Consider the following 139,621-nt stretch of genomic DNA (forward strand, 5'->3'; position numbering starts at 1 on the left):
CCTCTCTGGGCAGCCTCTGCCAGGCTTTGAGAACCCTTCCAGTGAAGACTTGAGGTTTTGGTGCAACTTGAGGCCATTTCATCTCATCCTATTACTTGTTGCATGTGAGAAGAGACTGACCCCCAGCTCACTCCAGCCTCCTTTCAGGGAGTTGTAGAGAGCAATGAGATCTTCCCTCTGCCTCATTTCCTCCAGGCTGAACACCCCCACCTCCCTCAGTTGCTTCTCCCCAGCCCTGTACTCCAGACCCTTCCCCAGCATCTCTATACCTGCTCCAGGCCCTCGACGTCCTTCTTGGAGTGAGGTGCCCAAAACTGAACCCAGCATTTGAGCTCCCTGTACAGGAGGACACTAACATCCCTCCTCCTACTGCCTTCACTATTGGTGATCCAGGCCAGGCTGCTGGTGGCCTTCCTGCCCACCTGGGCAACTCGCTGGCTCGTGCTCAGCTGCTGTCACCCAGCACCCCCAGGGCTTTGCTGAGCACCCCGCTGGAGCTCCATCGGGGCCGCACCGGTGTGTGGCTTGGCTGCGGCCCGGGGCTGCCGGCGGTGCGGGGCAGGAGCGGGACGGCGCCCGGGGAAAGCGCCGAGCCGGCTGCAGGGACAAAGCGGAGCCCGGCAAGGTTGGGCTGGGCTGGGTCGGGCTGAGCAGGGCCCTCCCCGTCCCCGCCCGCCGCCCAGCGGCTCCGCCTGCCCCAGGCCCGCCCCGGCCCCGCCGCGCCCGCCGGCAGGGAGGCAGCGGCTCGGCTGGGCTCGCCTCGCCTCGCCTCGGCCTGGCCCCGTGGACCATGTCGCCATGTCGGAAGTGAGGAAGTTCACCAAGCGGCTCAGCAAGCCGGGCACGGCCGCCGAGCTCCGGCAGAGCGTCTCGGAGGCGGTGCGCAGCTCCTTCGTGCTGGTGAGCGAGCGGCGGCGCTCCGGGGGCTGCGTTCCGGACACACGGCCCGGCCCGGCGCCGCCCTACGGCAGTACCGTGGGCAGGTCCCGGTGCCGCGCTGGGCGGCCGGCGGGGAGGCGGCCGGCGGCAGCTGGGGAAGAGGCAGACTTGGGCAGGGGATGCGCGGAGCGATGGAAGAAGAAAAGGGCTGGGCAGGGGCTGAGTGACGCGTGGAGCGAGGGGTAAAGGAAAGGGCTAGGGAAGGGGCAGAGCTGGGCAGGGGTTGGGCTGAGCGGGGGATGCGCAGGGCAGAGCGGGGCTGGGGATGGGAAGGGATGAGCAGGGCGCGGCCGAGCAAGGCAGGAGACGGGGAAGGGCATGGCAGAGGGGCAGGAGTCCCTCTCCGGGCTGCCCTCTGCATGTGTTGTGTCGCCTCGGCTCGCCTTCCGCTGGGCACCTGCCGTCACCGTGCCCATCTAGGTGCAGTTCAGAGGTGTGGGGATCGCCGGGAGCCGCTAGGATGAGTTAGTGCTTGTGTGGTGGGAGCGTGGACGGGTGGGGGTCTGTGTGTGCAGGGCAGCAAACGGCGCACGGAGAGCTGGCAAGGAGGCAGGGCAGGACTGAAGGGCACGGCCTGGCGAGGTGAGAGAGGGGCGCTGGTGTCAGCTGGGAGCCTGGATGTATCCCGGGAATCAGACTCCGGTGTTCGGGCGGGATGCAGGATGCGTTGCAGGACACCTTCCTCCCCGTGGGTGATGCTGCAGCAGGTTGTCTTTGTTGTGCTCCCAGCCGTGCAGACAGCTGCTGCTGTGCCCCCGGGTGGTTGCTTGGGTCAGCCCCCAGCTCCCCTGTATTTCGGTGGATGTATCGCACTGCTGCTCACAGAGTTACTCCAGCGTGTAATCGCCGCTGACCTTGGCTTTGCTGGAAGGTTAGTCCATGGGATATGCGAGTTCAGGGAGGGACTGCTGCCGACAGAGCGCCCGGTGTGTGCGGGTCACGGCAGCGCTCAGAGCAGTTTCCTTGCAAGTGTTCTGGTTTCTAAAGCTGAAAAATAGCCGTGGTGATAATCCACTGTGACTCCCCAGTGCCGTGGCTATCGCTTCCTACGGGCAGCTGTTCAGGGATCCTTACAGGCTCCCATGTGCTTTGCTTTGCCTCTTTCACCACTGATACACAGAGACAAATGCTTTGTACAAGTTTCTGGAACCTCTCATTAGAGCTGAAATCGTTTGTGTAGGTCCTGAGGAGCTTTGGCATCCTCCAGGCAAATGGTTGCTCGGTGCCTGTGCTGTGTGTTGTCTGTCAGAAAGGCAAGGGATGGGTGGGACTGCAGATGAAAATAAAGAAACCCATGAGGACAACCCAAAGGAGCCTGCGGAGGCCAGCAGCCACCAGCAGCCACCCTCTTCCTGATCCTCTCTAGGGTTTCATCACCCTCACTGTCCCTGCCAACTTCCCTCTCTTTCTGACAGGCAAACCCTCCAGAGGTGCTGTGCTGCTGGGGTGTCTGCAGCGGGGCAGCGGAGGAGGGCGAGGGCAGGTGTCTCTGATTCCTAGGTCTTGGCAGTGCTTCCTGCTGTCGACATTTGAGCAGCAAGGGATAAATCCCAGCACTTCTGCATTGCTGGGAAGGGCCAGGAGGCACTGCAGTGTTCAGGGAACGGGGAGGGAGGTGGCATGAGCTTACAGGACTGTCACAGATGGCACTTGGGGCACCATCAGTCCTTAAGGATGAGGTGTGTGCTGCCCAGTTTGCTCCAAGCAGAAGGGTGGTTGCTCTCCAGTCTTGTCCTTGTGAGGAAGGGATGTCCATGCTCTGGTGTGCTGGCTGTCAAGAGGGTGGAAAGGGCATTCTGTGAAATGAGGAGGAGGGGGACACTGAAAAGCCATGGTTTCTGATCCTGCTGCCAAGGAGAGGCTCAGCCTTGATGCTGGCCACCTGCAGAGCATGACACAAGCACAGCCCCTGCCTGTCTGTCCCTTCCTTGCCATGGACAGAGTGGGAGAGACCAGAGGCCCCAGCATCAGGTTTGTGTCAGCAGGCAATAGTCACAGCTCTGCTTCACCGTGGGCAGTGGTGAGCTTGCTGGTGGCCCTGGGAGGCAGAGGGTGGTCAGTGGGTATCTGAGGAGCTGGGGCTGGGCAAGTGGAGGGAGCAGACTGGCAGCACACAGTGGCATGTATCCTGGAGTGTAGAGGGCTGGGGCTTTCTGGCAGCCTGAAGCAGGGTGGAATTGCAGTAGGGACATTGCTTGGCAGGTCCCACCCCCTTCCTGGACACAGCAGATGCTAAGTCAATAAGAGCATGTGTGGGGTTTAATACCCACCAAGACTCTGGGTACACCCTGCCTGTCATTGATGATCTTGGCAGGTACCTTGGGGGAAACCACAGGTGTCTGTGGTGGTGAGCATGGATGAGGGGAAGGGCTGCAGAGCAAAGCTGGGCCTGCACATACCAAGGCACACAAACTCGTCTGCAGGAGGAGTGGGCACCATAAGGCTCTTTGAGCACTTAGCTGGAGCTCAGTGTTTGGGCATTCAGGGCACTCTCTGGGGGCAAGGAACCGCCTGGAGTAAGAAGCCATTTGCAGCTGGTGAATGAAATACTATCAAGTGAAAGCATTTCAGTGAGGGAAGCTTTTAACCTCGTGGAAGTGGTCAGCTCATGCGGAGCCATAATCGGTGCAATCAAGGAGATGCATCTGCAGCTAGGAGCACTGTGCTCCTGCAAGGCCAGCCTGGGCAGGCACAGTGTCTGGGCCAGCACAGCTGGGACTCTGCTGTCCTGCAGGCACAGTGAAGCTCACAGTGTGGTGGTTCTGTGCCTGGTTTTCCACTGACGCTCATCTTAACACCAGGAGAATGTTCATGCTGCTCTTTGATGCTCAGAGCTAGGTTGGTGACTTCTGTTAGGGCTTTGCTGTTTTGTGCTATGAAAGTGGAGTGCTGGAAAGAGAGGTCAGACATCAGCAGCAGAGGCTGTCCCTTTCCAAGGTGTCCTGTGGTAGCTGTGTCCCAGCCGCTGCCCTCTGGACCAGCTGCTAGGCTGCAGCCGGTGCTGCTCCTGTCATGGTGCAAGCAGAGATGCAATCCAGAGCTGCAGCAGCAAAAGGAAGTGTAGGCTGTGGTGGGGAGCTCAGAGGATCTTCAGGTTTTGTGGATGGGGAAGGATCAAGTGCAGCTTTCACTTGAATCATAGGGTTGGGTTAGGAGGGACCTTAAAGGTGATCCAGTTCCAGGCCCCAGCCATGGGCAGGGACACCTCCCCCCAGCCTAGGTTGCTCAAGGCCTCATCCAGCCTGGCCTTGAACACCTCCAGCAGCCTCCCTGGGCAATCTGGGCCTCTTTTTTTCTCTCTTGGTGCACTGTTGTCCCCAGCATCCTGGCTGTGGTTCTGGACTTGCATCATGCTCACAATGGGCCATGCAGGGGAGGTCTTAGTGAGGAGGAGGAGCTCAATGGGAATCCCTTGGGAGCACACAGAGCCTTGCAGAGCAGTACTGGCAGGGCACAGGCAGCCAGGCTGTGTGGGAACCCTTGTTCTCTGGGTTTGCTTTGGGGCAGATTGTAGCAACCTCAGCTTTGAATGGTCCCTGTGTGTGCTACTGATTGTAACTTGGGGATGGGGGTTTGGCAGAGTAGCTGACAAGCAAGGTCACTGTTTAAATAAGTAGGCAAATTTAGCACAAGCATGAAGTTGGCAGGTGGGGTGAGTGACATGAGAAAAGATGAAGGGAAATGTTCAGAGAGGAGCAGCCAAAGCCTGTCATAACTTAAACTGTTCTTAACCAAGAGATTACCTGTAGCTTAAACCTTGGGGCAGCAGCAGTCAAATACTGTGTCGGAAGGGCAGCTTCAGAGCCAAAGTACTGCTGATGCCTGGGAAAGACACCCAGGCTGGACCTCTGGGAGAGGAGCAGCTAGGGGCCTGTGGCAGTGAACGGGCAGGGGTGGGTTTGACTCTAACCTTTGGTGCAATCTCCTCCCTCCCATTCTCTTCACATTCAGGATGTTGCTGAGTGTTAGTGGGAAAGGCTTTGAGGCAAGGTACGAGGAACCTGCAGGGAGGTGCTGGCCAGCATGGGGCTTGGGTATCTGCACTCTGGAGTCCTGGTCTGGCCAGCAGGTCGCTTCCAACCCCTGTCACAGAATGGTAGTGGTTGGAAGGGACCTCTGAAGATCATCCAGTCCAGAGCAGGGTCACCCTGGGCAAGTCACACAGAACACATCCAGGTGGGGCTGCAAAGGCTCCAGAGCAGGAGACTCCACAACCTCTTTGGGCAGCCTGCTCCAGGGCTCAGCAGCCTCACACCAAAGAGGTTTCTGCTCACGTTGAGGTGGTGTGCACCTCCTGCTGTGATGAAGCTGCTTCAGACCATCTTGGCTCTCCCCTTGAAAGCACTGCAGAGTTGAGCAGCTGAAGAGCGCACATGTGAGGAGATCTGTAAACCCTGGACACCTCTAGCTAACAGCAAAGTGCCTTCTGCACAGGGTCACTTCCTTCCCTGTGTGCATGCAAGGCCAAGGCTGACCCAGAGCTCCCTGTGCCTCCCCTCTCTCTTTGGGAGTGATGTCCATGGGACAGTAACGTGCCCTTGTGGCCAAGAGGGACAATGGTCCCCTGGGGTGCATTAAGAATAGTGTGGCCAGCAGGTCAAGAGAGGTTCTTCTCCCCCTCTACTCTGCCCTGCTGAGATCACATCTGGAGTATTGTGTCCAGATCTGGGCTGCCCAGTTCAAGAGGGACAGAGAGTGTCCAGTGGAGGCTCTGAGGATGATGCAACATTTGTGTGATGAGGAAAGGCCGAGAGCCCTAAAAGTGTGGAGAAGACTAAGATCAATGTCTATAAAATCTGAAGGTTGGGTGTCAAGAAGCAAGGGCCAGGCTCTTCTCAGGGGTGTCCTGTGATGGGACAAGGGGCAGTCAGTACAAGCTGGAGCCCAGGAGGTTCCACCTCAGCATGAGCAGAAACTTCTTTGGTGTGAGGCTGCTGAGCCCTGGAGCAGGCTGCCCAGAGAGGCTGTGGAGTCTCCTGCTCTGGAGCCTTTCAAACCGCAGTTGGATGTGTTCTGTGTGCCCTGCCCTGGCTGACCCTGCTTTGAAAGGGAGTTGGAGTCGATGACCTCTGGAGGTCCCTTCCAACCCCTACCATTCCACGAGTCTGTGAGGTGCTCTGCAGCCCTGGGCCCCCCGAGGAGAAGGTCTCAAGCCAGCTGCAAGTTTTCCAAAGGTGTCATTCTGTGTTGTGACAGAAATCAAGTGTGTGGGAGATGTGGGAGCAGAGGAGCAAGCACTTGACAAAAGCCAGGCAATCTTTTTCCCCCAGTGCTGCCAAAACCAGTCATCTGCTGGCAACTTTGTGTCTGCCACAATTCCGCTGCTTTTCTTTAGAATCACAGAATTGCTTGGGTTGGAAAAGCCCTCTAGGATCAACCCAACACCACTATGGCCATTAAAGCACATCCCCTCGTGCCACGGCCACAGACTTACTGAACACCACTGGGAATGGGGTCTCCACCACCTCCCTGAGCAGCCTGTGCCAATTCCTCTGCAGCAAAGACAGTTTTCCTAATCTCCAACCTAAGGCTCCCCTGGCACAATTTCAGGCCATTTCTGTACAGATTCACTCAAGATACATTTTCATTGCTTCACTACAGAGATTAACAAAGGATGCAGACCCAGAGCCATCTTTTCTGAGAAGGAGCAGCTGCAAAGGATTTTCCCATACTGAGTGTCAGCCAGCCCAGCAGTGCATCCCTGGACACCCCAGGCACAGCTTGGTGGCACCCAGGCACACAGGTGGACTCCCAGCAGCTGCAGCGTGGGAGAACCTCTGCTTGCAAACAGCTGCATCCATTCTGGCCATGCAAAGGTATCCAAACCAAGTGCCTGCTCTCCTGTGTTCCCTGAAACTCCAGCATGAGGTTTGCCCTTGCAGGTTGTGGCTGCCCCCTCCCTGGAGGTGTTCAGGGCCAGGTTGGATGAGGCCTTGAGCGACCTGGGCTGGTGGGAGGGGTCCCTGCCCATAGCAGGGGGTTGGAACTGGAGGATTTTTAAGGTCTCTTCCAACCCAAACCATTCTGTGAATCTGTGAGATCCCAGGCAGCCTGCCAGGAGAGAATGGGTTTTGTTTGATCCTGGCTGGGCTGGGCTCGTATGGGTGGCTCGGTTTCAGGCAGACACAGAAAGGAGATAAAAATCTCTTTAAGGATGATATTAAGAAGGTTTTGGCTGGAAGCAAAAAGGCATTTTGTTCTCTCTGTGTTTTCCTGTATTTCCCAGCTTAGTGTCTGGATTTATGCTCATGCAGAGCAAATCAGCTTTCTGCATAGAATCCTCTTTAATAAAGCTGAATTCACTGTGATCAGCATGAAGGCAGTTTGGAGGCAATGCTTGCAGTGATCTTGGTGCTCAGGAGACACAGCCCATGCCCATGTCCCCCTCAGGTGGGGGCCCTGTGCTGTGTTTGTATAATGTACAGAGAAAAAGAGATCAATGAACTATCAGGGTTGGAAGGGCTCATCCCAAGGCTCAGCCAGTCCCAGCCCCCTGCCATGGGCAGGGACACCTCACACCACAGCAGGCTGCTCACAGCCACCTCCAGCCTGGCTGCAAACACCTCCAGGCAGGAGGCTTCCACCACCTCCCTGGGCAGCCTGTGCCAGGCTCTCACCACCCTCATGGGCAACAGCTTCTTCCTCACAGCCAGTATGAATCTCTCCCCTTCTAGTTTTGCTCCATCCCCCCTAGTCCTGTCACTCCCTGACACCCTCAATGGTCCTTTCTTGTAGCCCCCTTCAGACACTGGAAGGCCACAATGAGGTCTCCTCACTGGAGATGTGTGTGGGCACACATCTGCCTTGGTGTTACTTGGGGGGAGCTTCACTGTGGTTTCAGCACCTGCTGCAGTCAGGTGGCTCTGGAGGTGGCCACAGCTTGGGTGGCTTCTGTGGAAGTGCTTATGGAGAGGTTTTTGCCCAGAGGAGTTGTTTAAAGAAGCACTTGGATGCATTCTTAGAATTTGTCCCATGCTTTCCTCAGCTTGGGCTCCTGTGCTGCAAGGGGCTGAGCTTAGCTCCACACTTCCCTGGCTCCCTGGGCAGCACAAGCTGTGGAGGTGGCCTGGTTTGCTCCTGCCTGGGCACGCAGCACTGGTGCAGGGCTGAAGGGCACTTTCATGGAGAGAAACACAGCCCCACAGTGGCTGTCTGGGGCCACTTAGCAACTTTCCAGCATCTCTCCTACCAATAGCCAGTCCAGAAGAGATGAAGCAATACCTGGCTCCCCTACCTGAGGATGAGCAACCTGGGCTAGTGGGAGGTGTCCCTGCCCACGGCAGGGGGTTTGGAACTGGATGATATTTAAGGCCCCTTGCAAGGCAAACCATTCTGTGATTCTATGAGTTGCAGTCAATGCTTCCATTTCCTGAGCCTGTAGGAGGCTTTTGATGGGCACTAAATCTTGCCCTTCCCAAGGCATCATTGAAAGACCTGTGTCCCCCTTCCATCATTTAAAGACATGTGGTTGCCCTTTCTCCCTTCATTGAAACACCTGTGTCCTCCTTCCTCCCTTCATTCCAAGACCTGTGTCCCCCTTCCTTCATTCCAAGGTTTGTGTCCCCCTGTATGTTGCAGGAAAGCTGTAGGAAGGGAGCCAAGCATCCAGCCCTTGCACTTCCTGGGCAGGGCTGAGGGGGTTTGTTCTGTGCCAGGGACAGTGCCATGAGGATGCAGGTGTCCCTCTCTGCATTGACAGCATCTGGCCTGACCTGCCAGGGTGGATGCAGAGGAAGGCCTGGAGCAGATGGTTGGTGGCAGTGCCTGCAGATGATGCCAGCAATGCAGCTGGGGATTTGGTGCATGCAGAATCCAGTGGGGGGATGGCTCTGGGGCTGTGTTTCAACCTCTTCTGGTATCTGAAGATCCTTGCAGAGCCCAGGAGTGCTTAACCCAGGCTAGCTGCTGCAGTGTGCACTGTGGCATCCTGTTGTGTGTGCAGCGTGGTGAGTTTTACAGCACCCCACTTAGTCCTTTCCATGCTGATTTATTATCTCTAATGATGCAAAAGTGCACAAAGCTTTTGCCATTTCTGTGGCCCCAGAATGCAAGCAGCTGCAGAGCAGCCAGGCTGGGTGGGGGCACACGTGTGCTTCAGCTTCCCTGCTTCATTTGCCTCCTGAGTGCTGCCCGAGGAAGAGAAGAGAAGCTTCATTTGCCTTTGTGGGCATGGCTGGCACCTCAGAAACGCTGCAGTGCATTTCCCTGTCACCCTCTCCCTCCACCTCTTTTATTCCTTTAAGAAGTACAAATCACAGCTCTCCCTTGGAGGCTCCTCTTTCCTTCAGCACATCGCTGACTTGTCTTTTATAGCTTTTCCCTGCCTCCTGCTGCTTCTCTAACGGGGTCAGGCCTGCTCCTTGCTGACCCTTTCTCAGCCCTCTCTATTTTCTTGCTGAAATGCAATTTTTTATTTCCCCTTTAAATGTTCTCCTGCCATGGGGCTGTGCCTGGGCAGCAGCTGCAGCTGGGAGCAGACCTTGCTTGTGTCAGTCCAAAGCTCCACCCTTTAGCTATTGATCAGCGTGGAGAAGATCCCCTCCTCAGGCTGATCTACTCCAGGCTAAACAGCCTCAGGGCTCTCAGCCTCTCCTCCTGAGAGAGATGCTCCAGGCTCTTCAGCATCTTCACTGGACTCTCTCCAGTAGTTCCTTGTCGAACTGGGGAGCCCAGAACTGGACACCAATGCTTGAGGTGTGGCCTCACCAGGGCAGAGTAGAGAGGGAAGAGGACCTCCCTTGACCTGCTGGCTACCTTCTCAATGCACCCCAGGAGACCATTTGCCTTCTTGGCCCCATGCAGAACTTGTCCACCAGCACTCCAAGGTCCTTCTCTGCAGAGCTGCTTTCCAGCAGGTCACCCCTCACCTGTGCTGCTGCAGGAGCACAGTATGGGCAAGTGTAGGGTCCTGCCCAGCTATCCAGTGCTGGAGCTTGTATGGATTTCTTCAGCTGGGTAAATGTCAACAGAGGCATTTGAAGCAGGGCAGAGCTCAGTCCATGCCAGAAGCCCATCCACAGGCCCTTTGGTTTTGCAGCCTCTGCAGCCATCTGCACCCATGTCTGATGCCTGCAGCCCAAAGACAGAGCAGAGATGAGGGCTGAGACAACTTCCTGAGCTGGTTAAACCACCACTGACATCTCTGGGGTTTGACTTCACTGCTGGGGGTGTTTCTAAGGAAACCCAAATGCGTTTGGGGACTTCCTGCTGTTTTTCCTCAGCATTGCTCTGTGGGCTCAAGCAAGTTGCTTCACTGTTGCCTAGCTCTGTTGGGCCCCAGTGAAGCTGAGGAGCATTTCACTTCCATCACAAGAAGGACCTGGAGCTGTTGGAGTGAGGCCAGAGGAGGCCATGAAGATGATCAGAGGCTGCAGAACTTCCCCTGTGGGGCCAGGCTGGGAGAGCTGGGGCTATGCAGCCTGGAGAAGAGAAGGCTCTAGGGAGACCTCAGAGCAGACTGCCAGGACCTGAAGGGCTCCAGGAGAGCTGGGGAGGGACTTGTGACAAGGGCTGGGAGTGCCAGGCTGAGGAACAATGGCTTTGAGCTGGGAGAGGGGAGACTGAGCCTGGAGATGAGGAAGGAATTGTTGAGAGTGAGGCTGGGGAGACTCTGGCACAGGCTGCCCAGGGAGGCTGTGGCTGCCTCCTGCCTGGAGGTGTTGAAGGCTAGGCTGGATGAGGCCCTGAGCAGCCTGTGCTGGTGGGAGGGGTCCCTGCCCATGGCAGGGGCTTGGAACTGGATGAGCTTGAAGCTCCCTCCCAGCCCAAAACATTTTGTGGTTTTGCTGTCTGGGCCGCAGGGAGCAGCTGTGCAGCTGGCCTGGCCCCATGCACGAGAGGCTTCCTGAGTGAAAAACAAGAGTTATGAAGAGCAGGCAGGAAAAGGAGGAGTTCTGCTTATGTGTAATTAATTGCTTTAAGATGTTGTGAAGCTGGCTCTGCTGGAACTGGATGCTAAATATAGAAGTGATCCTACATAAATAAATGATGGGCTAGCAGTGACATCCAGAAGGCTCTTCCGGATCCCCCAGTGCAGAGCTGGCATGGATGACACCTGGTGTTGTGCTGGGAGGCAGGAGCTGCAGCGTGCCTGTGCCCATGGAGTGTTCTGGCAGTCCTGTCTGGCAGGAGTTCATCGGTCCCAGAGAAGCCAGCGCTCTGTTGCCAGTTTCTGTGAACACTGCTGTGTGCAGAGTAGGAAGTCAGCGCTCTGCTGCATTCTCCTGTCTCTCATGCTGAGCTGGGTGCAGGTGCAGCTCTGCTGACACAGAGCTACACTGATCCCTCTGCCTCTTGTGCAGAAGCACTGAGGCTGAGCCAGGAGGCACCTGTGCAGGTAGGGACACTCACAACTGGAGATGTTGCTGCAGTCTGTACTGAGCTGTCGCTGACATTTCACACGGAAGCCCTCGGAGGTCATGGAACCACAGAATGGTTTGGCTTGGGAGGGACCTCCAAAGCTCATCCAGTCCAACCCCTCTGCAGTCAGCAGGGACATCCTCCACTAGATCAGGTTGCCCAGAGCCCTTCTTGAGGAAGATCAGGGCACACGGGCCAAGAAAGCAATCTGAGGTGCTTGCCCTAATTCACTGCCCTGAGCAGGAGCAGTGCTGGATCACCTCCAAGTGTGCTTGTGGAATCATAGGATAGACCTCTGAGATCACTGAGCCTGATCCTGCTCTGGCAGGGGGGTTGGACTAGATGATCTGTCGAGGTCACTTCCGGCCCATTCATTCTGTGAACCCAACACCACCATGTCCTGAAGTGTTATGCCAGAGCTGGGCTGTGCCCCCAGCTACCACTCCTCTCTGATGGTGCTTTTCTTGTTGTGACTCTGCCCTTGGTTCAGAAGTGCAGTGTAAGGTGAGGTACACATGGGCCAGAGCAGCAGCTCTGCCTTCTAGCCTGGGCTGTGAGTTCTCAGTGCTGGGTCCTCTTTCTGAGAGCTGTTTCCTTCCTTTCCTTAAGTGGTCTGCAGGAATCTCAGGGTTGCTGGTCCTTGTGGCTGCAGAGCTGAGCTTCAGAACGTGGTCTGCTGAAGGCTGTCAAGTGTGGAATCCACTTCTGAGTAAGTGGAAGGGAAGAGCCAGACACTGATTTTCCTGACTTCTTGTAATTTCTGACTGAGTCTGAAGACACTTCAGGGCCTGGATGAGGTTTATTTGCCATGCCTGATGATGACAGGTAAATGCAGTGACAGCAGCTTTTTGACTGTGTCTTCAAGGCTTCTCCAAGCTGGTGTCTTGCCCTGGTGCAAGTCTCAGAGTCAGCACTGAGAAATGCAGACTCTTGCTTTGTCATACAACCATGGGATGGTTTTGGTTGGAAAAGCCCTTTCAGATCATCCAGTCCAACCATTCTCTAACCCTGCCAAGGCTAGGGCTAAACCATGGCCCTCAGCACCACAGCTCTGCCTCTTTGAAGCACCTCCAGGGATGGGGATTCAACCAGCTGCCTGGTTCAGGTCTCTGAGAATCCTTTCAGGGAAGAAGTTTCTTCTGATGTCCAACCTAACCCTCCCCAGCACAATTTCAGGCCAGTTCTTCTCATTCTCTCACCTCATCCTAGGGAGCAGAGCCCAACCCCCACCTGGCTCCAACCTCCTCTCAGGGAGCTGTAGAGAGCAATGAGCTCTCCCTCAGCCTCCTCTTCTCCAGGCTGAACACCCCCAGCTCCCTCAGCTGCTCCTCCCCAGCCCTGTTCTCCAGACCCTTCCCCAGCTTGGTTGCCCTTCTCTAGACCTGCTCCAGCTCCTCAATGTCCTTCTTGGGGTGCAGGACCCAAAACTGAACCCAGGACTCAAGCTGTGGCCTCCCCAGTGCCCAGTGCAGGGGAACAATCCCTGCCCTGCTCCTGCTGCCCACAGCACTGCTGGTACTGCTTCCTCACCAGAGAATTTGGCATCTCCTTTTTTTGGAGACATCCAAGTTACAAAGTACAGAACCCTGCCTGCCCTTTAAGTGTTCTGAGGAGACTCCTCTACCAGCCAGGGCCATGGAAGGAGGAGGTGGAAGGTGTGGGTCAGTAAGATACTTCTGCACAGCTGGAAAGAAGTGCGGGAGCAGGGGCAGGTTCTTGCTCTGCACTTTGGGATGGAAGGTGTGAGTCATCTGAGCTGCAAATGTTCTCCTGCAGGGTGCCAGGGCTGTGCACCCCCTCCCCTTTCCCATCACATGGCTTTTGATTTCTCTGAGAGCTGCTGTCAGACTCAGCCACCTCCATTTCACACAGAGCAGGGGAAGGGAGGGGACCAGCAGCCTTCTGCTGTCTGCACTTGTTTCAGAGTTGGAACATGGTGCAGACTGGCACCTAACTCACAGGCTCACAGGATGTCAGGGGTTGGAAGGGACCTCTGGAGAGCTTCCAGCCCAACCCCCTGACAGAGCAGGAGCAGAGAACCCAGCACAGGTCACACAGGAACACATCCAGACAGGGCTGGGAAGGCTCCAGAGCAGGAGACTCCACAACCTCTCTGGGCAGCCTGCTCCAGGGCTCTGGGAGCCTCCCAGTGCAGAAGTTCCTCCTCCTGTTGAGGTGGAACCTCCTGTGCTGCAGTTTCCATCCATTGCCCCTTGTCCTGTCCCAGGGCACAAGTGAGCAGAGGCTGTCCCCTCCCTCCTGACCCCTAACTCCTGTATGGGAAAGGCAAGTGTGGGGACTCTCACCCAGGCTCCTCTGTGAGAAGCTTTCTGGCGATGATGCGCTTGCAGCTGTGCCTCCTGCCGTCCAGCTGCTGGGCTCCCTTTGCCTTGTTGTACCCACATCTGGGTGTAAATGACAGAAGGTGAGTCCTGCAGCTCATTGTTGGGGGGCAGGGGATTGGGGAAGGGAGAGGCTGCTTGCCTTTACTGCAGCTGAGGAAACATTTCCTTGCAGGCCATAGCAGGAGGTGCTTAAGGCGTCACCTGCCCCACACTGGCAGAGGGAGGATCTGTTTACTGCTGGGTCAGGACAGGCCTGCCACAGATCTGCTCCTGTGTGTTGGCCCAGCCCAAGAAAGCCTTTGTCCTGCTTTTCTTGTTCTTATCTGGGCTGCAGAGCATCCAACATGCATGCATGCATGTGCTGTGAGTATCCATGTGAGGTAGTGCTGTCTGCTTGGCTGTGGGATGCAGGAAAGAGGTTGGAGCCAGGTGGGTGTTGGTCTCTTCTGCCAAGTGACAAGTGAGAGGATGAGAGGAAATGGTCTCAGGTTGCACCAGGGCAGGGTTAAGTTGGAGATCAGGAAAATTTTCTTTGCTGCAAGAGTGGTCAGGGATTGGCACAGGTTGCCCAGGGAGATGGTGGAGTCCCCATCCCTGGAGGTTTGCAGAAACCTGTGGCCATGGCACTTAGGAACATGGTTTGGTGGCCACGGTGGTGGTGGGTTGATGGTTGGACTCAATGGTCTCAGAGGCCTTTTCCAATCTATGATTCTAGGATTTGAGTGAGCAGGGGGTGGGGTGCAGCAGGCAGTGCCACTGTGGCAGGCTGGGCAGCTGGCAGCTGCCAGGAATGGTTTTGGAGGTTGCTTGTCTGTTGCCCTTGGGTGGGCTGCACAGAGTATTGCGCTGAGCTCTGTGTTCAATTCCTCCCTGTTGAGCCTCTTCCCTTCCTGCTTGCCCCTGGGTCTCCTCTCTCCAGTCTACAGTGCACACCCTCTCTGCCAGCTTCCCTTGACCTCCTTGTCCCCTTCTCTGGCCTCTCACAGCTGCACAGTCCCAGCCTTCAAACCAGTCCCATTCCTCTGTGCTCTCCTCCCTCCAGCATGGCCCCATCCCCAAGTAAGCAAAACCTGCATTCCCCATCTCACCTGCTCCTGCATCACAGTGGGCCAGCTCCTGCCACCCTTCCCTCTCTCTCCCTTGGCACGTCCCAGTGCTCAGTGTGTTGGTGTGTCCCTCTGACAGCCCAGTTCATGTCTCTGCCCTGTCCCAGGTGGATATGGTCTCCAGCTCAGTGTTTTGGTGCCTTTAGCACAGCTGGGATTCCTCTCTGGGCATTCCTCTTGTGTTTGCAAACTTCCTTCTCTCTGGCCAGGGTACAAATAGCTTTGGCCTGCTCGGGCCCGACGTTATTGACTGCTTTTCATCCTTGTGGTTTTACCACAGCCCATCTTGCACATCTTGCCCTGGGCCCTGCTGTTCCATCCAGCTGAGCGGTGGGGTTTGCAGCAGGCTCATGGGCACGAGCTCCCAGGCTGCTGGTGAGAGCTGCTTCCTTGCCTCCCTTCTGCTTGCCTCCCAAGATGTGGCTTTGCTGGCCAGCCCACAGACCTCCTGGCAGCAGCAGGGCTGTGTGGTGCTGTGCCTGCTGCCATGTGTGCTGACTCACGCTGGCTCCCTCTCTGCCCTTCCTCCCCAGTGCCTGTTTCCACCTCTTCCCGCTCTCCTCTGCTTTTGAGCGCAAAGGCTTTGTGGTGCAGGCCTTTTTCTGGCTTTGCAGGGTGTTATGGCAGCTCCAGGTGCTGGGGAGCTGAGCCCAGGCTTTCCTGCTTGCCATTGTTCCTGCTTAGGGCCAGGTCCCTGGGCTGATGAACCAGGTGTGATTTGCAGCTTTTTGAATTGAAGCAAGCTTGAGTCAGGGCTGTGAAGAGGATCAGATGGCAGTGCAGAAACAGAGTCACAAATATGGGAAGGGAAGGGAAGGGAGAAAGGGAGAAAGAGATAGAAGGAAAGAAAAAAAAAGTTAAAGGAAAATAAAAAGGAAATAAAAGACAGGAAAGAAAGAAAAAGAGAGAAGGAAAGAAAGAAAAAGAGAGAAGGAAAGAAAGAAAAAGAGAGAAGGAAAGAAAGAAAAAGAGAAGGAAAGAAAGAAAAAGGAAAGGAAAGAAAAAAGAGAGAAAAAAGAGAAAAAGGAAAGAAAGAAAAGAAAGAAGTAAGGAAAGGAAGAAGGAAAGAAAGAGAAAGAAGGAAAGAGAAAAAGAAGGATGGAAAGAGAAAGAAAGAAAAGAAGAGAAAGGAAAAAAATACATCATTGATCCATGGCTTTGGAGTTTTCTATGGACGTTAACTCCTCAGGTCCCTGTGCCCTTCCAAGTTTGCCAAGTGACCTCTCTCTGTTCCCAGGCACCATTCCAATTCTCCCCTGTACTGCCAGGTTTCATGAGCAAGATCCAAACTGGGAAGCTCTCTGCACTGCCTGTGAGGAGTGCTGACAGCTCCGGGGTGGGCATGCAGTGGGAGCTGGGCCCCCTCTGCCCTGGGCCCCCTCTGCCCTGGGCCCCCTCTGCCCTGGGCCCCCTCTGCCCTGGGCTCTTGCCAGTCTTGCAGTGATGTGACAGTGTCCTGCCTGTGCAGGGAGCAGTTTGCACACTTCCAGGTGGGGTTCCCCCTTTAGCTTTTAATCATTTCCCTAGATACTTTGCCTCCTGTTTTCTGTTCGTTTCAGCTGCCTGGCCGTAGGGATTCACTGAGAAATGTGGGCCCTGCGCGGCTCTCCAGAGCAGTGCGGAGCGTGTGAAATGCTTGCTCAGTTCTGGGGAACAGTTGTCTGAGGCAGGACATTTCTATGGATGTGTGTTCAGGCACAGCCCTGAACACCACAGGGTCCATCTAAACCTGAGGAGGAACTTCTACAAATTAGGGGTGCTGGGGCCCTGGAGCAGGCTGCCCAGAGAGGTTGTGGTCTCCTTTTCTGGAGAGATTCCAAACCCGCCTGGATGTGTTCCTGTGTGACCTTCTCTGGGTGACCCTGCCTGGGCAGGGTGGTTGGGCTTGATGCTCTCCAGAGGTCCCTTCCAACCCTACCATCCTGTGACTCGCTGTTCTGGGCTGTTTCGTCTCCTCTTTTTACATACACAATCATCACTTTTAATACTCAGATCCTTTGTGTCTCTCTAGCTGCCTTGGGAGCATGGATGTGTGCACTAGGTTGAGCTTCACAAGTTCACAGCTTGCACTGGGCTGGAAGGCAGCCTCCAAGGTCATCCTGTCCAAGCCCTGCAGGCAGCAGGGACAGCTCCAGCTAGAGCAGGCTGCACAGGGACACAGCCAGGCTGAGCTTGGATGGCTCCAGGGATGGAGCCTCAAGCACCTCCCTGGGCAGCCTGTGCCAGTGTCTCCCCAGCCTCCCTGTGCAGAGCTTCCTCCTGATGGCCAACCTACCTCTGCCCTGCTCCACTTTCAAACCATTGTCCCTTGTCCTGTCCCCACAGCCCCTTCTGAACAGTCCCTCCCCAGCTGCCTGCAGCTCCCCTGCAGATACTGAAATGCTGCTCTGAGGTCTGTTGCTGAGGAAGTGAAGCAGCATGGCCTGGGTGCTGCAAACCCACAAGGGTTTGGGTGTAAGGCAAGGAGGAGGCACTGGAGGGCCAGCTGTGCCAGGTGGAGATGGAGCAGTGTGGGGGTGCCTGGGGGACTTGAGGTGCCCTGAGAAGCACAGGGCAATACTGGTGCATATTGCTCTGGGCTTGGCTTCTGTCATGCCACAGGAAACACTGTGGGGTTGACATTAATGGGTGAATTGGTCACAGCAGAGCCAAACCAGCCAGGTTTGCCCTGAAGTTGTTTTCTTCTCTGGATATTGCTTGTTTTAAAGGAGAGCCAGCCTGAGAGGACTGAAAATACACAAACTTTCTGAGTTTGTGGGGCTACTGAGTTTGCTGGGCTACTGCAAAGCCCAACAGAGAGCTACCAAGATGCTGAGAGGACTGCAACATCTTAGAGTTCCTTATGAGGAGAGGCTGAGAGAGCTGGGGCTGGTTACCCTGGAGAAGAGGAGGTTGAGGGGGGATCTGATCAATGCTGATCAATAGCTAAAGGGTGAGTGTCAGGAGGATGTAGCCAAGATCTTCTCAGTGGTGCCCAGTGACAGGACAAGGGGTGGTGGACACAACTGAAACCCAGGAGGTTCCCTGCAAACATGAGGAAAAAATTCTTCACTTTGAGGGTGACAGAGCCCTGGGACAAGCTGTCCAGAGAGGCTATGGAGTCTCCATCTCTGGAATGTGTTCCTGTGTGATTTACTCTGGGTGGCCCTGCTGTAGCAGGGGGGTTGGACTGGATGATCTTCAGAGGTATCATAGTATCAGTCAGGGTTGGAAGGGACCACAAGGAGCATCCAGTTCCAACCCCCCTGCCCTGGGCAGGGACACCTCACACTAGATCAGGCTGCCCAGAGCCTCAACCAGCCTGGGCTTAAACACCTCCAGGGACAGGGCCCCAACCACCTCCCTGGACAACCCATCCCAGGGCTTCACCACTCTCATGGGGAAGAACTTCCTCCTCCCCTCCAGCCTGAATCTCCCCACCTCCAGCTTCATTCCATTCCCCCCAGTCCTATCACTGCCTGAGATCCTGAGCAGTCCCTCCCCAGCCTTCCTGTAGCCCCCTTCAGATCCTGGAAGGCCACAATGAGGTCACCTCAGAGCCTTCTCTTCTCCAGACTGAACAGCCCCAACTCCTTCAGTCTGTCCTCACAGGAGAGGTGCTCCAGCCCTCTGCTCATCCTCCTGGCCCTGCTCTGGACACCTTCTAGCACCTCCAGATCCCTCTTGCAATAGGGGCTCCAGAGCTGGAGGCAGTACTCCAGGTGGGGTCTCCCCAGAGCTGAGCAGAGGGGCAGAATCCCCTCCCTGGCCCTGCTGGCCACACTTCTCTTGCTGCAGCCCAGGCTCTGCTTGGCTCTCTGGGCTGCAAGTGCACACTGAGAGCTCCTGGTGAGCTTCTCCTCCCCCAGCACCCCCAAGGCTCTCTCCTCAGGGCTGCTTTCCAGCCAGTCCCTGCCCAGCCTGCATTTGTGCCTGGGGTTGCCTCCACCCAGCTGCAGGACCCTGCCCTTGGTCTGGTTGAACCTCCTGAGGTTGGCTTGTGCCCAGCTCTGCAGCCTGTCCAGGTGCCTCTGGATGGATCCCTTCCCTCCAGCTGTCTGCTGCCCCACACAGCTTGGTGTCATCAGCAAACCTGCTGAGGGTGCACTCAGTGCCACTGTCCTTGGCACCCACAGAGATGTTGAACAAGCCTGGTGCCAGGACTGACCCCTGAGGGACTCTGCTTGTCCCTGGCCTCCCCTGGGACATGGACCATTGACAGCCACTCTTTGGGTGCAGCCATCAAGCCAGTTCTGTATCCATCTAGTGGTCACCCATCACACCCATGTGTCACCAGCCTGTGACCAGGCTGTGGTGTGGGACAGTGTCAAAGGCTGTGCTCAGGTCCCTTCCACCCCCTAACATTCTGTGATTCTGTGGCTGCTATCTTAAAAATAAAATCCTCAAATGAAACATCTTTCTGTTACTTTCTGCACATTCACATCACTTGTTGTAATCCTGTGGGGCAAGGATCTCAGCAGAACACTAATCATACACTTAGAATAAAAACATTGGCATGTTTGTACAGTGTACAAATGCAGGACACTAGAAGACAGGTACCTACAGGTTTTCAGGCAACAGAAGTTGTGCCAACCCCAGGCACCAATCCAGGCTGGGTGCAGAGTGGGCTGAGAGCAGCCCTGCAGAAAAAGCCTTGGGGGTGCTGGGTGCTGAGCAGCTCCCCAGGGGCCAGCAGTGCCTCCTGCTGCCCAGCAGGCAGCTGTGTGCCAAGCTGCAGCCAGAGCAGGGTGGGCAGCAGGGCAGCAGAGGGGATTCTGCCCCTGGGCTCCGCTCTGCCCAGACCTCACCTCCAACCCTGCCTCCAGCTCTGCTGTCCCCAGCAGAAGGAGGACACAGAGCTGCTGGAGTGAGGCCAGAGGAGGCCACAAGGATGAGCCAAGGCCTGGAGCAGCTCTGCTGTGAGGCCAGGCTGAGGGGGCTGGGGGTGTTCAGCCTAGAGAGGAGAAGACTCCAGGGGGACCTCAGAGCTGCCTGCCAGGACCTGAAGGAGCTCCAGGAGAGCTGGGGAGGGACTTGTGACAAGGGCTGGGAGAGGGGATATTGAGGCTGGAGATGAGGAAGAAATTGTGGAGATTGAGGCTGGGGAGACTCTGGCACAGGCTGCCCAGGGAGGCTGTGGCTGCCTCCTGCCTGGAGGTGTTGAAGGCCAGGCTGGATGAGGCCTTGAGCAACTTGGTCCACTTGAGAGGCTTCCCTGCCCGTGGCAGGGGGTTTGGAGTAGATGATCCTTAAGGTCTCTTCCAACCTGAGCCATTCTGTGATTCTGTGAAAATAGAAATGGCCTTTCCTGGCCTTCTCCACATGGATGTCTCCAGCTGCCACTGTTTGTAACACTGACATCCCTGTCTGTAAAATGCTCAAGACTCTTTGTAAGCCTTGCAGACAGCTACAGACAGAAGCCAGTATGGCTTGTTTAGGTCAAGCCCTCTTTATTAATGTGTAATTCCCTTGCTGCAGCCTTTCCTCCAAACTCTCTGTGGTTTCTGTGCAGCAGTGGTTTGTGCTCAGTCTGGCAGAGGGCGGCAGGGCAAGCAGGGCGCTGAGGGTGAGGCCCTGAAGCTGGGGTTGTCCTTTTGCCAGCCCCTTTGTGCTCGTGCCTGGCCAAAGGCGGTGGTGTTTGTGGGCAGGGTTCTGCTGAAGTCATCTCACTGAATTTCCTGTTGAACTGCCACCCAGCTTGCTTGCTGCAAGAGCAGCTACCCCGACAGACAGGCTGTTGTTCTGCCAGTGCCAGTGTGACCCAGCCTGCACGGGGAGTGGGGCAGATGACCCTCTCCTTCGTGCTCTGCACGGCCCTGTGCCGCAGGCAGCGGCAGCGGGGCAGGATGTGGTTGTGAGCGTTGGGCACAGGCTGCTGTGTGAGGCTCTGCTGAAGAGAGGGGAGTGGGCTCCTCAGGGAGGCTGCACCACTCCCCTGCTGTCTGTTGGGTTAAGTCATGTTTGGTTGTGTTTTTCCACGATCACAGAATGGTTTGGATTGGAAAGGACCTCAAAGGTCATGGCAGGGACCCCTCCCACCAGCCCAGCTTGCTCAGGGCATCATCCAGCCTGGCCTGAAACACCTCCAGGCAGGAGGCAGCCACAGCCTCCCTGGGCAGCCTGTGCCAGAGTCTCCCCAGCCTCACTCTCAAAAATTTCTTCCTCATCTCCAGGCTCAGTCTCCCCTCTCCCAGCTCAAAGCCATTGTTCCTCATCCTGGCACTCCCAGCCCTTGTCACAAGTCCCTCCTCAGCTCTCCTGGAGCCCTTCAGGTCCTGGCAGGCTGCTCTGAGGTCTTCCTGGAGCCTTCTCTTCCCCAGGCTGCACAGCCCCAACTCTCCCAGCCTGGCCCCACCTCTCACAGCCTGATAAGAGACTATGAGGTCTTCCCATGTGTCTTGATTTTTGTCCTAGTGCAGTGGGCTGTGCCAGATGTGCTCAGGGTGCTGCAACCATGAGGGCTGGGAAATGGCAGCTCACCCCCCCCTGCAACTGCTGCTGCACAAGAGGTTGGAGGAAGCTGAGGTGCATCATGGTGCCCCTGTCTGCCTGCCCTGGGTGAAGAGCTGCTACATGTGTGCTGGAGTGCAGGGTGGCTCAGGCAGCTCTGCACGTGGTTACCTACAGATTTGCTGCTGGACAGCCAGAATTTCTTTGTTCTTGGATATTTGCTTTCCCTCTGGAGGAATTTGTAGCCTCTGAGACTAATTAAGGTAATAGTTTTTCCTCTGCTTTCATAATGACTTTGATGGGTGCCATCTGCTGTTGTGACAGCAGCAGGCAGTGTAAGGCTGAGCCCTGGATGCTGGGAGCTGTGTGCTTCAACCAAGCTTGTCAGAAAAACAAAGACTTTGAAATCTAATTTTCAGGGCTTAAAGCTTTACCTCCAGCCCTGTTGGGGTGCTGGGCAGTAGGCTGGGCCAAAGGGGGAAAAATACTGTTAATGGCTTCCTCCTTACTCTGCAGGTGCATGAGCATCCCTGGGCCCACTGAGCAGCCAGCATAGTTTGGGTCTCTTGCCTCAGCAGCAGGCAGGGAGCAGGCCACATCCTTTCATGAGCAGCTGCTTTGCTTGCAAACAGCCTGGCCTGCATCTCTTGGCTTCACTGCAGAGACACCGCTGTGGTTCCTGCCATGGCCTGGGATGCCCTGGCTGTGTGTGGCTGGGTGCTGTGCTGCAGGCAACAGAGAGCTGCTGTGAGCTGAGGCAGAGAACTCCCACAGCTTGGCCAAGGCGAGCTCTAGGGAGCTCCCAGTCCATCTGTGGGTGCTGCACAGCTCTCTGCAGGTGCACATCCCTCACCTGCTGGAGCTCTCTGGGTCATTGGCCATGTGCGCTGTGCCTCAGGCTGGGCTCCCAGGATACAGATCACAGCAGCAGCCTGTACACCATGTTCTGTCCAGCATCCCCAGGTCCCCAGCAGCAGGAGAGCTGGACTGAGCTATTTTAAGCAGCTTTTTCATGTGGTGAGCCGTCTTGTATGTGTTTTGAAGCCTCTTATGTGAGGATGTGGGATCCTTTCAGTCCTTACCCTTTAATCGTCATTGAATCCCCTGAGGATCACTGCCAGGGCTTTGTCTTCTTGGGCACCAGAGATGTCAAAGCTAGAAAAGAAATGTTATCAAACCCCAAGCTTTTGAAAAGAACAACTTTAGAAACAGAGTCCCAGTTTCAGGACCATGCTGCAAGGACACTGAGACACTGGAGCAGGTCCAGAAAAGGGCAACAAAACAAAGCTGGGGAAGGGTCTGGAGAATAGGACTGGAGAGGAGCAGCTGAGGGAGCTGAGGGTGTTGAGTGTGGAGAAGAGGAGGCTGAGGGAGACCTCACTGCTCCCCATGGCTCCCTGAGAGGACACTGTTCGGTGCCACAGGGATGTGACAGGCTCTTAGAGGGGTTCTCATTTACCTTTGGAAGTGCTGCCAGGGTGAGATGAGATATGCAGCTGGTGGGAGCAGTGCCTGGGCTCGGGGCACTGCTGTAGCCAGCTGAGGTTGCTGGGTTTGGCTGGGAGTGCTGCAGCAGCTGAGCAGTGAGAGAATGGCTCAGGTCAGCAGGGAGCTGTGTGCCTGGGCTGGGGGTGGTCCTGCCTGACCTCACGGACTGGCCAAGCTCTGGAGACACCTGGCCCCAGGTCTGCAAATGGGAGAGCAGCTCCTGAATGCCCTGCTAATTCCCATTAGTGTTCTCAGCTTGACCAGTCTTCAGCAGCAGGTTAGTGTTAGCCTGGCATGAGAGCAGTGGTTCAGATGATTAACCAAATGCAAGTGAGCATTTGGAGAGCATAGGTGCCTTTTCTCCATCTTCCTTATGGGGTTTGGAGACTCCTGCTTTCAGACAGCCTTTTTCTCTTTGTCAGGAGGCTGTGCAGCTCAGGTGCTGGCTGCAGAGGTGCTCCAGGTGCAGTGAGGCTGGCAGCATTCACCACCCTGTGTCCCAAATCCCCTCTCTGGGGGAGCTGGGCAGCAGCCCTTGGATTCTCTGGCACCCAGGATGGGCTCTTTGCCGAGTGAGCTTTGCCTTTCCCGCAGGAGTCTGGTGGCCTTCTTCTGTGATGGCTGCAGTGCTTCTGCTGATAACATGGCACTGAGGCTCCCCAAAGAGGCCTTGCCTGGGGCTGGGGCCTGTTACTCCTTCATATGACAACTGCACTGGCTCCACTGCAGCACAGAAGATGTTCAGGTGTCCTCAGAGCAAACCCTGGCTCCCATTTGCTGCTAAGGGCTTGAAACCATTCCTTAATGCATCCCAGAGACTCTAGAGCCAAAGGCACAGGGCTATGGCTGCTTCTGGAGCAACAATGTTGATTTCATGGCGCATCTCCCACGCCACAAGCAGCACCGGGCTGTTTGGACACTTGCTGGGGCAGCAGTTTGCCCTGTGGTGTTATGTGGGGATGAGCTTTTGAGCCTTGTCTTGGACCTTAGCCTGGGGAAGAGCAGACTGAGAGGGGATCTTCATAATGCTCATCAATAGCTGAAGGGTGGAGGTCAGAAGGATGGGACTGGGCTCTTCTCAGTGGTGCCCAGTGATAGGACAAGGGGCGATGGGCACAAGCTGGAGGTCTCACTTGAACTTAAAAGGAAAATCTTTTTTTGCTGCAAGGCTGCTGAGCCCTGGAGCAGGCTGCCCAGAGAGGCTGTGGAGTCTGGAGCCTTTCCAGCCCCACCTGGCTGTGTTCTGTGTGCCCTGCCCTGGGTGACCCTGCTCTGGCCGGGGCTTGGACTGGGTGATCTCTGGAGGTCCCTACCAACCCCTACCTTTCTGTGATTCTGTGACTCATTTTCTTAGGCTGCAGGTTTTGCTGCCTTCAGTGAAAAGCCTTCTGGTGGTTTAATTTCTAACCTGGGGAGCAGGCTATGTGTAAGACATGGCCCGTGGGGACGTGGTTTAATGGCCATGGTAGTGGTAGGTTGGCAGTTGGACTTGATGGTCTTTTAGGGCTTTTCCAACCCAAACAATTCTGTGATTCTACATGAATAGTCCTGGCCAAACCCTTCAGCTGGGGGCACAAAGTTTGCTGCTGAGAGGGACGCATCGGAGGTTCCTTTCCAAGAGCGGAGAGCCTAATCACACCGTGGCACAAGGCACGTGCCACGCAGGCATCATGAGGCTGCTGGGGGCCTTTCATAACCACTCTCCATGACCACGACATGTGGCCAGGCATCAACAATCTCCAAAGCTCAAAACAAGGCAGAGTTGCTGTGTCGGAATTGGCTTCCCTTTTGATGATGAAGGTTCGTTTACAGAGCCAGGGCTTGGCTTGGGGGCAGTTTTCCCGTTCACAACTGCAGTGCTAAGTGACTCTTGTGGAGTCTGAAGTCTAGTTCTGGGCAGCTGAAGTGACATTTCCCTGCTCCTGGACTTCAGGGGTTGCTCACTTGTTTTAAAGTCCAGTTTTCTGGGCTTGTAACATAGAAATGCTGCAGTAGCCAACAGGACGGAGTTCTCCTGATGGTTTGTACTGCAGGGATTTTGGAGAAGTTAGTTTTGCTTCCCAGAAATGTAAGTCAGAGCAAAAGCAGGCCCCAGATTTTTCAAGCCTTCATCTGTGGCTGAGGCATGACTTATAGAATCATAGAATAGTCTGGGTAGGAAAAGGGCTCTAAGATCATTCAGTCCAACCAGCAACCCAACCCCACCACGGCCACTAAACCATGGCCCCAGCTGCCATGGCCACAGGGTTCTGGAACACCTCCAGGCATGGGGACTCCACCACCTCCCTGGGCAGCCTCTGCCAGGCCCTGACCACTCTGGCACCAAAGACATTTTTCCTCATCTCCAACCCAGCCCTCCCCTGGCACAATTTCAGGCCAGTTCCTCTCCTTCTCTCACCTGAGACTGGGGAGAAGAGCCTAGCCCCCACCTGACTGCAACCTCCTCTCAGGGAGCCATAGAGAGCAATGAGGTCTCCCTCAGCCTCCTCTCCCCCACACTGAACACCCCCAGCTCCCTCAGCTGCTCCTTCCCAGCCCTGTTCTCCAGACCCTTCCCCAGGTTTCTTCATAGAATCACAGATGGTCTGGATTGGAAGGGACCTCCAAAGCTCATCCAGTCCAAACCCCCAGCAGTCAGCAGGGACATCCTCCACTAGATCAGGTTGCCCAGAGCCCTGTTGAACCTCACCTTGAATGTCTCCAAGGATGGGGCCTCAGCTGCCTCCTTGGGCAACCTGTTCCAGTGTTCCACTACTCTCATGGTAAAGAACCTGTTTCTGTTGCCCTCATGGAGTGAGTTTCCCCTGCCTTTGCAGAGCAATGCCACTTTTCCCTCCATGGGGCAAGTTTCCTGTACAGGAGATACTGGGGTCTGGCTTGCATCAGCAGCAACTTTGCAGGGAGGGCATGGCTCTCATCAGCTCCTATGGCAAAACCAGCCTGGAGCTGAGAGTGGGAGGCTGGGTGGCTTCTGAGCTGTGTGGATCAGCAGCTCATACCTACAGACTCTGAGGCTTGCAGCTCTGAAGCTCTGGCCTATCCAGGAGGATTTCTGGATTCATTAAGAAAGTAGAGGCTGTGCTGGACCAGAGCAGCAGAAGTGCTTTGGCACAAATAGCTTAACCCCTTGTTTCCCTCTCTGCACACCCTGCACATGAGTGCTTACCTGCACCTCTGGACTGTCAGGTTGCTGAGCACTCTGGTAGTAGCACAGTTTGAAATCATCAGGCTGAACTAAACAAGGAGGCTGAGGGGAGACCTCATCACCCTCTACAACTCTCTCAGAGGAGGCTGGAGCCAGGTGGGGGTTGGTCCCTTCTCACGTGCAACAAGTGACAGGACAAAAACATGGCCTCAAGTTGCACCAGGGGAGGTTTGGGTTGGATATTAGGAAAAGCTTCTTCCCCACAAAGGGGTCTCAGGCACTGGTGCAGGCTGCCCAGGGAGGTGGAGTCACCATCCCTGGAGGTGTTTAAAGGCTGTGAGGGATGTGGTGCAGTGGCAGTGGCTTAGCAGCAGTGGTGGGGTTATGAGCTCTGGGTGAGTGGATGAACTTGGTGATCTCAGAGGTCCTCTCCAAACTTAACAGTTCTGTGGCTCTATGTTAATCTCTGGCTATTTTACATATTATGTATATGTAATCTTTTTCCATCTTATGATTTTCCTGCAGGAAAAAACCAGAGTGGTTGAGCCCTTGGACTATGAGAACGTGATCCTCCAGCGCAAGGTTCAGATCTACAGTGATCCCCTCCGAGACTTGCTGATATTCCCCATTGAGGATGTGTCTGTGAGTTGGCACTGCCTGTTTCTCACATTTGAGGCTCACTCACCATTTAAACATGAGGAGAAACTTCTTTACTTGAGGGTGCTGGAGCCCTGGGGCAGGCTGCCCAGAGAGATTGTGGAGTCTCCTTCTCTGGAGAGATTCTCAACCTACCTGGATGTGTTCCTGTGCAAGCTGATTTGGGTGAACCTGCTTTAGCTGGAAGGGTTGGATTAGATGATCTCCACAGGTCCCTCCCAACCCCTACCACCGTTCTGGGACTCTGTGAGCTTCAGTCCTGCTTACCTTGTAGAATTTCCAGTTACCCACAAGTCAATTTGGGCTGCATTGCTGACACATAAAAGCAGCATGACCCACTGATGATTTGGGCCCACCACATGTCCTTGAACAGGTACCAAGCCCTGAAGACCCAGCCTGCACTGAAAAGATGTTCTCCTTTTTCCTGCAGATCTCAGTCATCAGCAGGCAGAGAAGGACTCTGCAGTCGACAGTGCCAGAAGATGCTCTAAAGAAAGCACAGAGTCTCTTTGTCAAAGAGGTAGGGGCAGAATTCCACTCAACATCCTGCCTTCAGCATTTTCTGCCCTTGGGCAGGATGTTCTGCTGTAGCTGTTGGCCTGCAAGGTGGCAGCTCACTTGGCTGCTCCTGTGTGGGAAGCACCGGTCACTGGCGGGCTGACTGCAGGAGACAGTCCTCACACCTGCCTCTTGCACAGGGCTTCTTTCCAGTGGGTTTTGTAGGCATGCAGAATGTGTTGCTGTGCACCACCTGCCACAACTGCAAGGTGCAGGAGTGCAGCAGGAGCATCCCCAGGGCCACAGCTCTGTTTCGCAGAGTGCAGCTCTCGAGGACCATTCCCTCCCAGTGCAGGGGAACTAAATGCCAAGCGATGGCTGATGTTGGGGTAGAGGCACTACACTGCTGGTGCTTTCTGGAAGACAGTGGCCTCTCAAATCAATCTCCCCTTTTTTTAGTGCCCTGGAGTGATGTTAATACACAAGCAGCAGCTCTGTGGTAGGCCAGGTGCTCTGGGGTTTTTGTCTTTGTTCTGAAAAGGTTCCTCATGACATTCTGCGTTGTGATGCACAATGAACGCAGCAGCTTGTTCAGACCCTTTTCACTCGCCCTTATCTCACCCTGTCACCTTACAGCCCCTGTGCATAGCTCTGTTTGTCTGGGAGTAGCCTGCAAAGAGCTGTGTTGTTTCCCTTTCAGTGCATTAAAACCTACAGCTCCGACTGGCACGTGGTGAACTACAAGTATGAGGAATACTCGGGAGACTTCCGCATGTTGCCGTGGTAAGTGGTGCGCTCCTTGGAATGTTGAGGGCATGGCCACAGCTCTGGGGCTTGCTCAGGAGAAACAGTCTGCCCTTGCTCCTGAGGCTTGTCCTACAAGCAGCCACTCTGACAGTTAGAGAGCTAGAGGTTTGTGTCAGGAGGGAGGGGACAGGGGCAGGCTCTGCCCACTTGCACCCTGGGATAGGACAAGGAGCAGTGGATATAAACTCCAGCACAGGAGGTTCCACCTCAACTGGCCAAGGTGGTCCCCATCCACAAGAAGGGTCGGATGGAGGAACCTGGAAACTCCAGGCCTGGCAGCCTGACCTCAGTGCCAGGGAAAGTGATGGAGCAGATTATCCTGGGGGCAATAACTGCACACCTGAAGGATGGCCAAGGGCTCAGGTCCAGCCAACATGGATTTAGGAAGGGCAGGTCCTGCCTCTCCAGCCTGATCTCCTTCTATGATCAGGTAACCCGTCTGGTGGATGTGGGGCAGGCTGTGGATGTGGTCTGCCTGGACTTCAGCAAGGCCTTTGACACCATCCCCCACAGCAAACTGCTGGCCAAGCTGTCAGCCCCTGGCTGGGACAGCAGCTCTGAGCTGGGTTAGGAACTGGCTGGAGGCTGAGCCCAGAGAGTGGTGGTGAATGGTGCCACAGCCAGCTGGCAGCCAGGCACCAGTGGTGTGCCCCAGGGATCAGTGCTGGGCCCCATCCTCTTTAACATCTTCATTGATGATCTGGATGAGGGGGTTGAGTCAGTCATCAGCAAGTTTGCAGATGACACCAAGCTGGGAGCAGAGGCTGGTCAGTTAGAGGGCAGAAGGGCTCTGCAGAGGGACCTCGACCGACTGGACAGATGGGCAGAGGCCAACAGGATGGCATTCAACAAGGCCAAGTGCCAGGGGCTGCACTTTGGCCACAACAACCCCAGGCAGAGCTACAGGCTGGGGTCAGAGTGGCTGAGAGCTGCCAAACAGAGAGGGACCTGGGGGTGCTGATTGACAGCTGCCTAAACATGAGCCAGCAGTGTGCCCAGGTGGCCAAGAGGGCCAATGGCATCCTGGCCTGCATTAGGAATAGTGTGGCCAGCAGGAGCAGGGAGGTCATTGTGCCCTGTACTCTGCATTGGTTAGGCACACAGCACTGGGGCAACACTGCTGACCAGAGAGTCCAACAGAGGCCAGAAAGGTGCTGAGAGGCCTGTGAGGAGGAGGAAACCTGGGGAAAATCAGCCTGACAGGGGATCTGATCAATGCTGATCAATAGCTAAAGGGTGGAGGTCGAGAGGATGGGGCTGGGCTCTTTTCAGGGGTGCCCAGTGATATGACAAGGGGAAGTGGGAACAAACTCAAAGACAAGAGGTTTCATTTGAGCATGAGGAAAGACTTCCTCACTGTGAGGGTGCTGAAGCCCTGGAGCAGGCTGCCCATATCCTTCTCTGGATATGTTTCTGTACAACCTGCTGTTGGTGACCCTGCTTTAGCAGGTGGATTGGTCCTGTGAAATCGTATTAGAGTTTGTGAATAATACAGTCTGATCTTGCTTCTCATTCAGCAAGGTTGCATCTCTGTGCTGCATGCATGCAAGTAGCAGAATAGAATAGAACAGAATAAACCAGGTTGGAAGAGGCCTTCGAGATCATTGCATCCAACTTATCACCCAACACCACCCAAACAACTAACCCATGGCACCAAGCACCCTATCAAGTCTCCTCCTGAACACCTCCAATGATGGTGACTCCACCACCTCCCCAGGCAGCACATCCCAATGGGCAATCACTCTCTCTGTGTACAACCTCTTCCTAACCTCCAGCCTAAACCTCCCCTGGCATAGCCTGAGACTGTGTCCTCTTGTTCTGGTGCTGCCTGCCTGGGAGAAGAGACCAACCTCTGCCTGTCTACAACCTCCCTTCACGTAGTTGGAGAGAGCAAGAAGGTCACCCCTGAGTCTCCTCTTCTCCAGGCTAAGCAACCCCAGCTCCCTCAGCCTCTCCTCACAGGGCTGTGCTCCAAACCCCTCACCAACTTCATTGCCCTTCTCTGGACACCTTCCAGCATCTCAACCTTCTTCCTAAACTGAGGAGCCCAGAACTGGACACAGGACTCAAGGTGTGGCCTAACCAGTGCAGTGTAGAGGGGCACAATGACCTCCCTGCTTCTGCTGGCCACACTGTTCCTGATGCAGGCCAGGATGCCATTGGCCACCTTGGCCCCCTGGGCACACTGCTGGCTCATGTTCAGCCTACCCCCAGGTCCCTTTCTGCCTGGCTGCTCTCAGCCACTCAGACCCCAGCCTGTAGCACTGCCTGGGATTCCTGTAGCCAATGTGCAGCACCCGGCACTTGGATGTGTTCAATCTCCTGCCCTTGGCCTCTGCCCATCTCCCCAGCCTGTCCAGGTCCCTCTGCAGAGCCTCTCTCCCCTCCAGCAGATCAACTCCTGCCCCCAGCTTGGTGTTGTCTGCAAGTTTACTGCTGATGGACTCAATGCCCTCATCCAGATCATCAATGAAGATGTTAAAGAGCACAGGGCCCAGCACTGATCCCTGGGGCACACCACTGGTGCCTGGCTGCCAGCTGGCTGTGGCACCATTCACCACCACTCTCTGGGCTCAGCCTCCAGCCAGTTCCTAACCCAGCTCAGAGAGCTGCTGTCCAAGCCAGGGGCTGACAGCTTGCCCAGGAGCTTGCTGTGGGGGATGGTGTCAAAGGCCTTGCTGAGGTCCAGGCAGACCACATCCACAGCCTGCCCCACAGCCCCCAGGCAGTCACCTGGGCATAGAAGGAGATCAGGTTGGTCAGGTAGGACCTGCCCTTCCTAAACCCATGCTGGCTGGGCCTGAGCCCTTGGCCATCCTGTAAGTGCTGTGTGATTGCACTCAGGATGATCTGTTCCATAACCCTGCCTGGCACTGAGGTCAGGCTGAACAGGCCTGGAGTTACCTGGCTCCTCCTCCCAGCCCTTGTGGCTGGGCACCACGTTGGCAGCTTCCAGTCCTCTGGGACCTCTCCAGTGAGCCAGGACTGGTGGAAAATGATGGAGAGCAGCCTGGTCAGCTCATCTGCCAGCTCTCTCAGCACCCTGGGATGGATCCCATCCGCTCCCATGGACTCGTGGGGATCCAAGTGGCTGAGGAGATCTCTAATTACCTCCCCCTGGAACAGAGGGGAACTATGCTGCTCCCTGGCTCCATCTGCCAGCTCTGCAGGCCAGCTGTCTGGAAGACATTCTGTCCTGCTAGCAAAAATTGAGGCAAAGAAGGTGTTCAGTACCTCTGCCTTTTCCTCATCCCTTGGTGCAGCGTTCCCCTCCATGTCCACCAAGGAGTGGAGGTTGTCCCTGCCCTCCTCTTGCCATTGATGTATTTAGAGAAGGACTTTTTGTTGTCCTTCACAGCAGAGGCCAGGCTAAGCTCCAAATGTGCTTTTGCCTCCCTCATTTTCTTCCTACAAGACCTAGCAACATCCTCAGCCATTCCATGGGTTGCCTCCCCTTCCTTCCAAAGATGACACACCCTCTCCTTTCCCTTAGTCCCTTCAGAAGCTCATCACCCATCCAGGCTGTCTGCCCCGGGGCTCATCTCCGGCACATTGGCACAGCCTGTTCTGAGCCTTCAAGAGTTCCTCCTTGAAGCAGGCCCAGCTCTCCTGGACCCCTTTGTTTCTAAGGGCTGTTTCCCAAGGAACCTTCTGAGTGAGTTCCTTGAGTGACCTGAAGTCTGCCCTCTGGCAGTCCAGAGTGGAGGTCTTCTTGCTGCCCCTCTGAGCTTGGCTGAGTACTGACAATTCAATTCTCTGCTGGTCACTGGCCCCTGAACAGCCTCCAACCACCACATCCCCTCCAGCCCTGCCCTGGTGGTGAAGAGGAGGTCAAGCATAGCTTTGCCCCTGGCAGGCTCACCCAGCACCTGGGATAAGAAGCTGTCCTCCATGCACTCTAAGAACCTCCTAGACTGCCTCCTCTCTGCTGTGTTGAGATCCCAGTAGATATAAGGCAGGTTGAAGTTGCCCATGAGAGCAAGGTCAGGCAATCTAGAGACAGCCTTTAGCTGCCTTTAGAAGCTCTGCAGAAGCAGACAGCTAACAGGGAGAAAGCAAATTACCTACTGTTCATGCTTAATTTCCATGAAACACACTCAGAGGTTAGCTTTCTCTAGCTGTAGGTGACTGGAGGCCTCTTGAGATCTGTCTTCTGCAGGAGGGCAGTTGTGCTGTGCTCTCTGGTCTGCAGTTTCACTCTTGGTTTTGCATCCAGCACCCACTTGCTGGCATGGAAACCCTCATTAGGTCTCAGTCATTAAAATTGCAAATGTGTTTTGATTTCAGCAAATCCTTTAGGCCAGATAAGATTCCAAGCCATGTGTTTGAAATTGATGAAGACTTTGAAAAGGATGAGGTAAGGACATTTATTTTTTCCCCCATGTATTCTGCTCTAAGACCTGTTAAAAAGCAGTGTTCATGAGGCAAGGTGAGAATTCAGCTCCCAGCAATGGCTTTCTGGTGAGATGCTTCATTGCTGTGAGGACAGGACCAAAACTGAGAATGTGATTCCTTTCAAAGCATGACAAGATGTTCCTTTGGAGCCAAGGATCCCCTAATTATCTGGAAAATTAGCAGTAATCTTTTCTCATGGCTTTTTCACTTCAAACTGCAACAGCATAAAAGAAAAACAAGGAAGCCAAACAACTCCTGAGTAAAATTCTTCACATCCAGAATGATGTCTGGTGTTTATCTGTGCTCTGGTAGTGGCTCCTCCTCTTCAAAGGAGTTGTGCTCTGCCATGTAGCCTGCACCTCTTAATCAATCATTGCTACCCACACAGTGTGGTAATCCCACTCTGTAGGTACTGCTCAAAAGTGGTTTGCTTCCTCTGGACCTTGATGTGTTTGTGTTCACCTGGTTGCATCCCATGGGGGTGAGCTGGTGGCTCTGTCACTGGGGCATCTCAAACCATAGAATCACAGAATGGTTTGGGTTGGAAGGGACCTCTAAAGGTCAGTCCAGTCCAACCCCCCTGCAGTCAGCAGGGACATCCTCCTCTAGATGAGATTGCTCAGAGCATTGTCAAGCCTGACCTTGAATGTTTCCAGGGATAGAGCCTCAACCACCTCCCTGGGCAGCCTGTTGCAGTGTTCCAGCAGCCTCCTGGGGCAGAACTTGTTCCTCACATCCAATCTCAATCTGCTCTGCTCTCATTTCAAACCATTGCCCCTGGGGCTGTCCCTGCAGGCCTTTGGGAACAGTCCCTCTGCAGCCTTCTTGAAGCCCCTTCAGGTGCTGGCAGGCTGCTCTGAGGTCTGCCTGGAGCCTTCTCTTCTCCAGGCTGAACACCCCCAGCTCCCTCAGCCTGTCCTCATAGGAGATGTGTTCCAGCCCTCTGATCATCTTTGTGGCCTCCTCTGGACCCTCTCCATGTCCTTGCTGTGTTGAGGGCTTCAGAGATGGACACAGCACTCAGGTGAGGTCTCAGCAGAGCACAGTAAATTGGCAGAATCACCTCTCTGGATCTGCTGGCTGTGCAGCTGGACAATCTGCTAGCCAGTCCAGCTGCCACATTTCCCTGTGCTTGTCACATTTGCTACCAAAGGGAGGGAGAGCATTTGTCTGTCTCAAGTTCCATGTGAAGCTTAATTCACACACATGACATTAGGAAAGGTTATTTTATTGTGGGAAGAGTTGCCTCCAACTGTTTGAAATCTGAATGACACCAAGATGCTGCTGCTGAGGGACTTACAGAGGAAAAAGGAAGTCTCTTGCTTACAAAAGTGAAGATCTGATGCCGCTGTTTCATACACCTTACTACAGCTGCTCTCTACAACTCCCTGCAGGGGGGTTGGGGCAAGGAGGGGGCAGCCACTCCTTGGTGGCAAGTGACAGGAGCAGAGGAAATGGTTTCAAGTTGCACCAGGGGAGTCTCAGGATAGATAGCAGGAAATATTTATTCACTGAGAGGGTTCTCAAATGTTGGAAGAGGCTATCCAGGGCAGTGCTGGAGTCACCATCCCTGGGGGTGTTCCAGCAGCTGATGGTTTAGTGCTGACCTTGCAGTGCTGGATCAAGGGTTGGACTGGATGAGTTTTTCTAACCAGCTCTGTTGTGTGATTCTGTGTGTGCCACAACACCTTGGGTCTCAGCAGGGATGGCTTTTTCCTAACTGGAAATGTGTTTTGGGAGTTTGGCCTTTATTTTGTTATCTGCTGTGCATTATGCCATTGTTCCTGAGCAACCTCAACAATATCTGCCTTGGCTGGAGGCTGTTAGCAGCAGAAGGACAAAAATGCACTATCAATATTTGAAGGAGACATTTTTCCCTTCTGGTTAGTGTCCCAAATACTCAAAACAAGTGAAGCTACTGATGTTGATTGTGGCAGAGTATTTCTGGTGCTTTGGCAGATGTTTTGGCGTGGCCATAGCTGTTGCAGATTCCTGATGGAGTATTTACATCAGACTTCTGTCATGGTCATTCATGGCAAAGAAATCTCTTGATGAAATAAGGGTCTCAGTGTCCTTCCTGCAGTGAGGGGCCCTAAACTGAACTCAGGACTCAAGGTGTGGCCTCACCAGTGCTCAGTACAGGAGGGCAATCCCTGCCCTGCTCCTGCTGCCACACCACTGTTGATCCAGGCCAGGCTGCTGGTGGCCTTCTTGCCCACCTGGGCACTCCCTGGCTCATGTTCAGCTGCTGTCACCCAGCACCCCCAGGGCTTTCTCTGCTGGGCACCTCTCCAGCCACTCTGTCCCAAGCCCGGAGGGTTCCTGTGGTTGTTGTGACCCAAGTGCAGGACCCAGCACTTGGCCTTGGTGAATTTCATCCCATTGGCTTTGACCCATGGGTCCAGCCCGACCAGCTCCCTCTGCAAGATCTTTCCTACCCTCCAGCAGTTCACCACTCCCACCCTATTTAGTTTCATCTGCAAACTGAAGGTGGAGTGGGGTGGTTTCCCCAGTGGAGGTCACAGTTATGAATGAATGGAGGGCAGTTCTCCCTTTGTGGGACCATGGGACAAGAGCAGAGATGGACATCCTAGCTCCTAGGGCAGGAACAGCCTGATTGGGTCACTTGAAACTTTGTGTTTTGCTAACAGTGACACCAATCAGTTCCATTCCAGCTCTTGAGGTTTGGTGGCTTTTGCCTAAATTTAAAGCAGAGAGTGGGTTTGTATGACAGGAAATGACAAACAGAGGCTGGAGCTGTGTATTGTGCAACTTCCTAACCAGAGCAGTTAGAAAATGTCCTTCTTCCCCAGGTTTTTGAAATGCTGGACTGAAATCCACCATGCATTTCCTCCTTGCAGAGCTGCCAGGCAGCTCTGGCAGCATAGGTGGAATCTTGCTTGTTTCAAAAGGTGACCCAAAGTAGCCTGGTTTGCCTCTTGCCTTGAAATGTTTTGTGCTAGCACCATACATGTAGCTGGGCCTGTTCCATGCTCACAGTGATAGGACAAGGGGAAATAGAGGGAGAAATGGCACAGTAATAGCTCATCTCTTAATGAGAGCTTGATGATGATGATGATGATTACCTGAAGGGATCCTGCAGGAAGGCTGCAGAGAGACTTTTCCTGAGGGTGTTTGGAGACAGGACAAGGGGGAATGTTTGAAGCTCAGGCAGAGCAGGGTTAGAGTGGAGCTGAGGAAGAAGTTCTTCAGTAGGAGGCTGGGGAGACTCTGGCACAGGCTGCCCAGGGAGGCTGTGGCTGCCTCCTGCCTGGAGGTGTTGAAGGCCAGGTTGGATGAGGCCTTGGGCAGCCTGGGCTAGTTGAGAGGTGTCCCTGCCCATGGCAGGGGGTTGGAAGAGATGGTCTCTGCTGTGCCTTCCAACCTGAGCCATTCTGTGTGATTCTGCTGCATTCTCCATGTTGCTGTGTTGCTGCAGTGTAACTCTCCTGCTTTCCAGGGGGCCATGTCTGTCTGGCCTAGGGGAATTTTCCATGGATGGCAGCTCAACCTGACCTCCTCTTTCTCTGTTGCTTTGCTCTCTTTCAGGATTCCTCCTCCCTGTGCTCCCAGAAGGGTGGTGTGATAAAGCAAGGCTGGCTGCACAAAGCCAATGTCAACAGCACAATCACTGTGACCATGAAGGTGAGTCTGAGGCAGCCCTGACGTCAGTTGTGAGCAAGACACCTGGGGAGGCTCAGAGCACAGCTCTAAAGCAGCAGGAGTGCAGCAGGTGGCTCTGGATGGGCACCTTGTAGGTGCAGAACTTATAGAGTATCTGTCCTGGTTTAAGGCAGTCTGCTCTAAGAAGCAGTTGATTTCTCACCAGCTGATTCAACAGGCTGAACCCAGGACAGTATCCCAAGTTGGACTAAAAAGCCCAGTCTGGTAACAGCTTTTAACCCTTCCCTTCTCAGAATACAAGAGCAGTGTACTTCAAATGCTGACAGGCAAGCTGAACAACAGGACAAAGCAGGTTCTTGTTAACCCAGACTGTTTTCTGAGGCCCAGAAGGGGAAGCCAGTTTAACTGAGACAGCTGTCCTGCAAGGACTCTCTGCACTGAGAGTTTCCTTGCTGGTAGGAAATACTTAGAACTGAAACACCAAAAGCAGGGCTGCTGTCACTGAGGCAAAGGAGCTGCACTGAGCTGGGAGCAGCAGCTGCATTGTCTCCAGCTCTCTGCTGCCCATAGCCTGGTTTAGCTGTTGCTCAGGCTTTGCAGAGGAGGTTGAGTTCCATGGCAGGTTTTTGCTGTGGCAGTGAGCCTGTCTCTTGTTCCACCATGCAGCTGCCTCGGGCCAGCATGGGGAGAGTATTAGTTATGCTGAGCTCTGCAGCTAGAGGCTGGCTGCAGTGAGGCTGGTTGTAAGGGTGTTAGGAAATCTCAGAAAGCTCAGTTGTGCCGAGGCTCAATGCACTGACTTAGGACAGGACCCTTCACAGAGCTCATTTGAACCTGAGGTTTCCAATGCTTGCTGATGAGCTGGAAGGCAATAGAAGGACCTGGATTTGCTGCTTTTCTGAGCAGCAAGGCTGAAGCCATTTCTGCTGCTGTATCTTCTGAGGGAGGTATCATATGTGCTCAAAGCAGTCAGCTGAGTCCACTTTAGCCTGAGCCTCTTGTTGGCCTGAGTGCCCAGCACCTCAGACTCCCCTTTCACAGACATAATCTGGACTGCACTGGTGTCAGTTGGTTACAGAGAGCCTACTGTGAAACTCAGATATCAAAGCACTGAAAAGCTGTGGCCATTTTCTGAGATGGTCCTGGGCACCTCTGTGTCTTGCAAAACACTCCTAAGGCACGTGGGAGAAATCAGAGGGCTTTGAACATCTTCAGTCCTACCACCATGTGGAGACATAGCTGTGCTCAGCCAGCTTTTGAGTGCTGGTTCTGTCGGTGCTGGGGGTGCTGTGCTGGGGCCTGTTGCTAGGCATGTGCAGAGGGTGTGCTGTGGAGAGGCAGTGCAGCAGCAAACTGCAGTTAGGCTGCAGCTGCCAACCTGCATTTCACAGGAACACTGCTTTTGCAGACATGTTCCTTGCTGTGGCCCAGCTCTATCGCTGTCTGTTTTGCAGCATGTCAGTGTGGTGCATCACAACCATGGCATTGGGATCATTTCCCTTCCTCTCTCCCCTCTCCCATTTCCCCTCTCCCCTTCTCTCCTTTTTACTTTTACTCTTTTCTTCAACCCTCTCCCTCCCTCTCCCTCCCTCTCCCTCCCTCTCCCTCCCTCTCCCTCCCTCTCTTTCTCCCCTTCTCTCTTTTTTCTTCCCCTTTCTCTCTCTCTTTCATCTCTCCCCAGCTGAACTTCCTTGGTTCTGTAGCCATCTTTCTGCAATTACAGTGCTCACCAGCAGCATCTGCAGCCTGCTCAGAGAGGCTGTTCCCTCTGCTGCCAGGTTTCTGGTACTCCTTTCCAAGGGCCACAGTCTTCTAGCAGTTCCTGCTGGCAGCAGTGTTTGCAGGGGAAGTCACAGCCTGGTGTTTGCTGCTTGCTTCTCCATTTCCTGTGGAACAGAATTGAGAAGTTGCAAATGGTTTAGCCTCAAAGCCCATAGCCAGGGGAGATGTCAGCCATCCCATCATGGGGTTCTGCAGCATCCACTGCCAGAGTTTCTGAGATGGGTTCTGTCAAGTGCTCAATCGGTGTTTCAGCTGCCTTCATACTTAGCATGCTTGGCTTGCCATGGAGTTCTGTGCTTTGCTGAATTAAAGGTCTAGTTAATCTTATAAATCCTGAAGCTCAACAGGCCTTGAGGCATTTCTGCAGCTAACAGTCATCCAAATGATGCCAGAGGTTGCCTTGCAGAGGGCTTAGGTTACCCATTCAGAGCACGATGCTCCCTTCTGCTGCCAGTGAGTGGGTTCGTGCTAGCATCAGAAATTGCTGGCAGTAGTCTCCCATCTGGGATGAAAACTGCTCTGTTTAATTCATAGATCTCTCAGCTGATGCAGTACAGGGGAAATACTCACAGTGCCACTGGCCCCAGCTTTCTTCTCTGAGACACACACCTAGCAACTGTGAAATGCACCCTGCTCCCTACAGACCTGGCAGCCTATCAGCCTGCCATAGCTGCTGCCAAAAATGTGCTTTTGAGTTCTGGTCCAGGGCCTTCTGTCTGACAAAGGTGAAGGAAGATGTTCTGAGCTGCTGGAGAGCTTGATTCATCAAAACCAGTAGCTCAAACATAGGAGCACTTGTCCCAGACTTACTGCTTCTTGAGGTGAGCATTGAACACCAAGCCAAAGCCAACTCATGGGGAAAATACCCAAGCACCAAACTCACAAAACCCAAGCAGCTGGATGGGTTGCAGTGACCTTTGGCTTGCATCTGGGTGCTAGAAATTTCCACCTCTCTGTTCCAAAGCCTTCTGGAGAATTGCTTTGTAATTCCAGTTGAGGTCTTCATCAAAAAGGCTCTGGAATCCCTGCTGTAGGGTGGGATGAATCTTCAGCTGATGTGCTGATCTGAATTTACTGTGCAGCTTTTACCCTGTAAAGATAAATGAGGCTGGAGCCAGCTGAAAGGCCAGTTGGTAGCCCTGGGGCTTTCCTTCAGGAGGGCAAACTTAGACTTTAACATGGAAGAGGATGCTGCAATGTCTCTTTGTAAAACTGGGTCTTCCTCAAAGGGGTGAATCTGTGAGGCTCTGGAGTCTAGGGTCAGGATTTTCTCCCTAGCAGCAGGGCAGGTACTGAAAGTGTGGCTGTGGTTTCTGAAGCACACCAGGGTGGATACATGGCTGAGCAAGGCTTTGTACTGTTGCAGGTGTTCAAGAGGAGGTATTTTTACCTGTCACAGCTGACAGATGGCTCCTACATCCTGAATTCCTACAAAGATGAGAAGATTTCAAAGGAATCCAAGGGCTGCATTTTCCTGGATGCTTGCAATGATGTTGTTCAGGTAGGTGGTGCTTTCTGTAGGGCTGCATCTGGCCTTGTGCACTGCCAGCTCTGAGGCAGACCTCTTCCCTCCAGGTCTGTGCCTTGGGTGGATTTACAAAGCAAGCCTGAGCTGCTTTGCTCTGTCAGCACAGGGCAGGCAAGGGTTTCTACAAGAGTGCCATGTTTTGGCCAGGGAGACAAAGACAGCGATGGAGGAACTGCTGTAAGAGTAAACCAAAAGCATTGTATTAAATGCTCATTCATCATGCATCGAAAGCAGTGTGACCAGCAGGACAGGAGGGTGTTCTCCCCCTCTGCTCTGCTCTGGTGAGACTCCACCTGCAGCACTGCCTTCAGTTCTGGGGTCCCCAGCACAAGAAGGACCTGGAGCTGCTGGACAGGGTCCAGAGGAGGCCACAAAGCAGATCAGAGGCTGCAGAACCTTCCCTGTGGAGACATTCTGGAGAAGAAAAGGCTCCAGGGAGATCTTAGAGCAGCCTTCCAGTACCTCAAGGGGCTACAGGAGTGCTGGGAAGGGACTTTTAAAAAGAGCTGGGAGTGACAGGACAAAGGGGAATGGATTGAAGCTTGAGGAGGGCAGATTTAGACTGGAGACTGGGGAGAAATTGTTTAGAGTGAGGCTGGGGAGACTCTGGCACAGGCTGCCCAGGGAGGCTGTGGCTGCCTCCTGCCTGGAGGTGTTGAAGGCCAGGCTGGATGAGGCCTTGAGCAACCTGTGCTGGTGTGAGGTGTCCTGCCCATGGCAGGGGGCTGGAACTGGGTGATCCATAAAGCTATGTATCTTAAAGGTCTTTTCCATCTGAATCCTCATCTGCAGTCTCCCTGCTCTGTCAATCTCCTTTACCTGGTCATGGGTCAGTTGCCTTCCAAGATACCCTGAGGGTTGAAGCTAGATAGTAATTGGTGTGACTTAGTCTTGGCTACCTTCCTCCTGTGCTGCTTGCACCAAATTCTTGTGTCTTGAGTTACACCCCAGTAAGTCCATGTGGATGTGCAGCCATTTGGGACCTATGATCTGGTTTGGGAGGTTTTGGCAGCAGATATTTGTACAGGGCTTAAACCTAGGTGAGCTTTGTTATGCTGAGAGTGAGGTGCAGCACTGGATTGCTGCTGGGCCTTCTACAGTTGCTGTGTCTGGAGAAGCTGCAAGCACCAGTTGTGGTGGAGCTGGTAGAGAGTGGCTTAAATTCCTGCAGTGGTTTGCTTCATGTCTGAGGCAGGGCTGTGCCTTTCTATTTCTCTTTCTGAGCATAGTGAAAGCAGGGCACATCCTCAGTCAGGCACAGGATGTGCTTCCCAAGCTGCATCAGATTTGCCTTGCCTTCTGAGGCCAGCTGAGGTCAGGAAAAGGTCCATTGAACCATTTGTTTTTAAGTTCAGAAAATCATAGAATGATTTGTGTTGGAAAAGGCCTCTGAGCTCACCCAGCCCAAGCAGCAGCCCAGCCCCACCATGGCCACTGAGCCCCAGCTGCCGTGGCCACGGGTTTCTTGAACACCTCCAGGCATGGGGACTCCACCACCTCCCTGGGCAGCCTCTGCCACTCCCTGACCACTCTTGCACCAAAGACATTTTTCCTCCTCTCCAGCCTAACCCTCCCCTGGCACAATTTCAGGCCCATTTCAGATAGATGCTTCTAATGTCCTGGAATACAACATCACTTACTGTGACCAACAAATTCAGTTCCTGGCTTTTCTGGGTAAATACTGAAAGTTTGACAACATGAGAAGGAGCATGCTCCTTGTAGCCTCCATTGGACACTCTCTAGTGTATTCCTGTCCCTCTTGAAATGCAGAGCCCAGAGCTGCTGCAATACTCCACATGGGATCTCAGCAGTGCAGAGTAGAGGAGGAGGAGAACTTCTTTCAACCCGCTGGCCACACTCTTCTTAATGCAACCCAGGAACCCATTGGCCTTCTTAGCTACAAGGACACATTGCTATCCCATGGGGCTGAGCAGCCATGCAGGCTCTGTGTCAGGGAGGATGCTTGCACTGTGTTTGATAATGTGAAGGATGTGGACCTTATGGAGTGAGTTCAGAGGAGGCCACAAAGATGATGCAAGGGCTGGAGAGCCTCTGCTGTGGGGCTGTGGGAGTTGGGGCTGTTCAGCCTGGAGAAGAGAAGGCTCTAGGCAGACCTCAGAGCAGCCTTCCAGTAGCTGCAGGGGCTCCAAGAAGGCTGCAGAGGGACTGTTCCCAAAGGCCTGCAGGGACAGCCCCAGGGGCAATGGTTTGAAATGAGAGCAGAGCAGATTGAGATTGGATGTGAGGAACAAGTTCTTTACAAAGGAGAGGGTGGTTGAGCACTAGAACAGGTTGCCCAAGGAGGTGGTTGAGGCTCCATCCCTGGAGACATTCAAGGTCAGGCTTGACAATGCTCTGAGCAATCTCATCTAGAGGAGGATGTCCCTGCTGAGTTGGACTGGATGAGCTTTGGAGGTCCCTTCCTGCCCAGCCCATTCTATGATCTCAGGTGGATTCAGGACAGATGATGTAGATGCAGGCTACATGCTCTGAGCGAAGGAGCAGCTGCTACAAGGGCAAGGGTGGTTCTGTGATGATTCTATGACTCTGTGCTTTCCCAGAGAGGAGCCCTGTTGCAGGCACTGTGCTGGGCTGCTGAGGGCAATGTGCCCAGCTCTCTGTGCTGTGCTCTGTGCAGTGCCCCAAGATGCGCCGCTACGCCTTCGAGCTGAAGACCATCGACAAGTACAGTCACTACCTGGCTGCTGAGACCGAGCAGGAGATGGAGGAGTGGCTGCTGACTCTCAGGAAGATCATCCAGAGCAACGCTGAGACTCTGGCACAAGAGAAGAAGGAGGCTGTGGAATCTGTGCAAGGTCAGCTCCCAGCTGGGGCAGTTGTAGGCTGTGCCTAGACAATTTTCCACGCTGGGTACAAACAGAGCAATAGTGGTCAGGGGTCTGGAAACCAACACAAGCTTGGGTTTGGAAACTAATGTTCTCTTTTCTTTCTGGCTTATTTGCTCTGGCTGGTGCTTTCTGCTGGCTTTGCTGACCTTGGCTGTGTTCTTTGTTGTGGTTAAGTACTACTAGCAACTCTCTGCTCTTCTTTCTTTAGTCCCATGTACGGGGGGAAGGGGGAGGAGGTGAGGAAGCTGTTGGTAGCCCCCGGGTTTGTCCAGGAGGGGTTCTTGTGTTGTCTATAAATTGTAACTGTTGTGTATTTTGTACATATTCATTGCATTCCATAGTTCAGATTGTAGTTTTGCTTGTAAATACAGCCTCATTTGCTTGCAAGCTGATCTGGCAATTTTATGTTGGGGGGAAAACTTCAACCCACCACAGCAGAGCAAGACCTTCCTTCCCCCTTCCCCAGCTGCAGTGTGCAGGCATCTCTTGCTGGCCAGAATGGTGGCCAGCACTCCATCTTGTGCAAAAGAGTCTAGGGGATTGTAGACATGGTCTGAAGAATAAGAGTGGAGGGAAATGTGACTCTTCCTCTGGGTGGGAAATCTGTGGCAAAGCTTCAAGACTCCTGGCAAATTGGCTTCTTGTTGGGGTTGTGCTTTGGGGAGACCTGGCAGGCTGTAATCATACACCCTGGTAGCAGGTGTGAGTGGAAAAAGGCTTCCTCTGGAATGGAAAAGTCTCCCCAGGCTGTTTCTGTGCTACTGTAAGCAAATGCTGCAGGATGCTTCCTGGCAGAGTGGTGCTCCTGCAGTTGCTCTGGACATCTGGTTTTTGTGTCCTTGCAGATGATGAATCAAGCACGCAGGGAAAATCAGAGAACATCCTGGAGAGCCTGGAGAGGAGCATGCACCCAGAGCTGATGAAGGTATTGTGCTTGCAGAGAACCTGCTCCCAGCACCTGGGGAAGAACAGTCCCCAGCTGAGAGGTTGGCCTGCTGGCAAGCAGCTCTGTGGAGAAGGGCCTGGCAGTGCTGGTGGACAGCAAGTTCACCATGAGTCAGCAATTTGCCCTTGTGGACAAGAAGACCAATGATCTCCTGGGGTGTATTGAGAAGTGTGGCCAGCAGGTCAAGGGAGGTTCTCCTCTCCCACTGTTCTGCACTGGTGATGCCACATCTGGAGTATTGTGTTCAGTTCTGGGCTCCCCAGTTCAAGAGAAACAGAAAACTACTGGAGAGAGTCACATGGAAGATTGTGAAGATGCTGAGGGAGACTGCAGATCCTCTCTTATGGGGAGAGGCTGAAAGACCTGGGGCTATTCAGGCTGGAGAAGAGCAGATTGAGAGGGGATCTGATCTCTAAAGGGTGGGGGTCAAGAGAATGGAGTTGGGCTCTTCTCAGCAGTGCCCAGTGATAGGATAAGGGGCAGCTGGCACAAGCTGGAACCCAGGAGGTTCCTTCTGAACATGTGGACAAACTTCTTTGGTGTGAGGGTGCTGGGGCCCAGGAGCAGGCTGCCCAGAGAAGTTGTGGAGTCTCTGTCTCTGGAGACTTTCAAAACCCACCTGGACATTGTGATCCTGTGCAACCTGCTGTGGGTGACCCTGCTTTAGTAGGGGTTTGGACTGGATGATGTAAGGAGCTCCCTTCCAACCCCCTCATTCTGTGGTTCTGTGACCACAGCTGGTTCTCTCCACCCTGTCTTTGGAAGAGATTTTCCCCCATTCTGTTTCTGCAGCTCTGGCGAAGCTGGGCAGGCACCACGTCTCTTATCTCATCTGCCTGCCTCATGGATGGAGGAGCTCCGTGGTTTGAGGCTGCATCATTTCACATATCACAAAGGGAACCTGGAAAATACTTCTTTTGTTTTGCTTCCACTCTCTCCAGCTAAGCAGAGTTTGCCTCTGTGTGGCCAGGCACTCACACCACTGCTTTCCTTTGTCGTAGTATGGAAGAGAAACAGATCAGCTGAACAAACTGAGCAGAAATGATGGCAGACAAAACCTCTTCTCTTTCGATCCAGAAGTCCAGGTAAAAATCCCCATGCTTGCAAATGTGAGGTTTTGCTCTCTGTAAGAGCTCCTTTGGTGTGGTGCCTGCCCTGTTCCCTCCCTGGTCCAGGTGTGGGATTTCAGTGAAAGGAGCTGCAATCCTGAACACACTTTTGGAGAGTCCTTCCAAGTTAGTTCATAGCCTCTGCTTCCCTTTCTGGCAAGTTTTGGCTTGTTCACACCTATAGAAAAGAACATTCTGGTTTGGCAAGGAAACCTAATTAGTCTTTAAAAGGTCTAGTGTAGAAAGGAGCTTTTCTCCTGGCACTACTTTAAGGTCTTCAACAGGAAGAATATAAACACCCAGAAAGCTCTGAGAATTTGCCTATATCCTAGTCAGATAATGAAAATGGAAACATTATACAATGGGAAGCATCTAAGATGCCTTTTGTTTTCCCCTCACCAAATGATGAGGCTGAATTCACTGCCCTCCCTCCCCACCCAGGACTCTTCACCCTGCGATGGGTCGGTTGGGTCTGCTGTAGCAGTGGGCATTGGAAATCTCAGCCCCAGTCAGTGCTGGGGGGGGGTGTGCACACTCCTGTGCCTGCTGCTGAGCAAACTGGAGCAGGAACATACACCTGCAATGGGCTGTCCTCTTCTAAAGCAAGCAGAGGAAACAATGGGAAAAGTTTCCCAGGATCACATCAAGAGTTGCAGCCTGTTTAGCTGAGATGGCTTCATTTTGAGGTAGCAGCACCCAAAGTCTGGCATGCAGGTTTCTGCAGGGTTTCAGGGGGAAGTGCAAACAGGACTGTGCCAGATGGTCAATGTTGGTGTTCAGGGGTGTTTTCTGGCCCTGGGCTTTAGTGCCCAGTGTGATGGTGTGGGGAAGGCTGAGGGTCTTTATCTGGCTGATGGTATTTTGGTCACACATACAGGAGAGACCTCTTGGCTCTCTTCAGCTCCCTGTGAAAGCAGGTTGCAGTGAGGTGGGGGTTGGGTTCTTCTCCCTAGGAATAGGTGATAGAATGAGAGGAAATGACCTCAAGTTGCACCCGGGGAGGGTTAGGTTGGAGATGAGGAAAAATGTCTTTGGTGCCAGAGTGGTCAGGGCCTGGCAGAGGCTGCCCAGGGAGGTGGTGGAGTCCCCATCCCTGGAGGTGTTCCAGAACCCTGTGGCCATGGCACTTAGGGCCATGGTTTGGTGGGCATGGTTGGGTTGGGTTGGTTGGGTTGCTGGTTGGGCTGGATGATCTTAGAGCTCTTCTGCAACCAACCAAATTCTATATTCTGTGCTATATCTGCTCTCTGAGAAGGGCAGATGCTGAGGCACAGAGCAGGCGTGGGTGTTCTGGGTTAGGAAGGAGGTGATTGGAATCAAGACTGGTTGGATTTCCCAGCCAGCCTGCAGGCAGTCTTTGTTCTTTCTACCTGCACTGGCTGTTGCTGTGCATCTGGATATGCATTCCACAGGGAGATGTTCCTGATCCCAGCAGCATGTGCCTGCTCTCCATTTCAGGCACAGGGACCATCTCTTAGGCTAATCCAATCTTCAAAGTGGAAGATACTTTTCTAGCGCTGGCATCTGTTCCGCTTTCTCCCCCAAGCTCTAAATGGTGTTTGGGAAGATCCCCAGGGTTACAGCAAAGCAGGAAGGAACTGAAATCATACTGAGGTTTAATTTTTCTGTGCTTTCCAAACCAGACCACTGAGAACTGCTGCATCCCCACGAATGCATGTGTTGAATACATTTGTGTCACGTCACCGACTGGCACCCATTTGTGAATGTCTCCTCCCATTTCCTACTGCTTCACAACAAGCTCAATCGATAAAGAGAGTGTTGGCTGTAATGTGAACCTTTAACAGGGGCTTCTTTTCCTCTTTAGTGAGCACAGATTTATTTGTTTGCTCCCCAGAGGCTGGACTTCTCAGGGCTTGAGCCAGACGTGAAGCCATTTGAGGAGAAGAGCAGCAGGCGCTTCGTGGTGTGCTGCCAGGACTTCTCCCTCAACCTCCTTGCTCAGCTCAGCGACAGGTCGGACGCAGGACCTACCAACGTAAGGGGGGCTCAGATGTGTCCTGCTTTGGCTTCTTTCTCCTCACTGGCAAGAAGAATCCTAGGCAGATTAATATGGTGGGGGGAATGGGAAAAAAATAGAAATGGACAGATTGAGATTGGATGTCAGGAAGTTGTTCCCCATGAGGGTGGTGAGAGCCTGGCACAGGCTGCCCAGGGAGGTGGTGGAAGCCTCATCCCTGGAGGTGTTTGCAGCCAGGCTGGAGGTGGCTGTGAGCAACCTGCTATAGTGTGAGGTGTCCCTACCCATGACAGGGGGTTTGGGACTGGCTGAGCCTTGACTGGATGTTAGGAACAGGTTCTTTATCAGGAGGCTGCTGGAACACTGGCACAGGTTGCTCAGGGAGGTGGTTGAGGCTCTATCCCTGAAGATGTCCAAGCTCAGGCTCAACAAAGCTTTGAGCAGCCTGATCTAGTTGAGGATGTCCCTGCTTACTGCAGGGGGGTTAGACTGGATGACCTTTGGTGGTCCTTTCCAGCCCAGGCCATTCTGTGATATTTTGCCTTGAGCTCCAACAGGCCTGAGGCAGGGAGTGGCTGCTGGGCCAGGGTCATTGCAGGATTTGTCTGCCTGGGTATTTTGCTGTTCTGAAAATGTGTCTGGGGACAGAGTCTGTCCTGACATGCCTCAGCCTGCCAGTAATTGGGGCTGCTGGGAAACCAGCAGTTCAGAGGCACAGGGAACAGGGAGCCTGTGTCTGCCACGTTCTGGGGCCCTGTGAAAGTGCTGTTGGTAAATGATTGAGCTCCATCTCCACAGCAGTCACTCCTGTGTTTTGTTTCATTTCCCCTAGTGCTAAGGGATTCCCCTCTTCTGGAGCCTTCTTCTGACTCCCAGCTTCACTTTAGCACAGGCGTTTGTCACGATGCCAAAGTTGTGCCTTAGCCTAACAACCTCTTCCCTGTCTCTTCTGAGCCTCTGATGTCTGCATCTCTCACACCTCTGCTCAGCCTTTCTTCTGGCAGACTCAACAGACCAGGCTCCTCCCAACTTTCTTCCCAAAAGATAATCCCTGTTATCATGTCCTGCATTTGCTCTGGCTGGAGCCAACCCTTTATGCAAGGGTGCCAGAGCAGGAGACAGCATCTCAGGGGAGGCAGTGGCACTGGCACCTCTGCTGCTGGTGCCTTGTCTGACACCTCTTGGAACTGCAGGGGCTTTTTTTTGTGTGGTGGTTTCATGCTGACAGCTCACAGCCAGCACACCAGGCTGGTTGTGCTTGGGATCTGCCAGCAGATAAATGTGTGTCTGATAGCAGAGGCCCTTCTCATATTCATCCTTAATCAGCCCCAGAGTCAGCCCTCACCAGCACATTTTTAGTGTTGCTGTAATGCCTCCAAGTTGTGCTGTAACACCTTGGGTATGCTGCAGTCTTATCTTGAGGCCTTCACTTGGATCTTCACATGGACACACTCCTGCTAGGATCTTGGAATTGTTGACACTTAGCCTGGTGCTGTCAAGATCAATAGCTACAAGCGAGGTGGCAGGTGGGCATGTGCAGATTCTCAGCAGTGACTGCCTTGTGTGTGAGCTCTCCTGGCTGGGACAGATACCTTGGCTACATGCCACCTTGGAATATTTTGGGTGTTGGGCCATCCAGAGCTGATTGCCTTTGGACAAGTCAGTGAAGTGATCTTAGCATATGAACTTAAGCACTCCCAAGGTGATCTGTTTCTCATTGCAAAGGATAAGCAGCTCTGGTGGGCTGGGGGCATCTTTTCTGCCTAACTTCATGGTTTATCAGTTACATAAAGCCCCCTGTGGAGTTCATTCTTTATAGTTCATTGATGGCTTTAAAGTAGCTCTGTTCAAATTGCCAGCAGGTTGAGGGAGGCTCTCCTCCCCCTCTTCTATGCACTGGTGCTGTGTCTAGTTCTGGGCTCCCCAGCTGCAGAAGGACAAAGAACTACAGGAGAGAGTCCAGCACAGGGCCAGGGAGCTGCTGAGGGCACTGGAACAGCTCTCAGCTGAGGAGAGGCTGAGAGAGCTGGGGCTGCTTAGCCTGGGCAAGAGGAGGCTGAGGGGCATCTGAGCAATGCTTACAGATACCTGAGGGCTGGGGGTCAGGGAGATGGGGCCAGGCTCTGCTCAGTGGTGCCCTGGGACAGGACAGGACAGGAGACTATGTGAAAAAACTGGAGCATAGCAATTTCCATATAAACCTGAGAAGGAACTTCTTGACTTTGAGGGTGGAAGAGCCCTGGAGCAGGTGGTGGAGTCTTCATCTCTGGAGACTTTCAAACCCCACCTGGATGTGTTCCTGTGTGATCTGCCCTAGGTGACCCTGCTCTGGCAGGAGTAGGGACTTGGACTGGATGATCTTCAGAGGCCCCTCACAATTCCTAAGGTTCAGTGATTCTGTGAAACTGATTAGACCAAAATGCAAGAAGATACAGGAAAAAAAGTTGTGTTCTGTGTGTATAAAGCAGATAAACAAACATGGATAGTCTGTGAGGATTCTGTGAAAAGCCTAAAGGGACAAACAGGTGCAGAAGGTAAAGCTAGCAGGGAACTCAGTGCACATTGATGCTCTTCAACCCATACCACGCAGGTGTTTTGACTGATCTGTTCAATCCAATTCCCAGGTTGAGCCCTTTTTCCTAAGCTTGGCATTATTTGACCTGAAAAACAATTGCAAGATTTCAGCTGACTTCCACGTGGACCTGAACTCTCCACCTGTCCGTGAGATGCTGCTGGAGACCGCCGGGAGCGAGGGCACCAAGGGACACTGTGCAGCAGAGAACCTTCTCCATGGGGTTCCTGAGTCCCACCTGCACTACATCAAACGGGTGAGGACCTGGCTTTCCCCTCACTCAGTGTCTGGGCTGGGGCTGCTCAGCAGTGGGGTGGGGTGGCATGATCTGCTGCATGGAGAAGCAGAAGACAGCTTTTTCCCTGAGCTGGGATTTGGTCAGTGTTAAGCCAGTTGACACTTTGGACTCACTGGCGGTGACGGGCAAAGCGTGAGGTAGAGCTGCTCAAGACAATTTGGCCTGAAACTGTGCCAGGGGAGGGTGAGGTTGGAGATGAGGAAAAATTCCTTTGCTGCAAGAGTGGTCAGGGCACAGGCTGCCCAGGGAGGTGCTGGAGTCCCCATCCCTGGAGGTGTTCAAGAAGCCTGTGGCCATGGCACTTGGGGCCATGGTTTGGTGGCCATGGTGGGGCTGGGCTGATGGTTGGACTGGATGATCTCAGAGATCTTTTCCAAGCCAAACAGCTCTATGATTGTGACTCTAAGACTTGACAATGCTCAAGCCTTGAAGCCCCCATGACCCCTCTGCAGCATCAAGCAAAGTGAAGTCTGTGTGGGTTGTGGAAAGGAGCAGCGAGATGGCTGGGGCCAAAGCCAGCAGTGCAGGTAAGGTGTGCTGCTTCCTGACAGCCTCCTGTCTGTCTGCTGCAGGGGGTTTTCTCTGTGACTGACCCACATGTGGAGATCTTCCTGGTGGCTCGTGTGGAGAAGGTGCTGCAGGGCAGCATTACACACTGCGCAGAGCCCTACATGAAAAACTCCGACCCCGGCAAGGTACTGCGTGGCCTGGGAGGGCATCTGCTGGGCGATGCTGTCTGCCCCTGCTGCTCTGAAACATGGGGCAGGCTGGCTGCTCTTTAGCTTCTTTCTGGCAGATGCTGGTCTTATCTAGGTCTCCTCCTCTGGAGACTTTCAAGACCCATCTGGATGCATCCCTTTGTGGCCTGCCCTAGGTGGTCTTGTTCTGACAGGGGAGTTGGACTCAATGATCTCTGGAGGTCCCTTCCAACCCCTACCATTTTGTGATTCATCCTCTCTGCTACTTGCTCTGTCCCCAGTCTGGCTTCAGCTGAGCTGCCCTGGGAGATTGGGTTCTTTCCCCTGCAAAGAGGCAGAGGATTTTCAGCAAGAGCCAGGCAGCTGGGGCAGGAGGACCTGTCCCCACTGCACTTCACCAAGCCAAAGCCTGGGCTGGCAGCAAAAAAACCACTGACACATCATCCCCAGAGGACTAGGCTGCACTGCTGCATGGTGCTGCACACTGTTGTCCTGAACTGGTCCTGCCTAACTCCCACTGGGAACAGCAGTGTTCTAGCAGCAGCAGACCCTGGGCTTTACCCTTTATTCTGCTCACACTGCCTCTGTCATGCTCTGTGCAGAATGGCATGTACCTGTGAGGGAACTGATGCAAAGAATGGCCAGGGAGGGCCTGGTGCTGCCAGCATTGATCTCTGCATCCCAGGTGGAGCTGGTGCTGCCCTGGTGGAGCTGATGCTGCCTTGCTGCAGCCAGTCTCTGGAATATCAGTGTACAGAACACAGGGTAGATGATGGCACTTCCCAGCACTCTTTGGGATAAGCCACACAGAATCACAGAATGGTGGGGGTTGGAAGGGACCTCCAGAGATCCACCCCCCTGATAGAGCCAACTACAGTCTCTGTTTGGAAAAGAAACTTCTGCTCTTTGAACAATGAACTACTAACACCCTGAGAATGTGAGGCAGAGTCAGAGGAGTTCTGCCATGACTGTGCCCACAGAGGTATCTGCTTCTACTCTGCACAACTAATAAATGTGACAGCCAGGAATGTCTGACAGCTGCTTCCACAACTGTGTGTCTGGGCAGCTGTGCACTGTGGAGTGTGGAGAGGCTCTTCTCCCTGGAGCTCTTTTGCTCCTCTCCCAGGGCAGTGTGGAAGCCATGGCACGTGCTTAACCTCTCTTGTGTTTTCCAGACCGCCCAGAAGGTCCATAAGGTGGCCAAGCAGGTGTGCAGCCGTCTGGGACAGTACCGGATGCCCTTTGGCTGGGCTGCCAGGTTAGTCACCTCAGGCTGAGCCTTGGCCATGGGGGGATCACGGGGGGATCACGGTGGGATCACGTCTCTGGGATGTGATCTGGCTGAGCAGGGAAAGGGCCAAGTGACTGGAGTCAGGGAAGCTGCAGCCGAGGGCAGAATCTGGCTCTGCTTCCCAACCAGAATGGGGGCTGGCCTGAAATGTTCTGTCTAGAATTAGAAAGTACTTACAAAAAGTAAGTGGTGCTGGGAAGGCAGCAACCTTCCTGCTGACCTGTAGCTGCTGCTGTCAGGGCAGGACGTTCCCGGGATGAGCTGCACCGGGCCGTGCTGCCGCGGGAATCGCTGCAGACATCCCCTCCTGGCACCAGCCCTTGCCAGGGGCAGGAGGAGAGTGGGGACCTCCTGGCCTGGCACTGGTGGTCAGCTGGGGTTTATCTCCTATCTTGGACTCTGCTGTAATTGAAGTTCTTGGGAATGACTGGAGATAGCAGTGCCATTCACCCCATGAGCTTTGCCTGGGACTGCTGACGTGCAGCAGTGCTGCTTCCCTTGCCTTTCTCTTCCCCTTCCTCAGGGCAGAGGAAGACCTGAAGGCAAAGTCATCCCCCTGCCACTGCCTCCTCTTGCTAAACTGCTCTTTGCTGCTGACAAAAGGGATAGTAAAATCATAGAATGGTCTGGGTTGGAAGATACCACCAAAGGTCATCTAGTCCAGCCTCCTCTGCAGTAAATAAGAGCAGGTTGCCCAGAGCTCTGTCGAGCCTGACCTTGAATGGCCTAGGGATGAGTCCTCAACCACCTCCCTGGACAGCCTGTTGCAGTATTCCAGTGCCCTCATGGTGCAGAACTTGCTCTTAACATCCAATCTAAATCTGCTCTAGTTTGAAGCCCTTGCCCTTCGTCCTGTCCCTGCAGGCCTTTGCAAACAGTCTCTCTCCATCCTTCTTGTAGCTCCCTTCAGGTACTGGCAGGCTGCTATTGAATCTCCCTGGAGCCTTCTCTTCTCCAGGCTGAACACCCCCAGCTTTCTCAGCCTGTCCCTGTAGCTCCAACCCCCTGATCATGGCCCTAGTGACATGGGAGCACCAGATGACTTTCCCAGCTGGCTGGGATTTGGTGGTATACAACTTGCAATGTGTGCTCTTGAGCCGAGTTGTCCTGTGGCACTGGCTGCTCAGCTTCAGGCTGGTGTCTCTGGGCTGCAGCTCACTCCTGGCAGCCAGCACACAGCCTGCACAGTAGTGCCTCAGCCTCACGGCAGGCTCTGTATGGGCCTTGACTTTGCCTTCACATTTGTCCCTGCTGCATTTGGAGATGAAGCAGCTGAGTGGCCCTGCTGTGGAGAGCTGCATTGCTCTGTGTCCCTGGAACAGGTTCCCTGTGGCTCTCAGAGGAAGGTGTTGGCACAGAAAAGCAGGACAGATGCTGGACACAGACACCCACAGCCTTTGTATTCAAGGACAATGATGCAGCATTCATCCAGGGCAGAGTCCAGCCTCCTGCTGACATCTGTCCTGAGGCTGCTCTTCATTCCACACTCCTTTCCTAGGAGGATTTCTGTGCTCTGACCCCATGTGCCACTAGGAAGACATTTTGCCACTTGGTGTTTGTGGGAGGATTGAAGGGTGTTCATCATTATGGTCCAGGCTTGGAACTGGGCTGAGTGTGTCCTGCTCACCTGGCTGGAGAGACAGGAAAGGTCGTGGAGGTGTCAGGTGGTGACAAAGTCCCCAGGAGCCAGCAATGGTCCCTGGCAGCCCAGAGCCAGCTGAGTGCTGAGCTGCAGCCAGAGCAGGGAGAGCAGCAGCACAGGGAGGGGATTCTGCCCCTCTGCTCTGCTCTGCTCAGCCCCCACCTGCAGCACTGCCTCCAGCTCTGGGGCCCCCAGCATGAGAAGGACCTGGAGCTACTGGAGAGGGTCCAGAAGAGGTCATGAAGATTAGAGGGCTGCAGAACCTCCCCTGTGGGGCAGGTTGGGAGAGTTTGGGCTGTTCAGCCCCAGGGAGACCTCAGAGCAGCCTTCCAGGACCTGAAAGGGCTCCAGGATTGCTGGGGAGGGACTTGTGACAAGGGCTGGGAGTGCCAGGCTGAGGAACAATGGCTTTGAGCTGGGAGAGGGGAGACTGAGCCTGGAGATGAGGAAGGAATTGTTGAGAGTGAGGCTGGGGAGACTCTGGCACCGGCTGCCCAGGGAGGCTGTGGCTGCCTCCTGCCTGGAGGTGTTGAAGGCCAGGCTGGATGAGGCCCTGAGCAGCCTGTGCTGGTGGGAGGGGTCCCTGCCCATGGCAAGGGGCTGGAGCTGGATGAGCTTTAAGGTCCTTTCCAACCTGTGGCTCTGTCCATCTATGGAATGGGTGATGTTCCATGCAGTTTTAATGACACTGTAGGTTGTGGTCTGTGTGGGGTCTGAGCACCACATGAAGCTGGGAGAGCAATCTGGTGGTGTTCAGAGCAATCAGAGGCCAGTGAACCTCTCCCCTGATTAGCTGCCCTTCAGCCCAGTGTGTCCCAGCCCTCAGTGTCTGCCTGTTTCCCAACACCAAGAAGTGTCTCTTCTCTCCTGCAGGCCAGTTTTCAAAGACTCCCAGGGCACTCTTGATGCTGAAGGGAAGTTCTCACCCCTGTACAAGCAAGACAGCAGCAAAATCTCAAATGAAGACATGCTGAAGCTTTTAGCAGAGTACAAGAAGTAAGTGCAGGAGATGGTGCTGAGCAGGCAGTTTAAAACACATTTGTTAGCAGCTGAGTGCAAGCATGAGATGACAGCTTCTGAAACAGTGACAGAAAGTGCTGCTGATGTGTTCTGCACCTAAGCTCTCAGGGTTCATGCTCTTCTTTCTCTCTCCCTAATGCAGACCAGAGAAGACAAAGCTGCAGGTCATTCCAGCCCAGTTAAATGTCATCATCCAAGACATTCCTCTGGACTTCACAAGTAAGGATCTGGGGTCTGAAACCCTGATGGCTCCAGCCTCAGGAGTTCCTGCTTCTGTGGGGTGTTCTGCTATGTCATTAGCAAGAGTCTGGGCTGCAGGGAGAAATGAGTAACTCAGCACAGCCACTGCTCTGGGAGGCCTTCTGGTGGATTCTGTGGAGAGGTGTGGTCCAAGTGCAGAGGTTTACCTGAGGGCTGCATCTGCCTTGCAGTTTGACCATCATCACATCCTAAATCTGAAGGAAGCCTCTTGCCTGCCTTTGCTGTTATTGTCTCACCAATCTCATGTAACATTTTTGATCCATAACACCAGAGAGCTACTCAAATGTGGTCAGTGGGATTCTTTACTTTGCATTTAAAGAAATGGTGGCAAAAAAGGACTTGTGACCTGTTCAGTGTCACTCCATGGGCCCTTGGCAGCTCCTGTCGTACATTCTGTGGACCACTCGCCTGTCCAAAAGGCTTTTTCAGTGGTCTTAATTGTTTTCTGTGCTTTGGAAGGGCATCAGTTGAGATGAACTCTCCCTCATGGTGGACCTGAGTCTCAGGGAATTAGACAGGGCTTGTGCTCTGGTATTTGAAGGCAACATAACCATCAAAGACCTTTCTGAAGCAGAGTGGCAAAGGACTGACACGTCTCAAGACATTGGTCTCCAGTCATCAACTCAGCAGGCTCTCTGCTTCAGTCAGGTGATGAGTCTGTGATTTATCAACCAGCATTTAATGGATCTGCCTGGGAGAGTCAAGGTGTAGGTCCTGGGCAGAGCAGCTGTCCCAGCCTAGACATGGCTCACTCACAGGACCTGTTGACATTGCCTAGAGCTACAGCAAAATGCCACTTCTGCAGTCCCCACTGGCAGGGAGAGCAGAGCCCCACAGTGCCTGTGCACTCTTCTCTGTGCTACTAACCATGGTAGCATGATCAGGGGAGAATTTTCCCTTGATGATTCAATGAACGTGGGCTAGGTTCTGATGGCCTGATCAGCACACTCAGTCCTGTGATGTGAACTGAATGCTTGAAAGCAATGGCAGAGCTTCAGGCCCCCAAGTTTACTTCCCCATGGGCTGTACTTCTCCTCTTTGTGAGGTGTGCACTTACCCAAGCTTCCCTTCTCTTCCAGATTGTGTCACAGCGTCTTACATTCCTATAAAGCCTTTTGAGAAGAGCTGTGAGGACATGGCAGTTGAAGTGGAGGAGCTTGTCCCAGAAGTTGCAAAGTACTGTTATCCCTTCACTGTCTACAAAAACCACCTCTATGTCTACCCCTTGCATCTGAAGTATGAGAACCAGAAGGTGTTTGCAAAGGTGAGCAATGTGGAGAGCAGGCTGCAGCCAGGCTCAGCCTGGCCAGGGGTGCTGCTGCTCACCTGTAGCAGTGGCTCATCCTCCTCTTCTCCTCCCACTTCAGGCAAGGAATATTGCTGTCTGTATTGAGTTCAGGGATTCAGATGAAGCTGATGCCAGGCCATTAAAGGTGGGTGCCTGTTGTTGGGGGCTGCCATTTGTTCCCTGCTCTGTGCTGTCTGCCAGGCAGGCTGAGCAGGGCAGTAGGAAAGCACTGAGTTTCCATGCTCCCTGTTTTCGTTTGGCTGGGTGCTTTAGGGCTGGCAGCAACCCTGAATTCAGCTCTCCATTTGTGTTTCCAGTGTATATATGGCAAACCCGGAGGCCATCTCCTGACGACCAATGCTTATGCTGCTGTGCTGCACCACAACCAAAGCCCAGAGTTCTATGACGAGGTAAAAACGGGATGGTGGGAAGTGACAGATTGTCCTGGATGTTACAAAGCCAAGGGGCCTTTCAGGATACCTTGTCTTTTTTACCCCCAGGGCTGGGTGAAATGTGGGTAAAAAATACATCACCAGCTCTTTGTCTCAGTAGAAGGGCAGGGCAGAGGCAGAGCCTTTGCCAGCTTTTAGTGCCAGTTTGTTTTCTGCTGTCTGTATCTGCCATGCTTTGTGCACACCGCTCACACACCCCCATAACGATGTGCAAAGGTGATGGAAGTGGTGTCTAGGAGTTCTTTAAGATGGGTAGGGATGTGTCTTGTGTAACTGCATACAACCATAGCCTCTGTGAAATAAATCAGAACTGAAACCATTACTCTGCAACTGAAAATACAGCCTTGTCTGTCGTGGTATCATTTTAGATTAAAATTGAGCTTCCAATTCACCTCCATCAAAAGCATCATTTGCTTTTCACCTTCTATCATGTCAGCTGTGAAATTAACACAAAGGCAACAGTGAAAAAACAGGACACCGTTGAGACCCAAGGTATGTTCACTGCTTAAACTACTTCTGTTGGAGTGGCAGAGGCCAAGAGCAAAGTGGTTGTAGTGGTGTGGAAAAACGTTGGATTGAAAAGCTGCCCTCAATGAGTTTCCTTTCTTGCAAGCAACCTGATGCAGCTGGTAGGTCCAAGTGTGTATTACAGCTCAGGCTTCTGTGCAGCCTGACAGCTCTTTCTAGATGTTCATGAGCTGGCTTGCATGAATGGCCTCTTGTCAGTCAGGTCACGCATGAGATCAGGGCCTCCGGGGCCCCTCTCACCACTGGTAGTCTGAGCACACCTTAGGATGCCTCTCCATACAGCCAGTCCCCAGATGGCTGAGGGACCCCTGATCTGCTGAGCAACTATGGCTCATGCACTGGTGTTGTCCCTCAAACCCAGTCCTGATCTTGCTTGTGCTGTGTCTGGAAAGATGCCCAGAGGAGAAAGACCTCGGTGTGCTGATTTGTGAGCCAGCGTGTGCCCAGGTGGCCAAAAGCATCCTGGCCTGGATCAGCAATAGTGAGGCCAGCAGGACCAGGAAAGTGAGGCCTGGGTTCAGTTTTGGGCCATTAACTCCAAGAAGGACATTGAGATGCAGGAGGGTATCCAAAGAAGGGTAGCATTGCTGGGGAAGGGTCTGGAGAGCAGGGCTGGTGAGGGACCTGGGGGTGATTAGCCTGGAGAAGAGGAGGCTGAGGGAGATCTCATTGCTCTCTACAGCTCCCTGAAAGGAGGTTGCAGTGAGGTGGGAGTTGGTCTCTTCTCCCTAGTAACAAGTGATAGGATGAGAGGAAATGGTCCCAGGGGAGCTTTAGGTTGGACATCAGAAGAAAATTCTTCCCTTAGAGGGTTCTGAAAGCCTGGCACAGGCTGCCCAGGGGCTTGAATGGGTTGAATCCCCATCCTTGGAGGTGTTTCAGAGAGGCAGAGATGTGGTACGGAGGGCCATGGTTTGGCCCCAGCCTTGGTATAGTTAGAGAATGGTTGGACTGGATGAGCTGAAAGGGCTTCTCCAACAGAAACAATTCTCTGATTCCATGACTGCTCACCAAGTCAGCAGGTGGCTGGCACAGGCTGACATGGTCAAACCCAGCTGTGTGTCAGACCTTCTCAGGCTGAGACCCAGCTCTCTTTGGAGCCTGAGCTAAAGCTGTATGCCTGTTTGTCACTGGTTGCCTCTGCAGTGGGATACTCCTGGGTGCCCTTGCTGAAGGACGGACGGATTGCCAGCCAGGAGCGGCATTTGCCGGTTTCGGCCAACCTGCCTCCTGCCTACCTGAGCCTGGCAGACACCGAGGCACGGAGGGTAGGGTGGCCATCTGAAATGCATTTGCATGTGAAAGGAAGAGAGAAAAGCTGAGCTTTTGGTACCACCCTAAGGCCTGAGGTTCTGCTGGCGCTCTGCTCTGCTGGGAAGAAGCCTGTTGCAGGGCAGCCCCTAAAGGTCGAAGCGCTCAGGGGTGGGAGGCAGGACACGGTGAATTCCACCCTCCATGGCTGCATAGGTGTGGCAGGGAGGGGTGGGCTGCTGCAGGTGGCACAGGGCAGGAGCGTGGGCACGTGCTCTGCAGGCACGCTCTCTTGGGGCCCCTCTGCCCTGCTGTGGCTGCAGTCAGCTGTTGGTGCTGGGTGGGGAGCCCCAAGCCGCAGCAGGCGTCTGCAGGTGCCGGCTCCTCACTGCTGTGCTGTCTGTTCGCAGCAGCCCGGCCTGGATGCCAAATGGGTGGATGGAGCAAAGCCGCTGTTCAAAATCAGAATCCACTTGGACTCCACCATTTACACCCAGGTAGGTCAAGCACTTTGCTCTCAAAGACACAAATGCAGAGGAGGAGACTGCTGTATCTCCTCCACTGGTGTGCTGCAGGCACTGTGGGAAAGAAGTAGCTGTGTCTGCAGTAGAGCACTGAGATGCTGTTTGGGGCTGACTTGCAGGGATCTGCTGCTTTAGCTAGGTGTGATGAGACAGTTGTATAGGTCAGTGAGCCCGAGGGGGAGGCTGATGTTCTCATGGCCACTTGCACTGGAACTGGCAAGAGCAGGGAAACAGTGCAGCAAATGAGCTGCTTTGCTGATGCAGTAAGTAGAAGGGCAGGTGCAAATGAGAGGCTTCCCCAGATATTAGACTTCACTAACAGACTTTACTGACAGCAGCTGGTTTACCATGTCCTCATGTGTCCTGCCACCTTATAGTAGTGATGGACTTCCCCGGGCTTCATGAACGTGCAGCACACGCTCTGGGGCACCGCCTGTCAGCACTGCTCATGGTGGACCTGTCCTGTGCTGCATGCACTCAGCTGCACTTCATTGACAGCAACGTGCTCTTGGCATCAGCTGAGTCTGCTTTGGGGTCTTACTGATTCTGTACGGCACAGAGAGCATCACAGTGGTTCCACCCCCACCAAATCACATTCCCAGATGCTTTTTAGGGTTAAACAACTCAGTCATTCAGTTTAACCTTGGAGGAGGAGGGAGAGGGTTGGGAAGGAGAGTCTGACAGCAGGAGGTGGGTGAAGCAGTCTCACAGAGCTGCAGCCACTTCTCCAGGCTAGTGCTGGATGGGGACTGGGGCTGGGCATAGTGCAACCACAGGATAACTCTAACACTTATGGCACTTCTGTGCTCCACCTTAAGATTAGGTGGAGCTAAGGGCTGGGCAGTGGCTGGGTCCATTGGAAAAGACAGGCAGCAGCACTGTGGTGCTGGGAAATGGCAGTCTGGGGACCACTGGTAGTGAGATGGGGCTTTGCCAGGGACATGGCCAGCTGCCAGAGGTCAGTCAGCAGAATTTTGAGTGTTAGCTGCAGAGCAGGGGCTGACAAATACTGCAGCTACTGCACTGAACTTGTTTGTCTCTTCCAGGACATGCACTTGCACAAATTCTTCCAGTACTGCCAGCTGGTGCAGGCGGGAGCTAAGGAGGTCCCAGGAGAGCTTGTTAAATACCTGAAGGTGAACAGTGCCTGTTGGTGGCCATCTTTGTGTTTTCACAGACCATCAGTGACTAGCCAGACCCCTGCCCTGCAGGAATGCACACCTGCTGCAGCACTGGCAGCAGGGCTCTGGGCATGCTCTTACCTGTGCTTACTGACACAGATGCTGGCTGGCTGCTGCTCCCCACTGCCAGAAGAACAAAGCAGGGCTGTGTGATGCTCATGGCAAAGCCTCCTCCTGGTGGCCTCACACTCCTCCTCTGTTGCCCTAGAACTGATTCAAACCTTTGAACCCATAGCAGAGTTTCTTGTTTCCAGGATTATCCATTCAAAACAGGGGTTTATTTATTTATTTCCATCTGAAAAGGATCTGAGATTATCAGTCAGTTAAATTTGACCACAGATGACCTGTGACCCAGACCCAGCTTTTTGGCAATTGCTGAGGCATGAATAAGGACCTCGGAGCAGGTCCAGCAGAGGCTCCTGCAGGGAATCTGTTTCTTGGCTGTTTGCTGTCTCTGTTTCTGGTCTGGGGAGTGCTGCTGTAGCAACAGCTCTGCTTCCAGTGGTGGAGATGTATCACCACAGAGTTACTGGGTGTGTTTCAGGTCATGTTTAAGGAGTTTTATAACTGGCAAGTTTTGAAGCCAAGCACTAAGAGAGCAGCTGCTTTGTTGTGAGCATTTTGTCCAGGGGCCGGGTAGGTCCCAGCCCTGCCCACTGCAGCCTGCAGACAGGGAGACATTTCCATGCCAGCTACACGTGGGGGCTCCTTACCACTACTAGCTCAACTATTTCAGTCATTTAAATAATTAGACATGGATTTGAGAACCTTTCATTAGATCTGCAGGTTTGGAAACTGAAAATGACATTCCCTGGACTCATGTGTGAGATTCAGGCACAGGAGGTCTACGGGCTGGGTGGGACCGGATGATCTCGACCTTCACCAAGTCACTTAAACCTCATTTCCAACAGCAAGCTAAAGTCTCCCTGTGAGTCACCAGGCATTGGGTTTCCATGCTCCAAAGGCATTGGAGAAAATGAGACTTAGTCACTTCAGAAAACTGTCACAAGCAACACAAAGGCTTTAGGACAAAACTTCAGCCTTAAATTCTGGGTTATTAAGGTGAAATCCTACCGCCTGACCTCCAGTTAGGTCCTAGCTGCCTGAGCACATCTGAGAGGAGAATTAATCCCTGCCATGAGTGATTGATGCTGCTCCCCTGAAGGCATGCAGCTCGAGATCTGTCAGCTGGAAGGCAGGCAGGGGAGCACTGCTAGGGGGCCAAGTTGTCCTGTCCTCTGGCAGGCTGGAGCCCACACCCTGAAGCATTTGCTTAATGTCACAGAGATGTCTGTGTGGACTGTAAGTGTTTTAACATCTGCAGAATGTTGGACTAAAAGTGTCTGTGTTTTGAACATCTATTTTAGTGTTTGCACGCCATGGAGATCCAAGTAATGATTCAGTTTCTACCTGTAATTCTTATGCAACTCTTTAGAGTCCTCACCCACGTGAGCCAGGAAGATGAAGTGGCTGTCAACTGCACCATGTGAGTGGCTGGCAAACCATTGCCTCTCCTTCACTTACAGATCCAAAGCCACAAACCACCCTGCAAAGCAGGGTGTGGTTTCCCAGGATGAGGTGCCAAGTGACAGCTGTCCACAGCTGTTTGCTCCTCTGATCCTGCTGTGGGGCACACCTGGCATGCCTGGGTGGCATGGTACCTTGTGGGGACCTTGTCCTGGGAGCAAAAAGCAACCTTAAGGGATACTGCTGGTTTGGTTTTCAAAACCAGCCTTGCTGGTGGGGGTGGCTCTGGGAGATGTTACAGCATCACAGAATGCATCTGGTTGGAAGAGACCTCTAAGCTCATCCAGTCCAACCCTTGACCCAGCGCTAAACCATGTCCCTAAGTGCCAGCTCCACAGCTGCTTGAACACCCCCAGGGGTGGTGACTCCAGCACTGCCCTGGGCAGCCTGTTCCAATGTTTGAGATCCCTTTCAGCACAGAAATACTTTCTGCCCTGCTGCATCTTGCAACCATTTCCTCTGCTCCTGTTGCTTGACACCAAGGAGCAGAGGCTGCCCCCTCCTCACTCCAACCTCTCTTCAGGGAGTCATGGGGAGCAATGAGGCCTCCCTCAGCCTCCTCTTCTCAACCCCAGCTCCCTCAGGTGCTCCTTCTGGGCCAGGTGCTCCAGGCCCTTCTCCAGCCTCATTGCCCTTCTCTGGATATGCTCCAGCCCCTCGATGTCCTCCCTGCAGTGAGGGGGCATCGAAAACCTCCAGAGTGCTGGGGCACGTCCGAGCTGCAGGCAGCAGATGTGGAGCAGGTTGCCCAGAGAGGTTGTGGAGTCTCCTTCTCTGGATGTGTGACCTGGCCTGGGTGACCCTGTTCTGGCAGGGGTGTTGGACTGGATGATCTCTGGAGGTCCCTTCCAACCCCTACTCTTCTGTGACTCTGTGATTCCCAGCAGGACCAATGCCCTTGTCTCATCCCAGTGCCCTGAGTCAGAAGCTCTGCTCCAAGTCCACGGGCCGGCTGTGCTGCCCTGCAGACAGAGCCTCTACACTGCTGCTGGCCCGGAATACCTGGGCTGAAGTGGGTGGTTTGTGTGGCCATGCTGAGCCGTGCCTGCAGCCCCAAGAGGGCAGCACCGACCAGGGCCTGGGCTCTGCAGGAAGCTTCTGCTGTGTACAGGCTTTGTGCACGGCCCAGAGGGAGCAAAAGGTGCAAAGCACCTTCCCTGCCCGGCTTTGGACACTCCTGAACTGATGGCAGCAGCCAGAGCAGGGAGAGCAGCAGCACAGGGAGGGGATTCTGCTCATCTGCTCTGCTCTGCTCAGGCCTCACCTGCAGCACTGCCTCCAGCTCTGGGACCCAGCACAAGAAGGACCTGGAGCTGCTGGAGAGGCTCCAGAGGAGGCCACTGAGATGATCATAGAATCATAGAATCAATAAGCTTGGAAAAGACCTTTGAAATCATTGATTCCAACCAGTCACCCAACACCTCCTGACAACTAAACCATGGCTCTAAGTGCCACATCCAATCCCTTTTTAAACACCTCCAGGGACAGGGACTCCACCACCTACCTGGGCAGAACATTCCAATGGCTAACAACTCTTTCTGTGAAGAACTTTCTCCTCACCTCCAGCCTAAACTTCCCCTGGCACAGCTTGAGACTGTGTCCTCTTGTTCTGGTGCTGGGTGCCTGGGAGAGGAGCCCAACCCCCACCTGGCTACAACCTCCCTTCAGGGAGTTGTAGAGAGCAATAAGGTCTCCCCTGAGCCTCCTCTTCCCCAGGCTAAGCAACCCCAGCTCCCTCAGCCTCTCCTCACAGGGCTGTGCAAAGGGGAATACCAGATGCCAGTCTGTGGGATCTTCCCTCACCTCAGGAGGTACCATGCATCAGGCTACCAACAGCCTTTCACTGCCATGAAACCAGAGACTGGAGGCTGAGCTCTAATGCCCCAGAGATGCAGGGCCTGAGCTCTGGTGCCCCAGGGTTCTGGAGGCAGCTGCAGTCACAGTCCTGTGCCATATGCTGCAGGTTGTGGAGACTTCTCTGCACTGTAATCCCACTCTGCTTGGCTTCCCAGAGGACAAAGGCAGGGGGAGAAGTGCCCCTGGCTCTGTGCTGGGTGTCCAGCTCCCACCTTCACTGACAGACGCTTTTCTAAAGCTTGTCCTGGCCTGCTGCCTCTCAGCTTGTCAATAGCCTTCTGCTTGCTGACGACTCTTTTCTCCTCTAGCCTTTCAGAGTGCAGTTTAAACCCCCACTTTATCTGAGCGGTGGTTTGTAAGCTCCTCCCTGGGCTTTGGCCTGTGGCATTTGTGACAATGTGCAATAGTTTGTTGTTCCCTCTGGCTGGGACTGGAATGCAAATCCCCACTCTTGGCTGGAGAACCCAGGCCCTTTCTGTCTTCATCAGCCACCTGCAGCGCTTCCAGAGGAGTTGGCAGGTTACCCAGGGTCTGCCTGGCCCCAGTCAGCTGCAAGGCAAGAGCCTGGCATCAATCCAGTGCGTGCAGCAAGGAGCTGATGGTGGAAATTCAGTTAAAGAGAGCTTTCAGAATTAATTCATTCAGGGGATTCAGGTACCAGAGCATAACAGCTATGGGGGGGAAATTTGTTCCCATTCTCAGCAGAGATTTTAGGGGGTGTGTGCTCACTTGGCAGACTCGATGGAGCGGTGTGGTTGCTCACTGGCACTTGTATTCCCATTAGGAAAGAGCTCCACACATACTGAGCTGCAGGGGGTGGGTGGTGCAGCTTGTGCAGGAGGGAGAAGCGGGCTGGTTCGCCTCACAGAAGCTCTGTAGGTGTAGCCAAAAAGAACTGGGTGTAGAGCTGGGTAACTGAGTAGTTGTGGGTTTGATTTATCCAAGACCTGAGCCTTGTCCAGGTGTCCAATGCTCACTGCATCGGGAACTGAAGTGGCAGCAGGCTTTGATCCTGCCGCGCACAGAGCTCTCGGGAATCCTCCACATCGTCTTTGTGTGCAGAAAGCAAAGAGCAATGAAGGCAGCTGGTCTGGCTGGCAGCTAGTCCAGCACCAGAGTGAAGAAGAGGCTTTGGCCACCTCAGCTCTGGGTGTAGCAAGGCTGCTGCAGCCACAGGAGCTGGGAGGGCTGCTGGCTCCCTGTGAAGCCAGCTGTAGCAGGTCTCAGGCTTTTGGGGTTGAGCAGCCCAGGCCACAGATGGTGCCCGCTTTCGTGAGCTGGGGGAAATTACCCTGGCACTGCGTGCTGAACACCAACCATGTTTCTTGCCAGGGTTCTTCTGCACATTGTGTCCAAGTGCCATGAAGAAGGTCTAGACCACTACTTGCGCTCCTTCCTAAAGGTCAGTTGTGACCGCCCCGCTCCATGGGACTGCCTGCTGGCAGCTGCTGCACTGCTGCCAGCTGGCACAGTGCTGGCAGCTGTCAGACTGCTGGCAGCTGGCACACTGCTGACACTGTTCCTCTTGCCCCAGTATGTCTTCCGAGCTGAGAAACCCAGTGCTACCCAGGCGAAGATGACCCACGAGATCCTGGTGCTTGCCATGGCCACCATCCTGAAGCAGTCAGCAGATTTTCTGGCCATCAATAAGCTGCTCAAGGTGAAGTGCTGGCAGGGTTTGACTGCCAAGGGTGGAGGGGAATAAAGGGAGGGGAGGTATGTAACTTTAAAGCTCAAGACTTTGACCTATCCAAACCCACCACAGGAGCAAAGCTCCGAGGGCAGCTTGGGCCATCCATATGCTTGAGGTTCTCCCCTTACAACAGAGATGAGTCCTTGCAGGAAGCCTGACTGCGCTGTGGCTCGTGGCAGGACGCTGCAAAGGGCTTTTCTCTTTGCCAGTTTTAGCCATTTTCTTCTGGCCACGCCTGAGGGCTGTCTCAGAGGAGGCAGACTGAGTTTCTCAGGACTTGCACCCAGGCTCTGGTGGCTCCCTGCGGGGTGCATTGGGGTACAGAGGGGATGGAGCCCTTCCCACCCCAAGCCTGGCAGGACTCCTCCAGGGAGCAAAGACACCCATGCCAAGCTGTGCAAACACAGCTGTGCTTACAAAATGCCCTCCCTCCCACACTGCTGCTGCCCCACACAGCCAAGCACGTTGAATCCTGCTGAGATTAACAACAATTTGCCTTCTTCTCCTTCTTAGCACTCCTGGTTTTTCTTCGAAGCGCTGGCAAAGTCGATGGCAATGTATTTGCTGGAAGAAAACAAAATCAAGGTAAAAGCAAATTGGTTGAGTGCTGCCTTCCAGAGCCATCACAAACTCTCCTCCAAAAGATGTTTTGAGAGATTGTGGGAAACTTTTTCTTTTTTCCCAAAGTAACTGCAACTAAATAAATCTGTGGTGCTCTGGCTCTGCCTTCTTCCCCAGCAGCACACTTCCATCAACTGCAGTACAGCTGAGGTGAGATACTCAGCTAGATCCAGGCTGGATGTGGCTCTGGGCAACCTGATCTAGTGGCAGGGGTCCCTGCCCATAACAGGGGGGGTGCGAATTGGATCATTCTTGGGGTCCCTTCCAACCCTGACAATTCTGTGATCCAAAAATGACCATCAGGATGAGCACTGATTAGAGTTAGAATTAGAATTAGAATGAACCAGGTTGGAAGAGACCTTCAAGATCATGGCGTCCAACCTATCACCCAGCACCACCTAATCAACTAACCCATGGCACCAAGCACCCCATCAAGTCTCCTCCTGAACACCTCCAGTGATGGTGACTCCACCACCTCCCTGGGCAGCCCATTCCAATGGGCAGTCTCCCTCTCTGTGTAGAACTTCTTCCTAACCTCCTGTCTAGATTTTCCAAACCCACCCCAAAACACATTTCCAGAGCTCCACATTTGGTTTATAAATGAGTGTGGGGATGAGTGTGGGGAAGAGAGAGCCAGGGATGTCCAAGAACAGGCCAAGGGGCACTGGGGGCAAGCTGGAGCAGAGGAGGTACCCTGGGATAAAGAGGCATAACTTTGTCCCTGTGAGGGTGCTGAGCCCTGGAGCAGGCTGCCCAGAGAGGCTGTGGAGTCTCCTGCTCTGGAGCCTTTCCAACCCCCCTGGATGTGTTCTGTGTGCCCTGCCCTGGCTGACCCTGCTCTGGCAGGGGAGTTGGACTGGATGATCTCCAGAGGTTCCTTCCAACCTCTGCCATTCTGTGCCAAACATATCCCTGAAGATTTCAAACACAAACCCCTGCCATTGTATCTGTGACATGTATGATGTAGTCATAAATCCCTCTTGGCAGGCACTCATGTATGTTTTGTAGGTACTTCTAAGTGCCAGGTTCTACACTTTGGCCACAGCAACCCCAGGCAGTGCTACAGGCTGGGGGCAGAGTGGCTGGAGAGCAACCAGGCAGAGGGGGATCTGGAGGTACTGGGTGATAGTAGGCTGAACATGAGCCAGCAATGTGCCCAGGGGGCCAAGAAGGCCAAGGGCATCCTGGCCTGCAGCAGGAACAGTGTGGCCAGCAGGAGCAGGGAGCTCATTCTGCCCTGTGCTCAGCACTGCTCAGGCCACACCTTAAGTCCTGTGGCCAGTTCTGGGCTCCTCAGATCAGGAAAGATGTTGAGATGCTGGAAGGTGTCCAGAGAAGGGCAACAAAGCTGGGGAGGGGTCTGGAGCACAGCCCTGTGAGGAGAGGCTGAGGGAGCTGGGGTTGCTTAGCCTGCAGAAGAGGAGGCTCAGGGGAGACCTTCTTGCTCTCTCCAACTCCCTGCAGGGAGGTTGTAGCCAGGTGGGGGTTGGTCTCTTCTCCCAGGCACCCAGCACCAGAACAAGAGGACACAGTCTCAAGCTGTGCCAGGGGAGGTTTAGGTTGGATGTTAGGAAGAATTTCTTCATACAGAAAGAGTTGTTAGCCATTGGAATGTTCTGCCCTGGTGGTGGAATCACCATCCCTGGAGGTGTTTAGGAAGAGAGTGGATGGGATGCTTGGTGCCATGGTTGATCAGATGGTGTTGGATGATAGGTTGGACTTCATGATCTCAAAGGTTAACCAACCTGGTTAATTCTATTCTATTCTATTCTATTCTATTCTATTCTATTCTGACTGGCCAGATTTTTCCTTCCCCCCCTTCACTTTCCCCTTCTTTCCCTCTTCATTCTCAAGGCTAATTTGAAAATTCCAGGTCTCCTCCTGGCTCCTGCAGCCTCCTCTTCTGTCCCTAGCTGCCACAGTTTCCACCAGTGCTTTCTGCATGCCAGTATTTGATTAGGGAACACAAACAAATGCTAGCAGGACCTTGTGCCTGGCCCTCTCCAGCTGCTGGCCTGCAGCTCTCGAGTGTGGGATGTGCATTTTGGTTTCAGCTGCCCCGGGCCCAGCGCTTCCCTGACTCCTACCAGCACGCCCTGCATTCCCTGCTGCTGGCCATCATTCCTCACGTCACCATTCGCTACAACGAGATCCCTGAAGAGTCCAGAAATGTCAACTTCAGCTTGGCCAACTTCCTGAAGGTCAGCACTTTCTTTCCTTCACCCAGGTTTTTATCAGAGAAAAAAAAAGCCAAAACGAACAACAAACCCCAAGCAGTTAGAAATAAGCAGCAGGCAAACAAATGTGTGTGTACCTGGACATCTCTCTGGTGTCTGCAATGATGAGAACTCTGGAGGAGATAAGCTTTGCTGGGAAAGAGCTTGCTTCTTTCCAAGAGAGAGACTGGCATGCTCTATGTATTATCTAGTTTGCTGCCCTGCCTAGCAGCTGTCCAGGACTTAAGAAGAAATACATCTTCTCTCATTTTAAATATTTCTGTTGCACACTGAAGTGAGATCATCCAAAGTGCACACTGAGCTGGCAGTGGTCACTGGCAGCCCAGCAGGCAGCTGTATCCTTTCCTGCATGAAAGCAGGGAGAGCAGCTGCACAAGGAGGGGATTCTGCCCCTCTGCTCTGCTCCCCTCAGACCCTACCTGCAGCACTGCTTCAGCTCTGGGCCCCCAGCACAAGAAGGACCTGGAGCTGCTGGAGAGGCTCCAGAGGAGGCCACCAAGATGAGCAGAGGCTGCAGAACCTCCCCTGTCCAGGCTGAGAGAGTTGGGGTTGTTCAGCCTGGAGAAGAGAAGGCTCCAGGGAGACCTCAGAGCAGCCTGCCAGGACCTGAAGGGCTCCAGGAGAGCTGGGGAGGGACTTGTGACAAGGGCTGGGAGTGCCAGGCTGAGGAACAATGGCTTTGAGCTGGGAGAGGGGAGACTGAGCCTGGAGATGAGGAAGGAATTGTTGAGAGTGAGGCTGGGGAGACTCTGGCACAGGCTGCCCAGGGAGGCTGTGGCTGCCTCCTGCCTGGAGGTGTTGAAGGCCAGGCTGGATGAGGCCCTGAGCAGCCTGTGCTGGTGGGAGGGGTCCCTGCCCATGGCAGGGGGCTGGAGCTGGATGAGCTTGAAGGATCATTCAATCTAAACCATTCTGTGAGTCTATGAATGAAATCACTTCAGAGAGACAGGATCAGGTATATTTTGGAAAGTCAACAGCAGCCTGGAGGATCAAGCCTGGCTGCTGGCAGGAGGGTGGCATGGAGATGATGTAGGGTGGATGCTTTTGCTTTGACTGGTGGGTCACATGTTGCTGTTGTTTCCTCCAGCGTTGTTTGACCTTTATGGACAGAGGATTTGTTTTTAACTTGATAAATGATTACATTTCTGGATTCAGCCCAAAAGACCCTAAGGTAAGCAGTATGCTTCTTGAGAGGTGTTTTGTGGTTGCACATATCCTCATCAGCCAAAGCTGTGACAGTTTAGGCTGTGCCTTTAAGAAAGGACAGCTGCAGAATTCTCTAGCTGAGCACTCTTGGTGTAAAGGGTAAACAAAGACTGATTCTAAACAAATTTCACTGGCCAGCTGTGAGATGTGCCACAGCAAATACCTCTCACATTCCCTTCTCTTTGGCACTCCGTCTTTCTCTTGGCATGCATGTTGCCCTTGGACAGAGAGGGAGGTCTCTTTTATCTAGCCAGCCCTCAGAGCAGCAAAACTAACTTCTTCACAAAGCCTTGAGCTAACTGAAATCCCCCTGATAGTTTTTTCCTTTTCTCTTTTCTTCTAACAACTAGAGGGAGAGGGGAGGGAGAGAGGTTGGGGGCACCCAAAGTGGAATCCTCCAAGGGGTTTTCTGTGTTGTTTCTTTCCTGTGAATTCTTGTATTCTTGGCCTCTTGTGAATGCTGTCTGGTTTGTATACATTGATTGCCTTCCATTACTGCTTGTAAACCAGCCCCATTCGCTTCTCCAGCTGGGCTCAGCTGAGCTGGGTGGTGATGTTGGGTGTTTAAACCATCTCACTACAGCAAAAGCTCTGTAATGATTATTTTATGTCACTCATGGAGGCCTTTTAGACACTGTTCCTGCAAGAGTCTTCTGGAGGCAGAGACCTCTCTGTCCAGGCCAGGAGCCTATCTGCAGCTAAGGCTTAAAACCACAGAAAGAATCAGAACTAAAGGAGAGATTGGTTAATAGTCTGGATGAAAAAGGTGAAGAAGTCCCCAGTGACAGCCTCTGACACTGACCCTTGTGGGGAACAACACAAAGCTTTGCTGAGGATTACTGAGTTACCCCAAATGCTGTTCTGATTCCCCAGTCCTTGCACAAGGAACTGGAAGCCAACGAGTCAAACTGTAAACACAATTTCTGTTTGTCTTCTTTGTTTGGTTTCCTTTCTAACCACAGCTGCTGGTTGAGTACAAGTTTGAATTTCTTCAAACCATCTGCAATCATGAGCACTACATTCCTCTGAACTTACCAATGACCTTTGCCAAACCCAAGCTGCAGAGAGTTCAAGGTATGTCCTTTTCAAGGCACTTGTGGTCTATTAGTCTTCATGGCTTCGGGCCAGATGAGTCTGGTTTGGTGTCTGTCTTAGTTTAAAGAGCAGACAGAAATGATTTTGCTCTCCAAAGGAAGTAAAATGAAGAGGTTCTCATTGAACTGGAAAGAAATACAGAATTATAGTCAAAACTACACAGGAAAATGCAGAATACATAAATCCCTAACACCTAATATATAGACAGGATACATAAAACAACCTGCCAACCCCCCACCCCCAACCAGAATAAACCACGAGACAGATTCTTTTTTCCCCAATGGGAAAAAAGCTGGGGCAGGAGGAGGGTAGAGAGGCTCTGCAGAGGGACCTGGACAGGCTGGGCAGATGGGCAGAGGCCAAGGGCAGGAGATTGAACACATCCAAGTGCCGGGTTCTGCACATTGGCCACAGCAACCCCAGGCAGTGCTACAGGCTGGGGTCAGAGTGGCTGAGAGCAGACAGGCAGAGAGGACCTGGGGGTACTGGGTGATAGTAGGCTGAACATGAGCCTGCAGTGTGCCCAGGAAGCCAAGAGGACCAATGGCATCCTGGCCTGCATCAGGAACAGTGTGGCCACCAGGAGCAGGGAGGTCATTCTGCCCCTGTACACTGCACTGGTTAGGCCACACCTTGAGTCCTGTGTCCAGTTCTGGGCCCCTCAGGTCAGGAAAGAGGTTGAGCTGCTGGAAGGTGTCCAGAGAAGGGCAACAAAGCTGGGGAGGGGTCTGGAGCACAGCCCTGTGAGGAGAGGCTGAGGGAGCTGGGGTTGCTTAGCCTGCAGAAGAGGAGGCTCAGGGGAGACCTTCTTGCTCTCTACAACTACCTGAATGGAGGTTGTAGCCAGGTGGGGGTTGGTCTCTTCTCCCAGGCACCCAGCACCAGAACAAGAGCACACAGTCTCAAGCTGTGCCAGGGGAGGTTTGGGCTGGAGGTTAGGAAGAAGTTGTACACAGAGAGAGTGATTGCCCATTGGAATGTGTTGCCCAGGGAGGTGGTGGAGTCACCATCCCTGGAGGTGTTCAGGAGGAGACTTGATGGGGTGCTTGGTGCCATGGGTTAGTTGATTAGGTGGTGTTGGGTGATAGATTGGACTTGATGATCTTGAAGGTCTCTTTCAACCTGGTCTATTCTATTCTATGATATTCTATGATATTCTATGATATTCTATTCTATTCTATTCTATTCTATTCTATTCTATTCTATTCTATTCTAAAGCAGCTCCATGTAGAAAGACCTTGGAGTGCTGGTGGACAGCTCCCAAGGGCATCTGGAGAGCATCAAGAGAAGTGTGGCCAGCAGGGCTGGGGAGGTTCTTCCCCTCTGCTCTGCCCTGCTGAGACCACAGCTGCAATCCTGGGTCCGGTGCTGGGCTCCCCTGTTCAAGAGAGGCAGAGACCTGCTGGAGAGAGTCCAAGAGAGAGCCAGGAGGATGCTTAGGGGACTTGAGCCTCTGCCCTGTGAAGAGAGACTGAGAGCCCTGGGGCTGTTGAGTCTGGAGAGGAGAAGGCTGAGAGGGATCTGATCAATGTCTCTCAATAGCTGAGGGCTGGGGGGCAAGTGGAGGGGGCCAAGCTCTTGTGGGTGGGGCAGTAATAAGCCAAGGACCAGTGGATACAAACTGGAACAGAGAAGGTTTCAGCTCAACATGAGGAAAAACTTCTTTGGTGTGAGGGTGCTGAGCCCTGGAGCAGGCTGCCCAGAGAGGTTGTGGAGTCTCCTGCTCTGGAGACTTTCCAGCCCCACCTGGATGAGTTCCTGTGCCAAACTCCCCTGGGTGATGCTGCTCTGGCATCTCTTAGGAGGTGCCTTCCAACCTCTAATGCTCTGTGATGCTGTGATCCAGGTAATGAGGCCCATGGTATGTGACACTTGGGCTGGCATGACTAACAATGAAAGCTAGATAATGCTCCACATTGCTTTCCCTTTCCTCTGAATCAGACTTTTGCCAACCACTAAGTACTACTTATGAATCAACTAACCTGAAAGCATCTCTTGCAGCCCCACAGAGCCCTTGGAAAACTTTAGCTAGGAGTTTCAGAGCTGTGTGTTCTGCACTCTGCCTCACCACAGGAAAACCTTCACACCTGTGGGGTTTTCAGAGCATCAAAAAGCCTGAGCTAAGCACACAGCATTTGTGCCTTCCTGGGGAAGAACACCCACCCCCGGGGTTATCAAAGGCAAATGGCACCTGTCATGGCTGTGGTTATGGGGTGCCTGACAGAGATAAGGATGTCAGGGCAAGGTCAGTCATGGCAGCCCGAGTGCACCACACATCCTGCACAGAATCTGTGTCTCTGTCATTGCTCTGCTGCAGGATCCAGGCACTCGGTGGAGATGCCACCCTGCCCTCGTAGCAGCTGCTCCTTTGCTCACAGTACACAGCCTGGTCTACATGATCTGGCCTGAATCCACCTAGGATCATAGAATCATAGAATGGTTTGGGTTGGAAGGGACCTCCAAAGGTCATTCATTGCAAGCCCCTCTGCAGTCAGCAGGGACATCCTCAACTAGCTGTGCTTACCCAGAGCCCTGTGGAGCCTCACCTTGAATATCTCCAGGGATGGGGCCTCAGCCACCTCCATACAAGTTCACCAAAGTGATTAGGTATTGAGCTGCCTTTCTCCTGGGGCAGCTTTTAGGGAGCTATGTTCACTATCTGCCTGTGGGAAGCTAAGGGAGTCTCACAGACCCTGGCAAGCAGCTGCCTGGACCCCTGCCCTGTCTCTCCAGTCACAGACTCACAGAATGGCAGGGGTTGGGTCATGAAGTCCAACTATAAACCAACTGCCATGACCACTAAATTATATCCTGAAGCACCACAGCTACACATTTCTTGAACACCTCCAGGGATGGTGACTGCACCACTTCCCTGGGCAGCCTGTGCCCTTGCCTGACCACTCTCTCAATAAAGACATTATTCCTAATGTCCAAGCTAAACCACCCCTGGCACAACTTAAACCCAGTGCACTGTAGGAGAGTGATCAACCACACTCATAGACTGCTGTGCCTTACATGGCCATTGTGCCCTGGAGACATGGCACTCTGGGACATGCTTCAGTGGCCATGCTGGTGTTGGGTTGGTGGTTGGACCGGATGATCTTGGAGGTCTTTTCCAACTGAAACAGTTCTATGATTCTATGAATCATTGAGGTTGGAAAAGACCCCTAAGGTCATCCGGTCCAACCATCAACCCAACATGCACAAACACAGAGTTATTTTGGAGGAAGCTTTACTTGGACAGAAAAAAACATGCAAAAGAAACTGACTTAGATGTTAGCCATGAAGTCAGCAGGCTTAATGGAGGTGTTCAAAAAACGATGTGGCACTTTGGGACATGGTCTGGTGGTCGTGGAGGTGTTGGGGAGAAGACAGGACTTGAAGACAGGATGAGGGTCAGTGGTTTGAAATGAGAGAAGAATAGATTTACATTGGACATGAGGAACAAGTTCTGCAGCAGGAGGCTGCTGGAACACTGCAACAGGTTGCCCAGGGAGGTGGTTGAGGCTCCAATCCCTGGAGATATTCCAGGTGAGGCTGGACTGGGGTCTGGGCAGCCAGCTCCAGTGGAGGATGTCCCTGCTGCCTGCAGGGGGGTTGCACTAAATGACTTTTGGAGGTCCCTTCCAACCCAAACCTTTCTGATTACAAGAAGGATCTGCAGGTGCTGGAAGGTGTCCAGAGAAGGGCCGTGAAGGTGATCAGAGAGCTGGAGCTGCTCTGCTGTGGAAACAGACTGAGAGAGTTGGGGTTGTGCAGGCTGGAGAGAAGGTGGCTGCAAGAAGACCTCATTGTAGCCTTCCAGGATCTGCAGGGGGCTGCAAGAAAGCTGGGGAGGGACTTTTGAGAGTGTCAGGGATGGAGCACAACTAGAAGTGGGGAGATTCAGATTGGATGTTTGGAAGAAGTTGTTGCCCATGAGGGTGGTGAGAGCCTGGCACAGGTTGCCCAGGGAGGTGGTGGAAGCCTCCTGCCTGGAGGTGTTTGCAGCCAGGCTGGAGGTGGCTGTGAGCAGCCTGCTGTGGTGTGAGGTGTCCCTGCCCATGGCAGGGGGGTTGGGACTGGCTGAGCCTTGGGGTCCCTTCCAACCCTGACAATTCTGTGATGCTATGATGCTATGATCTTGGAGGTCTTTTCCAACTTTAATGATTCTGTGATTCCTGCTGGATGGAGTTGATGCTCAGAACAGTTCCCTTAACCACTCTCCTGCTCTCTCTTTCAGACACGACTCTTGAATACAGTTTAACCGATGAGTATTGCAGACATCACTTCCTGGTGGGGCTGCTTCTCAGGGAAGCCTCTGTTGCCTTGCAGGACAGCTATGATATCAGATACACAGCCATCTCAGTCTTGAAGAACCTCCTGATAAAGCATGCCTTTGACAACAGATACCAGCACAAGGTCAGGCACACTGGGTTGGCTGTTGGCTTCTGTAAAGAAACACAGGGCAGAGCTTTAGATCTTGTAGGGTGCACCAAGGGTTTTCTCATTAACTCAGAGGGATCTGAGGTAAGTAACTGATAATTATGGCTCTGAAAAATGATCCAGGAACACAAAGAAGGCAGGCAGAGAACTGCAGCACTCTCCTGCATGCTGAGTATTTAGATAACAAAAGCCCTGAGCCGTTAAGGAGGTTGAGAGTGGCCTTAGCCAAGAGGCTGTTCCACAAAGCGAAGCAAGGTCAATGTTCTGCTGGGCTTGGGCTTAAATTAGCAGCCTGCCCTAATGTACTCTAATTAGGAAATGGGGCTGGTCTCTGTTCCAAGCCAGCTGTGTTTTACTGCTTAGTGAATCAGAGGAGAGGGGCTGGGGACTGTCAGGAAGTGCTGGATTTCTGCTGGGTAGCTTTCAGCTCTCAGGTCAGAGGCTCAGCAGGTGGCACTGCTGATGGAGCCTGAAGATGGGTTTAGTTTCTTTCCTGCTGCTCTACATGTCCTTGAAAGTGCCCAGCTGCCTCTGCAGACACCACCTGTCCTTGAGCTAGACTGAAGACAAGCCTCTGTTCAAGTTTAGCTCCTCAAATTGCATTCCTGAGGGGTTTTGGGAATGTGGGCAGCCTGCTGGGATCCCTAGAAGTTTTTAAGGCCAGGCTGGAGGTGGCTGTGAGCAACTTGATGTAGTGTGAGGTGTCCCTGCCCATGGCAAGGGGGTTGGAACAAGAGGATCCTTGAGGTCCCTTCCAACCCTGACAATTCTCTGATTCATGAATGGTGGGAGAGGTGACTTGATTGTGCCTGGAGCTCCTGCACTCTGCATGGAGCTAGAGCCAGCTCCTCTCCTCTCCCTTCTCTGTCTGTTTGCAAGGGCTGAGTGGGAGGTGGGCTTGCATTGCTCTGCATGGCCTGGAAACAAAATGCAGCCCATGGTAGCTGATATTTCAGGAGGGAATCACCAGATCTCTGCCAGGAGTGGCTCAGGGGCAGCTCTTTCTGCATTAAATTGTCCCACTGGCTTTTTGGTTTTTTGGTACCTGTGTTGTGCTCCAGGCTGCATGACCAGGAAAGTGCCTGGAGCCAGGGTAGGATGCTCAGCAAAAAACCCAATCACATCCCAGGCAGGCCAGCTTGAGCATGGCAAGCTCTGTAGCTGCAGGCCTGCTCCAGCAAGGAAACCCTGGCCCCATCAGCAGCTCAGAGAGGGTTTTCTCAACACAAGGATCTTTTCCAGATTTCTTTTATCTTTTGTCATGATGAATCAGATGAGAAAAAACCAAACAATCCATTGGATTCTTTTATCAATCAAAATGCATCACCCAGGCTTGCAAGCCTTACCTTCAGTTAGTTGTTTAACCATTCCATCAAGCCCAGAACAGTCATTGAGTTATTAACAAACAAAAACAATTGGCTGGGAAAGAGCTCTGCATTTAGAAAACCTCAGCCAGAGCACTTTTGGTCTGTATCACTTCATCCAAATTAATCTGTTCCTATGAACTGGTTTAAGTAGGATCAGTTGTTGTGGACAACTCCTGAGTGGAAGCTACAGTCAGCACCAGGCGAGGAGCAAGTGCTTTTGGTTCAGTACTCCTGGGGGTAGCACAGTTGACACTGAGGGAGTGAAGTGCCCAGGAAAAGAGTTAGGAAATCTGGGATTTAGTTTGTCACACATCCTGCCAGACTGTGGATGGTATTCAGCCCTTAAAATCCCTGAGTGCCCCAAGTATGTTGCTGGAAGGGTAACACCTATCTGGCAGCTCTAGAAGTGGAGGTTAGAAACCAACCCAAATGATGTCTTGTGACTAGCAGGGTGAGGGAGGGTATTCTGCCCCTGCTGCTCTGGTGAGATCTTACCTGGGCTTCCAGCACAAAAAGGACATGGAACTGCTGGAGAGGGTCCAGGGAAGACCACTGAGATAATCAGAGGGTTGCAGAACCTCCCCTGTGGGGCCAGGCTGGGAGAGTTGGGGCTGTTCAGCCTGCAGAAGAGAAGGCTCCAGGCAGACCTCAGAGCAGCTTCCAGGACCTGCAGGGCTCCAGGAGAGCTGGGGAGGGACTTGTGACAAGGGCTGGGAGTGCCAGGCTGAGGAACAATGGCTTTGAGCTGGGAGAGGGGAGACTGAGCCTGGAGATGAGGAAGGAATTGTTGAGAGTGAGGCTGGGGAGACTCTGGCACAGGCTGCCCAGGGAGGCTGTGGCTGCCTCCTGCCTGGAGGTGTTCAGGGCCAGGCTGGATGAGGCCCTGAGCAGCCTGTGCTGGTGGGAGGGGTCCCTGCCCATGGCAGGGGCTTGGAGCTGGATGAGCTTTGAGGTCCCTTCCAGCCCAACCCATTCTAGAAAAAACTCTCTTTGCATTCTGCATACAGCATCTGTGTCTCTGTGTGTGTGTCTGTGTGTGTCTGTGTGTGTCTGTGTGTGTCTGTGTCTGTGTGTCTGTGTGTGTGTGTGTGTCTGTGTGTGTGTCTGTGTGTGTCTGTGTGTCTGTGTGTGTCTCTGTGTGTGTCTCTGTGTGTGTCTGTGTGTGTCTGTGTGTGTGTCTGTGTGTGTCTCTGTGTGTGTCTGTGTGTGTCTGTGTGTGTGTCTGTGTGTGTCTGTGTGTGTGTCTGTGTGTGTCTGTGTGTGTCTGTGTGTGTCTCTGTGTGTGTCTCTGTGTGTGTCTCTGTGTGTCTCTGTGTGTGTCTGTGTGTCTGTGTGTGTGTCTGTGTGTGTCTGTGTGTGTGTCTGTGTGTGTGTCTGTGTGTGTCTGTGTCTCTGTGTGTGTCTCTGTGTGTCTCTGTGTGTGTCTCTGTGTGTCTCTGTGTGTCTCTGTGTGTGTGTCTGTGTCTGTGTGTGTCTCTGTGTGTGTCTCTGTGTCTGTGTGTGTCTCTGTGTGTCTGTGTGGCTGTGTGTGTGGCTGTGTGTCTGTGTGTCTGTGTGTCTCTGTGTGTCTGTGTGTTTGTGTGTGTGTTTTCTGTCTCAAGACTTTCCCTTTTTTGCTCTCTTGGAAGCTTGAGCCCTTCCCTGCATCTTCCCCTGTGTCTTTTCAGAACCAGCAGGCAAAGATTGCCCAGCTCTACCTGCCCCTGTTTGGGCTGCTCCTGGAGAACCTGCAGCGAGTGGCCAGCCGTGAGGCCCTCTACTCCTGTTCTGCTGCCTCCAGCCCTGTGAGTACAGCCCAGCCAGGCTTCTTTGCCCTGCTCCCTCAGACTTCCTGTGTGCAGCCTCCCCTGGCTGCAGCCAGGCTCAGCTTTAGAAAGAAGTGTGGTTTTCTTTGCCCCACAGACCCGTGGTGGGTTTGTTTCTTTTGGTTTGGTTTTCCTGTGGCTCTGCTCCGGGAGCGGCGCCGGGGGCACAGAATTGTCAGGCTTGGAAAGGACCTCAAAACCCCTCCAGCTCCCACCTGCCTGCCCCGGGCAGGGACGCCTCCCAACGGCTCTGCCCTGCTTTCTCCCTGCCATTGAACATTCCTTTAACGCTTAGCATGTCTTTACCGCATCCCTAGTGCTGTGGGATGAGGTTAAGTCCCTCCAAGTGCAATGAGCTGCAACAGGACTCAGCACCGGTGTTCGGCAGCTGAAGGGAGTTGCCCATCCGCCTGCAGGCTGTGGGTGATTTCCAGGCAGGCTGAGCCTTGCACGGCAAACTGTCCTCCTTCTGCAGGGCAAAACAACCTCCACTGAAACAAACAGAGAAGAAAAGAGTGGAGAAGAGTAACTCCCAACTTCAGCTGAAACGATTGCTACCCAGGGAGGTGGAGTCACCCCCGGCCCTGGGGGTGTTCAAAAGCCGTTTGGATGTGCTGCTTAGGGATGTTGTCTGACAGCTGTGTGCAGGGAGATGTTCGGTTAGGGTTGGAGTCAATCATCTTAAGGTGATTTCCAACCAGGCCATTCTATGATGAAAACCAAAAGGGGAAAACCTGCTGTAACTTACTGTAGTATAGCCTGATATTCTCTGTGGTCCTCCCCAAGGAATTTGTCTCCTTGTTGCAGAAGTAAGGGGAAAAAACCCACATTTTTTTCATCTGTGTTTTAAAAGCTGTTCCAATTTGCCTTTATTTATTCATTTATGTAATTATTCTCTTCCTTAGGAGCGTAGGTGTTAACTTCCATTGGTCACAAAACCCTTTCATTGCTTTCCAGGCATCCAGAGATGACTTTGTATGCAGTTTTGCATCCCCTTCAAACAGATCCAGCCTGCTGGCAGACAAAGATTCAGGTAAAGTAGTTATTTCTTTAGTGCGTAACCTATTACCAGTCCCCAAACCCAGTACTCAAAACCTGAAGTAGTCATAGAATAGAATACATAGAATACATAGAATACATAGAATAAACCAGGTTGGAAGAGACCTTCAAGATCATCACGTCCAACCCATCAACCAATCCAACTCCGCCCAAGCAACTAACCCACAGCACCAAGCACCCTGTCAAGTCTTCTCCTAAAAACCTCCAGTGATGGCGACTCCACCACCTCCCCAGGCAGCCCATTCCAATGTGCAATCACTCTTTCTGTATAGAACTTTTTTCTAACATCCAGCCTGTATCTCCCCTGGCGCAGCCTGAGACTGTGTCCTCTTGTTCTGGTACTGCTTGCCTGGGAGAAGAGACCAACATCCGTCTGTCTACAACCTCCCTTCAGGTAGTTGTAGAGAGTAATAAGGTCACCCCTGAGTCTCCTCTTCTCCAGGCTAAGCAACCCCAGCTCCCTCAGCCTCTCCTCGTAGGGCTTATGTTCCAAACCCCTCACCAACTTTGTTGCTCTTCTCTGGACTCGTTCCAGCAAGTCAACCTCCTTCCTAAACTGAGGGGCCCAGAACTGGACACAGGACTCAAGGTGTGGCCTAACCAGTGCAGTGTACAGGGGCAGAATGACCTCCCTGCTCCTGCTGGCCACACTGTTCCTGATGCAGGCCAGGATGCCATTGGCCCTCTTAGCTGCCTGGGCACACTGCAGGCTCATGTTCAGTCTACCGTCGACCAGCACCCCCAGGTCCCTCTCAGCCTGACTGCTCTCCAGCCACTCTGACCCCAGCCTGTAGCTCTGCATGGGGTTGCTGTCATCTGTCAAAAGACCTCCCAGAGTTTAAATGCTTTGTCATAGATGTGATATCAACCCACCTGTCCTTTCCAGATCAACCAGCATTCGACATGAGGCGCTGCCCAAGCTCTGTGCTGTAGGCTCTGAGCTGTAACCAGTGCTCCCTGTCCATGTTGAGCTCAGAAGTGCTGCTGCCAAGGGGTTAACTGCAGGGTTTGGCTTTTTTTTTCCCCAGCCTGTGGAGCAGCCCTTTCAAATGGCCATGCAATGAAAAGAGAGGACTCTAAAGGATCCCTGAACTCAGAAGGGGCAACCAGCTCCCCGGATCACAGTGAAAATGTAAGGCTTCCAGGTTAGCAACAGCAGTGGCCACTGCACCAGGCTCTGGGCTGTGCTTCATAAGGGGGAGGGAAAAGGAGTTCCCTGTGGTTGCAGTCTCAGAGCCAGCTTCTCACTCTCTCTGGTTAGAGAAGAGAAGACTGAGAGGGGATTTACTAAATGTCTATAAATATCTGAGGGCTGGGGGTCAAGAGGGAGGGGACAGGGACAGGCTCTGCTCAGCTGCACCCTGGGATAGGCCAAGGGGCAGTGGATATTAACTCCAGCACAGGAGGTTCACCTCAACAAGAGGAAGAACTTCTTCACTGTGAGAGTCACAGAGCCCTGGAGCAGGCTGCCCAGAGAGGTTGTGGAGTCTCCTGCTCTGGAGACTTTCCAGCCCCATCTGGATGTGTTCCTGTGTGACCTGTGCTGGATTGTATGGTCCTGCTCTGGCAGAGGGCTTGGAGTCGATGATCTTTGGAGGTCCCTTCCAACACCTAACACCCTGTGGTCCTGTGATCCTGTGATCGAAGCAGATTGCTCTGCAGCAGAGGGGGGCAGACTCAGGAGCCTGGTTTGCTTTCATTCTTCAGACATCTCTGAGCTACACATGGCCCTGCTGACAGATCACTTAGCAAAGTGAAAATCCACGGGGGAAACCTCTGCTGCCATGGAGCTTCTGTCTGTACTCAGATGTGCTCCCTGTGCACAGATGGGGCTCAGCCTGGCCAGTGCCCAGTGCACACTGCTGGAAGCTGCTTTCCACACGTGGCTGGGAGGCAAAGCACTGCTGAGGTGATTGCCTGTGACCACTGACTGAAGAGAATCACAGAGTGGTGGGGGCTGGAAGGCAGCTCCAGAGATCACCTAGTTCAACCCTCTGCAGGAGCAGGGGCACCCAAGAACGTGTGCAGGTCGGTTTGGAATGCCTTCAGAGAAGGAGACTTCACAACCTCTCTGGGCAGCCTGCTCCAGGGCTCCATCACCCTCACAGGGAAGAATTTTTTCCTTACATTTACATGAGACCTCCTGTGTCCCAGCTCGTGTCCAGTTTTGAGCAGGTGACATACTTTTAGGAAAAGCAGCTCCAATCTTGCAGAAGGTGACAACAGTCACAGCTCACAGCCCCCTCCTCAGGCAGGCTGTCCTCTGCTGGTTGGCAGATGGCACCCATGGAAATGAGGGCTTTGTGCAAACCAGCCCTTGATTTTCCTCAAGGCACTTTCCAGATGTCTTGGGTTGGTGTGAGTCACTCAATGCATCTCTAAAAACTTTGGCCCTTAAAATAAGCAAAAGATTATCTGGGTTCCTGCTGGCTCTGTCCTGACATGCTCAGCAGAGGTGGGGCCTTTGAAGCTCTCCCACATGAAGCACAAAGCTGCAAGACCCAAGTGGAGCCAAACACTTGACTCTCAGCTGTTCATATTCCACAAAGCTCTGAGCACAGGCTTCAATTCTGCTGCCAGGCTCTGCAGAAAGTGGTGGGGCCTGCAGTTTATCTTCTCCCCACACAGCCACCCATCCTCTGCTGTGTCCTTGAAGGTGCATTTTTCAGTGCCCTTAGAATTGAGCTTCCTGTTAGGGAATCCCCAAAGTCAGGTGCAAGTAATGCCTCTGGAGAATCACAGAATCACAGACACATTCAGGTTGGAACAGACTCTCAGGATCACCAAATCCACCTAGAACCCTGCCCTGCAAGGCTCACCCCTAAACCATAGCCCCAAGCACCACAGCCAAACCACTTTGAAACACAGCCAGGCCTGGGGACTCCACCACCTCCCTGGGCAGCACATTCCAACCCCTGACCACTCCTGATGGGAAAAATTTGTCCTACTGTCCAGTCTAACCCTGCCCTGCTGCAGCTTGAGGCCCTTCCCTCTTGTTCTGTCACTAATTACCTGTGAGCAGAGACCAGCAGCAGCCTCTCCACAACCTCCTGTCAGGGAGCTGTAGAGAGCCAGGAGGTCTGCCCTCAGCCTCCTCTCTTTCACACTGACCATCCCCAGCTCCTTCAGTCTCTCTCCATCAGATTCCTTCTCCAGGCCCTTCCCAGCTTCCTTGCCCTGCTCTGCCCTGGCTCCAGCACCTCCACATCTCTCTCGTGTTGAGGTACTGTATTGAGAAGCCTCGAGGCTGCTCTGCAGAGAGGCACATGCTACTTGTTGCCTGTTCCCTTGGAGTTGTGTGCTGACTTGATAAGTTTGGCATGGTCAGCAGCAAGCTCCTGGCTGTAGCACTGTATCTCCAGCTCCAAATGCATGTTTAACTCTCTTTTGTGATGACTCACATCTACAGCTTGTCCTAAAATAAACAACAAATAGTATCTGTAGGTTGCTCTCCAAACATGTGAGGCACAGCTTTAAGGGGAATGTCCTGCCTTGAGCTTAATTGTGTCCATTTGTAGCAGGATATGGCTATGGTGAACAAAAAACATTAAATAAGTGAAGCTTCACAAGTTGTGTTTCCCACCACAAAATGCCCAAGCCTCTCCCACACAGACTGACTCACCAGCAGGAGTTCATTTCACTTTGCCTAAGCAGGAGGCACTTCAGAAAATCAAGGGGGGAAAGTTCTTAATCTGGAATGTCCTGGCTTTTTACACCCAGATATTTGGGGTTGACTGGAACAGAAAGTCAGATTCTTGCTGTAAACGTTGGCACATGATGAACTCCATCATCCATCATTCATCATCCATCACCCATCACCATCTGCCCATCTTGTTTCACAGGAGCTGGCTTCAGAAATGCCTGGGAGCTTAGAAGCTAGAGAGAGGAGGGAAATGAGACCAGAGCTGTCATGTATCTGTATGGATAAGGCATCACCCTCTGCCCATCATCCATTGCCCATCACCCTCTGCACATCATCCATCACCCATCACCCTCTGCCCATCATCCATCACCCATCATCCTCTGCACATCACTCATCACCTATCATCCTCTGCCCATCATCCATCACCCTCTGCACATCATCCATCACCCATCACCCTCTGCCCATCATCCATCACCCATCATCCTCTGCACATCACTCATCACCTATCATCCTCTGCCCATCATCCATCACCCTCTGCACATCATCCATCACCCATCACCCTCTGCCCATCATCCATCACCCATCATCCTCTGCACATCACTCACAGTATCACAGTATCACAGTATCACAGTAACTAAGGTTGGAAGAGACCCCAAGGATCATCAAGTCCAACCTGTTCCAACAGACCTCACAACTAGATCATAGCACCAAGTGCCACGTCCAATCTCCCCTTGAACACCTCCAGGGACGGCGACTCCACCACCTCCCTGGGCAGCACATCCCAATGACGAATGACTCGCTCAGTGAAGAACTTTTTCCTCACCTCGAGTCTAAACCTCCCCTGACACAACTTGAGACTGTGTCCCCTTGTTCTGGTGCTGGTTGCCTGGGAGAAGAGACCAACCCCCTCCTGTCTACAACCACCCTTCAGGTAGTTGTAGAGGGCAATGAGGTCGCCTCTGATCCTTCTCTTCTCCAGATGGGGATCACCCATCATCCTCTGCCCATCATCCATCATCCTCTGCCCATCACCCATCACCCTCTGCCCATCATCCATCACCCTCACCCCATCACTCATCATCCTCTCCCATCACTCATCACCCTCTGCCCATCATCCATCACCCTCTGCCCATCATCCATCATCCTCTGCCCATCATCCATCACCCTCTGCCCATCATCCATCACCCTCTCCCCATCACTCATCATCCTCTCCCATCACTCATCACCCTCTGCCCATCATCCATCGCCCGTCATCCTCTGCCCATCATCCATCACCCTCTGCCCATCATCCATCATCCTCTCCCATCACTCATCACCCTCTGCCCATCATCCATCACCCTCTGCCCATCATCCATCATCCTCTGCCCATCACCCATCATCCTCTGCCCATCATCCATCACCCTCTGCCCATCACCCATCACCCTCTGCCCATCATCCATCACCCTCTGCACATCACCCACCACCCTCTGCCCATCATCCATCACCCATCATCCTCTGCACATCACTCATCACCCATCACCCTCTGCCCATCATCCATCACCCTCTGCCCATCATCCATCACCCATCACCCTCTGCCCATCATCCATCACCCACCACCCTCTGCCCATCATCCATCACCCATCATCCTCTGCACATCACTCATCACCCATCACCCTCTGCCCATCATCCATCACCCATCATCCTCTGCACATCACTCATCACCCATCACCCTCTGCCCATCATCCATCATCCTCTGCCCATCACCCACCACCCTCTGCCCATCATCCATCACCCTCTGCCCATCATCCATCACCCACCACCCTCTGCCCATCATCCATCACCCATCATCCTCTGCACATCACTCATCATCCATCACCCTCTGCCCATCATCCATCACCCTCTGCCCATCATCCATCACCCTCTGCACATCACCCATCACCCTCTGCCCATCATCCATCACCCATCACCCTCTGCCCATCATCCATTACCCATCACCCTCTGCCCATCATCCATCGCCCATCATCCTCTGCCCATCACCCATCACCCTCTGCCCATCATCCATCACCCTCTGCCCATCATCCATCATCCTCTGCCCATCATCCATCACCCTCTGCCCATCATCCATCACCCTCTCCCCATCACTCATCATCCTCTCCCATCACTCATCACCCTCTGCCCATCATCCATCGCCCGTCACTCTCTGCCCATCGCCCATCACCCTCTGCTCATCACCCATCACCCTCTGCCCATCACCCATCACCCTCTGCCCATCATCCATCATCCTCTGCCCATCACTCATCACCCTCTGCCCATCACCCATCATCCTCTGCCCATCATCCATCACCCTCGCCCCATCACCCATCATCCTCTCCCCATCACCCATCACCCTCTGCCCATCATCCATCACCCACCACCCTCTGCCCATCATCCATCACCCATCATCCTCTGCACATCACTCATCACCCATCACCCTCTGCCCATCATCCATCATCCTCTCCCCATCACCCATCACCCTCTGCCCATCATCCATCACCCTCTGCCCATCATCCATCATCCTCTCCCCATCACCCATCACCCTCTGCCCATCATCCATCACCCTCTGCCCATCATCCATCACCCACCACCCTCTGCCCATCATCCATCACCCATCATCCTCTGCACATCACTCATCACCCATCACCCTCTGCCCATCATCCATCATCCTCTGCCCATCACCCATCATCCTCTGCCCATCATCCATCACCCTCTGCACATCACCCATCACCCTCTGCCCATCATCCATCACCCATCACCCTCTGCCCATCATCCATTACCCATCACCCTCTGCCCATCATCCATTGCCCATCACCCTCTGCACATCATCCATCACCCATCACCCTCTGCCCATCATCCATCACCCATCATCCTCTGCACATCACTCATCACCTATCATCCTCTGCCCATCATCCATCACCCTCTGCCCATCATCCATCACCCATCACCCTCTGCCCATCATCCATCACCCTCGCCCCATCACTCATCATCCTCTCCCATCACTCATCACCCTCTGCCCATCATCCATCGTCTGTCATCCTCTGCCCATCATCCATCACCCTCTGCCCATCATCCATCACCCTCTGCCCATCATCCATCATCCTCTCCCATCACTCATCACCCTCTGCCCATCATCCATCGCCCGTCACCCTCTGCCCATCGCCCATCACCCTCTGCTCATCACCCATCACCCTCTGCCCATCACCCATCACCCTCTGCCCATCATCCATCATCCTCTGCCCATCACTCATCACCCTCTGCCCATCACCCATCATCCTCTGCCCATCATCCATCACCCTCGCCCCATCACCCATCATCCTCTCCCCATCACCCATCACCCTCTGCCCATCACCCATCATCCTCTGCCCATCATTCATCACCCTCTCCCCATCACCCATCACCCTCTGCCCATCATCCATCATCCTCTGCCCATCATCCATCACCCTCTGCCCATCATCCATTGCCCTCTGCCCATCACCCATCATCTTCTGCCCATCATCCATTGCCCTCTGCCCATCATCCATCATCCTCTGCCCATCAGCCATCCTCCTCTCCCATCACTCATCACCCTCTGCCCATCATCCATCACCCTCTTCCCTGACACCTTCTTGTTCGGCATAGAGGAATATTCAGCCACTTGTCCAGGATCTCCAGGCTGCTCTTCACTGGACAGGCAGCAACGTCAGAGCATGGGGAGGGACTTTTTTCAAGGGCTTGTTGGAGTAGGACAAGAGGGGATGGATTGAAGCTGGGGGAGGATAGGTTCAGAGTGGATATTAGGGAAAATTGTTTGGAGTGGGGGTGGGGAGACGCTGGCACCGGTTGCTCCGGGAGGCTGCGGCTGCCCCTCCCTGGAGGTGTGCAAGGCCTAGATGGTTGGTACTGGATGACCTTTAAGGTCCTTTCCGACCCAAACCATTGTATGATTCTCTGAGATGTCTCCCAGATGTGGTGCTGTAAGGGCCCAGGAGGAATGCTGGCACGTGTGGCGTCTGTCAGGTGCCCCTGCTGCGCGGCAGCCCGTCCCTGCGCGGCGCCGGCAGCCAGGGCCTCTCTGTGCCCATCAGGTGCGCAGAAGCTCCACGAGGAGCAGCGTTTCGCACTGCGGCCGCCTGGACCACTTCGAGATCCGGACACTGCTCATGTGCTACCTCCACCTGGTGAAGATGCTCTCTGAAGGTTGGTGGCTCTTGCTCACTGGAGGGCAGCCAGAGGGATGAGAGACCAGCAGCAGCTTTGTTCTGCAGGGTCTCTCTGTAGTTACTCTTTTTCAGATCTCAGTGCGCTGCTGTTTGCTTTTTTTTTCCCTTTCAGATACTCTTTTAGCTTACTGGAACAAATTCTCCCCCCAGGAGCTGATCAACGTCCTTGTGCTTCTGGAGTGAGTATCATGAGACTGCATGTCAAACACTGTGCCTTTGTGCAGGCAGCACTGGCCAAGGGGAAGGCGCGGTGGGGTGTGCCTCACAGCATGAACGTGGTCCTGTGCGGCACCAGAGCTGTCTGCCCAGGCTGCAATGGAATGGCCTTCCTCCCTCTGAGCAGGAGCAGGTTGAGGGAGCATGGTGAAGGGGCAGTGCACTGTGCTCAGTCTGGGCTGTGCAGAGGCTGTCCCACCACCTGTGGGCAAGCAGGGCTCACAGCCTCCCACCCTAACAGGCACAAGCTCCACTTTGCAGTGGGCTTGGTGGAACACATGGGTGAAGGAGACAGGGATGTGCCACAGGGTTTGGAAACCAAGGGCATGAGGTCAAGTGCTCTGCACATACAGACCCAAAGCTTCCTGACAGAGGAGTGTCTGCAGGGGAGGACAGGGCAGATTTGAAACGTCCTGGACCTTTCCTGGCCTGCAGGGCCTGTAACAAACACGTGTTCTCTTTCCAGGGTGTGCTTGTTCCACTTCAGATATGTGGGGAAGAGGAATATTGCCAGGTACTGTCCTTCCTGTCTGGGGCTGAGGTGGAGGGGTGCCACAGCTGAGGCAGGAAGGGAGGATGCAGAGCCAAGCAGGCAGGAAGCCTGCAGGGTTGGGACTCTGCTCTACACCATGCCCCCAGCAGAGCCCCTTCCTCTTAGCACCCTGCCCCTTCCCTCCCCTCCAGCTCCTGCATGAAACCCCCAGGCCCCAGCGCTCCCGGCTGCCCACGCAGGTCGACAGTGTCCCCCCCAGTCAGCTCCAGGTGAGACACCAGATGCATCTCTGCTCCCTGAGATGCTGTCTCAGTAACTCCGGGGCCGTCTGGCACAAGGGTAGCCTGATCGGTCCCCCTGGGACTACCCAGGATTCACCAGATGAGAGTGATGGAGGGAGGCCAGGCCTCCATCCCGGTGCCTTGTGTCACTCTGCAGTGCTGTGGCCACTGCTGCTTGTCTCACCTTGTCCTGTGTCCCCCGGCAGGGTGCAGGAGGCCTGGTTCTCCAAGCACGCGGGAGCCGAGCGGAAGTCGCAGACGATGCCAGCGCTGCGCAGCAGAGCCGGGGGCATGCAGGTGCGGCTGCAGCACCTGGGCAGCTTGGAGACCTCCTTCACCCTTAACCACAGTATGTACAGCACAGCTAGGGGGGGCAGGGGACTCCTCGCCCCGCCCCCTGCTGACAATTGCACATAGCCATTTTCCACTTGCTGCTTGAGGGTATTCAAAGTCTGCAGGATTGCAATGGTCACCACCCCTGTTGCAGTTTGAGCTGGGTGCCCCCTGGTGTGTTCACTTCCTGTGTCCAGAAGTCCAGCCCAGAGGGATGGACACAGGAAATTGTGTATTTCCTACCATGATTCTTTGCACCACTATAAGATCCAGTGCGGGGTCTGGCACTTTCTCTTTTCTTCCTCCTCCGCCAGCCGGTAACTGGGGGAGATGTCTGCTGGCTTTGGGCCTGGCTAGGCCCAAGGCCACAGGGGGATGGGCAGTCTCAGGCCTGGCCAGCTGAGACTAGCCCAGCAGAGGGAGGGGGAAGAAGGAGCCCTGAGGGTCTCGGGTGTACCCGAGATACACAATTTCCTGTGTCCATCCCTCTGGGCTGGACTTCTGGACACAGGAAGTGAACACATCAGGGGGCACCCAGCTCAAACTGCAACAACCCCTCTCTGCTACACCCCTAGGTTGGGGAGGGAGGTGACATTCCAGTCAGGGCCTTAAAAATCACCCCTGGGACTTGGGCCTTCCCTGGCTTTTTCCTCTCACCTGTCTCGGCTCGGCTCCTTGTCTTAGTATTTGCGCAGGTGACATTTGCCCTCTGTGGATGCAACCTGAACACCTCATCCTCTCTCTGGCTTCAGTGCCAGTGAGACTAAGGGGAAATGCTGCCCTTGGTTGTCTCAGCTGGCACCAGGCTAAGGCAGCTTCTCTGAATGGAGCTGGCAAATTCAGCTAACCTTACCTCAGCCTCAAACCCGGTGAATCATAGAATGTTAGGGGCTGGAAGGGACCTCCATGGAGTCCAAGCCCTCTGCCAGGGCGGGTCACACAGGAGCACATCCAGGTGGGTTTTGAAAGTCTCCAGAGAAGGAGATTCCACAACCTCTCTGGGCAGCCTGCTCCAGGGCTCTGTCACCTTTACAGGAAAGAACATTTTCCTCATGCTGAGTGGAATTTTCTATGTTCTAGTTTGTATCCAAGTGAAGAGCAAGGGGAGAGCTTTGTCTGTATCAGCATTGAGACTTCGTGGGAGCTGGAGCACTGAACACTGTTTCCTCCTGCTTTGCTTTCCCTCCACAGATGCAGGCACCTCAGAAGCAGATATCATGCACCAGGCATTACTGGAGGGCAATATAGCCACTGAAGTGTGCCTGACAGTCCTGGACACCATCTCTTTTTTCACTCAGAGTTTCAAGGTCAGCATTGAAACCGAAAGGTAGCAGAGTGTGCTGCGTGTCTCTGTGCGTGCTGACTGCCAGCAGCCATTCTGCCAGCGACAGCTTATGGCAGGCTTTACTAAAGCAAATGGCTTGCAGCTCATTTCTTTTCCACCAAGCTTGGTGTTTCACAAGGTCCCAGAGCATTTGGGCACTTAGGCAATCTTGCAGCTTCTTCAAAACTGCAAGACCACAGAAAGTGCGGGGGATGTTTTTGTGTTCCGAGTGTGGGCAGTGCAAGAGAAGAAGAGGAAATGTCCATCATGCAGGAAGGAGGGACTTAGAGGAAAGAGAAATGAAGGAGTAGCGTTCTAAGAGTTGTTTGCTACCATAAACTGCCTAGCAGCAAGACCCAGAGTGCCTCTGGGGCTGAGGCAGTCCAGCTGTGGCTGGCAGTTCAGACAGGATGAGGACCACTGGTAGGAGTCTTCTCCACCATACTGATGATTCACACTCCTGGCAGTCATTGAATCAGAGCCTCTGTGGTGAAGAGAGCCCCAGGCTGGCAGCAAAACACTGAACTGCTGTTCCTCAAAGTGTGGTTGGACAACTCCTCCTCATCACAATGTGTCTTGCAGATGTCACCAGAGCAGCTCTGGATAAGCACAATGAAGGTTTCTTTCCTAGGTAAATTGAACACGCAGAGAAAGGTCTTCATGTCCTGTGCTTCTGTCACTGAGCACCACCACTCTGGTGCATATCTTAAATTACTCCTTAAAAGTCTGGCAACAGCAGAAGGGGTTTAGATGCAAGAGTTAGGACTTTGTTTACTTTCCTCAGTTGGGTGTGAGCGTGCCACACTGCACTGTGGTTTTTCAACCCACAGGACAGACTGGATTCCCTTCCTCTTTAATGGCCTTTTCTGGGCACTCAGTATTACCACACACAAGTGTGCTGCAGCACAAGTGCTGAGCCTCTTCTTACTGCTAAAGGAGCTCAGCTCAAAAGTATGGTTCCTAAATTTACCCTGGTACAGGGTATGCCAAAAGATTCATCTGAGCCAGCCCTGGAGTTGCTTGCTGGGAGAAATAAAAATGAGAACCACCAGTATGAGTAAGCTGGAAAGAGCCTCTGTGACTGAAACCATCTCTAGGCAGATGGTGAAAGTTGTACAGGTGGCTGAGTGAAGTCTTGGAGTCAGAGATCAAATATTGGTCTTTCTGCTATCAAAAGAACCTCTGGCCAGCTAGTACAGATTCATACCCATTGCCACATCTGTTGGTTACACCTTCACTGCAGGCCCTCCTCCTTCTCTGGCTTCAGAACTGATGTAATCAGTTATGCACAACGATTTCTGTCCTGCCCAGGCCCAACATTTCTGCAAAATAAATTCTCTCCTTGCTTTCCAGACTCAGCTTTTAAGCAACGAGGGCCACAATCCACTCATGAAGAAAGTGTTTGATATTCACCTGGCTTTTCTCAAAAATGGGCAGTCAGAAGCAGCTCTTAAGCATGTGTTTGCCTCCCTGAGAGCCTTCATTAGCAAGGTATGCAGTGTATAGAATCACAGAGTGCTGGGGCTTGGGAGGGACCTTCAGATACATCCCATCCAACCCTCTGCCAGAGCAGGGTCACCCAGGGCAGCTCACACAGGAACACATCCAGGTGGGTTTGGAAAATCTCCAGAGAAGGAGACTCCACAGCCTCTCTGGGCAGCCTGCTCCAGGCCTCCAGCACCCTCACACCAAAGGAGTTTCTCCTCATGTTGAGGTAGAACTTCCTGAGTTCCAGTTTGTGTCTATTGCCCCTTGTCCTATCACAAGACACCACTGAAAAGAGCCTGGCCCCTTCTTGACACCCACCCCTCAGATATTTATAAACATTGATCAGATCTTTCCCCAGTCTGCTCTTCTTCAGCCTGAACATGAGTCCAGAGGTGTGCCAGAAGAGACCAGCATGCTTCCACTCCTCTTAAACTGAGACTTGGTGATGTTTCCCAGAATCACAGAATGGTGAGGCTTGGAAGTAACCTCTGGAGATCATCCAGTCCAACCCCTCTGACAGAGCAGGATCACCCAGAGTAAACCCCACACAAACACATCCAGGCAGGTTTGGAATGCCTCCAGAGATGGTGACTTCACAACCTCCCTAGGCAGCCTGCTCCAGTACTCTGCCGCCCTCAAAGTGAAGTTTTCCCTTGTGTTAATGTGGAACCTCCTGTTTGGAGACCTGTTTTAGAAAACAGGTTTCAAATGAGCCCAGTTTATCTATTTCAACAATTGGATGTGAAAAAACAGAAAGAGAAATCAGGAGGAATTCCTTCACCTGCCTTGGTCACACAGCTACCGTTCAGGAGTAGTGTCTGTTAGACCAAAAGCTGTGGTGCTTGTGTCTTTGCCCCAGACTGTTTGCATTGCTGACAGTGCTAGTGCTTGAATAATACTTGCAGTGCCAAGCTGCTCCTCTTCCACTGTGTTTGAAACAGAGCAGTACCTGCTGAACCTCTGTCTGCACTTCTCTGGGCTGTGGTACACAGCAAGCAGCCCTGCAGAGAAGGTCTTGTGGGTGCTGGTGGGGGAGAAGCTGGACAGGAGCCAGCAATGGGCACTGGCAGCACAGAAGGCCAAGGGCAGCACAGAAGGCCAAGGGCAGCCTGGGCTGCAGCCAAAGCAGTGTGGCCAGAGCTGGAGAGAGGATCCTGCCCCTCTGCTCTGCTCTGGGGAGACCTCACCTGCAGGGCTGGGTCCACCTCTGGGACACCCAACACAAGAAGGACCTGGAGCTGCTGGACAGGGTCCAGAGGAGGCCACCAAGATGAGCAGAGGGATGGAGAACCTCCCCTGTGGGGACAGGCTGGGAGAGTTGTGGTTGTTCAGCCTGGAGAGGAGAAGGCTCCAGGGAGACCTTAGAGCTGCATTTTAATATCTGCAGGAGACCTCCAGGCAGCTGGGGAGGGACTGTTCAGAAGGGGCTGTGGGGATAGGACAAGGGGCAGTGGTTTGAAAGTGGAGCAGGGCAGAGGTAGGTTGGACATCAGGAGGAAGCTCTGCACAGGGAGGGTGGTGAGACACTGGCACAGGCTGCCCTGGGAGGTGCTTGAGGCTCCATCCCTGGAGCTATCCAAGCTCAGCCTGGCTGTGTCCCTGTGCAGCCTGCTCTAGCTGGAGCTGTCCCTGCTGCCTGCAGGGCTTGGACAGGATGCCCTTGGAGGGTCTCTTCCGACCTAATCTGTGAATCTGTGGTTAACCCCTGGAGCCTGAGCAGTATCAGAGCCACATCTCACACATGAGAGCAGTGAGGGATGCTATTGCAGACATTTCCCTTCATGCTGCTCAAAATCTGCCATTTCTCATCAGTCCATTTCCAAGATCACAAATTCCCTTCCTACCAAACTGCTCCAGGACCTAAAATTCAAACCAAATTGAATCCTCTCAATTCACTTGAATGCAATATTTCATCCATGAGGTCAGTCCATGTGGTGTGAGATTGCAGCCAGGCACAGCACAAGTCTGTGAATGATGCAGCAAAGTGTTCCTTCAGAGGAGGTCTTGCACTGGTTGCCAAGGAAGGTTTGGTTAAAGGAAGAGACTGCTGAATGGTTTCACAAAGGTGGAGAAAGTCTCTGCTAGGCACATTTCACTCACACAGAGCCAAGAACCAGTGTGATACAGCTGTGATGTTTAGGACAAGGAAATGGCCTCAAGTTACACCAGGGGAGGTTTAGGTTGGACATGAGAAGAAACTTCTTCACTGAAAGGGTTCTGAAAGCCTGGCACAGGCTGCCCAGGGTGGTGGTTGAGTCTCCATCCCTGGAGGAGTTTCAAAGAGGCAGAATCATGGAATGGTCTGGGCCAGAAAGAATGTCCAAAGTATGACCTTCCTGCAGGCAGCAGGGACATCCTCCACTGGATCAGGCTGCTCAGAGCCCTGTCCAGCCTCACCTGGAATATCTCCAGGGATGGAGCCTCAACCACCTCCCTGGGCAGCCTGCTGCAGTGTTCCAGCAGCCTCCTGGGGCAGAACTTGTTCCTCACATCCAATCTCAATCTGCTCTGTTCCAGCTTAAAGCCATTGGCCCTCATCCTGTCACTCCAGGCCTTTGCAAACAGTCTCTCCCATCCTATTGTAGCCCTCTTGAGGTACTGGCAGGATGCTATTAGTTCTCCTCAGAGCCTTCTCTTCTCCAGGCTGAACACCCCTCAGCCTGTCCTTGTAGCAGAGGTGATCATTTTTGTGGCCTCCTCTGTATCCATTCCATCAGCTCCAGGTCCTTCCTGTATTGAGGGCTCCAGAGCTGCACACAGTACTCCAGATGTGGTGTCAGCAGAGCAGAGCAAAGTGGCAGAATGACCTCTCTGGGTCTGCTGGCAGCACATCTTTTGGTGCAGCCCAGAATGTGATTTGAGGGCTGTGGTTTAGCCCCAGCCTTGGCAGAGTTAGAGAAGGGTTGGACTCAATGATCTTAAACAGCTTTTCCAACCAAAATGATTCTTTGATCATGTCTAGGGCTGAATTTTGGATTGCCCTAAGCAAAGTCAGAAGCAAAGCAGCAAATGCAGAAGTCTTTCCAGCTACCTGGCTCGAGACAGTGTGTTCTCCTCAGAGCTGTTTCTCCAAGGGACTTCTCAAAGCCTGCTGGTTCAGCACACACCCTGCTCAGACACAGCCTTTATGCAAGTCTCTTCCCCTTGCTAGTCAAAGTTTTGTTTACCCAGGGAATATTTGTTCTGTGCCTCAGCAAACAATGGACCTTCCCTGCCTTCCTGGCAAAAATCTGTGCTGGTTTAAATGCCAAGGCCATCCTGCAGGCCCACTCAATTTAGTTTCACCATCAGCCCACAAAACCTGGAGCCCTTCAGGGATCTTGGAGCCCTTCAGAAATCCTGGAACCCTTTAGGGATCCTGGAGTCCATCAGGAATCCTGGAGCTCCTCAGGGGTTCCATGCTTGCTTTCCAAACGCTGCTGCAAGGAGGGGCAGCAGAGTTGTTTGCTGGGATTGATGCCAACCTGAATCCATGCTGCAGTTAGCAGCCTGGGCCTCAGAGATGTGCAAGATTGGTTTCAGTTGCTCTCTCCCATTTCCCCTATTGCAGGATGCAGTGTTGCTTCTGTAAAAGCAAGATAGGTTCCCCAGCAGATGGTATCTATAAGGAAGTGTGCTCTTTGCCAACTCCAAAACCACACAACTCCCAGACTTCCTTTTAAGTTCTCTGAAGGGCTTTTCTGAGGCCAAAGTGATGTTAAAATAGCTGAGGGTGTCACTGCAGTTCATGGAATCAAAGAATGGGTTGGGTTGGAAAGGACCTTGAAGACCATCCAGCTCCAGCCCCCTGCCATGGGCAGGGACCCCTCCCCCCAGCACAGGCTGCTCAGGGCCTCATCCAGCCTGGCCTTCAACACCTCCAGGCAGGAGGCAGCCACAGCCTCCCTGGGCAGCCTGTGCCAGAGTCTCCCCAGCCTCACTCTCAACAATTTCTTCCTCATCTCCAGGCTCAGTCTCCCCTCTCCCAGCTCAAAGCCATTGTTCCTCAGCCTGGCACTCCCAGCCCTTGTCACAAGTCCCTCCCCAGCTCTCCTGGAGCCCTTCAGGTCCTGGCAGGCTGCTCTGAGGTCTGCCTGGAGCCTTCTCTTCTCCAGGCTGCACAGCCCCAGCTCTCCCAGCCTGGCCCCACAGGGGAGGTTCTGCAGCCTCTGCTCATCTTGGTGGCCTCCTCTGGAGCCTCTCCAGCAGCTCCAGGTCCTTCTTGTGCTGGGGGCCCAGAGCTGGAGGCAGTGCTGCAGGTGGGGGCTGAGCAGAGCAGAGGGGCAGAGTCACCTCCATCCACAGCCTCCCACAAGTGCAAGGGTTGCAGGTTCTCCTGTCAGTGTGTTTGACAGTATGAGAGCTGCACTGCTCTGAGTTGCATATTACCTGTACTGTACATTTGTTTAACACAAATTCATGGACATCAAAGTTGAGTCACACCTTAGACACAGCAGGAATGGACAATTTGTCATTTTTATGGCTAATATTTGCCATGGAAAGAATCCAGAATCCCTCTCTTCTCCAGGCTCACAGCAAATGGTTGCTGGAGGGAAAACATAAATAAAAAGGAGATTTTAGTAATTAGTTTTTGCATCCCCAAACCTGGTTGAAAAAGAGCTTGCCCTCTGAGTCTGGTTGCTTGATAGGCAAGAGCCTTCCAAAGGAACTGTCACCAGAAAGCAAAGAGCAAACAAATTCTGTAACTGCTTGCAGATTTAGTTTTGGTTTCAGAATGAATCCCCCTTGCATGCCTGGCTGCTGGGAATCTGGGAAGAAAGCTGGGAAGAAGCAACACAAGCTAGATGGCTCTTCTTTTGCACTCCAGGGCTGGGGGGTTTTAATCAGCTAAGTCCTTCTTTCCAGAGCACCACTTACCAGACACATAGATATACACATGCTTGGGAATGGTCTTGAAAGTAAAGGTTAGGAAGGAAAACATGGCCAGAGGAGGGGCTGAGCTGATTTGCTCTGCATTAAAGAGCAGCTCAGACACGTGGATGTGGGCTTGATGGAAGCCCCATGCAAAAGCCAGCTCTGCACCTGGCTGTCCCTTGGTGTGTTGGCACTGGTAGGGCACATTGGAGGCATCACAAATCCCAAGTCTTGAAGGACTTGGGCACCAGAGCCTTGGTTCTTTCCTTCATCATCCCCTTTGGGAACCTGTCCTCTGCCTGGCAGCAGTTCCTGTGGCCATGTCAGACTGTGCTTTCCCTCCCCATTAGTGCTCTCAGGATGCAGCACGGTTACAGCCTCCCCTGCAGCTGGTGAAAGGTACTTGGAATGTCCTGCCTGCTGCTGTGGCTGACCTGCCCTCATGTCCCTTTTCTGCTGAGGCCTCTCTGGGAGCTGCTCACTGCATTGAGTCCTGCTCTGGCCCTTTATCTTATGCTGAATCAGAAATGTGCTCCTCCAGGGCACTGGTTCACAGTTCTCCCCAGCTCATGTTCTCCTGCCAGCTGGAGAGCTGCAGGCAGGCACCTGTCTAGACCTCTAGCAGGTAGATACCCTTGGGTCTGCTGCCCTGAGCTTGGCATCAGGAGCAATTGCATCTGTTTGGGCTCAGTCTCCAGAATCACAGAGCTGTCAGGGCTGGAAGGCACCTCAAGGCTCAGCCAGTCCCAGCCCCCTGCCATGGGCAGGGACACCTCACACCACAGCAGGTTGCTCACAGCCACCTCCAGCCTGGCTGCAAACACCTCCAGGGAGGAGCTGTGTGTGGACACAGGTTCCCTAGGAACAGGGCACACAGGTTTTCCTCCAGGTCTGGTGCAGTGTGGAGGGCAGTGCACAGGGAGGGATCTTGGGCTTCTTCTGCAGCAGATTCCCAGGCAAAGCTTTTCTCCCTAGCATTAAGTTGGAAATGTCTGCAAAGCCTCTGTGGCAAGCAGTGGTGCCTGCTGAAAGCAAGTGCCAGCCATAGCTTCTTGGCTAGTCCTGTGCATGCCCAATCACACATCACTGGGGCCAGCTTTGGGTTAAGCCTGGCTCTGAGTGTGACCCCATCTGACTGTGGAGAAGGATTGCATCACAGCAAGCAGCAGTTACTTAACAGCCCCTTTCCAAGTGCACACATGGGCCTCTTGGCCCTCTGCTGCTCTTGCTGCTCTTCTTTCTCACATATTCTTGGCCAGAGGGGAAGGCCAGCACCCTGCAGGGCTGTGCAGCATCTCTCACCTCACCAAACACCTGCTTCCAAGCAGGGCTCTGGGGTCAAGCTCAGCTGTGCCTGAACAGCAGACAGCTGCAGCAGTGCCCTGCCCCTGGAGACAGCTGTCTCCATGCAGGGCCAGCCAGAGTGGAGCCCACCAGCTTGTCTGTCTGCCCATGCTCATGAGTGTTTGGGCAGTGTCTTCATGCAGCCTGGTAACCTGTGTGGCCCAGTGGTGTAGTCTTGCTAGCCACAGCTTCTAGGTTCCTCTTTTGAGACGTTGTCACCAGCATGCCATGGTGGTGGTCACTGCAGTAGCTACATCTCAATCATGTGTGTTTAATGCAAGGAGTAGAGAGCCATGGTAACAGCTCCAGCCTTTGACTGGGAGTATCCCTCCCTGTAGGAGTTCAAAGCCAGGCTTTGACTGGGGCCTGGAGCCACCTGGTCTAGGGAGAGGTGTTCCTGCCCATGGCAGGGGGTTGGAACTGGATGATCTTTAAGGTCCCTTCCAACCCAAACCATTCTATGAATCCATGATCACAGAATGGAGAGGGTTGGAAGGGACATCTGGAGAGCATCGAGTCCAACCCCTCTGCCCCAGCAGGGTCACCCACAGGAGCTTACCCAGGATCACAATATCCAGGTGGGTTTGGAACCTCTTCAGAGCAGGAGACTCCACAACCTCTCTGAGCAGCCTGGACCAGGGCTCCAGCACCCTCACACCAAAGAAGTTTCTCCTTTAAGTTCAAGTAAAACCACCTTTGTTCTGTTTGTGCCCATTGCCCCTTATCCTATCACTGGCCACCCCTGAAAAGAGCCCAGCCCCATCCTCTTGACCCCCAACTTTTAGATACTGATCAGCATTGATCAGATGTCCTCTCAGGCTGCTGTTCTCCAGGCTCAACATGCCCAGTGCTCTCAGGCTTTCTTTGTAAGAGAGATGCTGCAGTACCCTCCTTGGGGCCCTCCATTGGACTCTCTCCAGCAGATCGCTGTCTTCCTTGAATGGGGGAGCCCAGAACCTGACACAGTACTCCAGGTGTGGCCTCACCAGGGCAGAGTAGAAGGGCAAGAGAATCTCTCTCAACCTGCTGGCCACACTCTTTTTCCTGCCCCCCAAACATCACTGTCCTTGTTGGCCAAGTTGTGAGTGACAGCACTGACAATATTTACTCACATTTCCCTTGGTGAGCAGGGGGGGACAGATGGGAGTGGCTATGGACCATGCCCCATGTGGACCATTGGGTCTTGAAAGAACTGAGCATGTCTTTCCTTTGAAGGTCTGAAGGCATGGTGGTGTTTGTTGGCTCTTTACCAGGGAGGCCCCCAGGGCTGGTCCCCAGTGCAGCAGAGAGAGCAGCTCTGGGAGGTGTTGGTGTCACCCTGCTGCAGCCAGGTCCCCAGTGCAGCAGAGAGCAGCTCTGGGAGGTGTTGCTGTCACCCTGCTGCAGCCAGGTCCCCCAGTGCAGCAGAGAGCAGCTCTGGGAGGTGTTGCTGTCACCCTGCTGCAGCCAGGTCCCCAGTGCAGCAGAGAGCAGCTCTGGGAGGTGTTGCTGTCACCCTGCTGCAGCCAGGTCCCCAGTGCAGCAGAGAGCAGCTCTGGGAGGTGTTGCTGTCACCCTGCTGCAGCCAGGTCCCCAGTGCAGCAGAGAGCAGCTCTGGGAGGTGTTGCTGTCACCCTGCTGCAGCCAGGTCCCCCAGTGCAGCAGAGAGCAGCTCTGGGAGGTGTTGCTGTCACCCTGCTGCAGCCAGGTCCCCAGTGCAGCAGAGAGCAGCTCTGGGAGGTGTTGCTGTCACCCTGCTGCAGCCAGGTCCCCAGTGCAGCAGAGAGCAGCTCTGGGAGGTGTTGCTGTCACCCTGCTGCAGCCAGGTCCCCAGTGCAGCAGAGAGCAGCTCTGGGAGGTGTTGCTGTCACCCTGCTGCAGCCAGGCTCCCATGGGGGCTGCAGAGGCAGCTGCGTGCCAGCTCAGAACCCTTCCCTGTTCTGCCTCCCTGCACCCAGCCTGCTGTGGCTGGATTGGGAGGAAGCTGAGTGTGGTGCCTCCTCCTTACCAGCCACCACTCTTGAGCATGGGCAGACAGACAAGCTGGTGGGCTCCACTCTGGCTGGCCCTGCATGGAGACAGCTGTCTCCAGGGGCAGGGCACTGCTGCAGCTGTCTGCTGTTCAGACACAGCTGAGCTTGACCCCAGAGCCCTGCTGGGAAGCAGGTGTTTGGTGAGGTGAGAGATGCTGCACAGTCCTGCAGGGTGCTGGCCTTCCCCTTCTGCTTTTCTCCATGCTGCTGCAGCCCTCTGAGCCCCACTGCTAACCGAGGTGGCTGAGGCTGTGGTTTGCCTTGATCCTGCTGCTCCCCGGGGCAGACTCCATCTGGGTGGCCAGGACACATCCCTGTCGGTTTTAGGCTCTCTGGGACAAGCAAGTAGGAGGCAAGCATGACTTCAGGCTGCTTTTTTTTTCCTTCTGGGGGGGTTGGACATGTAGAAGCAGCTGTGTGAGCAAGGTGGGATTTCTGGGTGGGCTTAGGCAGGTTTGCTGATGTCCCAGGTGGCAGCCTTTGGAGGGGATGTCCATGGGACTCCTCCTTCCTGCGGTGCTGCTGCTGATTATGGCTTTCCTAAGCACATAAAACTGCCACCTGACCAGTTTGTTGAGAGTTTACTAATGAACCCCAAAGCTGTTGGGGGAGAGGATGCATGGACATACACAAGCACATCCCAAGACAGGGTGACACCAAGGTACATTGCTCTAGGCAGAGTGCTTAGAAATAGACCCCAAATCCAATCCCATAAATCCTTTCAGGCCCAGATGTTTATTGAGGCTGTCCAGGCTGGAGCCCAGTGTGCTGCCCTGTGTCCCTTCTCACCTGAGCCCTGGGGGTGTGCTTTAGTGGTGTGTTTCCTAATACCTGTGTACCTCTTGTGAAGTTCCCCTCAGCATTTTTCAAGGGCAGGGTGAACATGTGTGCTGCCCTCTGCTACGAGGTCCTGAAGTGCTGCTCTTCCAAGGTGTCCTCCACAAGGAACGAAGCCTCAGCCCTGCTCTACCTCCTGATGAGAAACAACTTTGAGTTCACCAAAAGGAGAACGTTTCTGCGGACACATCTCCAGGTGAGTGGCTGGGGGAGAGCTGGAGAGCAGGACAGGTCACATGTAATGGGTCAGTGGCACCGTGGCACCTCGGATCTGCAGAGGGTCTGGCAGTTGTTACGTGTCCAGCAGTGCTCTTCATTTGCAGGCTTGGCCTAATTCCTGCTTGCAGTGACTGGCCCTGGGCCCTTTGGGTTAAACCCCCTGCCATCAGCTCCTCCAAGCTGTTGAGTGTCTGGAGTCAAGAGACACAAGATACATCTCTGTGTGGGGTGCAGTGGGAAGGAGAGCAGGAAGAGCTGCCTTTGAGGCAGGAGAAGGGATTCTCCTGGAGCTGCTTTTGCAGCATGGTCTCTCTTGAAGGAATTTTAGATAGGTCATGGGGGAGGTGAATGCCCTCTGGGTTGGAATGGATCAGGAAAGAAGGCAACTGATGTCCAGACAGGGACTTCTCTTGGGATTGTTGTATGGCTGATGCTGCGAGCTCGCTGTTCAGCAAAGCAAGTTGATCCTCTGGGGAGTAGATGTCCTTGGGGGACCTGAAGGCAAAGCCACAAGTAGCAGCATTGCTATGCTGTGGGAAAGGGCTGACCTCTGATGTCACTGCTCTCATTAGGGCTCATTTCAGTAAAGGCCCTACCCTGTTCCAACAGATTATAATTGCAGTGAGCCAGTTAATAGCAGATGTGGCACTCAGCGGTGGGACAAGGTTTCAGGACTCCTTGCTCATCATTAACAACTTTGCAAACAGTGACAGGCCTATGAAGGTAAGTTGGAGAGCAGAGACTCATAGAATTGTTGGGGTTGGAAAAGGTCTCCAAGCTCACCCAGTCCAACCAGCAACCCAACCCCACCATGGCCACCAAACCATGGCCCCAGTGCCATGGCCACAGGGTTCTGGCACACCTCCAGGCATGGGGACTCCACCACCTCCCTGGGCAGCCTCTGCCAGGCCCTGACCACTCTGGCACCAAAGACATTTTCCTCCTCTTCAACCTAAGCCTCCCCTGGCACAATTTCAGGCCAGTTCTTCTCCTTCCATCACCCGAGACTGGGGAGCAGAGCCCAAGGCCCAGCTCACTGCAGCCTCCTCTCAGGGAGCTGTTAGAGAGCAATGAGGTCTCCACTCAGCCTCCTCTTCTCCACATTGAACAACCCCAGCTCCCTCAGGTTCTCCAGGCCCTTTCTCACTCTGTTGCACTTTGTTGCCATCACACCATGTGCTGCCAGCCATTAGTGCAAGCCTGGGGATGCACTCGAGGAAATGGTGTTTGAGGGTAAGGCTGATGGCTGGAACTGTGATTTCCAAGCCTATAGTGGGCTGTGTATTGCCCAGCAAACCAGAGCTGTGCCTGCAGCAGCAGGACCAGCTGCACAGGCAGGTCATGCTCCCTCCCTGAGCCTCCTGCCAGGAGGAGGCAGCTCTGCAATTCAGGTTTGCAAAATCTGCTGCTCACAAGGGTGGCCAAAGAGCTTTCCAAGAACTGCCAGATTTGAGAGGAAAGAAAGGGAGAGTCTGGTACTTCCACTGCCTGAAGGTAATCATTAGCAGCAATGTCTTTTAGTTAGATGAGTGGCAGTACTATTAACTGAGCACTCTTTCCTGGCTGTGTTCCTCTGGGAAATAATTGTCTGGCTTTGCACAGCTTCCCCCCTCCACACTGCACTGCAGCTTGCTCCATTGCACACTGCCTAGGACAGAGGGGAACAGGAAGTGTTTGTGCAGTGCTGTGATTATCCTGTGACTTAGAGGTGGAATGTGAACCTCAGACTTGTCCTGTCACAAACTTGGCATCAGGTTATACCTGGAAAAACCTGCACTGCCTTCTGTATGCAGAGGGGGTGAGGGTTTCACTCAGCCATCCTTGGCCACTCATATTTTACATCACAGCACTCACTGCACTCAGTTTGTGTATAAACTGTAGGAGTGCAAGAGAGACTTCATAGAACCCTAGAATTGTTTGGGTTGGAGAAGCCCTCCAAGGTCATCCAGTCAACCACCAACCCAGCAGCACCACAGCCACTAATGCCCAGGTGCCAGCCCCACACATTTCTTGACCACCTCCAGGGATGGTGACTCCATGTGTGTGTGAACCTTGCAGCAACAAGAGGAATGCACAGGTTCAGGCTGTGTTCCTATGGATACAGCTCTATGAACAGCTCCATGTTTCCAAGCTGCACAGCTTTGTGAGCATGAAATCTTGGGGGGGTTTCCCACAGCGGTGTTTGGGAGACAGCCACCAGCCACACAGCTTGAGAAGCACTGCTCCACGAAGGCTTTGTGCCTCTGCCCCTTTTTAGACCACCTGAGTGAAAGTCCTGCATGTGTATTGTAGACCTCCTTCCTTTTGAGTGCACAAAGATGGCCATCTGCCATGTCCAGGATCACAGATTGCAGTGCACTGGAGAGGATGCTGTGCAGAGCCACAGAGATAGCTAGGGAGCAGGAGCCAGGCTCATGGAGGAGAGGAAGCTGAGTGGGGACTTAACTGCTGCTTTTCACAACTGAAAGGGAGGTTAGAGAGACAGGAGGTCAGGCTCTGCTCATAAGTGTGGAGTGGCAGGGCAAGAGACAGTGGCCACAAGTTGCTGCAAGGCAAATTCCAACTTTACTTCAGGAAAAATATATTTCCTAAGAATCACAGAATGGGAGGGGCTGGAAGGGACCTCTGAAGGTCACCCAGTCCAACTCCCCTGCCAGAGCAGGGTCACCCAGGGCAGGGCACACAGAACACAGCCAGGGGGGTTGGAAAGTCTCCACAGAAGGAGACTCCACAGCCTCTCTGGGCAGCCTGCTCCAGGGCTCAGCAGCCTCACACTCAAGAAGTTGCTCCTCATGTTCAGAGCTTCCTCTGTTCAAGTCTGTGCCCATGGCCTCCTGTCCTGTCCCAGGGCACCACTGAGCAGAGCCTGGCCCCATCTCCCTGACCCCCAGCCCTCAGGTATCTGTAAGCATTGCTCAGATCCCCCTCAGCCTCCTCTTGCCCAGGCTAAGCAGCCCCAGCTCTCTCAGCCTCTCCTCACATGAGAGATCCTCCAGTCCCCTACATGGTGCAGCCCTAGGGCAGGGCCCAGAAAGGAGGTAGGTTTTCTCTCCTTGGAAATGATGACATTGGCCAGATAAGCCTGCCTGGGCGGAGCAGCAGCAAGGAGCCTCTGTTGATTTATGACATTCCTGTGTTGGGAAACTCTACAAATGCCTTTGGTGCTTTGGGAATTGGAGAGTGACCACATCAAAGGCTGATGAGCTGGATGTTGAATGAGATGAGGAATACTTCAGGCATGGTTTACAGTCCAGGCCTGGGACACTTGTATGCATGGAGCACTGGTGTCCTGCTCTCACACCAGCTCCTCAGGATGCCAAGGTACCCTTGTAGCACAGGAGGAGCTAACCTGGCATTTTGTGCATGCCCATAGTGAAACATCTCTAATTGCTTGACACATACAGCACACTGCATGCAGAATCACAGACTGCATTGGGCTGGAAGGGACCCTCAAGGGTCATCTTGTCCAACCCCCCTGCAGGCAGCAGGGACACCTCCAACTAGAGTTGGTTGCTCAGGGACACAGCCAGGCTGAGCTTGAATGGCTCCAGGGATGGAGCCTCAAGCACCTCCCTGGGCAGCCTGTGCCAGTGTCTCCCCAGCCTCCCTGTGCAGAGCTTCCTCCTGATGTCCAACCTACCTCTGCCCTGCTCCACTGTCAAACCATTGTCCCTTGTCCTGTCCCCACAGCCCCTTCTGAACAGTCCCTCCCCAGCTGCCTGGAGGTCTCCTGCAGATATTAAAATGCAGCTCTAAGGTCTCCCTGGAGCCTTCTCCTCTCCAGGCTGAACAACCACAACTCTCCCAGCCTGTCCCCACAGGGGAGGTCCTCCATCCCTATGAACATCTTGGTGGCCTCCTGGACCCCCTCCAGCAGGTCCAGGTCCTTCTTGTGTTGGGTGTCCCAGAGGTGGACCCAGCCCTGCAGGTGAGGTCTCCCCAGAGCAGAGCAGAGGGGCAGGATCCTCTCTCCAGCTCTGGCCACACTGCTTTGGCTGCAGCCCAGGCTGCCCTTGGCCTTCTGTGCTGCCAGTGCCCAGTGCTGGCTCCTGCCCAGCCCCTCAACCACCCCAGGTCCTTTTCTGTGGTGCTGCTCTAAATCTCATCACTACTCAGCCTGGACTGGTAACAGGGATTGCCCCAACCTAGGTGGGTTGTGAGAGCAGGAAGTAGAAGCTTACTGAGCTTTCCCTCCTGAGCTCTGGGCACTTCCAGCCGGGCAGTGTGTGCAGGGCTGGCCGAAGGCTCTGGCAAAGCCTGGACCAGCTTTCTCTCTCGATTTGCTGAGTGGATTTCTTTCGTGTCAGGCAACTGCTTTTCCTTCCGAAGTCAAGGACCTGACAAAGAGGATCCGAACCGTGCTGATGGCTACTGCTCAAATGAAAGAACACGAGAAGGACCCAGAGATGCTGATAGATCTGCAGTACAGCTTAGCCAAATCCTATGCCAGCACCCCAGAGCTGCGCAAGACCTGGCTGGACAGCATGGCAAAGATCCACGTGAAGAACGGAGACCTCTCGGAGGTGGGGCCGGGGGCGCGGCGGGGGGCAGGGCGGGGTAGGGCTCTGCTTTAACTCTCCCTCTCTCCTTCGCAGGCAGCCATGTGTTACGTTCATGTAGCAGCCCTGGTGGCGGAGTTTCTGCACAGGAAAAGTAAGTGTGAGCTGTTTGGGAGGTGATGCAGTGAGGAGGAGGTGTGTGGGGGTCGAATCTTTCCCAAGACAAAAGCTCTCTCCGTTTGGTAAATTGTTTCAGAGACGAGCTGCAGGGGTTGCACAGCCAACCAGCACAGCCCCAGCAGGGGAGCACAGAGCCAAACCAGAATGCAGTGGATAAAGCTAGAAGAAGATGAGTGGTTTCAAAGAAAGGAATCCAAGCTCCCACCATAAGAAGGATGTGGAACTGTTAGAGAGGGTCCAGAGGAGCCCGTGAAGATGATCAGAGGGCTGGAGAACCTCCCCTGTGGGAGCAGGACAAGGGGCAATGGATGCAAGCTACAGAACAGGAGGTTCCACCTCAACATGAGGAGGAACTTCTTCACTGTGAGGGTCCCAGAGCCCTGGAGCAGGCTGCCCAGAGAGGTTGTGGAGTCTCCTTCTCTGGAGCCTTCCCAGCCCTGTCTGGATGTGTTCCTGTGAAACCTGTGCTGGATTTTCTGCTCCTGCTCTGGCAGGGGTTGGACTCCAGAGGTGCCTTACAACCCTTAGCATTCTGTGATTTTGTGACAGGCTGGGAGAGTTGGGGCTGTTCAGCTTGCAGAAGAGAAGGCTCCAGGGAGACCTCAGAGCAGCCTGCCAGGACCTGAAGGGGCTCCAGGAGAGCTGAGGAGGGGCAAGGCTGGGAGTGCCAGGCTGAGGAACAATGGCTTTGAGCTGGGAGAGGAGAGATTGAGACTGGAGATGAGGAAGAAATTGTTGAGAGTGAGGCTGGGGAGACTCTGGCACAGGCTGCCCAGGGAGGCTGTGGCTGCCTCCTGCCTGCAGGTGTGCTCAGAGGGAAAGCTCATGTTAGAAACTGGCTGTCAGCATCTTCATCAGAAGTACTGTTATAGGCAGGGCAGAGAATACAGAATGAAGGAGACTGCAGCCTGACTATCCAAACCTGTGAAGAACAATCAGAAAAAGAAAAGGCAGTGTTGTGGTTTGCTGCAGAAGGAAGGACAGCTGTGTGTGACTCCACTTTGCTGGCTTTCTTCCAAACATCTGTTCCACAGTTGATGCATCAACTCCATTGCTCATGTGCATGCCAGGGAGTCCTTGCTGAGATGGACATGTCAGAAAGTTAAGACTGCTCCAGCGCTGGCTACACTACAGCCTTGGCTGGAAAGGTCTTAAGTGCCTTGCTCAGGGGGCTTGGACCCCCTCCAGATTCTGCACTGGGCGTTGGGTATGTGGGAAAAAGCCAAGGCTCGTTCTGCTGGGTACACATTTCACCTGGCTGCAGAGGGGAGAGGACTGGCAACCAGAAATTCTTTTTTTATATATCCTGGAGGCTGCTTACCACAACCAATGGTAAAGGAGAACTTCTGCAGAAGAAGAGGAACACAGCCCAAGTGCTGTCTAACGAACACACTGAGTTACCTCTGGCATTGGCACGCTGCAGAGATACATAGGCTGGAAGAAAGGTTCAGTACAGAATCAGAGAATCAGTAAGATTGGAAAAGACCTCTGAGATCATTGAGTCCAACCATAAACCAACTGCCATGACCACTAAACTATATCCTGAAGCACATCTACAGCTTCTTGAACACCTCCAGGGATGGGGACTTCACCACCTCCCTGGGCAGCCTGTGCCAGTCCCTGACCTCTCCTTCAGGAAAGAAATTTTTCCTAATGTCCAACCTAAACCTCTCCTGGTACAATTTTAGCTCATTTCCTCTCATCTGTCCCAACACTGACCTCACTGAAATCTCCTTTCAGTAAAGACTGAACTACTGGAGAGGAGGAGGCTGAGGGGAGATCTCGTTGCTCTCTACAACTCCTTGAAGGGAGGTTGGAGTGAGGAGGGGGCAGCCTCTGCTCCTTGGTGGCAAGGGACAGGAGCAGAGGCAGTGGTTCCAAGCTGCACATGGAGGGGGTTCAGGCTGGAATCAGGAAATATTTCTGCACTGAAAGGGATCTCAAACATTGGAATGGTCTGCCCAAAGCAGTGCTGGAATCACCATCCCTGGGGGTGTTCAAGCAGCTGTGGAGCTGGTGCTTAGGGACATGGTTTAGTGTTGACCCTGCAGTGCTGGGCTGAGGGTGAGCTTAGAGGTCTCTTCCAACCAGCTCTATTCTGTAATTCTGTGATACTCAAGGGTTTTGGGTACATAACTGTGCTTCCTGCTAGGCATGTAGAGTCCTGTTGACTTACAACCAACCTCTCCAGCATCAAGCAGTAACTTTCTTCCTGACTCTTCTGTTAAAGATAGATCCGTGTCCTTCTCTCCTGACTTTCAGTTGGTCACAGCCAGTCAGATGACAGCACACAGGGCAATCTCTTGTGCTTGGTGTTAATTGCATTCTAGGAATGACTCCTAAAATGGCTGGGGATGTTCTGGGGTGTTCAGCCTCACAAAGCAGATCAGTGGCACAAATGGCAGTCAGGTCCCCTGCTGCCTGCAGGACTTCAGTGGCAGCTGGACTGGCTGTTGGAGATTCCACTGATCTATTTGCTTTGGTCTCCTACAGAACTCTTCCCCAGTGGATGCACTGCCTTCAGGAAGATCACTCCCAACATCGATGAAGAAGGTGCGATGAAGGAAGATGGTGGGATGATGGATGTCCATTACAGTGAGGTGAGGTCCTGCAGGGTGTCTGGGAGCTGAGCAGAAGTCAGCTTTAGCCTTCCTTGGTGTGAGCTCTAATGAATGTTGAGAGCTCCAATGAGAGCTCTAATGGTTGCAGTGACACCTGTGAGGGAGGCAGCTCCACGGCAGTGCCTCCAGAGGGACTGCCCCCAGAGGGACTGCCCCCAGAGGGACTGCCCCGGGGTCAGCCTGCCTGCAGCTCAGGCCAGCAGCTGTAGGTTTGTGGTTCCAAGGAAGGACATTTCCGGCCCTGGGACTGAAAAGGCTTCACTGCAGCCTTTGCCTGCCAGGATATGCAAATGTGCCCTCTGCCAGCAGCAGCTTGGCCTTCCCAGGGAGGGACAGAGTGCAAGCCAAGCTCTGCTGTGTCAGATGTCAGCTCAGAGAGTCCCCTGGCGAGTTAGGGCTGAGCTGCAGGACACCACCCAGCAACCAGAGCAGGACCCTGGGAAGTGGGCAGCTGCTTCCTGAGTCACAAAGCCCCAAGCTTATTTCTGCTCCATCCCTGTGCTGCTGCCCTGAGCAGGCCACATGGCCAAGCAAGCTGGCCCTGCACTCTAGCTGCCCCATTGCCCATTCTTCTAGACTAGGCTTGAGGATCCTTAGCACCACATCCCGCTGCTAGGGCACACATGTTCCTTAGACACATTTCTTACACCTCTGACTTCCAGTGCTGTCATTTCCATGCAGGGGGCCTACAAGAAATCTGGGGAGGCACTTTTGGCAAGGGCTTGTAGTGACAGGACGAGGAACGATGGAGTGAGCAGGGAGAAGGGAGACTGAGAGTGGAGATGAGGATTTCTAATTGTTGAGAGTGAGGCTGGGGAGACTCTGGCACAGGCTGCCCAGGGAGGCTGTGGCTGCCTCCTGCCTGGAGGTGTTGAAGGCCAGGCTGGATCAGGCCTTGAGCAGCCTGTGCTGGTGGGAGGGGTCCCTGCCGGTGGCAGGGGGTTAGAACTGGATGATCTGTAAGGTCCCTGCCAACTCAAACCATTTTATGATACCATCCCCAGAGTTCTGGCATTCTCCTGTGGAGGCAGCTGCATAACCAAGCAACATTCTCTCTGCTTCCTTGAGTTCTCTTCCTTCTCTAAAACGCAGACTACCTTTGGAAGGGGCAGAAAGACTCAGGGGTTCGACTCATGTAACTGTGCCTGCTTCTACTGGGAGCTGTTAAAGCATCTGCAGTTCAAGTTGTTTTCTCTTCTGCTTTTGAGTGTTAACTGACACCACCCCTCTGGGCTGGGCTTTCAGGAAGTGCTGCTGGAGCTGCTGGAGCAGTGTGTGGATGGCCTGTGGAAAGCGGAGCGTTACGAAACCATCTCCGAAGTCTCCAAACTGATCATTCCGATTTATGAGAAGAGGAGAGAATTTGAGGTGGGTGTTTGCCAAGCTGCTTGGCTTGCAGCAGATCATCTTCTGCACATCTGAGAAAAGAAGAAAAGGAAAACCAGGAGGCTTTTTTTTATTTTGGATGTTAAGAGTTACTGAGTTGGTGTCAGGAGAGCACACGCGGTGCTGGAGTGCGGCAGAGAAGAGCAACCAAGCTGGTGAAGGGCCCTGAGTATAAGTCTGATGAGGAGCAGCTGAGGGAGCTGAAGGTGTTTAGTCTTCAGAAGAGGAGGCTGAGGGGAGACCTCATCACCCCCTGCAATTCCCTCAGAGAAGGCTGGAGCCACGTGAGGGTTGGTCTCTTCTCACATACAGCAAGTGACAGGACAAGAGGAAACAGCCTCAAGTTGCCCTGGGAGAGATTCAGCTTGGATATTAGGAATAATTTTTTCCCAGCAAGGGCTCTCAGGCACTGTCCCAGGCTGCCCAGAGAGCTGCCAGAGTCACCATTCCTGGAGGTGTTTCAAAGCTGCCTGGATGTGGTGCTGAGGGACATGGTGCAGTGTCACTGGCTTAGCAGCGCTGGTGGCATTGTGAGCTCTGGGTGAGCTTACACTTGATGATCATAGAATGGTTTGAATTGGAAGGGACTTCCAAGGGTCATCCAGCCCAACCCCCCTGCAGTCAGCAGGGACATCCTCCTCTAGATCAGGTTGCTCAGAGCCTTGTCCAACCTGATCTTGGATGGGGCCCAGGGATGGGGCCTCAGCTACCTCCCTGGGCAACCTGTTGCAGTTTCTACCACGCTCCTGGTGCAGAATTTGCTCCTCACATCCAATCTCAATCTGCTCTGCTCTCATTTCAAACCATTGCCCCTCATTGCCTCTGTAAGCAGTCCCTCTGCAGCCTTCTTGTAGCCCTCTTCAGTACTGGCAGGCTGCTGTTATGTCTTCCTGAAGCCTTCTTTTCTCCAGGCTGAACACCCCCAGCTCCCTCAGCCTGTCCTTGTAGCAGAGGTGCTCCAACCCCCTGATCATTTTCATGGCCCTCTTCCAGACCTGCTCCATCAGCTTCATGTCCTTCCTGTGTTGAGGGCTCCAGAGCTGAGCACAGCACTGCAGGTGAGGTGATATCAAAAGTCTCTTCCAACCTCAGTAGTGCTATGGTTCTGTGAGTGCTGGTGATGAACCAAATCAATGAAAGCAGTGGTCTGGATAGTAATCATTAAACCTAAAGACACAGAAGACTTGTAGTGACTCATCCCCACTTTCCCTCCCCTCAATGGAGCTGTCCTCATGCCATGTGCTCATCAAAGCCAGATTCTTTTTGAGACTTGAGGCATTTTGAGGGTTAAAAAAAAGTGTGAGAACTGTTCCAAGAAAGGACTACAACTGCAGGTAACTCAGTGGCAAGTGGAGAGGAAGGAAGGAAGCTGGAACCAGCTCTCTGCCTTGCTCTTTCCCAGCACCTGCTGTCACCTGTGCTTTGCTGAGGCTGTTGCTCAACTGCTGAACAGATCTCCTCTTTCCCTTGAAGGAATAGACTAGACTAGACTAGACTAGAATAGAATAGAACAGAATAAACCAGGTTGGAAAAGACCTCAGAGATGGTCGAGCCCAACCTATCCCCCAGCACCATCTGATCAACTAAACCATGGCACCAAGTGCTTCATCCAGGCTCTTCCTAAACACCTCCAGGGATGGAGACTCCACCACCTCCCTGGGCACCACATCCCAAGGGCCAATCTATCTTTATGGGAAGAACTTCTTCCTCACCTCCAGCCTGAACCTCCCCTGGCACAGCTTGAGATTCTGTCCTCTTGTTCTGGTGCTGGGTGCCTGGGAAAACAGATGAGCCCCCACCTGGCTACAACCTCTCTTCATGGCTCTTCAGCAGAGCAGCATCCAGCTAGATCACTGAAGCTAGAGGAAGCTGTGATGTATTTTTTCCACCATAAAGCTGTAAAGTAATCTGTAAAGCGGTAAAGTGGTCCAAGCTGCTCAGTCCTTCAAGGCTGGGCACCGTGCCCAGGTGGAGGCTCAGCCTTCTCTCTGAGGGTGCTGCCACTGCTGCAGTCTGTGGTTCCTCTCAGCCCTGAAGCTCAGCATGTGCTGCAGTTTGTGGTTTGCAGAGGAAACTCCATGCATTCAGCCTCTAGAAACCAGTCTGAATTCTCCAAAGGAGTGTGTTCAGCTATCTCAGTAGCTTCCATTGTTAGCTAGAATCTGCTTTAATGATGCCAAAATCTGATTTCTAGAAACTTACTCAGCTGTACAGAACACTTCATGGAGCATATGCCAAGATATTGGAAGTAATGCACTCAAGGAAGAGGCTTCTTGGAACCTTTTTCAGGGTGGCCTTTTATGGACAAGTAAGTATGGGTTGGACATGATGATCTTGAAGGTCTCTTCCAACCTGGTTTATTCTATGTATAGCCATGGGCTTGCCAGCTACCCCTCAGCAGGTGCCTTGGCCCCTAAAGCTGCTGCTCTGTCAGGGCTGAAGTTGCAAAGCCTGCTAGCTTCTGGTACAGCCCCTGGCACATCCACCTGAGTGTTCTCATACCCTTGAGGTGAAGCTTTGTGTCTCTGTCCAGGAGCACTTCATTTATGATCCTGGTGCTGGGCTTTTCTGCTGAGCTGAGCTGGTAGGAAGTGGCTCAGTGGGTCCCCAAAACACCAGAATTGTTGTAGTTGTAGTTTTGTAAGTTCCACAAGCACAATGTAGTGTGCATAGTATACAACCACTAACAGTATAAAGCTATGGGAGAGAAACAGGACTAACATTTTCTTCTACAGACAACTGCTGCTCCCTTCTAGATGTTACTAAAGGCTATGGAGAAGCTGGAGGCAAAATACCTACCAGTGCTGGTTCCATACTTGTCGAATTCTTTGTTAGCTGGAAAAACGGAGGACAAGCTCAGGGTCCCAGGAGGGAGGGTGGTGTGTGTCATACCTGCTGAAGTCCTCTGAGCCCAAAAGCAGTTGTGGCTTTGTTTTTTTCCTCCATCTCTAGCAGGTAATCTGATCAAGTGTGTTACTCCTCCTCTCCTTTCTCTCTCTGAACTACCTGCTGCTCTGTAACCACAGGAGAGATGCAGAGCCCCCCTTTAGAAAATGCTGTGTAAGTGAGGCTGGCCCTGCCTTTCCTCCTTCCTTCTTGTAGAGGATATGGTGAACACCCCTGAAACCATCTTGGGTTCGTGCCTCTGAACACCTCTGTCATCACAGGCACAACTTACCAGAGCTTTGGCTTTTGCTGCAGCAAACATTGTGATTTTCCTTTTGTCCCTAACTCCAGCTTTGGGGATGCAGAAAATACAGAAGGTTAGAAATAGGCAAAAGGAAACAACTGCCAGCTGAAGTCACTGGATCAGCCTCTAAAAGTTAGCTCTCTAGCATCTCACAAGCACCACTTGAGCCAGCTGTGCACTTCAGAGCTTTTGCCAGGTTTGCCAGCAGGAGCAGGGAGGTGACCGTGCCCCTGTGCTGGGCACTGGCGAGGCCACACCTGCAGCCTTGGGTGCAGCTGCAAGGCTGCACTGAGCTCTCCCCAGAGCCTTGTCTTCTGCAGGCTGAACAGCACCAGCTCCTGGATGCTGTCCTCAGAGGTTACAACCATGGTATGCCCAGGTTACCAAAGACACTGCTGGTGATCCCAGAGCTTGCTTTGTGCCAGCCTGCAGCTTCTCATGCCACAGCTCAGTACTGGCTCAGGGCCTGCAGTCAGTGTGGTCATGTAAGGACTGAGAGGCTCAGGCATGTGCTGCATTGAAGGTGAGGTGATAGGGGTCCCTTGGCCAGATGCAGCTTGTTTGGCACCAGAGGAGGTGCTTCCTGTGCCACACCTCCTTGTCTTCCCTGTCTGCTGGCAGCCTCTAAAACTGAGCTCTCTGTCATCTGACAAGCAATGCTTGCTGCAGTTGTGCACTTCAGAGCTGTGCCAGGTCGACATCCCAGCTACACACAGACAGTTCTGAGCCTCTCTCACAGCTGCTGACTGGAAGAGCTCCCCAAAGCATGCAGCTTTCCTGCTGTTCCCATGACAGGGAGGACTGGTGCTGCAGGAATCACCTGTCTTGCAGTTTTGTCTCTGTTTACAACAAAGGCACCAAGTTCCACTTCCCTGAATACAAGAGGACTCAGAGCAGAGGGAACCCCTTTCTTTCTTTATTGCTTGTAGTCCCTTTCAGCCTACACAAAATCCTTCTCTCCAGTCTGCCCTTGTGGCTCTGCTATCAGGGCTTTCCAGGTTCAGGGAGGCTTTATGCAAGCCATAACCTTCTAAACCTTCTTGCCTTTCTGAAATGTTACTAGAAACTTGCTTCCAAAGCAGCAAATCTAAACTACAGTTTCCCAAGTGAAGAAACCCAGCTGTTCCTCACTGCTTGTTTGTGATTAATGCCAGGCATTCTTTGAAGAAGAAGATGGGAAGGAATACATCTACAAGGAACCCAAGCTGACAGGCCTCTCAGAGATCTCCTTCAGACTGCTTAAACTTTATGGAGAAAAATTTGGGTCAGAGACTGTAAAGATCATCCAGGATTCTAACAAGGTAGAGCTCAACACTGTGTCCTGCAGCATCCTCCTGGCTGCTCATGGCTTGTGTGAGGATTGGCTTCACTGGGTTAAAAACTGGCTGGGCCTAAAGTGTGGTGGGGAATGGAGTTAACCCCAGATGGTGGCCAGTCAGTCAGCAGTGGTCCCCAGGGCTCAGTGCTGAGGCCACTTCTCTTTAATGTCTTTATGAATGGTCTGCATTGAGGGGATTGAGGCACTCTCAGTGAGCTTGCAGAGGACACCAAGCTGGGTGGGAGTGGTGATCTGCTGGAGGGTAGGAAGGGTCTGCAGAGAGAACTGGCCAGGCTGGGCCCAGGAGCTGAAGCCAATGGAATGAGATTTGCCAAGGCCAAGTGCTGGGTCCTGCACTTGGGTCACAACAACCACAGGAACCCTTCAGGCTGGGGGCAGAGTGGCTGGAGAGGTGCCCAGCAGAGAAAGGCTGAACAGCACCAACTCCTGGATGCTGTCCTGAGAGGTTACAACCATGGTATGCCCAGGTTACCAAAGACACTGCTGGTGATCCCAGAGCTTGCTTTGTGCCAGCCTGCAGCTTCTCATGCCACAGCTCAGTACTGGCTCAGGGCCTGCAGTCAGTGTGGTCGTGTAAGGACTGAGAGGCTCAGGCATGTGCTGCATTGAAGGTGAGGTGATAGGGGTCCCTTGGCCAGATGCAGCTTGTTTGGCACCAGAGGAGGTGCTTCCTGTGCCACACCTCCTTGTCTCTGTGCCTGCTAGCATGTGGTCAAGGCATCACAGCTGAGGTCAAAGGGAGGATTTGGTTTGGTGGTCACCAGCGTGCAACAGGGCTGGGTCAGCAGGGAATTGGTTTCAATCAGATCCTAGGAGACAAATGAAACAATTATAAGTGAAGTTATGACCTTTGCCCTCCTAGTGAGTAACCCTCCTGTTTCCCAGGTCAACATCAAAGATCTTGATCCCAAGTATGCCCACATCCAAGTGACCTTTGTGAAGCCTTATTTTGAAGAGAAAGAAATTTCAGAGAGAAAGACTGAGTTTGAAAGGAATCATAACATCAACAGATTTGTTTTTGAAACTCCTTACACTTTATCTGGGAAGAAGCATGGCAGTGTGGAGGAACAGTGTAAGAAAAGGACCATCCTAACCAGTAAGTGCATCAGGCAGGTTCTATCAACAGGTGGTTACAGACTTTTCCAGCTCATGAGAACATCCCTGGAGAGTCAGAAATGCTCTCAGCTACTTAGTCAGAATTCTGGTGCCATGTTCTAGGTGGGAGGGTGCTGTACCTTTGTGTTTCTGTGTGCAGATTTTTGCAGATTTTGGTAACTTCCAGCCTTCTTTGGGGTTTAACACACCCCCAGTAAAGCCCTGTGGGTAAGGACCTACCAGATGGCACCAAGCTGTGTGGTGGTGTTGATGCACCAGAGGGACCGGATGGCATGCAGAGGGACCTGGGCAGGCTGGAGAGGTGGTGCCCAGGTGAACCTCCTGAGGTTCAACAAGAGCTCTGCACCTAGGCTGGAACAATCCTCACTGGCAGTACAGGCTGGGGGAGGAGGGGATAGAAAGCAGCCCTGAGGAGAAGGGCTTGAGGGTGCTGGGGGGGGAGAAGCTGAACAGGAGCAGGCAGGGTGAGCTTGCAGCACAGAAGGCAAATCCCAGCCTGGGCTGCATCCAAAGCAGCACTGCCAGAGACCCAGAGAGGTGATTCTGCCTCTTTGCTCTGCTCTGCTGAGACCTCTCCTGCAGTGCTGTGTGCAGCTCTGGAGCCCTCAGCACAGGAAGGACCTGGAGCTGATGGAGAGGGTCCAGAGGAGAGCCATGAAAATGCTCAAGGAGTTAGAGCAGCTCTGCTCTGGGGACAGGCTGAGGGAGCTGGGGGTGTTCAGCCTGGAGAAGAGAAGGCTCTGGGGAGACCTAATAGCAGCCTGCCAGGACCTGAAGGGAGCTACAAGAACGATACAGAGAGACTGTTTGCAAAGGCCTGCAGGGACAGGACCAGGGACAATGGCTTCAAATTGGAGAACAGATTTAGATTGGATATCAGAAAGAAGTTCTTCACTATGAGGGTGGTGGAACACTGGAACAGGTTGACCAGAGAGATGGTTGAAGTCCCATCCCTGGAGGCATTCAAGGTTGAGGCTCAACAGGGCTCTGGGCAACCTGATCCCCTTGGGGATGTCCCTGCTGGCCACGGGGAGGTCAGACTGGATGAGCTTTGAAGGTCCCTTCCCTCCTGGACCATTCTATGATTCTCTGAAGAGTGCTGCTGTTTGCATGACTTCTCAATCTGTACTTTGCTGTTTCTGTCAGCATTGAACTCCTTTCCATATGTCAAGAAGAGGATTCCAGTCAATTATGAACATCAGGTTAACTTAAAACCAATCGATGTGGCTACTGATGAGATAAAAGACAAGACCGCAGAGCTGCAGCAGCTCTGCTCTGCTGCTGATGTTGACATGATCCAGCTGCAGCTCAAACTGCAGGGCTGTGTTTCTGCACAGGTAAGGCTCCGTGGCCCTTCAGAAGCACATTCCTGACCACAGCCCAGGGTTAAGTCAGCTCTTCCCAATGTTTCCTTCCCAGGACTTAAGAGCTGCCTCATTCGCAACTCGGCAGCCGTCAGCCTGCCGGCACAGGGCTGCACCAGCAGCTGGATGCTGGTACAAAACATTTTGTCCAGTCAGGTCCAAAGTAACTGCACACTGGTTGGCCACAGGTAGATGCTGAAGTGTGTTTAGCTCTCAAAGGCTGTGTGAACACAAACAGCCTTTCTGTGAACCTGGCTTCCCAGGCTGGATAAATGACCTCACAGCTCAGGCCATCTGCTTTTCCAAAGGCAAACGAGAAGGAAGTGTGAGGACACAGACTGCATCCCTGTTTTCATCTTGTCTTCATTTTAAGGAGTGAGGCAGATGCACTTCAGCCCTTCCCAAAGGAGTGAAGGAGAAATGCTCCACACTGGATTGTAAAGCATTAGAAGCTTGAATGGAAACACTGTTCATAACTACACACAGAAGCATACACAAAATTCACAGTCCACCTTGGCCATGGTTCTCCAAAAACCTCCTTAGGCCAAAGCTTTATAGTCCACCTGGGCCACACTTCTCTCAAACCAGGCCAAAGCCCCCAGGCCTACAATGCCCCCCGCCCCCATGCCTCTCTACCAAACCCAAGTGATGCAGCTAAAATTCAGCTTGCCAGCTCCAGGCCCCAGCCAAGCTGCTCTCGGGCCCACTCCCCCACCTAGCAAAGATAAGGGAGCCCACAGCAGGAAAAGGGACAGAGAACAGGAGAAGAGGGGGCCGGGCAGCTTGTGCTGTTGCTTATAAAGGGGAGATGCAGGCATTAGAGGAATGAAGTACAAAGGATTACACTTTCTGGTGTGAATCTTCCAGACCATCTAGTCCCCTGGAAGACTTCTTTGTGGTTCTTAAAGGCTTCCAGCCTCAAACCATAACACATCTCCATTTATCTTTTGATCTTTATAAAACCTAGATGAAAGAAGCCCTACTATTCAGCTTTTGAAGCTTCAGGTGCTATTAGGAATGCAGAGTTAGAGGCATTCAAATAATATACTAATGTTGGGGGGTGTGGTGGTGAGAGAAGGTCTCCCCCCACACCCCCCCACGGCTGCCTGGGCCGGAGGAGCCAGCGGACCAGAGCTCGGTTTTACAAGCAGGATGAGGTGCAGCGAGTCTGTACACAATATATACAGAGATACACAGCAAAGAACCAGTGAGGAGGGTCCCCCCAATGGCCCCTTCTCCCCCTACCTCCCTTTTTTTCCCCAAAAAGCAGTAATTATCAAGGAGGAAATTCTGTTAGCTCCAAGCCTGCGCTAAGGGAAGGAAGGAATTCGTTTCTTATCTCCTTAGCTCAAGGTCAGCTCCAGCCAGCACAGAAGGAAGACAGCAGCTGCTCAGGCAGACTGAAAACAGACAGGCTGAAACTCAAACTGAGCTAAAGCTAAAATGTGAAGTTACATTCTGCCAATCTACCAATGAAATTCGTTTAGAGGTATCTTTGTTTCCCTTTTCACAGCAAAGCATTCAGCCAGAGTGCCTCAGCAGCTGGCCCTCTCTTAAAGGTGTCGCCTAAAACTCTCACGGGGCGGGGGTCGAAAGGAATTGTTGTTGCTCCCTTCACAACTACCTTCATCAACTCAGCAGAAGCTCCAGGATGAATCATTTCTTGTTTCTTTGGCTCTAGGTTAATGCAGGTCCCTTGGCCTATGCCAGGGCTTTCCTAAGTGACAGCCAGTCCAGCAAATATCCTGCTAAGAAGGTGACTGAGTTAAAAGAAATGTTCAGGTAGGATTTCTGATGTAAGAAAAATCAGCTGGATGGAACTTGCTGCCTGTTTTGCTCGTGGTTTTGTCTGTCTCCAAAAGCAGCAGATGTGCCTTCTAAAGGCCCAGGTCTCCTGGGGTTGTGGGTGCTCAGACACCTGAAAAAGAAAAAACAATGGGTGGAAGCTGAGGCAGAGGAAGTGCCATGGACACAGGAGGAAACATTTTGTCCCTGTGAGGGTGCCAGAGCCCTGGAGCAGGCTGCCCAGGGGGGCTGTGGAGTCTCCTTCTGTGGAGATATTCCAAGCCCACCTGGCTGTGTTCTGTGTGGCCTGCTCTAGGTGCTCCTGCTCTGGCAGGGGCTTGGACTGGATGTACTTTCAAGGTCCCTTCCAACCCCTGACATTCTGTGATGCTGTATGTCAAGAGTTCCTAAGCTCAGGGCTGTGATCTCCATGGAGAGGTTTGCTTGAGTCACCACATGAAGAAGCCAGAGGTCTTGTCTGCAAGGATCTCTCAGACTCCTCATTGTTTGCCAGCCTTTCCAGAGGGATGTTTCAGTACATAAAGATGTACCAGTGGTGCCACAGGTGCAAGACCACTGTGCTGCACTGCAGGCATCTCCCATCTCCTGAGGATCCAGGCTTGAAGGAGCTTCAGCAGAAAGCCCAGTATCTGTTACAGCCCTTCCCCATTCCCTGATCCACTATGCCAGGGGTGCTCCAAACATTGGAGAAAAGGGGGAAACAAATGAAATTTGCCTCTCTGGCTGGTTGGCTGGTTCCTTGAGTAGAAGACTGGGGTATGGTAATGCCCAAAGTTCATTCTTTTCCTCCCCAGGAAATTCATACAAGTGTGTGGAATTGCTCTGGAGCTCAATGAGAGGCTCATTAAGGAGGACCAGGTGGAGTACCACGAAGGGCTGAAATCAAACTTCCGGGACATGGCGAGAGAGCTGTCTGACATCATCCACGAGCAGGCACGTACCCCGTGGCAGCTCAGCCACCCTTCCTGCTGTTAAGTGTACAAGAGAGGCCAGAAGCTGAACGTCAGGGGGAAACAATACCCCTGGGGGGCTCAGTTCATCCGGGGTCCCAGCCTGGTGCTGGTATGCAGTGTGCAAGGTGGGAGTCCTGGCTGGCACGTACCACGGCTTTACAGATTGCATCAGCTTGGAAGGGACCCTCAAGGGGCACCTTGACCAGCCCCCTGCAGGCAGCAGGGACACCTCCAACTAGAGTAGGCTGCACAGGGACATACCCAGGCTGATCTTGAATGTCTCCAAGGACTATGCATCTTTGGTTAGGTTCCCTCGTTAGTCTGGCTCACGGGCACCATTTTGCTGGTGTGCAAACTGCCAGTGAAATCAAATCAGTGTTTGGCCTATTCCACAGGCTCGTTTCCCCCACAGGCACTGCCTCCCCTGTGTACCCCACTGCTGAAGTCTGCTCAGAGATGGTCCTTCACAGGAGCTGCCACCTGCTTGTTCTAAGCTGTTTGCATTAAACCTTTCCAAGGCATTTCATTTGCATGCAGCTGCTGGAAATTCCACAGCAGTCAAATCAAAAGCAAATGGCTCGGCAACACAACAGTTAAGGGGACCTTGGAACAAAGAAGGGTTGTTAGAGCACACTCCCATTGCCTTGATAACTTTGCAAATTCACTGCTTTGTGTTTGGTTAATGGGCAAAACGTTGCAGCCACTGAAATGGCACAGCTCAGGGCTCCCGGGGAAGGACACACTTCTCACTTTCTGCTTGTGTTGGATCAGGAGGCAGCTTAAAGATCACGTTCAGGAGCGCTGGTCTTTGTGATTATTCAACGCATCGGGAGCACTGGGTCCAGTTCTGGTCCCCCGAGTTCAAGAGAGTGTCCAATGCAGGCTATGAGGATGATGAAGGGACTGCAACATCTGTGTGATGACGAAAGGCTGAAAGCCCTGGGGCTTGTTTAGGCTGGAGAAGAGAAGGCTGAGATCAATGATCTGATCAATGTCTATCAGTACTGAGGGGTGGGTGTCAAGAAGAAGGGGTCAGGCTCTTCTCAGTGGTGTCCTGTGACAGGACAAGGGTCAGTGGACACAAACTGGAACCCAGGAGGTTCCACCTCAACATGAGGAGCAACTTCTTTGGTGTGAGCATGACAGAGCCCTGGAGCAGGCTGCCCAGAGAGGTTGTGGAGTCTCCTTCTCCAGAGACTTCCAAGACCCATCTGGATGTGTTCCTGTGTGGGCTGCCCTGGGTGACCCTGCTCTGGCAGGGGGATTGGACTGGATGGTCTCTGGAGGTCCTATCCAACCTGTACCTGACTTGGACTTTGTGTTGCCATCATATGACCTAAGAACCTAACACTAAACTTCCTGGAACATGTTCTCCTCTACTGCAAAATCACTCAGTTAAAGATGAAAAGCAAACAACATTCATTTAGGGTCCTCATTGCCAAGGACATTCTGCTTTCCTAAATTCTGTCAGTGCCCCAAAAGGACATGGGCAGAGGGCTTGGCTGGAGATAGCAGGGCAGATGCAGGGTAACTCACAGCGTGAGCCTGTGGCCTAGCTTCAGGGCTTTTAACTTAGGGAAGTGTAAAGATTAAAAATGGATAAACTGCAGCTGGAGCAGGCCCAGAGAAGGGCAAGGCAGCTGGGGAAGGGTCTGCAGAACAGGGTTGGGGAGGAGCAGCTGAGGGAGCTGGGGGTGTTGAGTGTGGAGAAGAGGAGGCTGAGGGAGACCTCATTGCTCTCTGCAGCTCCCTGAGAGGAGGCTGCAGTGAGGTAGGGGTTGGGCTCTGCTCCCTAGTCTCAGGTGAGAGAAGGAGAGCAACTGGCCTGAAATTGTGCCAGGGGAGGCTTAGGTTGGAGAGGAGGGAAAATGTCTTTGGTGCCAGAGTGGTCAGGGCCTGGCAGAGGCTGCCCAGGGAGGTGGTGGAGTCCCCATGCCTGGAGGTGTTCCTGAACCCTGTGGCCATGGCAGCTGGGGCCATGGTTTAGTGGCCATGGTGGGGTTGGGCTGCTGGTTGGCCTCAATGATCATGGAGGGCTTTTCCAATCCAAACCATTCTCTGATGCTCTCTGGAGTGTTCCAGAAATGGCTAAACTGTTCTCTCTCATTCCTTTGACATGCTGCCTTTGTGAAACAGCTTTGAAGACCAGGTTGGCTCTCTCTTCTGCATGTTTTTTTTTGAGCAGCTTAATGAGCCAGCATAAGCCTGTACTGAATCTTGTGGTGCTTTTCTCTCTCCCAGATCTACCAGGAAGACACAGTGCATTCCCCCTGGATGCAGGACTCCCTGCACGTCTTCTGCGCCATCAGCGGCACGGCTGGTGACGGAAGTTACTGCTCCCTCCGAGCCGCTGCCGACCTCTGAACACACCGACTCACACTGCACACAGCTTTCTCAGGAACACTTGGAACCGTGCAAGCAATGTCTGGAACAAAACAAAAGCAAACAAACAAAAAACACCCAGCCCCAAACAGGATGAGCAATGATTCCAGCTTTATCTCTCCCCCCACGCTGAAGCTGCCAATGCTTTCAAACAGGGTGCTTGCTTCTTTTGCTGAGCAGCGTTGAAAGTGCCTGGACATTGCACCACTGCGCTTCCTTCCGCTCTTGGTTGTTGTTGATGGGTTTTGCTGGTGGCTTTTATTAACCTAGATGCAGAGGAGGCCGTGGAGAGGGAGTTGTCTGAGTGTCTGTGCAGCTGCTGACCTCTGGGGCCCGGCGGCACCGCTGCCCTGCAAAGTTGTACAGTGGGATGTAATAAAATGTGAAAGTCCTTTGTAAATAGAGAAGGAGCAGAGAGGACACAGAAGTTAGCTTCATCATCTTTGCTGCTAAAAGCTTTGCCGGGCAGGGCACGTGAAGGAGAAATTGTAGTCACTAAGTAACAGCCATTCCCCCTCTCACAAGTGACCTGGGGGTCCAGATGCTTCTGTTGAACTCAGAAAAAATCATTAAACTTGTCCTGCTCTGGAATGATTAACTCCTGAATCAGAAATGATAAGCACTGTGGTGAAGTTGAATGTCTAAAGCTGTTTGGCTTTCAGTTAAAAATTCAGCTTACCCAGTGTTGATTTTGTTCATCTTTCAGCCACTGGCAGAGGCTGCCCAGGGAGGTGGTGGAGTCCCCATGCCTGGAGGTGTTCCTGAACCCTGTGGCCATGGCACTTGGGGCCATGGTGGGGTGGCCATGGTGGTGGTGGGCTGATGGTTGGACTCAAAGATCTTAGATGGTTTTTACAACTGAAAAAAATTCTGTGGTTCTGTTTTTGTGCATCCTTGAGCAGATCACTCTAAAGTGACCCCCATGAGAGCAGGGCTCACTGTAGCTCACCTTTCCCTTCCACAGGAGGATGTGCTGCTCATTGAGGACATCCAAAGGGATTTGTCATTTGATAGAATCATGGAATGGTTTGGCTTGGAAGGGACCTTCAAGCTCATCCAGCTCCAGCCCCCTGCCATGGGCAGGGACCCCTCCCACCAGCACAGGCTGCTCAGGGCCTCATCCAGCCTGGCCCTGAACACCTCCAGGCAGGAGGCAGCCACAGCCTCCCTGGGCAGCCTGTGCCAGAGTCTCCCCAGCCTCACACTGAACAACTTCTTGTAACAACTTTTTCTCTACACCACTCATGGTCACACAAGTGTAAACTCTGAGGACACCTTCAAGTGAGTCAGGAATTATAACATCTGTTAACACCTTTCAGAAAAATTGCAATAATCTGTGAGATGTGCTTAAAGAAACACCCCCAAACCCCAACAATCAAACACCCAGACAAGTGGCAAATGAATTCATCCACAACTGAGAGGTTTTTTGAGCATCACCTGAGATGTGTGTGCCCTCTGCTTAAACAGATCTCTGTTTTTCTTGTCTGTCCTGCCTCCAGCTCTGCTGTCCCCAGCAGAGGAAGGACACAGAGCTGCTGCAGTGAGGCCAGAGGAGGCCACAAGGATGCTCCAAGGGCTGGAGCAGCTCTGCTGGGAGCACAGGCTGAGGGAGTTGGGGCTGTGCAGCCTGGAGAGGAGAAGGCTCCAGGGGGACCTCAGAGCTGCTGCCAGGACCTGAAGGGATCCTGCAGGAAGCTGCAGAGAGACTTTTGCTGAGGGGGTCTGGAGCCAGGCCAAGGGGGAAGGGTTTGGAGCTGAGGCAGAGCAGGGTTAGAGTGGAGCTGAGGAAGAAGTTGTTCAGTGTGAGGCTGGGGAGACTCTGGCACAGGCTGCCCAGGGAGGCTGTGGCTGCCTCCTGCCTGGAGGTGTTGAAGGCCAGGCTGGATGAGGCCTTGAGCTGCCAAGTCCAGTTGAGAGGTGTCCTGCCCATGGCAGGGTGGTTGCTGTAGAAGATCTCTGAGGCCCCTTCCAACCTGAACCATTCTGTGGTTCTTCCCCTCCCCAAAACTCTTTGTTGAAGAGACACTGTCAGATGCAGGCAGAAGCAAACACAACAGTAATTGTTTCAGTGTTTTCTCCAGCAGCATTTTTAGCACCCTAACATTTCAGATGTTTAACATGCTGAGGGACATGGTTTAGCACCAGACTTGGCAGTGAGCTAATCCCAGAGTCACATCCAGTCCACCCTCCCTGCAGTCAGCAGGGACATCCTGCTCTGGATCAGGCTGCTCAATGATCTCAAAGGTCTTTTCCACCCAAAAGGATTCGGAGTCTTTCAAAATGCCATCAGGTGTAAGTATGGTTCCAGTGGTTCCTAGGGAAAGGTTCCCAAGGTTCCTAAGGATATGTAGGAGTATGCTGTAGCAGAAGCACTTCAGCTGGGCATTGAGCTTGGCTGCAGGGTCTATAAAATGCTGAGCTGCTGCTTTTCTGCCTTGAAAATGCTCTTCCAACAGTGGCTGCACCATGCTTCAGAATGAATTCTCTTCTGACAGTTAAACCATAAAGGCACCCAATAGCTGTTGCAAGCAAAGTGCAGATGTGCCTATGGAACAAGCAGGTCACATTTCTGCTTCCCTGTGTTTCTGTGCCAGGCAGGCTCTGAATTTAGCTCGACAGAAAGAGGCAGAGTGAGTGGAGTGTTTGCCAAGGATCACTGCTTGCTCGATGGTCATCCTGCAGCAAGGGATCTATCAAAGCAGATAGTGACAGGTTTCTAAGTTCCTTGACTAAAAGGTGATGAAGCTGTTTGAAAGTGGATCCACTGCAAGACTGTTTTAGAGCTCATTAAACTCTGAACATCAGTACTAAAGGCTCTGCTCTGGGGAGATACCACCTGCAGCACAGTCTCCAGCTCTGGTGTCCCCAGCACCTGGAGCTGCTGGAGAGGGTCCAGGGGAGGCCACCAAGATGATCAGAGGCTGTAGAACCTCCCCTATGGGCACAGGCTGGGAGAGTTGGGGCTGTGCAGCCTGGAGAAGAGAAGGCTCCAGGGAGACCTCAGAGCTGCATTTCAGTATCTGCAGAGGACCTCCAGGCAGCTGGGGAGGGACTGTTCAGAAGGGGCTGGGGGACAGGACAAGGGACAATGGCTTGAACGTGGAGCAGGAGAGATTTAGGTTGGACATCAGGAGGAAGCTCTGCACAGGGAGGCTGGGGAGACACTGGCACAGGCTGCCCAGGGAGGTGCTTGAGGCTCCATCCCTGGAGCCATCCAAGCTCAGCCTGGCTGTGTCCCTGTGCAGCCTGCTCTGGCTGGAGCTGTCCCTGCTGCCTGCAGGGCTTGGACAAGAAGGTTCCTTCCAACCCACTCTGAATCTGTGAATCAGTGAATCAATGCAGCTGTACCTGCATGTTTTTATGGACTGCTCTGTAACCATCAAGTCTGCAGAGGGCTGCAGTGCTCATTGTGCAGACAGGAAGCAGAAATGGCATCTAGTATCTGTCCACAAGGATGGAGATCTTGGCTCCTTTCAGTGTCAGCTTTGGAGAACATGTTGGAGCCAGATTGGTTGCAACTAGGACATACTCACAGATTCATGGAATGGTTTGGCTTGGAAGGGACCTCAATGCTCATCCAGTTCCAACCCCCTGCCATGGCCAGGAACACCTCCCACTAGAGCAGGTTGCTCATCCAGCCTGGCCATCAGGCAGCACCTTGTGTGCAAGAAGCTTTTAGAGATACATACAGCAAGGCAGAGTAAGCCAAGAGTAAACATTGACCCTCTTCTTTGACTTGCTGCTTTTCTCTCTGCAGAGATATTAGAAACCACTATTTCAAGACAAATAACTTCAGGGTTACATTTCTTTGTCCCCCAGAAAACCTGGAGCATGGAATTCACTGCAGCCAAGGGTGTATTTTTAGATACCTCTTGGTGACTTAAATGTATTCTGCTAACAGAGGTCTTCATAAGAGAGGCCAACGAATGGAACAGTGTGGATGTGGGAATACCTGTGGTGTGTCTGGTGTTTGTTTTGGTCCAGAAGCCTTATGAACATATGCCATGGGACATTTTGATCATAGAATAAGAGTTTATGGAAATATAAAACCTTTTTCTCTCTCAAAACAGACTGACAGCCTGAGAGAGTTGGGGTTGTGCAGGCTGGAGAGGAGAAGGCTCCCAGGAGACCTTCTGGTGGCCTTCCAGGATCTGCAGGGGGCTGCAGGAAAGCTGGGGAGGGACTTTGGAGGGTGTCAGGGAGGGATAGGACTGGGGGGGATGGAGCAGAACTAGAAGTGGGGAGATTGGATGTGAGGAAGAAGTTGTTGCCCATGAGGGTGGTGAGAGCCTGGCACAGGCTGCCCAGGGAGGTGGTGGAAGCCTCCTGCCTGGAGGTGTTTGCAGCCAGGCTGGAGGTGGCTGTGAGCAACCTGCTGCAGTGTGAGGTGTCCCTGCCCATGGCAGGGGGTTGGGACTGGCTGAGTCTTGAGCTCCCTTCCAGCCCTGAGCCTCCTCTCCAGCCTGCACAACCCCAACTCTCTCAGGCTGTCTCCAGAGCAGAGCAGCTCCAGCCCTCTGCTCCTCCTCCTGGCCCTGCTCTGGACACCTTCCAGCCCCTCCAGAGCCTTTCTGGCACAGAGGCTCCAGAGCTGGCCCCAGAGCTCCAGCTGTGGTCTCAGCAGAGTGGAGCAGAGGGGCAGAATCCCCTCCCTGGCCCTGCTGTCTGGTTGAACAGCTGCTGCTGTATATTCATAACAGCAATGCTCTTGCCTGCTCTACAGCTGTGTTTTGTACCAGCCCTGTTGGACTGGCTGTGTGTGAGGGCAGGGCAGTGCCCCCAGGGTGCCCTGGTTGTGAGCTGAAGTGCCTGTGGCACCCAGTGACACGCAGTGCTGCTGCAGAGCCTCCTGACAACAGTCAGCCCACATTGCTCTTGTTTTGTTTGGGTTTTCCTTCTCTCAGAGACTCGGTGCCTTTGACAAGGAGCCAGGGCACAATCATGCTTCAGCTGGTGCAGATAAAGGAGAGCTCAGTGGAGGTCAAAGACACAAAAACAGGAAAAATAAGCTTAGCAATAAACATGTTTTGCTGAGGGGAGGTTTTGCCTTCACTGACAGGATGTGTGATCAAAAACTAATACTGGTGTCAGATTCATGGGACTGAAACCTTGCCAGGTGAGTTCTCAAACACGGCCAGGAGGAGAAGGCCTTGGGGGTGTCAGGTGGTGACAATGTCCCCAGGAGCCAGCACTGGTCCCTGGCAGCCCAGAGCCAGCTGAGTGCTGAGCTGCAGCCAGAGCAGGGAGAGCAGCAGCACAGGGAGGGGATTCTGCCCCTCTGCTCTGCTCTGCTCAGCCCCCACCTGCAGCACTGCCTCCAGCTCTGGGCCCCCAGCACAAGAAGGACCTGGAGCTGTTGGAGAGGCTCCAGAGGAGGCCACCAAGAAGAGCAGAGGCTGCAGAACCTCCCCTGTGGGGCCAGGTTGGGAGAGTTGGGGCTGTGCAGCCTGGAGAAGAGAAGGCTCCAGGGAGACCTCAGAGCAGCCTGCCAGGACCTGAAGGGCTCCAGGAGAGCTGGGGAGGGACTTGTGACAAGGGCTGGGAGTGCCAGGCTGAGGAACAATGGCTTTGAGCTGGGAGAGGGGAGACTGAGCCTGGAGATGAGGAAGGAATTGTTGAGAGTGAGGCTGGGGAGACTCTGGCACAGGCTGCCCAGGGAGGCTGTGGCTGCCTCCTGCCTGGAGGTGTTTGCAGCCAGGCTGGATGAGGCCCTGAGCAGCCTGTGCTGGTGGGAGGGGTCCCTGCCCATGGCAGGGGGCTGGAACCAGATGGTCTTCAAGGTCTCTTCCAACCCAACCCATTCTGTGGAGCTATGAATCTATGAAGAGGGTTACTGTACTAGACCCTCAAACACTGAAGTGCATCAAATTAAGTCAAGGCCAAATTATTCAGTGCCAAATGGAAGATACAGGTTTGGAAATCCCACAGGAGTACAAATGCTACACATGCAGCTCAGGGGACCAAAACACAGAAGTGATTCACCAGGAAACCACAGCAGTGCACAGGGATTTATAAATAGAAGCCAGGTGTGAATCATAGTAAGGAAAGGTCCCAGAAAACCACCCTGCTTTGCTCAAGCATAGTTAGTGTTTGTGAGGAGGTTTTTGCTGTCTTCTGTTCTGCAGTTCCCAACAAAACACACTGCTGCTCCCTGGGAGTGTCTCCAGCTAACTCAGCTGACACGGTCAGGGTGCTGACACGGTCAGGGTGCTGGCACGGTCAGGGTGCTGACACGGTCAGGGCGCTGGCACGGTCAGGGCGCTGAGAGCTGTGCCAAGCCCAGGCTGTTAGGTGGCTGTTAGGTGGCTGTTAGGTGATGTAGTGTGGTGGTGAGAGAAGGCCCAGCTCTCCCTCCCCCACAAAGAAAGGAAAAAACCCAGGGCTGAGTCGGAGGAGCAGAGGCACGCTGTGCTCACAAGCACTACGGAGCGCAGGCTGTATGTGCACGATCCATACAGGATGGACAATATATACAGAGATGTGCAGCAAAGGAGAGCAATACAGGAACTAAACTCCCTCCTCCGGACAGAGGAGGGTTCCCCCCGCACCCCCTCTCTCCCCCCACCTCCCTTTTTTTCCCACAAAGGGATGGGGAGAAAGGTGGTGATCAAGGAACAAATTCTGTAGGCTCCCAGCGCATGCAGGGATTAGTTCCTGTCTGGTATTCAAGGTCCAACTCCGGCTAGCTGCTCGGAAGCAGACAGGCTGGAAAGGGAGAGCAGAGTGGAACTGAGAAAGATTCCCACTGAACTAAAAGTTGCATTCTGCCAATCTAGCAATGAAATTCCTTTAGAACACCTGACTGCTTTGGAAACGTTCAGCCAGCCTCCCAGCACTGTCCCTTTCTTAAAGGCACAGCCTCACACTGTCACTCCTCCTGGCAGCCAAGGGTAACTGTTGTGATTCCTCTCACCAGTGGCTAAAGGACAAACTCCTTTGTCTACTGCTACCTGATCACAGATTCATAGATTCATAGAATACTCTGGCTTGGAAGGGACCTTAAAGATCACCAGTTCCAAGTCCCTGCCATGGGCAGGGCAGGCCTCATCCAGCCTGGCCTTCAACACCTCCAGGCAGGAGGCAGCCACAGCCTCCCTGGGCAGCCTGTGCCAGAGTCTCCCCAGCCTCCCTCTCAACAATTTCTTCATCTCCAGTCAATCTCTCCTCTCCCATCTCAAAGCCATAGTCCCTTGGCCTGGCACTCCCAGCCTATGTCAAACGTCCTTCCCTCTCCTGCCACTGAGATTTCCTGGACAGGGCTCTCCAAAGCCATTGACAACCTGCTGTAGAACCAGGGTCACATCTTGCTCCCTTGCCTAACTGATTGATTCAGTGCCCCTTGGTGTTTAGGGAGCCATGAGCACAGAAATCGGTGCCTGGGTTTCCAGTAACAAGTTCAGCAGAGTGCACTGGGTTCCACAGCTCCCCAGAAGAGCTTGCTGGGGGAGGGGAGTGTTTATTGCTCATGATTTCTGACCCGGGGTGGGGAGCAGCACTGCAGACACAGCTTGCAGAGGTCATGGCCCTGTTGAAGCCATGCATCACACAACTCTGGAGATCCCACGGAGGACAGAGAAAAGGGAGAGGCCCTGAGAGTCAGACCAAGTTTATTCAGCTCACAGGTTTGGATTTCTGTGTCTCAGACCCAAGTGTATTATAATTGAGCCCTTTTTTGGACTGACTCCAGCCATCTTCTGAAGAACTTGTAATCGTGTCAGCTGAGATTAGGTATTGGCAGCAGCTGCTGCAACATCAGCAATTCACGAGCAGGAATCTCACCATCACTGTGGACTGAGGACTCTTCTGCTCCCATAAAGGTAAAAACCTCTGAGCTCTGTGCTGCTAATTCCCACTGCCTCTTGTTGGACCTAGTAACCATGCAGCCACACCATAGAATCACAGAATGGGTTGGGTTGGAAGGGACCTTAAAGACCAAGTCCAACCCTCCTCCTATGGGCAGGGACCCCTCCCACCAGCACAGGCTGCTCAAGGCCTCATCCAGCCTGGCCCTGAGCACCTCCAGGCAGGAGGCAGCCACAGCCTCCCTGGGCAGCCTGTGCCAGAGTCTCCCCAGCCTCACTCTCAACAATTCCTTCCTCATCTCCAGGCTCAGTCTCCCCTCTCCCAGCTCAAAGCCATTGTTCCTCAGCCTGGCACTCCCAGCCCTTGTCACAAGTCCCTCCCCAGCTCTCCTGGAGCCCTTCAGGTCCTGGCAGGCTGCTCTGAGGTCTCCCTGGAGCCTTCTCTTCTCCAGGCTGAACAGCCCCAGCTCTCCCAGCCTGGCCCCACAGGGGAGGTTCTGCAGCCTCTGCTCATCTTGGTGGCCTCCTCTGGAGCCTCTCCAGCAGCTCCAGGTCCTTCTTGTGCTGGGGGCCCAGAGCTGGAGGCAGTGCTGCAGGTGGGCTCTGAGCAGAGCAGAGCAGAGGGGCAGAATCCCCTCCCCCATCCTGCAGCCTGAGCTCTTCACCTGAGCTGGGGAACCTGTCCATTAGCGAATGGTTACCTGGGGTGGGTAACGCCGTGGCCGAGCCGCTGCACAGCCCCACGGTCGCTGTCTGTGGCTGTGTGGGTGGAAGCAGCAGGAATACACAGTCAAGGGCAGATCATTGGCACCACCATAAATCATTTAGAGCAGGCACAGGGCTGTGCCCCAGGAACTCCTTGAGCAGATCGTTCCACAGATACCCGAGGTGTGTCTGTGCCAGCTGCAGCTGCCTTGCCCCCTCCACACCGTGAGCCAGCAGGAGGCTTGCGGCAGAAAGGTGCGGGACAGGGCTTGGTGCAATGGCACACAGGAAGTCTTGGGGAGGTGGCAGGGATCAGAGGCTGTGGCAGGGACCAGAGGCTTTGGCAGGAGTTCTGTTTGCTGTGCACGGGGGTGGGGATGTGAGGCTGAGCGCTTGGGCAGTAAGGAGAGAGCCCAGGAAAAACCTTTCAGCAGGTCCCAGAGCAGGAACACAGCCAACAGCAGGCGAGCCATGGGATGTGTGCTTGGCGCTGGCTCTGCCAGGAGAAGGAGAGGACAGTGCAGGAGGAAGGAAGGAAAGAAAACACCATCAAGGAAACTGAAAGCGAAGGAGAGATGGCTGCAGCTCAGATCAGCTTTACTGCCTGAGCTCATGGCTAGCAGGCAGAGTCCACACCAGCTGATGGCAGGCACACAGCTCGAGCATTCCATGTCCTGGAACTTCATGCACTATTTTTACTGGGTTATAATTGCAGTCCCTTGGGCATTTCCTAACAGCAAGTAGGACATTTGTCAAATCCTCTTCTTTTCCCAGCAGCATAAGCCCCAAAACTCAATAAACTAAATAACAAACAAAAATCCCCATTAGCACAGGATATTCCCCACCCTGCCATGAAAGATCCACTTCCTCTTTCTTCTAAAATGAGTCTCTCAAAGAGCAGAGGGCCTCTTGCAAAACTCCTTGGAGAGTGACTCCTGAAGGCTCCACTTGGCTCAGGAGCAGGCAATTGCCCTTGGCACTTTGCCAGAGTTTCTCCCCTGCTGGATCTGTGTGGTTTGGATGGTACCTGCAGCTGCATGGCGACCAGGAGCAAACTTGCTGGCACCCCAAACATCTACTGCAGAGGCAAAACTCTTACCCTGGATGTTTTCTTGGCCTGGAATGCATCAAAATATAACTTGATTTCTATTCCTTCCTCAGTGAAAATTTGGGGGAACTGCTTGCCACATCATGCCCTGCACAGAGTCATAGAATCATAGAATTGTTAAGGTTGGAAGGGACCTCAAGGACCCTCCAGTTCCAACCCCCCTGCCATGGGCAGGGACACCTCACACCACAGCAGGTTGCTCACAGCCACCTCCAGCCTGGCTGCAAACACCTCCAGGTATGGACAAATCGGTGTAAAACTGCATGTGACCATAGCATCTGTGGAGGTAGGGCAGGGGAAACAGAGGCTGAAGGAACTGGGGCTGTTGAATCTGGAGAAGAGGAGGCTGAGGGAGACCTCATTGCTCTCTGCAGCTCCCTGAGAGGAGGTTGAAGTGAGGTGGGGGTTGGGCTCTTCATAAATATCAAGGTGACAGGAGAAGAGCAAATGACTTTGAGTTGCCCCAGGGAAGGTTTAGGTTGGATATTAGGAAAAACTTCTTCCCTGAGAGGGTTCTCAAAGCCTGGCACAGGCTACCCAGGCAGGTGCCTGAATCCCCATCCCTGGAGGTGTTTCAGAAAGGCAAGAGATGTGATCATCAGTGTGCCATGAGGACCAAGAAGGCCAAGGGGGTCCTGGGGGCATTCAGAGGAGTGTGGCCAGCAGAGCCAGGGAGCTTCTCCTCCCCCTCTGCTCTGCCCTGCTGAGACCTCCCCTGGAGTATTGCATCCAGCTCTGGGCTGCCCAGCTCAGGAGGGACAGGGATCTGCTGGGGAGAGTCCAAGGGAGGCTGCAGGGATGCTGAAGGGACTGCAGCAGTGCCTGGGGAGGAGAGGCTGAGAGCCCTGGGGCTGTTCAGTCTGGAGTGGAGAAGACTGTTTATAAATATCTGCGGGCTTGGTGGCAAGGGGAGGGGACAGGCTCTGCTCAGCTGCACCCTGGGACAGGCCAAAGGGCGCTGGATGGAAACTGCAGCACAGGAGGCTCCACCTCAACATGAGGAGGAACTTCTGCACTGGGAGACTCCCAGAGCCCTGGAGCAGGCTGCCCAGAGAGGTTGTGGAGTCTCCTTCTCTGGAGCCTTCCCAGCCCTGTCTGGATGTGTTCCTGTGTGACCTGTGCTGGGTTCTCTGCTCCTGCTCTGGCAGGGGGTTGGGCTGGAAGCTCTCCAGAGGTCCCTTCCAACCCCTGACCCCCTGTGAGCTGTGATCCTGTGGTGCCGAGGGCCATGGTTTAGCCCTATCCTTATCAGAGTCAGAGAAGCTTGGACTGGATGAGCTGAAAGGGCTTTCCCAACCCAAATGTTCTGTGTTTCTGTGACATTTGGGGGTTCATAGAAAGAAGAACCTGCAGTGGTGGGTCAGAAGGAGAACAATGTGCATTGCATTTTTAATACAGAACTGTAGGAACAACCTGAATTTGCAGGAGGGATTTTGGAGAGAGGAGCTGTGCCAGGGACTGGTGTAACATCAGGAGCACTGGCCAGGGCTGTGTGGGAAGTGCTCAGGGGCTGCAGCAACACCCAGGCTCTGGCTTGGTGGTGGAGCCATGGTGGTGCTTGAGGAGGGGCCCCTGGGAGGCACCACAGGCTCCTGGGGAGAGAAAAGTGTCTCTATAATGTGGGGGTGGAAGATGGCAGTGGCCAGCAGGCTCTGGAAGGAAGGCTGGGAGTGACACTAGGGGTGACAACAGAGGGAAGGAAGTCTCTTCTCCATGGTGATGATTGGTGGGACAGGAGAAATGGCCTTGGGTTGTCTCAGGGGAAGTTTAGTTTGGCTCTTATAAGGAACTTCTACCTTGGAGGGGTTCTTGGACACTGGGGTAGGCTCTCCAAGGGAATGGTTGAGTCCCTGTCCCTGGAGGTATTTGGAAGACACAGGGATGTGGTGCTGAGGTAGATGGTTTGGCACCAGGCTTGGTGGAGTTGGGTGGTCCCTGCACTTGATGGTCTTTTCCAAGACCTCACTGTGGTCTCTCAAGTACTTGGAGAGGGCCAAAAAGAAAGCTGGGGACAGACTTTTGAGCAGGACCTGTTGTGACAGGACAAGGGGCGGTGGTTTAAACTAAGAGGGAGATTTAGACAAGACATAAGGAAGACACTTCTTACAATGAAAGTGGTGAAACTCTGGCCCAGGTTGCCCAGAGAGGCTGGAGATGCCCCCATCCCTAGAACCATTCCAGGTCAGGTTGTTTGGGGCTCTGAGCAATCTGTTCTAGCTGGGGATGTCCCTGCTGGCTGCGGGAGAGGTGACCTGGATGGTTTTTAAAGGTCCCTTCCAACCCGTAACATTCGAGGATCCTAAGCGGAGCAGGGGCTGTGGTGGGCAGCAAGCGGGGCAGCGGCGCCGGGAGCCGGAGCCCAGCCCCGGGGCGGGCAGGGCGGTGCTGCCCAGGTAGCGGGGGCCGGGGTCGCCGCCGCCGCTCCCCCGCTCGGATCAGATTACCTGGGCGGGCCAGGGCTTCGCTCTTCCCGTCTGGCCCTGCCCCTCCGACGGGAAGTGGGAGCGCGGGGCCGCGCCGGGGCCGCTGGAGCGATGGGGCTTGCCGGGGTCCCGCTGCTCCTCACCGTCTGCTGGCTGGGCACCGCGGGGGCAGCCGCCGCAGGTGGGCAGGGGAATGGACGGCAAGGGAAGGGAAGGGCAGGGACGGCAAGGCAAGAGCAAGGAAGGGAAGGGACGGGACGGCGGGGAGCGGGAGCAGCAGCAGGCTGCCGGGCCAGCCCTTCTCGGCTTCTCCCGGCCCGCGGTGCCGCTGCAGGGGCCGTGGCTGGGCCAGTGCCGAGGCAGCCGCTGCAGAGCCCTTCCCGCCGGCTCGGTGCGGGCAGGTCCGTGTCCTTCAGCGAAATGCTTTCGGTCTGCGTTGGACGCTGCCCGGGCGACAGCAGCGCCGGGTGCCCGGGCGACAGCAGCGCCGGGAACGCCGCGGGATCCGCTTCTCTTCCCGGAACGGCGGCGCTTGGCGAGACGGGCAGGAATCTTTTCATCTCCGTCCTCTGTTCTCGGGGCTGTCTCTGCCCTAGAACCGCGGCAGAGCCTCTGCATCGAGTTCCTGGAAATGAGGCGGAGGATCCCGGAGCAAGACCCCGGTGCCGGGGTCTCGGCTGCTCACCGCTGCGGTACTTTTCGTTTCCAGTTTTTGTGAGCACAAACGTTTCGTGAATCCTAGAATCACAGAATCGTTTCGGTTGGAAACAAATCTTTGCGGCTGGCTGCGGGGAAGGTGTGCGTGGCTGTCGGGGTTCGAGAAGAAGCAGGGCTCCGAGCTTGAGCGTTGCTCTTCGGCTAACGTTACGCGGAATTGGTTCTAACCATCAGCCAACTGCTCTTTTTTTCCTCCTTTTTTCTTTTTTTTCCCCCTACTGGCTACGATTCGTCTTCTTGCCCTGAAATTTACCTTAAGAAAATCAAGGAGGACGAAATACAGAGACTTTTATTTTGCAACGCTTTGGGGGATAGTTGACGGGAAGGATTTGTTGCGGTTTCTCCAGGAGGGCTTTTGGAAATCAAAAGGTTTGCTCCGCAGGCTTCTTAGCTGCGCTGAGCTCGGCTGGCTGCTGCGCGGTGTTTCCTCAGCTGCAGCGCCGTGGGGTTGAGTGTTAAGAGCGGAGATAATCCTTGCCGATCTTTTGTGGTTGGTCTTTGAGTCGTTCTGCTGAATCGCTGTGGCCTGTGGATTTCATACAACGAAAGTATGAGGCTGTCCAGGCCGATAAATAAAAGCAAATCTTAGGCCGAATGTGACGTTAAAGCATCAGGTTAAGAATTCGATAGGTTAAAACCTACTAGATTTAAGCTTTTTGTGCTGATAAAATGCGTTGATTGGTTTATGAACCTTGGATGTTCCCCCTTTCGACTTTCTGTGCTTAGACATCTCCGACCTTAAGCACAATTGCTTCTAATCAAATCTAATGAAAAGGCAATTTATAAAGATCCAGACTGGCAGCTGGGCTGACCCTTCAAATTGCTGTAATGGTTTGTGCCTGTTGTGGGTCATCCAAACTTAGCTCCTGAAACGACAGAACGCTGGCAGCTGTGTAGCTTATTGAGTAATTTCACGTGCTCTAAAGGACTTTAGTATTTGCAAACTTAACGCCTCCCTGCTCCTAAAACTCATCCTGAGCGTTTTCTTTTGCTAGTGGGATGGGTAACAGGCAAAAGTGCTCTGGGTGGGCTGAGTTTTCTCCGACGACCCTGCGTTTTTGCCAGCTAATAACTGAACAAACTAAAGTCCCCCAAGCGTTAAATATTCCGAAATAAAAGCTAAGCGTGTTTAGACCAAAACAGTAACTCCTAGGAGTTACTCTTACTTTCAGCGTGAGCATGTGGCACACAGAGACCCCGATGGCAGTGATGTCTGATCTCTGCCATTGCCTCTCCTTTAACCGTGCAAAGGTCTGAGAAAGCTCCCGGAGTCTGATGACTTCTGCTCGGGCAGCTCTGGGAAACGTAAGCTCGTAAGCAGAAGGATCGTTTGGTGAGCTAAGCTGCTTTGCCTTTTCATCTGCTCTCTTGTGCTAGCAGAAGGGAACATTGCTGCACCATGAGCTGGATGGGAAAACTCCTCTGGGTGGGATTATTCTGCCCTTTCCTTATGTGCTTCCTCGAACGTTAAGGTGCGTTGAGGCTGGTTTCCCGGGACAAGGATATTTCCTGGAATGAGCAAGACCAGCAGCATTAGAATCATAGAACCACGGAGTGGTGGGGGTTGGAAAGAACCATCGAGTTCAGCCCTCCTGCCAAAGCAGGATCACCCTTAGGTGACACAGGAATGCATCCAGATGGGTTTTGAAAGGCTTCAGAGAAGGAGACTCCACAACCTCTCTGGACAGCCTGCTCCAGGGCTCAGCACCCTCACAGGGAAAAGGCTGCTATCGGTTGGAAGTGTTGGTGAAACGGCTGCGTTTTGAGGGTGTTTGGTTGCTACAAATAGGCAGTGATGGCTCGACGGTGTTGCTGTAGATACCCTTCAGAAGCAGCCTCTCTTGGTCTCTTCTTTAACATCTAATAGCACACGTTAGAAAAGCCCTTTAAAACAAAAGGATTCGCTTTCGTTTTCTCAGGGAATTATCATTTGGTCATTACTTTTCCCAGAACTGGAGTCTGACACATACTTGAATTTTTCCTGTCGGTTTCCTAGCTTCTGCCATGTTTCCCTTCTTGCTTTTCTCATCCGAGAGCTTGTGACTGTCTTGAGCAGACTGTGACTCAGTGCACAAGAGCAGGCAAGGGTTCTATCCCAGCAACTATCTCGGTTTCATGGCTCTTCTTCTGCTTCTATCTTGCTTTTGGGGAGGTGAAAAAACGGGTAGCGGGAGTGTGCCTGCAGTAAATGACTGTGCCAGGCTGCCAGAGCACAGCAATAAACGTTTAATAGGTGAGTAATTGGCAAAGCACTGTGGTTTCTTTCTTTCTTAACGTTCCCAGTTTTGCTTGGATTTGGCTTAAATAATTGAGGTTCTGACATCGGGCAAGAGGTAATCACTTGTCTTGTCGAAGTTTTCTCTCCAGAACTGCATTGTTGAGTCATTTTGGGGTGGAATAAAGCAATAATTGCTCAAGATGTGCAGACTCCTTTTGCTAAAGATTCGGCGTGCCTGATGTGAACTCTCAGCAGAAAAGAGCTGAAAACTCAGGCTCATCTTCCCTTTTGTTACCACAGTCACTACCTGGCTGCATCCTGCAATTTCTTTTAAATGTTTTCTCCTTTGGGTGCACTTCTTAAAGTTATTGAACTGAATGATGGACTGAGGTAACAGGAAGAGTAGAAGCAGTGTGGTGGGCAGTAACTTACTGATAGCGAATCCGAGCTGAGGAAGCGGAGAAGTCATTTGCCTTCGTTTGCGTCAGTGTGACTAATGCAACAATGTGGGAAAACAGGATAGTTAACAGGGATAACTTCTCTGTTTCAGGAGGAGAAGTTCTTTCACCTCCATCCAACCTGAGCTACTCGTTTGTCCAAATCTGCACCCTGAACTGGACGTGGAACCCCCCCGGGAACGTCGGCAGTAGCTGCGACCTGGAGTATTCCAGCGAGGTTGTGATCGGTGAGGTCCCACAGGACACCAGGGTAAGTGCATCGCCCCTCGCTGCTCTGCTGTACCCCGCAGACAGTGCCTCCTGGGGATCAGTCTCTGTGTGTGCAGGGATACAGAAACAGCCTGGAGGTCTTGTCAGGGGAGCAAAACCTTAGCAATGAGTCACAGCAGCCTGTGGGATCTGCAGATCAGAAAGGTCTGGCCGGCACTCTCTGACAGCTGAGCTGCTGCTGCAAAGAAAGATGATGATGATGATGTTATTATTGTCAGGGTTGGAAAATCTCCCCACTTCTAGTTCTGCTCCATCCCCCCCAGTCCTATCCTTCCCTGACGCCCTCAAAAGTCCCTCCCCAGCTTTCTTGGAGCCCACTGCAGATCCTGGAAGGCCACAATCCTTTCCAGACTGAACAACTCCAACTCTCTGTCTGTCTTCCTCCTCCTCCTCCTCATTTTTAATTCTTCTTGTTATTTTATTATTATATTTATATAAGTTAATAACAACGAGAACCATAATAACATTATGTTTAATTTATGATGATAATAACAATAGGATCATAGGATGTTAGGGGTTGGAAGGGACCTTTGAAGATCATCAAGTCCATCCCCCCTAAATAATAATAAAACCAAGACCCGTTTCAGTCTCTGATTATGCAGCTTTCCACTATGAAAATAACCACTCCTGGGCCATCTGCATCCTGAAGAGTGAAATGGGAATTTGCAAAGGCGCTTTGGATTCCATTTAGGGAGGAGGGGGGCACCCTGGAGTAGCTGGGGTTGGGCAGCTTGGCATCTTCTGGAGGGAACACCAAGTGTTAACACATTCCTGTGTTTGCCCTGCTCCTGCACTGGCAGCTGGGGCAACATTTGTTCCCTGGAACAGGAATTGTATGGCTTTGTTTGGAACTGTTGTTTGTACATCTCTGTTAGATGGTTTGCAGCCCAGGTGACGTCTTTGATGTGGATTAGCAGCTTTTTGGTCAGGACTGGAAGCTCCACCTCAACATCAGGAGGATCTTCTTCACTGTGAGGGTGCTGAGCCCTGGAGCAGGCTGCCCAGAGAGGTTGTGGAGTCTCCTTCTCTAGAGGCTTTCATGATCCAGCTGGATGTGTTCCTGGGTGACCCTGCTCTGGCAGGGGGGTTAGACTTGATGATCTCTGGAGGTCACTTCCAACCCCTACCATTCTATGATTCTATGACTGCCATGGTACCAGAGGAGCTGTATGACAAATATTTTTACACTTTGTTGCCAGTCCATGGTTCTGAACCATGAGAATGTGAGGCCTTGGGCACATGCTGACATGTGGGGTTGACTCACACCGCTGCTTCCAACCTGGGTGAAGTCAACACATCTCATTGGATGGTTGTGCTGCCATCCATCCACAGCTGGACAGGCTGAAAGCTGGGGGAAAGCAAACCTCATGAAGTTCAATAAGCACAAGTGGGGAAGAATAACAGCTGGCACCAGGACAGGTTAGAGGCTGCCCTGCTGGAGAGCAGCTCCCTGGAGAAACACCTTGGAGTGCTGGTGGACAGCAAGTTCTGCTAGGGACAGCAATATGCCCTAGTGGCCAAGAGGGCCAAGGGCATCCTGGGGTGCATCAAGAAAACTGTGGCCAGCAGGGCTAGGGAAGTTCTTCTCCCTCTCTGCTCTGCCCTGGTGAGACCACACCTGGAGTAGTGTGTCCAGTTTTGGGCTCCCCAGTTCAAGAGAGAGAGGGAGAATCCAGAGCCTCCTGAAGCAGCTGGTGGTGTTGAGCCCCGTGGCAGTTCTAAGGCTCCGTGTTCACAGTGGTCTCTCCACAGCAGCTGCCCTCATCTTTCTGACAGCTCCAGGATATCCTGGGCCTGAAGCAAGGCTGTGGTTTCACAAACAGCTAAGCTGTTTAATGGCCTCACAGTGCTGAAAGGGTGATACTTAGATCTTTGGCACACCCTCCTTTCATCACTGGACCTTCAGATGAGCCTGGCAAACCTGCTAGCTCAGCAGAAACATATTTACCTCTCCTGCTGGGCTCATTAGCAAATTGACACCTTGGGAATCTGCTTGGGTAATGCACTGAGGGAGCTTGAGAAAGGCTCCAACAGCAAGGAGTCAGCAGCAAGGAGCGGGGGGCCAGCGGTCTCCCACCACAGGCTGGAGCAGGTTGTATCGTCTTGCAGCAGCTTATTGGCATTACAGCCCTGGGAGCCTGCTCGGTTCGTGGCCGCTGCCTTTCCCTGCCCTCTCATCACTGCCAAGATGTTCTTGGCTTGGTTTCTTCTGTTCTCATTTCACTTTATTAGTTTTTAAATGATTCCCTTTAATCTATTATTTGGGGGGGGTAATTTTACTGCTGTATTGGTTCAATTTTATTTCATTTCTTTTCATTTAAAAAGTCTCTCCCCCCCCTGCCTGGTCACCTCTCCCCCCCCCCAGTCTCTTGGTCCTCTCTCCCCCCCCCCCCCCCCCCGTCTCTTGGTCGCCTCTCTTCCTCCCCCCCCAGTCTCCCCAGTCTCTTGGTCGCCTCTCTTCCTCCCCACCTTGTCTCTTGGTCGCCTCTCCCCCCCACCCCTCCCCTGCAGAGCTGTTCCTCCATCCTTTGCTCATATCAAGTTGTTTTATTTTTACTTTTCAACCTTTTTTGGATCTTGCTACCAGGTGAGCCAGACCCCTCCCTCAGCCCAGTGCAGGCTGCTCAAGGAAGTGTGTGATGAGGAGCCAAGCCTTGTTCTTGCCCGGGCACATTGTCTCTTGTGAGGATGGAAGCTGTGGTGTCACTGTATTTGATAGCCATTTGGGAATGTTTGATAGACTTTTCTTCTTCTTCTTCTTCTGCTCCTATTTATATCCCTGTAGTATAAACATCCTTGGCATAGAGTGGCTTCAGCTGAAGGAGGCTTCTAAGATCATAGATTCCAGCCATTCTCTAACCCTTACCAAGGCTGGTGTTAAACCATGGCTCTCAGCACCACATCTCTGCATCTTAGTTTACATGCTCTATGAAGACTTACTCTTGGATTGCTTTAGCCCACGTTGTGTTGGATGCTTTCAGTCAGGAAAAGAGCAGCATGAGGGGGATCTCATCACTGCTGATCAATCCACAAAGGGTGGGTCTCGGGAGGATGGGACCAGTCATTTTTCAGTGGTGCCCAGTGATAGGACAAGGGGTAACAGGCACAAAGGTGAACGTGAGAACTTCCATCTAAACATGAGGAGGAACATCTTTAACTTAAGGGTGCTGGAGCCCTGGAGCAGGCTACCCAGAGAGTTGTGGAGACATTCAAAACGTAACTCAGACTGTTCCTGTGGCATGTTCTCTAGGTGAACCTGCCTTGGCAGGGGGGTTGGACTGGATGATCTCCAGAAGTCCCTTCCAACCCCTACTATTCAGTGTTTATAGTTGTCCCTTGATCCCTGTGGGGCCTTTGCTTGTCACCAGAGCAGCAGTTTTCCTTTGGTGAGTTCTGGTGTGCCCCTGATGAGGACAAAGATAAGTGGTGGAGTCCTCGTCCCTGGAGGTGTTCAAGAAAGGCTTGGCTGTGGCCCTTGGAGCCGTGGGTTAGCTGTCAGGAGGTGTTAGCTAGTAGGTAACAGGTTGGACCTGATGAGCTCTGAGGTCTTTTCCAGCCTGGGTGATGCGGTGGCTTCCCATGCTGGCAGGGGCTGCAGTGCATTCTCCCATTCCTAGGCATTCCCTTTGCTCTTGATGCAGCCTGCCAAACGCTCTGGTTTTCTTTCCACCTCCCCCCTAAACACAGGCGTGGAGCAAGAGCCGCTCCCGCGTGACCGAGACCTGCCTGAGCGAGGAGCTGCGTTTCAGAGTGCGGAGCGAGTGCAAGCACGACAACACCACCCAGCCCAGCAGCTGGCTGGAGACCTCCCTTCTGCCAAAAGGTAACTCCTGCAGCAGTCAGCCCAGCCACAGCCTGCCCCTCCTGCCCCGGGGAGACACCACCGCCTGCTTTTCTCTGCTGCACAGCACTGGGGCAATGGTTGTAAGCCAAGGGAGAGAGCA

General features: G+C 53.3%; 2 protein-coding genes across 2 annotated transcripts in view; both read left to right on the top strand.

Moving 5' to 3' along the window:
* The first annotated feature begins 762 nt into the window (after window positions 1–762).
* DOCK11 (dedicator of cytokinesis 11) lies at window positions 763–120,038 on the top strand. Its single transcript, XM_054169378.1, has 53 exons — window positions 763–900; window positions 26,337–26,453; window positions 26,899–26,988; window positions 27,667–27,749; window positions 32,061–32,130; window positions 35,718–35,813; window positions 38,941–39,075; window positions 41,741–41,918; window positions 42,797–42,876; window positions 43,899–43,982; window positions 45,862–46,002; window positions 48,609–48,812; window positions 49,427–49,549; window positions 50,728–50,810; window positions 53,359–53,481; window positions 53,648–53,724; window positions 54,846–55,030; window positions 55,134–55,199; window positions 55,372–55,464; window positions 55,875–55,998; window positions 57,181–57,302; window positions 57,696–57,782; window positions 58,856–58,945; window positions 60,358–60,476; window positions 63,707–63,776; window positions 63,909–64,034; window positions 64,581–64,652; window positions 66,743–66,889; window positions 68,013–68,096; window positions 69,094–69,205; window positions 73,449–73,627; window positions 76,686–76,802; window positions 77,781–77,856; window positions 78,911–79,014; window positions 85,605–85,716; window positions 85,852–85,918; window positions 86,422–86,469; window positions 86,936–87,078; window positions 88,254–88,369; window positions 89,740–89,877; window positions 98,935–99,117; window positions 99,750–99,863; window positions 103,448–103,663; window positions 103,736–103,793; window positions 106,313–106,419; window positions 107,686–107,808; window positions 110,021–110,134; window positions 112,171–112,317; window positions 113,241–113,451; window positions 114,618–114,808; window positions 116,517–116,617; window positions 117,436–117,574; window positions 119,836–120,038. The coding sequence occupies exons 1-53, from the start codon at window positions 799–801 to the stop codon at window positions 119,956–119,958; spliced, it is 6,210 nt and encodes a 2,069-aa protein (XP_054025353.1). The 5' UTR covers window positions 763–798; the 3' UTR covers window positions 119,959–120,038.
* Window positions 120,039–132,207: 12,169 nt separating this feature from the next.
* IL13RA1 (interleukin 13 receptor subunit alpha 1) overlaps window positions 132,208–139,621 on the top strand; it is an 18,589-nt gene continuing 11,175 nt past the window's right edge. The window contains exons 1-4 of the mRNA XM_054169483.1: window positions 132,208–132,706; window positions 133,983–134,036; window positions 135,500–135,657; window positions 139,365–139,500. Coding sequence (XP_054025458.1) covers window positions 132,208–132,706; window positions 133,983–134,036; window positions 135,500–135,657; window positions 139,365–139,500 — 847 coding nt within the window. The remainder of the gene's footprint in view (window positions 132,707–133,982; window positions 134,037–135,499; window positions 135,658–139,364; window positions 139,501–139,621) is intronic.

The sequence above is a fragment of the Dryobates pubescens genome, chromosome 18, assembly GCF_014839835.1.
Source record: "Dryobates pubescens isolate bDryPub1 chromosome 18, bDryPub1.pri, whole genome shotgun sequence".
Taxonomy (NCBI): Eukaryota; Metazoa; Chordata; class Aves; order Piciformes; family Picidae; genus Dryobates; species Dryobates pubescens.

Excerpts from the sequence above, each read along its gene's own strand:
- DOCK11 (XM_054169378.1), top strand. The coding sequence starts at position 799 with ATGTCGGAAGTGAGGAAGTTCACCAAGCGGCTCAGCAAGCCGGGCACG. Across the intron at positions 53,482-53,647 it reads CTTTTAGCAGAGTACAAGAA|ACCAGAGAAGACAAAGCTGC; the intron begins GTAAGTGCAGGA and ends TCCCTAATGCAG. Across the intron at positions 64,035-64,580 it reads CCATCAATAAGCTGCTCAAG|CACTCCTGGTTTTTCTTCGA; the intron begins GTGAAGTGCTGG and ends TCTCCTTCTTAG.